Raw genomic sequence first — 108,984 nt, 5'->3', positions numbered from 1 at the left:
GCTATGTATCAGTCACATATGATGTAATGTCTCTGGAGGTTATATCAGTGCTGGAGCGTTATAAGAGGAGCGGCTGATATCAGTCACATATGATGTAATGTCTCTGGAGGTTATATCAGTACTGGAGTGTTATAAGAGGAGCGGCTGATATCAATCACATATGATGTAATGTCTCTGGAGGTTATATCAGTGCTGGAGCGTTATAAGAGGAGCGGCTGATATCGGTCACATATGATGTAATGTCTCTGGAGGTTATATCAGTACTGGAGTGTTATAAGAGGAGCGGCTGATATCAATCACATATGATGTAAACCACCTCCCAGTTATCAGAGGCAGGGGTAGCAGACTCTCCTCCCTGAGTAAATAATGCTCCATAGTTGCCCTTCTGACTGTCACATTTGCTTGTATGTTCATCTTGGGACAAATGATCGGGCTTGCAATGAGGTTTCAAAGGTGAAGGAAGCTTTTCACACACTTGGTAATGATTTATGGGAGGTTGCATCGACTTTCATTCTCTGCAGTTTTGCCTGTGCAGAACCTTCAACATGACAGGAAGATGTGCATTAAGAAATTATGCACATCTTCCTTTGGCTTTGTGTCTCATGTTAGCTCTCAGAATGGAAAAGAACTGTACAAGAAAGGTGGTTTGCATCTTTCTCTCAAGGAAACGAATGTCCTCAGTGAACAGTTCAAAGTATTTGCAATGGAGCATTTAAACTAGGAAAGGGGGGCAAAAGAGGGATAATCCAGCAGTCCGACTGCCCCCCGGAACAATGCCAGTAGCACATAGGTTAAGAAATGACGAGCTCAGAGTCTTGTCTACAAATGTTCAAAGTTTAGGGGATAAGATCAATGAACTTGAGTCTATAATGGCATCTGAGAATATAGATTTAGTGGCTGTTACTGAGACATTGTTCAATTTGAGTAATGACTGGGATATAACAATACCATGGTTCTCTCTTTTATAGGAAAGACAGAGAAGGCAAGAAAGGGGGAGGGGTGGCCCTGTATGTGAAAGATAGCATACAATCTAATTTAATACAAGTTAGCTAGACCAATTTAGAGTCAGTTTGGGTTACGTTGCAGCTTGATAATCATAAGGTAACTCGTGTAGGTGTGATATATAGACCACCTAGCCAAGTCAAAGAATTAGATGATCTACTAGTTGAGGAAATATCGAAATGACATTGAAGGGGGAAGTTATCATTATGGGAGACTTTACATCAGGAAGATTAAACTGGAAAACCAAAATAGCTAGTTCTGCCAGGAGTACAGATATTCTAAATTCCCTACTGAGAATATCTCTACGGCAAGTAGTTGAGGAGCCAACCCGGAAGGAGGCCATTTTAGATTTAGTATTCACAAATGGGATTTTGGTATATGATATTACTGTAGGCGAAATCTTGGGATCTAGTGATCACCAGCCAGTGTGGTTTACTATAAGTACAGTGACTGAGTCACACCACACAAAAACAAAAGTTTTAGATTTTAGAAAAACTGACTTTTCTAAAATAAGATTAGTGGTATACGAGTCCATATCAGATTGGAACAGTTTCATTGGAGTCCAGGAGAAATGGGACTACGTAAAAGTGGCAATATTGAAGGCAACAGAAAATTGCATTAGGCTTGTAAGTAAAAGAGAACACTGTGGTACTCAGCAGAAGTGGCCAAAATCATTAAAAACAAAAAGATAGCATTTAGTAATTATAAAAAAAACAAAAACGAGGATGACAGGCACATTTATAAGATTAGGCAGAGAGAGGCCAAACAAGTTATAAGAGCTTCTAAAGCACAGGCAGAAGAGAAATTAGCTCAGTCAGATACATAAATGAAAAAAGGAAACTAAAACAAGGAATTACCAAATTAAAAACAAAAGAAGGAAGGTATATGGAAGAAGATAAAGAACTAGCTGACTGCCTCAATGAATACTTCTGTTCAGTTTTTACAAAGGAAAATGAAGGATAAAGACCTCAGTTAGGAAGGAAGACTAATGAATCTTTTGATGCATGTGTCTTTACAGAGGAAGAGGTTCTAAGACAGCTGTCTAAAATTAATACAAATAAGTCACAGGGGCCTGATGGGATACACCCAAAGCTATTAAAAGAGCTCAGCGGTGAACTAGCAAAACCATTAACAGATTTATTTAACCAATTAAAGGAGTCGTCCCAAAAGATTGGAAATTAGCAAATGTTGTGCCCATTCACAAGAAAGGTAGTCGGGAGGAATCGGGCAACTATAGGCCAGTAAGCCTGACATCAATAGTGGGGACATTAATGGAAACCATACTTAAGGAGAGGATTGTGGAACATCTAAAATCCCATGGATTGAAAGATGAAAAACAGCATGGGTTTACTTCAGGGAGATCATGTCAAACTAATCTTATTGATTTTTTCGATTGGGTGACTAAAATAATAGATGGAGGAGGTGCAGTAGACATCGCTTATCTAGACTTTAGTAAGGCTTTTGATACTGTCCCACATAGAAGGCTTATCAATAAAGTGCAGTCTTTGGGCTTGGACTCCCATATTGTTGAATGGATTAGGCAGTGGCTGAGGGACAGACAACAGAGGGTTGTAGTCAATGGAGTATATTCAGACCAAGGACTTGTTACCAGTGCGGTACCTCAGGGATCTGTTCTGGGACCCATATTGTTTAATATCTTTATCAGCGAGATGGCAGAAGGCCTCGATGGTAGGGTGTGTCTTTTTGCTGATGACACAAAGATTTGTAACAGGGTTGATGTTCCTGGAGGGATACACCAAATGGAAAAGGACTTAGGAAAACTAGAGGAATGGTCAAAAATCTGGCAACTAAAATTTAATGTTGATAAGTGCAAGATAATGCACCTGGGGCGTAAAGACCCAAGAGCAGAATATAAAATCAGTGATACAGTCCTAACCTCAGTATCTGAGGAAAGGGATTTAGGGGTCATTATTTCAGAAGACTTAAAGGTAGGCGACAATGTCATAGAGCAGCAGGAGATGCTAGCAGAATGCTTGGGTGTATAGGGAGAGGCATTACCAGTAGAAAGAGGGAGGCGCTCATGCCGCTCTACAGAACACTGGTGAGACCTCATTTGGAGTATTGTGCTCAGTACTGGAGACCATATCTCCAGAAGGATATTGATACTTTGCAGAGAGTTCAGAGAAGAGCTACTAAACTGGTCCATGGATTGCAGGATAAAACTTACTAGGAAAGATTAAAGGACCTTAACATGTATCGCTTGGAAGAAAGACGAGACAGAGGGGATATGATAGAAACTGCTAAATACATAAAGGGAATCAACAAGGTAAAAGAGGAGAGAATATTTAAAAGAAGAAAAACTGCTACAAGAGGACATAGTTTTAAATTAGAGGGGCAAAGGTTTAAAAGTAATATCAGGAAGTATTACTTTACTGAGAGAGTAGTGGATGCATGGAATAGCCTTCCTGCAGAAGTGGTAGCTGCAAATACAGTGGAGGAGTTTAAGCATGCATGGGATAGGCATAAGGCCATCCTTCATATAAGATAGGGCCAGGGGCTATCCATAGTATTCAGTATATTGGGCAGACTAGATGGGCCAAATGGTTCTTGCGACACATTCTATGTTTCTATTAAGAAACATGCAGTGTGCTAATTCCACCACTAGATGTCACTATCCAATGACTGCATAATAGTCGGGTTGGCTCACTGCCTCTATAATTCATACACTTATTGGGGTGAACTATCTGTATAAGGCCTCTAGATCACCAAGTGGTACCTTGGAACCGAACCCGAGTTCGGGATATGTTTTTTACAGTACAAATTAATTTATGGAGTTATTACGTGAAGTCTCACGAGACTTCGCGAAGCGATAACTTCGGGTCATCGGAGCCAATACATTCTAATACTATACGGCGCTCCTGCTCCGTACAGTATTGGAACGAAGTTTTATGCGAATCAACTTCGGATGTTTCATCCAAAGTCGAATCGCTCATCCGTGATAAATATTATTTGTTGAAGTGAGGCAACCCCTTTTGTCCTGTCTATTAGAGTTCATGAATAGAATTTAAGAAGTGCAGTGAAGACTGACACATAGCAGTACAACAGAAGGAGCCATACTGTTTAATAATATGCATTTGAAAAGCAGGGGCCCATCTCTCTGTGTGCCATTTTCTTCACTTAGGATTTAAAAGGGGGGGGGGGGCAGGTGTTAAATGAGCAGCGGCTTTCGCTCTGCATCTGTAGCAGATATTTCCCCTCTGATGCTGTCAATTATCAGGAGATGGATGAGCGACGGCCTGTTTATGAAAACTGCAGCTGCTAACGATGCGGTGGCGGCGTGTGTAGAGCGGGGATTATTAGCGCCGGCGGTTCGGAGATGTTTGATATATCTGCTGAGAGAATCCAGTGTTTCAGCGGCGCTCGCTTCAAAGCCTTCTCTTTAATGTTCTCAGAAACTGCTTCTCTCCTGCAGAGGTGAAGATCCCACCTGCCGCAAGCACAGCTTCACAGCAGCCGACGCCGGGCTCGGATTCTCCCGTTACCCAGGAGCAGAATTCACTCCATCCAGAGCTGTAAGCCACTTGTGTAAATAGTCATAAATCATTGGAGAGCACCTTCTACAGCTCTCTGGAATTTATCAATGGCGTAGAAAAATCGCAAAAATTTGCAACTTTTCCCTATCTTAGGCCTCATGCACACAACCGTTTTTCGGGTCCGCATCCGAGTCGCAGTTTTGGCGGCTCTGGTGCGGACCCATTCACTTCAATGGGGCCGCAAAAGATGCGGACAAAACTCTGTGTGCTGTCCGCATCTGTTGCACCGTTCCGTGGCCCCCGAAAAAAAATATATAGCATGTCCTATTCTTGTCCGTTTTGCGGACAAAAAATAGGCATGTCTACAATGGGCCGCCCGTTCCGTTCCGCAAATTGCGGAAGGCACACGGGCGGCTTCCGTTTGCGGCCTTAGGCCTCATGCACACGAACGTTTTTTTTTTCACGGTCCGCAAAAACGGGGTCCGTAGGTCCGTGATCCGTGACCGTTTTTTCGTCCGTGGGTCTTCCTTGATTTTTGGAGGATCCACGGACATGAAAAAAAAGTCGTTTTGGTGTCCGCCTGGCCGTGCGGAGCCAAACGGATCCGTCCTGAATTACAATGCAAGTCAATGGGGACGGATCCGTTTGACGTTGACACAATATGGTGCCATTTCAAACGGATCCGTCCCCATTGACTTTCAATGTAAAGTCCGGAGTCCCTTTTATACCATCGGATCGGAGTTTTCTCCAATCCGATGGTATATTTTAACTTGAAGCGTCCCCATCACCATGGGAACGCCTCTATGTTAGAATATACTGTCGGATATGAGTTAGATCGTGAAACCTCATTTCCGACAGTATATTCTAACACAGAGGCGTTCCCATGGTGATGGGGACGCTTCTAGTTAGAATATACTACAAACTGTGTACATGACTGCCCCCTGCTGCCTAGCAGCATCCGATCTCTTACAGGGGGCCGTGATCAGCACAATTAACCCCTCAGGTGCCGCACCTGAAGGGGTTAATTGTACTATCATATCCCCCTGTAAGAGATCAGGGCTGCCAGGCAGCAGGGGGCAGACCCCCCCCCCCCCCTCCCCGGTTTGAATATCATTGGTGGCCAGTGCGGCCCCCCCCCCCCCCTTCCTCTATTGTAATAAATCGTTGGTGGCACAGTGTGCGCCCCCCCCCCCTTCCTCCCTCTATTGTAATAATTCGTTGGTGGCACAGTGTGCGCCCCCCATTGGCCCCCCTCCCTCTATAGCATTAACAACATTGGTGGCCAGTGTGCGGCCTCCCATCAACCCCCCCCCCCGATCATTGGTGGCAGCGGGTTACTAGCAATAGTACAATAGTACAATAGTAAAAGATTCATACTTACCTGGGAGCTGCGATGTTCGTGTCCGGCCGGGAGCTCCTCCTACTGGTAAGTGACGGTTCATTTAGCAATGCGCCGCACAGACCTGAGGCTGTCACTTACCAGTAGGTGGAGCTCCCGGCCGGACACGAACATCGCAGCAGCAGGTAAGTATGAATCTTCTACTATTGTACTATTGCTAAGTAACCATGGCAACGAGGACTGTAGTAGCGTCCTGGTTGCCATGGTTACCGATCGGAGCCCCAGCGATTAAACTGGGACTCCGATCGGAACTCCACTGCCACCAATGATGGGGGGGGAGATGGGAGGCCCCACACTGGCCACCAACGTTGTTAATGCTATAGAGGGAGGGGGGGTGCAATGGGGGGCGCACACTGTGCCACCAACGATTTATTACAATAGATGGAGGAAGGGGGGGGGCGCACACTGTGCCACCAACGAATTATTACAATAGAGGGAGGGAGGGGGGGGGGGCGCACACTGTGCCACCAACGAATTATTACAATAGAGGGAGGGGGGGGGGGCCGCACTTGCCAATCTTGTGTGCATCCGTGTTCTTTCACGGACCCATTGACTTGAATGGGTCCGTGAACCGTTGGCCGTGAAAAAAATAGGACAGGTCATATTTTTTTCACGGCCAGGAAACACGGATCACGGATGCGGCTGCAAAACGGTGCATTTTCCGATTTTTCCACGGACCCATTGAAAGTCAATGGGTCCGCGAAAAAAAACGGAAACCGGCACAACGGCCACGGGTGCACACAACGGTCGTGTGCATGAGGCCTTACGCTGTACTCTCCACGGTTCAAAAAAAGTGGGCGAGACCGATGCAGCCCATCAGATTAAGGGCTCATGCATACGGTCCGCAAAACCTGGAGGAAGTCCATGTTGCATCCGTTTTTTTATGCAGACCCAGGGTCCATTGTCCTTATTTTGTGGCCAAGAATGGGACATGTTCTATCGGAACGGGCATACAGATGCGGACGACAGCACACGGGGTTAAACTGAAATCTAAGTTTAATGGCTCATGCACACGACCCTTGCTGTTTTGCAGTCCGTTTTTCACAGATCCGTTCAGTATCTGACCGTTTTTTCCCTCTAATTTAAGTCCTATTCCGTTTTGTTATTGCACAAAACATATCCGTATGGTTTCCGTATTTGATCAGTTTTTTGCGGATCGTATACAGAAAGAGTAACTTATTAATCACCAAACACATGAGCAATATGGGCTGGGCATAGCATTTCTACAATACGGATGTGTTCCGTGTGCGTTCCATTTTTATTGCGGACCCATTGACTCGAATGGGGCCTCGGACCGTGATTTGCAGACAATAATAGGACATGCACTACTTTTTTGCGGAACGGCCAAGCGGACAAACGAAAACGGAATGCGCACGGAGTAAATTCTGTATTTTCTACAGCCCCATTGAAGTGAATAGTTCTGCAAATGGTCCGCAAAAAAATTGAACAAAAGCAGAAAGAAAATACGTTTGTGTGCATGAGCCCTAAGTTTTATATTATGCCAGAAAACTGGCATAAAGATCAAATAAATAGAAGATAAATATGCCTGATCCCTCAAAACTCCTTATTGAAAAAGTGGCGAGGGCGGTGGCGATAAAATAAGTAGCAAAAATTTGTTTGTAACTTTTGTTTTTTTAAGAGCTATGTACATCTTCAGGGACAATTTTTTTTTATGGTTGATGATTGCATTTTACTCATTTTGGGCTAAAAATATTTTTTTCAATGGATCTTTATTCAGACATTCACATTACAAAGGGTTAAAGGTTTGTTTTTCTGTGTGAATTGTACATTTTACTTTCACTTTGTGCCTTTCATCTAATAAACCTTATCTCTAAATTACTGAAAGGTCATAAACACTTATTATTCCTATCACTAAGATAAGGATTGAGCTGCCTGAGGGGGAAACAGTAAAAATACAGAGCCTGCTACTAGAGAATCTCAAGGCTGCACAGAGAAAGGGGCTCAAAAGTTTTAAGAAGGACTAATTGAAAAAAGATTTTTTAGCTCAAAATAAGTACAATGCAATAATAAAAAGGTGTCCATTGCCTTTAAGCCAGAAAACTGGCATATGGAAATTATAAATCTCACCCCCCCTGTGGTGTTTTGACGGTGGAAGTTTGACATGCCTTGCAAAATCTGCCTCCCACTGATTTCAATGGAACACTGCAGTTTACGTCGGCTTGTCCTTACTTGCCACAGTCGCGTGAACAATGAGAGGCGGAATCTGTGCCAAATTCTGACTTCAGTGTGAACAGTGTTTCAATCCCTTCTTGTTTTCAAGATCTCTTCGTGCTGTCAGTGACTAGGAACCTTCTGGTTTACATCTAGCAGCCCAGACCTAATACCTCTGAGGGTCTGTCACTATTGTATCCAGTCTTAGGCCTCCTGCACACGGCTGTTTTTTTTCCCGTTTACTGGCCGTTTTTTACGGTCTGTATACGGAACCATTCATTTCAATGGTTCCGCAAAAAAAATGGAATGTACTCCGTATGCATTCCGTATTTCCGTTTTTCCGTTCCGTTTTAACATAGAACATGTCCTATTATTGCCCGCAAATCACGTTCAGTGGCTCCATTCAAGTCAATGGGTCCGCAAAAAAGACGAAACACATACGGAAATGCATCCGTATGTCTTCCGTTTTTTGCTGAACCATCTATTGAAAATGTTATGCCCAGCCCAATTTTATCTATGTAATTACTGTATACTGTATATGCCATACGGAAAAACGGAACAGAAACGGAAACAAAAAACGGAACAACGGATCCGTGAAAAACGGACCGCAAAACATTGAGAAAGCCATACGGTCGTGTGCAGGAGGCCTTAGACAGTCCTCTGGTTTCCATACTGCAACCACTATACGGCTCCAAAAATCTATAACCACTGTGTGCTTATCAGAATAAACTCGCCACACTGTCCGTAATTTGTTCAAAAAATTCAATTACTTTATTAATACATCTTACATAATGTAAAAAATAAATACTCAAATAACAGCGGCATACATATACACCAAAGGGAGACACACTGGGCGTGTGAGCCTAATAACAATCCCAATATTGGACTCGGCGCACATAGATTTAGCGCCTCCCTCTACTAGCACATACCCCCAGTTGTCACATATAGGGTCCATTCACACGTCCGCAATTCTGTTTCGCACTTCCGGGTCCGCAATTCCGTTCCCGAAAAAAATAGAACATGTCCTATTCTTGTCCGCAATTGCGGACAAAAATAGAACATGTCCTATTCTTGTCCGCAATTGCGGACAAGATTAGGCATTTTCTATTAAGTGCCGGCGATGTGCGGTCCGCAAAATGCGGAACGCACATCGCTGATGTCCGTGTTTTGCGGATCCGTGGATCTGCAAAACACACACGGACGTGTGAATGGACCCATAAAGTGCTTAGTGCCATCACATAACGGGGGTTATGGTAAAAAAATAATCTAGTAAAATAAAGGGCAGTCATTCAAGCTGAATCCATATAGACATAAGCGGTGCCACATGTAGAGACAGTCCACATGGGAATCGATTTCGCATCAAGCTTCCTCAGGGGATACGTTAGGCTGGGTTCACACGAGCGTGTCCGGATGCGTCCCGGTGTGTTGCGGCAAACCCGCGCGAGTAGGAATGCAATTGCAGTCAGTTTTGACAGCGATTGCGTTCCGATGTTCAGTTTTTATCGCGCGGGTGCAATGTGTTTTGCACGTGCGTGATAAAAAACCGACTGTGGTACCCAGACCCGAACTTCTTCACAGAAGTTCGGGCTTGGGTTCGGTGTTGTGTAGATGTTATTATTTTCCCTTATAACATGGTTATAAGGGAAAATAATAGCATTCTGAAAACAGAATGCTTAGTAGGTGATCAGTTGAGGGTTAAAAAAAATACAAAAAATTAACTCACCTTCTCCTGTTGTTCGCGTAGTTCTCCCGGTCTTTAGTTCTTTAAAAGATAAACTATGGGCTAAAGGACCTTTGGTGACGTCAGATCACATGCTCCAATCACATTGTCCATCACCGCGGTGATGGACCATGTGATTGGAGCATGTGATCTTACGTCACTAAAGGTCCTTTAGCCCATAGTTCATCTTTTGAGAAGTAAAGAAGAGACCGGGACTTACGCGAACAAACGGAGAAGGTGAGTTAATTTTTTTAATTTTTTTTAACCCTCAACTGATCACTTACTATGCATTCTGTTTTCAGAATGCTATTATTTTCCCTTATAACCATGTTATAAGGGAAAATAATACAGTGAATAGACTGTCACCTAGCAACCATGCGTGAAAATCGCACAGCATCCGCACTTGCTTGCGGATGCTTGCGATTTTCACGCAACCCCATTCACTTCTATGGGGCCTGCGTTGCGTGAAAAACGCAGAATATAGAGCATGCTGCGATTTTCACGCAACGCACAAGTGACGCGTGAAAATCACTGCTCATCTGAACAGCCCCATAGAAATGAATGGGTCGGGATTCAGTGCGGGTGCAATACGTTCACCTACCGCATTGCACCCGCGCGGAATACTCGCCCGTGTGAACGCAGCCTTAGGCCCCTTTCACACAAGCGAGTTTTCTGCACGGACGCAATGCGTGACGTGAACCCATAGCACCCGCACTGAATCCTGACCCATTCATTTCAATGGGTCTGTGCACATGAACGTTTTTTTTCACGCATCAGTTCTGCGTTGCGTGAAAATCGCAGCATGTTCTATATTCTGCGTTTTTCACGCAGCCCTGGCCCCATCGAAGTGAATGGGGCTGCGTGAAAAACGCATTGCATCCGGAAGCAAGTGCAGATGCAATGTGTTCTTCACTGATGGTTGCTAAGAGATGTTGTTTGTAAACCTTCAGTTTTTTTATCAAGCGCGTGAAAAACGCATCACAATGCATTGCACCCGCGCAGAAAAAACTGAACAACTGAACGCAATTGCAGACAAAACTGACTGAACTTGCTTGCAAAATGGTGCGATTTTCACTGAACGCACCCTGAACGCATCCGGACCTAATCCGTCATGTCCGTGTGAAAGGGGCCTAAGGGCTCATGCACATAAAACGTGTCTGCTCCGGTTTTTTTTGCGGCCTGTATGCTGCAGAACCATTCATTTCAATGGGGCCGCACAAAACGGAAATTACTTTGTGTGCATTCCGCTTCCGTATGTCCGCAAGTCCGTCCTGCAAAAAAATAGAACATGTCCTATTCTTGTCCGTGTTGCAGACAAGGAAAGGCATTGGACCCGCAAAAAAAAAGGGTGCAGACTGCAAAATACACGCGGCCGTGTACATGAGCCCTAACTTAGATCACCATAGGGAGGTCTACTGGTGACTGTATTAATGATCACCCAGCTTTCCCAGGAACAGATAAACCGCTGAATAGAACTGGTAACGAGTTCTATTCATTGTGGATATCCGTAAAATGCATCCATTGTGCCCAGCAGGTTTCCTTCTTGAATTCTCGCCACAAGGTGCAGGCGCTAATCATGTTCTCGTACCCGTCTGAGTCACCTCCATCCGCGCTGGTCCCCGGTGGCCTGACAGACTGGTCGTCTGTATCGGATCCGCAGACCATACGCTGATATCACGCCGGCTTTATGAGGTGCAGACTGAGGCTCAGCACACTTCAACTTACCTTTTCAATTACCCAGAAACTGTCGATGTGACAAATCGTTTCTGCGGGGTCAGAGCGGCGAGGGGGGCGGCTGGAGGTCTCTTCTCTTTTAGGTGGGGGGGGGGGGGGAAACTTTTTAACACATCTCCTTTTTTCTATTTTATCAGAAGTTTCCATTTTTACTTCTTTGTGGCTCTTTCTATAGCGAACCTCCAGCGGCTTCTTAAAGGGACCCATCGCTTTTTATGTTTGACTTGATGGAAAAGACAATAGAGAGATTCTCTACCTGGAAAGATCCGCCTTTATTCCCTTCTCCTATGTGGGCGATGCATTACAGAGGCTAAAAATATTGTCATCCGGAAGGACATGTAAGGCCTCTCTCTCACAGGTCAGGGAATCTCCACGTATCCATTGACTTTAATGTGTCCGATTTTTCTCCGTCAGTCTCCACTGTTGTTCTAGAATTCTGTTTATGAACCAGGAGGATCAGGATGAGCAATGGCGTAAGTCCCTGCAACCTAAACATTTTAGCAGAACCAGGCCATCTTATCATTGAATGGTTCTTGACCACAGCATGTGCAATGCTCCCCCCATGGGGGGTGTAAAATAAGTGGGTGCCACATTTTGTCAAAGCTTTTCTTTTCCACTCACCTTCTGCAGTTCTTAGCAGAATAAGCAGATTGTCCCTGCCCTTCCCCCATACCATCCAGAAATTGGCAACAAAGGCTTTACAGATGGAGTGGAATTTACTGTCGGGTACTAATGAGTCCATCCAGCATGTTCTTTTCCTGGGAGGCAGGGTTCGCATTGGGTTTTGTTACCGTATATCCATTTTTAGGACCGGGCCCCTGGGTCTATGTGGTGCCGAATCCAAAACCATGTCCTTACTGGCAGCACCCTACAGACAAGACTTTGCTGAGTCGCCCACAGTGTACAGCGCCTCGGCATAGGGTGCCACTGACTGCCCAAGATCATCGGTAATTGCTTTGCAAGTTTTTGGGACAAAACATGTCAGGATGAATTTGCATCGGGCAAAAACGTCTACCTCCGAAAATCGGTACCATTTATCCGCATGGGGTGGTTTTGGCATGAAACACATCGGGGGGTCTTTGGGAGAAAGCACCTAATTTATGATAAATAAATTAGGCGCACCGCCGGCAGTCCTCGCGCCTGGAGTACACACTACGCCACCCCTGACTGGAGTAGTTTTCACTCCACTTTTACGCCCAGATGGCCCAATGTCCCCACCTGGCCGCCCATGCCCCTTTCACTCCCTAAAGGCCTCCTGCACACGACCGTATGGCTTTTTCAGTGTTTTGCGGTCCGTTTTTCACGGATCCGTTGTTCCATTTTTTGTTTCCGTTGTGTTTCCGTTACTGTTCCGTTTTTTCCGTTCCGTTTTTCCGTATGGCATATACAGTATACAGTAATTACATAGATAAAATTGGGCTGGGCATAACATTTGCAATAGATGGTTCCGCAAAAACGGAACGGATACGGAAGACATACGGATGCATTTCGTATGCATTCCGTGTTTTTTTTTTTGCGGATCCATTGAAATGAATGGTACCGTATACGGTCTGTATACGGAACGCAAAAAACGGAACGTAAACGGAAGAAAAAAAACCTTTGTGTGCAGGAGGCCTTAGGGCTCATGCAAACGACCGTGTGCTGGCCGTTCCGTGCATTGGGGACCGCAATTTGCGGTCCCCAATGCATGGCAACATCCGTGCGGCTGCCGCAGAGAGATCCAGACCCATTCAACTTGAATGGGTCCGCGATCTGTCCGCACCGCGAAAAAAGTAGTGCGTGCATTACTTTTTCGCGGTGCGGAGTCACGTACAGTAAACCCACGGAAGCACTCTGTAGTGCTTCCGATCCGTGCCTCCCTTCCTCATCTCCCGGATCGCGGACCCATTCAAGTGAATGGGTCCGTCATCCAGGTTGCACGCGGCTGGTGCCCGTGTATTGCGGACCCGCCGTAGGCAACGGCTGGCACACGTTCGTGGGCATGAGACCTAAGGGAGTGGATGGTGCAGAAATGCTAAATATTGTCGCATGGGTGTTTAAAAAGTCGCAAAACAGGATCTTGTAACTATTTTTACGCCAAAAACGCCTGTTGTAAATGACCCCCCTTGTTTTGCAAGTCTCATTCAGGTGAATTTCTGTGTTTTCACCCTGAAGTTTCAATTCTCTAGAGGCTGTGATGTGACAATTGCAGTGACATCGTTATTTTTAGGCCACCTGCACACTGTGCAGAAAATCCACATGAAATCAACACTAAAAGCGCATTAAAAATCGCATATAATTCTGCAATATTTATTGCGCTTTTTGTCGTGCACATTCTTAGAATTTCATCCTCTGGGCAGTTACGGATTTGCTGCGTGAAAAGCCTCAACGGCTTATCAATCATGTGTGAACCCGTCCCTTGGATAAGGCCTTGTGAAAGGTGGAATCTGATTGGTTGCTATGGGCAACTAGGCCAGTTATGTCCGCAAAATCCGGACGGAACACGGACAGCATCCAGATTATGCAGCTCCGCGATTTGTGGCGATTATCGGTAATTGCTTTGCAAATTTTTGGGACAAAACGCATCATGATGAATTTGCACGTGTCCGGAATTTCTGCCTCCGAAAAATCGTCTCCATTCATCTGCACGAGGTGGTATTGGCGTGAAACACATGGATTTCTGCAAGCGTCATTCAGAATTTCTGTAACAAATCGCCACGCGTGAATTCCCCCGTCCGTGTTCCATCCCTTTTTTTTTTTTTGTGGACCCATTGACTTCAATGGATCCGTGGTCTGCATTTTGCGTCCAAAGCGTAGGACGTATTCTATTACACTGCAGAACAGACATACGGATGCGGAAATGCAACGAATCATCCGTGGACTTCCCACATCCGTGTGTCTGAGTTAGGCCTCATGCACCCGGCTGTGCCCGTATTGCGGGCCGCAAACAATGAATCTGCAATACACAGGCACCGGCCGCGTGCACCCCCCGCATCACGGATCGCGGACCCATTCACTTGAATGGGTCTGCAATCCTTAAAGGTCCGCAAAAACGTAGTGCATGCTACTATCGGATGTGGATCGCGGACCCAATTCAAGTGAACGAGTCCGCGTCCGCCTGCGGTGGCCCTACGGTCAGTGCCCGGGCCGCCACACATTCGTGTCTGGAAAATACTGACCATGGACCCAATGAAGTCAGCGTGTCCACAAAAAAAAATAAAAAATTCACGTGGCACATGGGCCGCATTTATAATTTTGCGGATCTGTCATTTGTGGACCACAAAACGGATACGGTCGTGTGCCTGAGGCCTTAGGCTGCGAGGCACCGCCCGCCAATGACGACGCACTGACTCTGCTGCATCTGTAAGCAGAAGCCGGCGCTGCTCTTATTCTCCTGTGCACCGACCCCATTTCTGAGCCCGCCGCGTGTTTTTTTTTGTTTTGTTTTATAATTCATGGGCATCACCAAGGAAAAAACAAATAAAAGGCATCCGATTCTAAGCCGCAAAATCAATATATTTCATATTTTGATTAATAAAAGGAAAGCGGAGAGGCGATGGCGGCGAAGGTGGCGAGTAATTGGTTGCAGAGGGACCCGACCTAAGTGAGACATTGTTGCACAGCGCAGAGGTTAACGGATTTATCCGCAGCCTCATATCATGGAGGGGGCTACAAGCCTCCCACCTCCTCCAGCGTCAGCGCCGAGGTACAGACAGCCCCCCCCTCCTCCTCCTCCTCCTCGCCGCACCTCACTCAGCAACATGTGACCAAACTTCCGAAACGCAAGGCATTTAAAGCCCACGGGGGCCTGTTAATTCATCCGGCTTCATCGAGAGAAAATAAATTAGGCTGGGGAGCGACATGATCAGCGGCGAAACGTTAGGCCATTATTAACCGCTTATTATGCAACTAACTGCACCTAGGGGGCGCTAGAGCACAATGCAGTGATGCGTTATACCAGGGATGCCCAACCAGTTGCAAAACTACAACTTCCATCATGCCTGGACAGCCTTCAGCTATCGGGGAATGCTGGGAGTTGTAGTTTTGCAACAGCTGGAGGACCGCAGGTTGGGCATCCCTGCATTATATAGGGGGCGCCAAAATCGTGCCCCCTATTCAATAATAGACGAGCAGGGATTGCAGATCTTCGGATAATGGTGACGTTCGGGGACAACCCCCCATGGAGGCCATGATGCGGCCGTGCAGCGTGTGTCCTGTATTCCATACACGCATCGCTCATTCATGGCATATATATAGCGGTGAATTATTATAGAGGTTCAGCCCCCCCCACCTCAATATCTGCTCCTAATTCCGCCGCCCCCTGCGCTGGATTCGCCCACACGGCTTTTCTGCTCGTTAGGCTCGGAGGACAAGACCCTGTCTGCGAGCGGCGTTCCTGGCAGATACAGGTCCTGAGAGTCCCACCGGGCACCGACAACTTCCAAAGAGAAGCTCCGCGCAGAGATGCCAGGCGCTTCCATAGGCCGCCCGCCGCCCACGCACCTAACATATGGATCAGCATATTGCTTCGTCCACGTTCCAGCAGCCTCCACGTCTTGTGTCCTTTATACCAAATCCTTCCTGCGCCGTTCACACAGCAGCGGCTGCAACTGCGCAGTAATCCCGCCGCCAGGGGATATAGGGCCTCAGCAGACAGTATGGCACAGGATAGGCTTAGATACGGTATCTCAGCAGACAGTATCGCACAGGACAGGCTTAGATACAGTGTCTCGGGAGACAGTATGGCACAGGATAGGCTTAGATACGGTATCTCAGGAGACAGTATGGCACAGGGTAGGCTTAGATACAGTGTCTCAATAGACAGTATCGCACAGGATAGGCTTAGATACAGTGTCTCAATAGACAGTATCGCACAGGATAGGCTTAGATACAGTGTCTCAATAGACAGTATCGCACAGGATAGGCTTAGATACAGTGTCTCAATAGACAGTATCGCACAGGATAGGCTTAGATACAGTGTCTCAATAGACAGTATCGCACAGGATAGGCTTAGATACAGTGTCTCAATAGACAGTATCGCACAGGATAGGCTTAGATACAGTGTCTCAATAGACAGTATCGCACAGGATAGGCTTAGATACAGTGTCTCAATAGACAGTATCGCACAGGATAGGCTTAGGTACAGTGTCTCAATAGACAGTATCGCACAGGATAGGCTTAGATACAGTGTCTCAATAGACAGTATCGCACAGGATAGGCTTAGGTACAGTGTCTCAGCAGACAGTATGGCACAGGATTGGCTTAGATACAGTGTCTCAGGAGACAGTATGGCACAGGATAGGCTTAGATACAGTGTCTCAGGAGACTGATTGGCACAGGATAGGCTTAGATACGGTGTCTCAACAGACAGTATCGCACAGGATAGGCTTAAATACAATGTCTCAGGAGACTGATTGGCACAGGATATGCTTAGATACAGTGTCTCAGCAGACAGTATGGCACAGGATTGGCTTAGATACAATGTTTTAGGAGACTGATTGGCACAGGATATGCTTAGATACAGTGTCTCAGCAGACAGTATCGCACAGGACAGGCTTAAATACAGTGTCTCAGGAGACAGTATGGCACAGGACAGGCTTAGATACAGTGTCTCAGGAGACTGTTTGGCACAGGATAGGCTTAGATACGATGACTCAGGAGACAGTATGGCACAGGATAGGCTTAGATACGGTGACTCAGGAGACAGTATGGCACAGGATAGGCTTAGATACAGCATCTTATTGTCATTACTGACTATTCCGGTCTTGCCCCCCTCATGTTGTGGTCGGGGGACTCTTCACCCCTCATTCTCAGGAGGCTGGCAGCTCGCCGTCACCTCTTGGTCTCCGGGAAACGTTGCTTTAAACAGTTCCACAATTTCTCTTCCTCCACAGGAACTAATAAAAGATGGATCCAGATGTGTAAAGGCAGAGGAGGAGGGATAGAATGGACAGCGCTGGGGTAATACATACCCCCCTCAGCAGGAGTCAGCCACCTCCGGCACTACAACTCCCAGAATCCTCCTTTCACTTCTATGGGAGTCACAAGAACTGCGGAATAAGTGTGCATGCTGAGAGTTGTAGTTTAACAGCAGCAGGTTGCAGTCTATTGCTCCACAGACACTTACCTCCATATGATCCTCCTGCATAGATCTCCAGGTAGAGAATCCATGGGGCTCCCCAGTCAGATTCTGGGGTCCCTAAAGTTGCAGCAGTTACTCAGTTCTGCAGTGGCCTAAGGGGTTAACTCACACAGAGATTCAGAGACATAAACCTCTTACTATCCACAAGCAATGAGACGACCACTTAGAAGATTACTGGGGTCACTGGGGGTCTCCTCTCGCTGATCCAGATGCCGGTAAAATGCTGCGGCTTATGCTCCGAGCGGACGGGGGACGTAGAGGCGTGCAGCCCCAAGTAAGCAAAGCAATAGGGCCAGTCCCATGTAAATGAAGCTTGTGCAACTTTCTAATAGATTTCAGCTCCACATGATTTTCAAGATCTCTGCTTGCTTGCTGTCAGTGAATGGGAACATTCCCGTTCGCATTTTTAATTTTTTTTAACCCGTCTCGTCTTGTCGTCCATGTTTTCGAAGGCTCAGAATGTTTACCTTACACGTTCGGAGACGGCTGGAAACGCGTTCTCATGGAAACGACTGAGTGAAATCCACATAAACACAAACCTGTCGATAAACAGAAGACGTCGACACCGGGAGATTTTATTTTATTGTGTTTTTGTCGTCAAGTAAAAAACGGAAACACTTGTTATATCTGCATTAAAGCGCAACGCGAACCGCGGCCCCGGCGCTTCCGATGTGGTTTGAAGATGAAATGATACAATTGTTGCATTATGGGAATCCAGATTTAGTGTGTACTATATATAGTAAGCACTATTAAAGGGGTAGTAATATTAAAGGGGTTGACTGATGACCTATCATCAATATCTGATCGGTGGGGGTCCGACTCCCGGCACCCCGCCGCCGATCAGCTGTTTGAAGAGACCGCGGTGAGCGCGAGGTCATCGGACACATGGCCTAGACCCCCCTCAGACCCATCCAAGTGAAAGGACCTGAGCTGCAATACCAAGAGCAGCCATTATACAGTATATGGCGCTGTCCTTGATGTGCTCACCAGAGCACCGCGGTCTCTTCAAAAAGCTGATCAGAGGAGGTGTCGGGAGTCGGACCCCCACCGATCAGATACTGATGACCTATTCTAAGGATAGGCCATCAATATAAAAATTCCGGACAACCCCTTTTAAAGGATTCATCATCGTTTCGAAAGTACTTACCCGTCCGTCGCTCGGGAACGGGACCTGAGCCGAAGAGCCCACAGCCAGTTTATGCGCAGTGGAGATGGCGGCGCTACAGACAGGTAAGTACTGAGGAAACGATTTTTCGTCGCAGGTAAAAAAAAAGCCTAGAGAACCCCTCTAATAGATAACACTGACTCCACAAACCTGGTTCTTTGTATTCCTCCTAGTTCACAAATAGAATGCCAGAAATGCAGTGAAGACTGACACATAAAGCGTTAGGGGGAGAAGTAACTGCCTATAACTATGGAGATGTATTCACCGTTCAGGGTTTATAGAAAGCTGGGTGACAACTCCTATGATTACAGTTATGGCGGTCTTTAGCGGTTGTCGCCCAGTTATGCAGAACGCGACATTATTTACCGGGGATTTTTTTTTTCTTATTATTTTAGGTTTGAGTGAATGGAGCGAAACGTTCTGTGTTGCTAATAATGGCGCGCGCGATAATTGGGTGACGATATGGGGGATTTATAAATATCTGCAAATGATGAGGTGCACGGCGATGTTCTGCAGAACGCCACGGCAATCAATAATTATATTCACCATTTATTAATACGGCTGACGGGGGTGGGAGAAGGAAAGCGTCTACGGAAACATATCTGTCGGGCAGAAGAGAGAACAGAGCAATGATCTGCAGATCAGTGTGATGGTATATAGCGCTAAGACTGTCAGGAGGCTGAAGGAGCAGTGCAACGATCTGCAGAGCTCTAGATAAGTCAGCGGTGTAATGAGCTGCAGAATATATATCACTATGTATCTGCCTGGGTAAGTGGAGCAGAGCAATGGTCTGTAGGTCTCAGTCAGCTGCAGCATATACCACTACAGTATGTATCTGGGTAAGGGCTCGTGTGCCACCCGCGCAGATTGCGATCCCCAATGCACGTGCACCGTGCTGCGCTGACAGATGCAGACCCATTAAACTTGAATGGGTCAGTGATCCATCCGCAGCACCGCTAAAAAAATAGAGCATGTTCTATTTTTCTTTGTGGTGCGGAGGCACGGGGACCGCTCCATGCCTCCGCACCATATCTTCCAGATTGCGATGAATGGGTAAATGGGTCTGCCTCCGTGAAACGGTGCACACGTGGCACGGCCGGCACACGCTCGTGCGCATGAGCCCTAGGTGGAGCAGAGCAATGGTCTGTAGATCTCAGTGGTGTAATAGTCTGCACAAGTTACTTTTCTTGAGGCTAGAGAGGGCAGAGCGATGTTCTGCAGATCTTTACAAAGGTCATTGGTGTAATGATCTGCAAAAAATATATCACCATGTATCTGCTAGGGCAGGCATGCTCAACCTGCGGCCCTCCAGCTGTTGTAAAACTACAACTCCCACAATGCCCTGCTGATAGCTGTAGGCTGTTTGGGCATGCTGGAGTTGTAGTTTTGCAACAGCTGGAGGGCCACAGGTTGAGCATCCCTGTGCTAGGAGGTAGATGGGACATTTTCTAGACAGGTCAGGCTATGTGGCTATGTCTGTGTCAGGAGATGGGGGAAGTGGTGCAATGATCTGCAGATCTCTAGAGAGGCCACTGGTATAATTACCTGCAAAATGTATCGCTATGTATCTGTCAGGAGGTAGGGGGGGCAAAGCAATGTTCTGCATTTCTCTAGAGAGGTCAGTGGTGTAATGATCTGCAGGATGTCAGGAGGTAGAGGTCAGTATGTGACACTGGGAGCACATGACGCGGTGCTGGTTGGGTCAGAGTAGCAGAGATGAGTGACCACTGTGTGCGCAGCCTGAGCCCTGGGAGGGTGAACAATCACCTTCTTATGCAGCATGTGAAGAGTTCCCACTAATTCCATCGTCTTGTGGAAATCACAAGGAGAGCATTAAAGACCCTTCAATGAACCAAGGATCAAGAGAAAGGCAGGAAGATTGTGCAAGAATCAGGAGCCCTCCGTGTGCCCCCCCTTACTGCCCGCAGGCGGGGTTCTGCACTGTCATACCAGTGTGACCCACTGATCCAGAACATGAAGCGGAAGGGCTGAAGCCCCAACCACTGAAAACACTCACTAAAGGGGTTATCCGAAGTCTAAAAGATCCCCCCCCCCCCCAATGCCCGGGCCCTTTGTATGGATTATACTTACCTGCTCCCCGGCACCCGCGTCACTCGGATCCGTTGCTCCGTTCCGTGGCCCCGCAAAATAAATATAACCTGTCCTATTCTTGTCCGCGCTTTGCGGACAAGAATAGGCAGTTATATTAAAGGCTGTCCGTACCGTTCCGCAAATTGAGGAACGCGCACGGACGCCACTCGTGTTTGGCAGATCTGCGATTTGTGGACCGCAAAACACACAACGGTCGTGTGCATGTAGCCTTATTCTGTGGTCTATGGGTACACAAACACCTTGGACACAACACAGACGCCATCCGTGTTTGGTCCATGGTTTTCACGGATCCTTAATAGAAGATGAACTGGAAATTCGTTTTCAACCCAGAAGTGTCCGTGTAAGGTCTCGTTCACATGAACGTGTGAAGCCCTTGCCCGTGCGGTCCGCAATGCACAGGCCCCATCCGTTAGGGGAAGGCGCATGGGGATCGCAGACCCATTCACTTGAATGGGTCCGCGATCCTTCCGTTCCGATCCTAGTGCTTCCGTAGTGTTCCATTCCGTGTTTCCGTTCCGCACCGTTCCGCATCTCCGGATTTGCGGACCCATTAAAATTAATGGGTCCTCACCCGTGATGCGGAAATGGCCACGGAACGGTGCCCGTGCATTGCGGATTTGTGTGAACGAGTCCTAATATGGATGACACACAAAGGGCAGAAAACGGACGTGCGGACCAAACACAGATCCTTCACGGACCATCTTGTCACGGATGTCATCATGGGCACAGACAGTGTGAAGGCACCGACCGCTCCATGCCTCCGCACCATATCTTGGTCGACCTCCATAAAACGCTGCGCACGCGGCCAGTGCCCGTATATTGTAGACTTGCAGTTTGTGGGCCGCAATACGGCCACAACCGGCATGAGCCCTAAGTGGAGCAGAGCAATGGTCTGTAGATCTCTAGAAAAGTCAGTGGTGTAATAGTTTGCACAATTTACCTTTCGAGAGGACAGAGCGATGTTCTGCAGATCTCTACAAAGGTCATTGGTCTAATGATCTGCAAAATATATCACTGTGTATCTGCTAGGAGGTAGATGGGATAATAGAGCAATGTTCTGCGCATCTCTAGACAGGTCAGGATATGTGGCTAAAAAGGCCCCCTGCGCACGAACGTGTGCTGCCCCGTTGCCGTATTGCGGACCGCATTTGCGCCTTTCGGTGGGCATTCCGCATCATGAATGTGGACTTGTTCACTTCAATGGGTCCGCAAATCCGGAGATGCGGAATGGTGAGGGACGGAAGCACGGAACGGAACCCGACGGAAGCACTACTGAGTGCTTCCGTGGGGTTTCGTCCCGTATTTCCGTTCCGCAAAAAGATAGAACAAAAAGCTAATGGGTCCGCGATCCGCTGCAGCTGCCCCACGGAAGGTGTTAGTGGATTGCACCACGTGCAGCGCGGGCACGGGGCGCAAACGTTCGTGTGCAGGAGGCCTAAATCAAGAGATGGGGGAAGTGGTGCAATAATCTGCAGATCTCTAGACCAGCTCTTGTGCATATAGGAGGGGCGGATGGCGCCAGTGATCCTGAAATGTCACAGTCACTAATCTATGTACTACAGGGGGGTTTAGACTTGGAGTCAATAATGTGTCCCATGACCATAGGGGTCAACCCTAATGAGGTCCCAGGAGCTGTACCAGACCCCCTCCCCCATTCATTATGCCCCATTGATAGTACTGCTGCCCTCCTATGTGGTAGAGGGGCATCTCCAATACCAAGGCCCTGGGTCTATACCCCCCAATGTCACCCTCCTAATCACAAAACTGTTGGGAAAACTGATGTGAAATTTTAATTTTTAACTACTAGAAGGACCCTGCCAACCGCCCGCCATCATCACAGGGGGGGATTGTGTCTAGGGGGTGCTGGCAAAGCATTTGCCCCATGCTGGGTGCCAAAGGTTTTGCATACTGGTCTGTGGTAGCAAACTGAATCTTTGCCCTGGGTGATGGAAAGCCCAGCTACCACTCTACTCATGGGCCCCTAGGGGCCACCACACCTCTGGTCTCTGATACACCAATCATTTTCTTTAGCCTTTAACCCTTTCCCCACTGCAGGTCAGGGCACCTCCTGTGGCATTGCTGTAGGGGGGGCTCTGCTCCATGTGACTGCAGAGTGGCAGGAGAAGTTTCCTCCAGTGATTGGCAGGGAGGGTGAGGAGGAGGAGGAGGAGATCAGTGTGTGCAGGCAGGAGAGCAGTCTGCCCCCCTGTGCTGGGCTGCCATGCTGTGTGGGACCCTGCGCTGCACCTTGTGCCCAGCGTTACCCAGCGCCCAGCAGCCTTAGAGGGGTCTGGTCAGCGCTGTGCCCCCCGCACCGGGGACATGACGGGCTGGGGAGGGTGGACCTGCAGCCGGGCCGGGACCCAGCTCTTCAGAATGGGCAAGAGGAAGAGGAGGGAGAGGATGCTCCAGCAAGGAGCCTTCATCTGCTGCCTCCTGTTCGCGGTCTGGTGCCTGGCGGGCATTCTGCAAGGACCAGGTGAGTGTCTTATGTGGGGGCATAATGCAGACCATCGACATGCACGGGGTCTCCCCAGTCCATGCAGCATCTCCCCTGTGACCACTGCTGCTGGGAATCCCAGGAAACCGCTACATTGTATCAGTATAGTACAGGGTGCTACATGGTATCAGTATAGTGCAGGGTGCTACATTGTATCAGTATAGTACAGGGTGCTACATGGTATCAGTATAGTGCAGGGTGCTACATTGTATCAGTATAGTGCAGGGTGCTACATTGTATCAGTATAGTGCAGGGTGCTACATTGTATCAGGATAGTGCAGGGTGCTACATTGTGTCAGTATAGTGCAGGGTGCTACATTGTATCAGTATAGTGCAGGGTGCTACATGGTATCAGTATAGTGCAGGGTGCTACATTGTATCAGTATAGTGCAGGGTGCTACATTGTATCAGTATAGTGCAGGGTGCTACATTGTATCAGTATAGTGCAGGGTGCTACATTGTGTCAGTATAGTGCAGGGTGCTACATTGTATCAGTATAGTGCAGGGTGCTACATTGTATCAGTATAGTGCAGGGTGCTACATTGTATCAGTATAGTGCAGGGTGCTACATTGTATCAGTATAGTGCAGGGTGCTACATTGTATCAGTATAGTGCAGGGTGCTACATTGTATCAGTATAGTGCAGGGTGCTACATGGTATCAGTATAGTGCAGGGTGCTACATTGTATCAGTATAGTGCAGGGTGCTACATTGTATCAGTATAGTGCAGGGTGCTACATTGTATCAGTATAGTGCAGGGTGCTACATTGTATCAGTATAGTGCAGGGTGCTACATTGTATCAGTATAGTGCAGGGTGCTACATTGTATCAGTATAGTGCAGGGTGCTACATTGTATCAGTATAGTGCAGGGTGCTACATTGTATCAGTATAGTGCAGGGTGCTACATTGTATCAGTATAGTGCAGGGTGCTACATTGTATCAGTATAGTGCAGGGTGCTACATTGTGTCAGTATATTGCAGGGTGCTACATTGTATCAGTATAGTGCAGGGTGCTACATTGTATCAGTATAGTGCAGGGTGCTACATTGTATCAGTATAGTGCAGGGTGCTACATTGTATCAGTATAGTGCAGGGTGCTACATTGTATCAGTATAGTGCAGGGTGCTACATGGTATCAGTATAGTGCAGGGTGCTACATGGTATCAGTATAGTGCAGGGTGCTACATTGTATCAGTATAGTGCAGGGTGCTACATTGTATCAGTATAGTGCAGGGTGCTACATTGTATCAGTATAGTGCAGGGTGCTACATTGTATCAGTATAGTGCAGGGTGCTACATTGTATCAGTATAGTGCAGGGTGCTACATTGTATCAGTATAGTGCAGGGTGCTACATTGTATCAGTATAGTGCAGGGTGCTACATTGTATCAGTATAGTGCAGGGTGCTACATTGTATCAGTATAGTGCAGGGTGCTACATTGTATCAGTATAGTGCAGGGTGCTACATTGTATCAGTATAGTGCAGGGTGCTACATTGTATCAGTATAGTGCAGGGTGCTACATTGTATCAGTATATTGCAGGGTGCTACATTGTATCAGTATAGTGCAGGGTGCTACATTGTATCAGTATAGTGCAGGGTGCTACATTGTATCAGGATTGTGCAGGGTGCTACATTGTATCAGTATAGTGCAGGGTGCTACATTGTATCAGTATAGTGCAGGGTGCTACATTGTATCAGTATAGTGCAGGGTGCTACATTGTATCAGTATATTGCAGGGTGCTACATTGTATCAGTATAGTGCAGGGTGCTACATTGTATCAGTATATTGCAGGGTGCTACATTGTGTCAGTATAGTGCATGGTGCTACATTGTATCAGTATAGTGCAGGGTGCTACATTGTGTCAGTATAGTACAGGGTGCTACATTGTATCAGTATAGTGCAGGGTGCTACATTGTATCAGTATAGTGCAGGGTGCTACATTGTATCAGGATTGTGTAGGTTGTTTTCTGGATACATTGTAACAATATAGTGCAGAGTGTTATATTGTAACAGTATATTGCAGGTTGTTTTCTGGATACATTGTATAAGTATAGTACAGGGTGTTTTCTGGATACATTGTATCAGGATTGTGTAGGTTGTTTTCTGGATACATTGTATCAGGACTGGGCAGCATATTTTCTGGATACATTGTAACAATATAGTGCAGGATATTACATTGTATAAGTACAGTGCAGGGTGTTTTGTGGATACATTGTAACAATATAGTGCAGGATATTACATTGTATAAGTACAGTGCAGGGTGTTTTGAAGGATTGTGAAGGATGTTTTGTTTTTTGATGGATACAAAGTGTAAACACCCAGGATGAAGGTCGTACAGATCTGATCAGTATGAGATGTGGATCGCTGTGTTCTGCTCGGGGATTTGCTCAGTAATGGGGACACCGTGTCCTGCGCTGGAGTCTAGTGACAGATGGTGGGATAGGTGTAAGGTCTCAGTACAACCTGATGCTACAGTAATCACAGACTATCACCCCCATCAGACACATACAGACTACTACAGACTACCACCCATCAGATACATACTTGATACTACAGTACACACAGACTATCACCCCAATCAGACAAATACCTGATTCTACAGTACAGACTACCACCCTTATCAGATACATACCTGATATTGCAGTACACACAAACTACTACCCCATCAGACACATACCCAATACTACAGTACACAGACTACTACCCCTGTCATACGCCTAATCATTCATCATCTGGGTGTTCATTTTATTACAATCCATGTGGTTGAATCTTTGTGTTGGATATGAATTATTCCAACTGATTGGACAGATTTCCATTGATCAGTTATGATATCGGTGAATACGTGAGATCTTGACACCGCTGATCTCCAGAAGGAACGGCTCTAGCGGGTGATCAGACCCCTTTGGCACAGCTCAGAGATTTCTGATTTCTGCTATTGTGGACCCGACACGACATCCTCAGAACAGAACCAAAGGGTCCGATCCGGCTACAGAGCCTTTCCTCCTGGAGATCAGCGGTGTCAGGGTCACAGCCTCCCCCCATCGGATCTCACATTTTACACCATTTTGACTGGATTCCCCCTTTAAGAATTCGTTATACGTCCCGTTAGCAGAATGAGGTCTACTACGCTGGGGTACGTGAGGATGGAGAAGGAAGTTAGGAGTGGATTGAGTTAAATTTGGGAACTACCCTAAGTGGTCCAGAATCAGGCTCTCTTCATCTTCCTGGCAGAAGGGACCTAAAAGATACCAAGACGGAATGTGGGTGACACTAGTCACCGAGCTCCAGTCTTGTCACCCACCATCCACAGCCTCTGTTGCTAAGCAACACCCCCATTGTTAAAAATAAAATAAAAATTAGGGTGCATTTTATCATAAGATGACCTAAATCCTTGAGTCACCATCTCCTGATAAATTCTGTTTCTGGAAAAGCTGAGTGATAGGAGTCAGTATGGCGTTGGCTGGTTACCTAGCTTTCCTAACTTCCTAAATATATCTCCTTCTGGGAAAGCAGGTCGACAACCTCATTGGGAGCTGTAGAGCCCGCCATATTTTAGGTTGTCACCCAGCTTTCCAGGAAGCAGAAGAAACGAAGAAAAGTCTGATGTTGACTTTATTATGATATTAATACAGGACGCTCCCCATACGGAAGCTGGAGGTTTGTTACATTGTTCCATCGTCCGCCGCGGGGAGCACAGGGATCATCTCCACAGATGAGATAAGACATCAGGGGTCGCCGTTTAATGGCTGCCGTTTGACCTTTGTGTTACGTAAAGAGATTGCCATCTGAGTAATGCTACGTTAAAGTCGCGGCCCGGCCCTCCCGCCGCACACAAGGCAGGATTAACCTTAAAGGCTTTGTTTCAAAAATAAACTCAAAGAAGAATCAATTTGTAGCAACCAGTGCAGGCGGCCGCCATTTCTTCCAACTAGAGGGCGAGCGGCGTATTCGCTTACAGCGCAAAACGGAATTTAGCCGTTTTTCAAGATCTTCCCTTTCTTGGCTAAGGGCTCATGCACACGACCGTATGTATGTTGCGATCCGCAAAAACACGGGTCTGCAAAAAATACGGATGACATCTGTGTTGCATCCGTTTTTTGTTTTTTTTGGCGGATCCATTGTAACAATGCCTATCCTTGTCCGCAAAACGGACAAGAATAGAACATGTTCTATCTCTTTTATACATACGAAAGCTGAGTCATTTCCATTTTTTTTGCGGACCTATTGAAGTGAATGGTTCCTCATACAGGCCGGAAAAAAACGGAATGGACATGGAAAACAAATATGTTGGCGTGCATGAGCCCTAATGTGACATTTCGCTCGTGGCTGTCCATGAGGGATGAGTGATGCGTGAGGGATCCATCCGTGTTTGATACATGGCTCCGTGAGTTTCAGTCTGTGCGTCATCCGTGTTTCACGGACACTGGTAGGCTGAAAATTAGATTCCAGAGCATCTTTTAGCAACGATCAGTGAAAACTACGGACCAAATACGGATGGCGTACATGTTGTGTCAGCGGTTTTCACGCTTCAGACAAAATAGGGCATGCTTCCGTGGTGTGCGAAGACACATTAAGTAGTTTTGCATCCGATCTGCATTATATATATATATATATATAGTTAAAAAGGAAAGTAAAAAGAACCCAAAAATTGAAATATTACATATACATGGATAATGCCCGCAATACTCCGATTTTAAAGGGCTCATGCACACGGCCGTAGTCTCGGTCCACATCGCATCTGCTTTTTAATGTGGACCCATTTATCTCAATGAGGCCGTAAAAGATGCGGACAGCAGACCGTGTCCTATCCACATCCGTACTTCCGTTCCGTGGCCCTGCGGAAAATGGAGAACATGTCCTATTCTAGTTCGTTTTGCATTTGAAACCTACTGCGGGATCAGAAAGGGAAAAGGCGGGATGCACGCGGTCGGCATGCACGCTTTGTGGATCCGTAAAAATGGATACAGTTGTGCGCATGAGGCCTAAAGCCAATGGATACGTGAGCAATTCATGGAGATCACGGACAGCTCACGTCTGCATTTTACTGACGCGTGAAAGAGGCCGTAGTGATGCCACTGGCTGAAATATGGAGACGGACGCTCGGTGGTCACTCAGCTTTCCCAAAGCAAATTTACCAAATGAGCAAGATATTTATCAACACAAAATTAGGAAGTTTTACCATTCTGGATGCCCATGTTGGAACAGTGGTAGCAGACATATTGGTCATCACCCAGCTTTCCCAAATGCAGATACATAAGAAAGAGGCTAAATGGAATGCCATGGCTTTCTGTGTTCCTCAGCAGTGTCTTATTATACCTGGGAAAGCTGAGTGACAACTTACCTGCCATGGCAACCCCTTCAGGGGTTGTCACCCAGCTTTCCCGGACCTGCCATGACAACCCCTTTTTGGGAGTTGTCACCCAGCTTTCCCGGACCTGCCATGGCAACCCCTTCGGGAGTTGTCACCCAGCTTTCCCGGACCTGCCATGGCAACCCCTTCGGGAGTTGTCACCCAGCTTTCCCGGATCTGCCATGGCAACCCCTTCGGGAGTTGTCACCCAGCTTTCCCGGACCTGCCATGACAACCCCTTCGGGAGTTGTCACCCAGCTTTCCCGGACCTGCCATGACAACCCCTTCGGGAGCTGTCACCCAGCTTTCCCGGACCTGCCATGACAACCCCTTCGGGAGCTGTCACCCAGCTTTCCCGGACCTGCCTTGACAACCCCTTCGGGAGTTGTCACCCAGCTTTCCCGGACCTGCCATGACAACCCCTTCGGGAGTTGTCACCCAGCTTTCCCGGACCTGCCATGACAACCCCTTCGGGAGTTGTCACCCAGCTACCTAAGGAGTTAGCAATATGGGACGTATCACTGCACAGCAAGAGATATTCGCCGTTCTGGAGTCTGGGAAAGCTGGGTGACAAACATGTGGAGGTGGTTATGGCCATATTATTATCACCCAGCTTTCCCAGAATCTGATAGAAGTGAGACATGGCTGAATAACCCGATGATGAAGCGTCTCCGCTCCTGGAGCTGCTGCGGCTCTTCGCTTTCTTCACGTCCCTTAGAGATATTTCTTAATCAGGAACCATGTGTTCATTTCCCTTAATTAAAATCTGTAAATGTCATGTGACTCAGCGCTGAGTGTTAGGAGGAGGCTGAGGGACATGTTTCGGGGTCTTTTGACGCGCTGCGGTGGCGAAGGGCGGGGTCACATGACTCCTCGTCCTGTTTACCTAGCTGATGAGGTTGCTACAATGTATCAGCGTAGACAATCCTCTGTGAGCTGAGCCCATCAGGAAAGTTTGTTACAATGTATCAGTGCAGATAAAATGTATCGGCCTGTAAAGCTCGCAGTATTGAGGCTCCGTTCACATCTGCGTCACCTTTACGCCGCAATCTGTGCCAGAAATACGCCAAAAATAGTCAAATTTCTCTTAGTAAATGACACCCAGCATTTTTAATGGGATCTGCAACAAAGGCTCCAACATCAATATCAATGAATCCTTATCTCCCTCTCCCTGATAGTTTGGTGCAATGTATCAGTGCAGGTTGGTTGGGTTACCAAAGTTTTTCTTGACCAGGCCATGTAATGTCAACATTCGCTCTCCTAAGGGTTTGTCACAATGTATCGGTGCAGAAAATCCTTGTGAACTTAAATTCCAGACCAGTTAGGTCTTCAGAAAAATGTTCTTCCTGTCCCTGAGGGATTGTTACATTGTATCAGTGCAGATTTTAACCAGTGACATGACAAACATGATGATGATGATGACGATGGCCTGGCTCAACTACCATAGAGAGGGTGGAGGAGGCCGACAGCAGTGCAGGGGATCAGGATGAGCACAGTCAGCGCCGAGCTCGGTAACTCAACATAGCGGCGCTGAAAACCGGACGCAATACCAACCGACATAACCGCAGATTAACCGTACGACAAGCAGCTGCTCACAAAGCTGGAAACAGCTGACTCCGGGAATTAGCACAGTTTTCTATTCCTCAGAGTCAGTGACATTGTGAACAAGCTAATCCCCCCCCCTAATCCCTAAATCCGAATTTTTTCCTAAAAACAAAAAAAAAATCTCTGCAGTGATGTCATATTACATTACATAAGCTCTCATTATCTGGATCTGCTGCCATCAAGAACATTTTCATCCAGCTTTCCCAGACACCTGAATGGCAAATCTGTCTAATATACCATGCTGCTTCCCTAGTTTCCATACCACTTCATGATGCGGTATTCTGGAAGCCGGGAAAGTTGGGTTGTTCAGTGCTGGATTACTAGGAGCATTAAAGGGCATCTGTCAGCAGTTTTGTACCTATGACACTGGCTGACCTGTTACATTGTGCGCTTGGCAGCTGAAGGCGTCTGTGTTGGTCCCATGTTCATATGTGCCCGCATTGCTGAGAAAAATCATGTTTTAATATATGCAAATGAGTCTCTAGGAGCAACGGGGGCGTTACCATTACACCTAGAGCCTCTGCTCTCTCTGCAACTGCTGCGCCCTTGACAGGACCAAGTGTGATGATGTCAATCAAAGTGCAGAGGCTGCGGCAGTTGCAGAGAGAGCAGAGGCTCTAGGTGTAATGGTAACGCCCCCGTTGCTCCTAGAGGCTCATTTGCATATAATAAAACATGATTTTTCTCAGCAATGCGGGCACATATGAGCATGGGACCAACACAGATGCCTTCAGCTGCCAAGCGCACATGTAACAGGTCAGCCAGTGTCATAGGTACAAAACTACTGACAGATGCCCTTTAACAGCCTAAGGCCTCCTGCACACGAACGTGTGCACCCCGTGGCCGTGCTGCAGGCCGCAATGCACGAACACCCACCATGGGGCAGCCGCAGCGGATAGTGGACCCATTCACTTTAATGGGTCCGCGATTCGCCCGTTCCGCAAAAAGATAGGTCATGTTCTATCTTTTTGCAGAACGGAAGTACGGGACGAAACCCCACGGAAGCACTCCGTAGGGTTCCGTTCCGTGCTTCCGTTCCGCCTCTCCGAATTTGCTGGCCCATTCAAGTAAATGGGTCTGCATCCATGATGCGGAATGCCCACAGAACGGCACCCGTGTATTGAGGATCCGCAAATGCGGTGCGCAATATACGGCCACGGAGCGCACACGTTTGTGTGAAAGAGGCCTTATATCGCAGTGTTTTTGGGGGTGTTCCCTTCCCTCCTTATACATTGGATTTGGTAGATTTGACACTTTTGATGTTCTAGCATCAGCCAAGGGTTTCATGAGATTTCTCTTCTCGCTGCAGGACGAGGAAAACCTTCAAGAGACCGCACAACGGCGGCGAACGCCATCACGTGGAGGAACCGTAAACTGATGGCATCAGGCAATGGATCCATTGAGAAGAACTGCACCGAGCCAGGTAAATCACAAGATATCACTCATGGCAGATATAACACATGTGATAAGCCCTTGAACGCTTTACATCATGTGTACTCCAGTCACATTCAAAGCTGCACCCAGAGCTCTGTTGGAGTCCAGTTACCCGTACGCTGTGCATTGTGGGAGATCCTCCGATCACACAAGGCTGTGCATTAACCACAGATGCAAACCCAAGGCGCAGATTTTTTTTTACATTTGCTTTGGATGTGACTGGAGTATCTGAATATGCCTCGAAGTCAGTATTAGTGGAGATGCTTGTTAAATGATTGATATCCGCGGTGCTGATACACAATATCTTCTAATGCAGAGCGGAGTCATAAAATATACATCATAGAGGAATAAATCTATAAACCCTGCTGCCGGTCCTCCCCGATTGTCTGCATGTTCCCGCGCCACGGGAGCCAAGAGAGAACGATACCCGCCCAGGGCCAAAGGATTCACAGTTCTGACAGCAAATCTCAGGGTGCGCGGTGAAATATCTGCTATTAGTGCGGCCGGTGAGAACATAGAGATATCTCCACCAAGCTGGAGACGATGGGGTTAAATTTGAGTGCCCGATGGACTGGCAGAAGGTAGCACAGCAGAGTGGAGCAGTGGGTGATGGAGGGGGCACTGCAGTATAAGGGGGCTCTGCGGCTCTCTCTATCATGGGTGTCACTTGCAGACTGGTAATGGGGGCACTGTGCTCACTGCCAATGTTATGGAGTAATTTTCAACGTCAAGGAGACACTGACCATGATTGGCATTGTTATGGAGGCACTGACTGCGGCTGGTGATGTTACGGAGGCTGGAAATGCTGTGGAGACTCTGTCTCTCACTATGGAAGACAATGTTGTTGAGGCATTTACATTGTTAAGGGGGCACTGACTATGGCTGACAATGATATGGAGGCACTAACTATGGCTGGCAATGATATGGAGGCACTGACTATGGCTGACAATGTTAGGGAGGCACTGACTAAGGCTGGCAATGATATGGAGGCACTGAGTATGACTGACAATGTTAGGGAGGCACTGACTATGGCTGGCAAGGATATGGAGGCACTGAGTATGACTGGCAATGTTAGAGAGGCACTGACTACGGCTGGCAAGGATATGGAGGCACTAACTATGACTGACAATGTTAGGGAGGCACTGACTACGGCTGGCAAGGATATGGAGGCACTGAGTATGACTGGCAATGTTAGAGAGGCACTGACTATGGCTGGCAATGACATGGAGGCACTGATTAAAGCCTCTTGCACACGAACGTAAATGCTCCGTGCCCGTGCTGCGGACAGCAAATTGCGGTCCGCAATGCACGGGCGCTGACTGTGGGGAAGCCGCATGCGGATCGCAAACCCATTCACTTGATTGGGCTCTGTGATCCTTCCGTTCCGCAAAAAGATAGAACAAGTTCTATCTTTTTGCGGAACGGAAGCACGGAACGGAACACCACAGAAGCACTCCATAGTGCTTCCGTGGGGTTCCGTTCTGTGCTTCCGTTCCGTTCTGCACCGTATCTCCGGATTTGCGGACCCATTCAAGTGAATGGGTCCGCGCCCATGATGCGGAATGCACATGGGCCGGTGACCCATGTATTGTGGAACCGCCGTATGAGGCCCGCAGCACAGCCACGGAGCCCTTACGTTCGTGTGAAAGAGGCCTAAGGGCGGAAATTATATAGAGACAGTGACTATGGCAGGCAGTTATATGGAGGCACTGACTATGGCTGGTACTGATATGGGGGCACTGACCATGGCTGGTACTGATATGGGGGCACTAACCATGGATGGTACTGATATAGGGGCACTGACCATGGATGATACTGATATGGGGGCACTGACTATAGCCAGCTATGATTTAGAAGCACTGACTATAGCCAGCAATGATATGGGGGCACTGACCATGGCTGGTACTGATATGGGGGCACTGACAATGGATGGTACTGATATGGGGGCACTGACTATGGCTGGTACTGATATGGGGGTACTGACCATGGCTGGTACTGATATGGGGGCACTGACTATGGCTGGTACTGATATGGGGGCACTGACCATGGCTGGTACTGATATGGGGGCATTGACCATGGTTGGTACTGATATGGGGGCACTGACCATGGCTGGTACTGATATGGGGGCACTGACCATGGATGGTACTGATATGGGGGCACTGACCATGGCTGGTACTGATATGGGGGCACTGACCATGGCTGGTACTGATATGGGGGCACTGACCATGGCTGGTACTGATATGGGGGCACTGACCATGGCTGGTACTGATATGGGGGCACTGACCATGGCTGGTACTGATATGGGGGCACTGACCATGACTGGTACTGATATGGGGGCACTGACCATGGCTGGTACTGATATGGGGGCACTGACCATGGTTGGTACTGATATGGGGGCACTGACCATGGCTGGTACTGATATGGGGGCACTGACCATGGTTGGTACTGATATGGGGGCACTGACCATGGCTGGTACTGATATGGGGGCACTGACCATGGCTGGTACTGATATGGGGGCATTGACCATGGTTGGTACTGATATGGGGGCACTGACCATGGCTGGTACTGATATGGGGGCACTGACCATGGATGGTACTGATATGGGGGCACTGACCATGGCTGGTACTGATATGGGGGCACTGACCATAGTTGGTACTAATATGGGGGCACTGACCATGGTTGGTACTGATATGGGGGCACTGACCATGGCTGGTACTGATATGGGGGCACTGACCATGGCTGGTACTGATATGGGGGCACTGACCATGTCTGGTACTGATATGGGGGCACTGACCATGGCTGGTACTGATATGGGGGCACTGACCATGGTTGGTACTGATATGGGGGCACTGACCATGGTTGGTACTGATATGGGGGCACTGACCATGGCTTATACTGATATGGGGGCACTGACTATAGCTAGCAATGATTTAAAAGCACTGACTATAGCCAGCAATGATATGGGGGTATTGTCTATGACTGATGAATTAAGAATTAATGGGTTAGGCTGTGTCAGGGATTGTTATGGGGGCACTGACTGCCGATCGTAGATGTTTGTCTATTGATGCCTTTCCGATACTAGACACATGTTAGGTAATTGCTATTTAAGCGCAGTGCAGTCATCACATCTGGATGTTTCTGCGACTTCTCGTCTCTTCCAAATTACTTTTGTCTCATTAATGTCTTTACTATAGGACGCGTCGTGTATTCCAGCCCCTCGCTATCCGACCCTCGTCACCCCCGCCCACTCCATGCCCACGCAGTTTGTTGCTTAGAAATTGGTAAATGAGATTTTCTTGGTCCATTTTTCAGCTTATTTCTTTGCGTCATGAAATTACCAATTTTCTACAATGTCTCCAGTGAATGGAAACGTCCCCCCTCCCCTCCCCCGTCACGTCATAACGAGCCGCCATCACCGTCCCTTCTTCTCCTAATGACCCTGAAATTCCACACAGATTTCACACTCATCCTGCAAAAGTCGCAGTCGTTCCTCAGTAGATTCCTGCAGTGTTGGCTCAGTATTTCACGTATGGAATAGTATTGCTTATTGTCGGCGACCAGTCATACGCGGGGGACATCACCTGCCACTACTGAAGGGGGGCGCCACTGGCTCGGGCAAGCTGGTTTTGAATTTAGCTTTGGTTGTGAATGGAGAAGAAAAGATGATGGAACTATGAATCAAGGAAAGAGAAATAGGTTGTAATGGTGATTATGATGGTTGTCATTCAAGTTCAGACTTGACAAGGAGTAGAAAGAGTTGCTGTCAGGGAATAGAAGCAGTTAGTTTATATCCAAAGATTGACAACCTGTCCTCATAATGTCCCGCTTACAGGAGAGAGCACTGATACATGTACCGAGCCCTCTGTTATTTGGGTATGATCAAGACAGTGTTTCACCCTCCGGATGTAAACAAGAATGTTTTCATTCACTGACAGCAAGCAGAGTTTAATCTTTGGTTTATCTGTTTTCAGCGTAGTCTGTATTGTCTGTATGTCATAAGCGTGGCGGATGCTATTGGGCTATTGCCAACAAGAGGCATTTATTTTAAAGATAAATAATAAAAAGTATATTTTAAAAGGGTCCGAAAATTGACTTTAGAGAGAATGATCATAGATACCCTTTATTGATGTGTCTGTCATTATCACGAGAGTCACATCGCAGACACATTGTAACAAAGTCAGGACAGGAGAGACTTCTGCATTCTAACCACTCTGGGGACTTTACCTGCACTGATACATTGTAACAAAGTCAGGACAGGAGAGACTTCTGCATTCTAACCACTCTGGGGACTTTACCTGCACTGATACATTGTAACAAAGTCAGCACAGAACAGACTTCTGCATTCTAACCACTCTGGGGACATTACCTGCACTGATACATTGTAACAAAGTCAGGATAGGAGAGACTTCTGCATTCTAACCACTCTGGGGACATTACCTGCACTGATACATTGTAACAAAGTCAGGATAGGAGAGACTTCTGCATTCTAACCACTCTGGGGACATTACCTGCACTGATACACAGTAACAAAGTCAGGACAGAACAGACTTCTGTATCCTAACCAATCTCAACACTTTACCTGCACTGATACATTGTAACAAAGTCAGGACAGAAGAGACTTCTGCATTCTAACCACTCTGGGGACATTACCTGCACTGATACATTGTAACAAAGTCAGCACAGAACAGACTTCTGCATCCTAACCAGTCTGGACATTTTACCTGTTCTGATACATTGTAACAAACTCTGTAGTGATACTGGTGTGTCTAGCTCACACAGGGCTGTCTAGACTGGATACAATTGTAGCAAACCCTCAGCTGTGCATTAGGTTCCTACAATACAGGTAGCAGAACTGAAACATAAAGTATATTAGAAAGTTGTAGAACTTTTCATTGTACTCTGACTGGACCGCCCCCTTTAAAGGAATATACATTGTAACGCAGGCTGCAGTTGTGGAAAGTTGTCATAGACAGAGTGACTGGAGGTTTCTCCCGTGGCCACCTCTATTGATCTTACACGGTGGCTCAGTGGTCAGCACTGGTGCCGTGCAGGGGTCCTAGGTTTACATCTGACCAAGGACAACATCCGTATGGAGTTTGTATGTTCTCTCCGTGTTTGTTTGGGTTTCCCCCGCGTTCTCCGGTTTCCTCCCACATTCCAAAGACAGACTGATCTGGACCTTAGATTGTGAGCCCCGAGGGGACAGCTGGTTGCTAATGTCTGTAAAGCTCTGCGGAATATAGTAGAGCTATATAAGTGCATCAAATAAATAAATATTGAAAGTCTTGGAGGAACCTTCAGATGACCCCGCTCCCCACACTCAGGGGTGACCCCTCTCTGTATACCCAGGGGTGACCTCACTCTGTATACCCAGGGGTGACCCCGCTCCCCACACTCAGGGGTGACCCCACTCTGTATACCCAGGGGTGACCTCATTCTGTATACCGAGGGGTGACCCCGCTCCCCACACTCAGGGGTGACCCCACTCTGTATACCCAGGGGTGACCTCACTCTGTATACCCAGGGGTGACCCCGCTCCCCACACTCAGGGGTGACCCCACTCTGTATACCCAGGGGTGACCCCACTCTGTATACCCAGGGGTGACCCCGCTCCCCACACTCAGGGGTGACCCCACTCTGTATACCCAGGGATGACCTCATTCTGTATACCCAGGGGTGACCTCATTCTGTATACCCAGGGGTGACCCCGCTCTCCACACTCAGGGGTGACCCCACTCTGTATACCCAGGGGTGACCCCGCTCCCCACACTCAGGGGTGACCCCACTCTGTATACCCAGGGGTGACTCCTCTCCCCTCCCACGCCCAGGGGTGACCCCACTCCCCGCGCTCCTTCAGCAGTCTTTTTCTTCTTTTCGCCCATCTCTTGGCATCTCACTCTTAAAATAAAATGTCAAGCAGGAATCCCTCAGCTTAGCTGGGCTCGTGTGACATGGATAAAGCCATGTACAATTACGGGATTAGCCAGCGTTGCACCACGTCTTGTTTGCAGCTTAGATGCCGCCCTGTGCCCGTGCATGTGCTAGGTCCATCCCAGCGCTCACCAAGGTATTTAAAGAACCCGGCAATAGGGATTCTCAGGGCAATCACAAATCTGTATGTGAGGGCGGGAGGAGGAACACGGTGTGCTTGTGGGGACGGTATATATGTACGCACAACAGATATCCTGTCCAGCCATTCCATGGCTGATAACATAGAGTAATAGCTTGTCTTTAGTATATATACAATGTTACAATCTTCTTTCCTTCCAATAGTCCAGCATCCTACATACAGTCTCCATACTTACCTGCTACTCCGCAGCTCTGTGTTTCATCCCCTGATGGGTTAATAGTGTGCCCGTGGCTGGCATTCAGGTGGCATGCCCACCATTACACACCAACACTTTCTATAACTGGTGGAAAAATTCCTGCTAATCCCTCATGCTGGATTAACAGGATTTCTGGACCATCAGGCGCATCAGTGAGCTCAACAGCTCTGCAGACCGATACATTGTAACAAACCATCAGGGCAGGAGAGAGATTTGTGCTGCCGATGGGTTTCTTTCACTCACAGAGGATTGTCTAGACTGGATACAACTGCGACAAACCCTCAGCTGTGAGAAATAAAAGGTCTGTACAGGCTTTCAGACTCTGGATGTGAAGAAGTTTGTCCCCATTCACTGACTGCAAGCAGAGATCTTGGAAACAGTGAGAACTTGAAATACATAAAGATGCAGAACGTCTTCTCATTATATGCTCTTTAATAATTACTGATGGCGAACAGGAGACTGACTGCTGGAGACCGTTATCAGATATCATCTCATATCTATCTATCTATCTATCTATTATCTCCTATCTATCTATTATCTATCTATCTACAGTTGCAAGAAAAAGTATGTGAACCCTTTGGAATGATATGGATTTCTGCACAAATTGGTCCTAAAATGTGATCTGATCTTCATCTAAGTCACAACAATAGACAATCACAGTCGGCTTAAACTAATAACACACAAAGAATTAAATGTTACCATGTTTTTATTGCACACACCATGTAAACGTTCACAGCGCAGGTGGAAATGTATGTGAACCCTTGGATTTAATAACTGGTTGAACCTCCTTTGGCAGCAATAACTTCAACCAAACGTTTCCTGTAGTTGCAGATCAGACGTGCACAACGGTCAGGAGTAATTCTTGACCATTCCTCTTTACAGAACTGTTTCAGTTCAGCAATATTCTGGGGATGTCTGGTGTGAATCGCTTTCTTGAGGTCATGCCACAGCATCTCAATCGGGTTGAGGTCAGGACTCTGACTGGGCCACTCCAGAAGACGTATTTTCTTCTGTTTAAGCCATTCTGTTGTTGATTTACTTCTATGCTTTGGGTCGTTGTCCTGTTGCAACACCCATCTTCTGTTGAGCTTCAGCTGGTGGACAGGTGGCCTTAAGTTCTCCTGCAAAATGTCTTGATAAACTTGGGAATTCATTTTTCCTTCGATGAGAGCAATCCGTCCAGGCCCTGACGCAGCAAGACAGCCCCAAACCATGATGCCCCACCACCATACTTCACAGTTGGGATGAGGTTTGGATGTTGATGTGCTGTGCCTCTTGTTCCCCACACATAGTGTTGTGTGTTTCTTCCAAACAACTCCACTTTGGTTTCATCTGTCCACAGAATATTTTGCCAGTACTGCTGTGGAACATCCAGGTGCTCTTGTGCAAACTGTAAACGTGCAGCAATGTTTTTTTGGACAGCAGTGGCTTCCTCTGTGGTATCCTCCCATGAAATCCATTCTTGTTTAGTGTTTTACGTATCGTAGATTCGCTAACAGGGTGTTAGCATATGCCAGAGACTTTTGTAAGTCTTTAGCTGACACTCTAGGATTCTTCTTCACCTCATTGAGCAGTCTGCGCTGTGCTCTTGCAGTCATCTTTACAGGACGGCCACTTCTAGGGAGAGTAGCAGCAGTGCTGAACTTTCTCCATTTATAGACAATTTGTCTTACCGTGGACTGATGAACAGCAAGGCTTTTGGAGATACTTTTGTAACCCTTTCCAGCTTTATGCAAGTCAACAATTCTTAATCGTAGGTCTTCTGAGAGCTCTTTTGTGCGAGGCATCATTCACATCAGGCAATGCTTCTTGTGAAAAGCAAACCCAGAACTGGTGTGTGTTTTTTATAGGGCAGGGCAGCTGTAACCAACACCTCCAATCTCATCTCATTGATTGGACTCCAGTTGGCTGACACCTCACTCCAAGTAGCTCTTGGAGATGTCATTAGTCTAGGGGTTCACATACTTTTTCCACCTGCACTGTGAATGTTTACATGGTGTGTTCAATAAAAACATGGTAACATTTAATTCTTTGTGTGTTATTAGTTTAAGCAGACTGTGATTGTCTATTGTTGTGACTTAGATGAAGATCAGATCACATTTTATGATCAATTTGTGCAGAAATCCATATTATTCCAAAGGGTTAACATACTTTTTCTTGCAACTGTATCTATCTATCTCATATCTATCTATCTATCTATCTATATATATATATATATATCTATCTCTATCTATCTCTCTATCTATCTATCCCCCTTTAGTCGGTTCTTGATGCCTTCTTCTCTGCCGCTTGCCTCCTGCGCCATTCTTCAGATGGCTGCTCTTGGCCGGCGCCCGGTTGAGCTCTTTCCAGCGTTCCTGGTCTGGATCTGCTTCCATTTGACAAGCACATTAGCTCCGGCACAAGCTGTTCAGCGCTGAGCGCCGGTGTCACCCGCTGAGCAGAGGGATCCTGTCACACTGCGAGTTACATAAGATCTCAGTGAACGCGGCTCGCAGGCGGATTCTCCACAGTCACCGACTCCTGGGACACGTTACATTCATTAACAAAACATACTTTGTTTAAGCTGCTATTTAGGAATAAAACACACCCGGCTCTGCTACATCAGCTGCTGCAGGGATACAATGTAGTCCTCCATTTTGGAGGCTATGGAGAGCTGTCTTTTGTCACCCGGTCACCCATGCTCTCAGCTGCTCCCCTTTCCCACCAGGGCCGACCTCCCAAGGCTCATGGGCCCTGGTGCAAGAGTTCAGCTTGGGCCCCCTACTTTGTGGCAAAGTCAGGGAAACCCATAGCCTTCGTGCCACATGATGCAAAAATTGAAACAGCCCCCCTCAATCCAAATTCTTGACCTAACCCCTTTCCTTCAGCCAGAGGTGTAACTTGACCAGCATGTACTTTCTATAATACCAGTGTCCTCTTATGTGGCACAAGGGTCTTTGGGCCCCTCAGGCTCCTGGGCCCGGTTACGACTGCTCCCTCTGCACCCCCTATAGCTACGCCCCTGTCCCTTGTCTCATCCATGCTTTAGATCAGGGATCAGCACGCCGGCTGTTCTGGGCTTGTCTAGGACTAGACACAGGAGTCTCTACAATGTCTCCCCTGCATATAGATCACCGCTACCAGTTACCCCCGGATTGGTGAATATAGGGGCCCCTTATAGGTGATAATAGGGGCCCCTAATTGGTGAATTTAGGGGGGTCCTTTTTGGTGATTATAGAGGCCTCTGGTGAATATAAGGGGGTCCCCTATTTGGTCATAATAGAGGCCCCTGATTGGTGATTATAGGGACCTCTGGTGAATATAGGGGGTCCCTGATTGGTGAATATAGGGGGCCCCTAATTGGTGAATATAGGGGGCCCCGAATTGGTGAATATAAGGGGGCCCCTTATTGGTCATAATAGCGGCCCCTGATTGGTGATTATAATGGGGCCATTAATGTTGTTGTAGGCACAGGAATCTGGCAGCGCCTCATCTATTTCCACATCTTCTAATGGGTTTGATGTGGATGAAATATCAGTGGCTTATCTTTGTAGGACATCAAAGCGCTGGAATACTCTCATCCTCCTCTAATGGGGTGGAAAATAGAGATAAATACAATGAATTACCCCCGAGCCTCACAAGAGACCGAGACAAGATACATGTCAGGTAGAGAGTCTTGTCTTCTAGGAAGGACGGTGACTGCTGTTCAGGAGATCTGATCCACCGCAGTGTATCCTATACCTCACCTCATATACTGGTGTCTGTCTATTATCTATTATCTATTATTTATTATCTATTATCTATCTATTATCTATTATTTATTATCTATTATCTATCTATTATCTATTATTTATTATCTATCTATTATCTATCTATCTATCTATCTATCTATTATCTATCTATCTATCTATTATCTATCTATCTATCTATCTATTATCTATCTATCTATCCTCAAATCTAACTATTTTTTAATTTATCAAGTTTAAAATTTAAGGAAGTTTTATTCCCTGGATCAGCTGCATTGTCAAAGCACGTGGGACTAAATCTCTCTCTCTCTCTCATGTCTATCTCTTCTTTATCCATATATCTTTAGGCTTCTGTGAGGCAACTCCATTCACTGACAGCATGCAGAGCTCTTGGAAATGGTGAGGTATTGAAAGGCAGAATTCTGCAGTGATGGACCTTCAGTCACCTAGAGCTGCGCTCGTCCGTTCATTATATATCGAGCTGTTCTGTAATCAGATCAGGATACAATGTGCGGTTTTCTGGCCGCGCTCAGTTCTGTGGATGAGGTCGGGGGATGTGACTGCTGCTCGGCGGAGGGCTTCTCTTTAATTAGCTGCTGGGATGTGTAGCGCGTTTCACCTTCCTCAGCCGCTTTGGCGCTGTCTGCCGTGCTGCGTTTGCAACCTTGAAGCTTTAGTTAAGACTGGCCCCAGTGGAGACCTTCATGAATTTTACATGTGTTGGGACTTGGGGCCGATAAGCGAAAAACATGATGATTCTCCCCGGGTTCAGCAGGTCCCGCAGCCGGCAGCGGCTCTTACTGAGCACCTTCTCCTTGTGAGGTGATGGTCAGAGTCACCGGTCGTGGCTCCGCCACAATACACCTGCGACGCCTCGCTCGCATGCTGTGGGTAAAATATGCAATAAACATAAAAAGCAGACGTAATACCATACAATACAATGTAAAAAGGAATAGATGGCCTATAGACTGGAAAAACCCTTCTCATGTATACCATCCCACGCCCCTACCCCCCAGGCTTACTACTTACTATGATACAATGTAAAAGGAATAGATGGCATGTAGACTGCAAAAACATAAGCAACAGGCGTCCCCTTCCCATATATACCATCCCACGCCCCCACCCCCCATGCTTACTACTAGCATGTAGAAGGTTCTCATGACCCTCTGGCCTTCAGTTTCTAAGGAGTGGGATGATGGGAGTGATACAGTTGTGAGTGAGATAGGTTACACTGTGAGCTCCTAGAAGCAAGGATGATGGGAGTGATACATTGGGGGGATTGTATTATGGTGGCATGCCATAGCGGTGGTGCAGAAAAGGTGCAACTGGCAACATTTCCGTTTTGTGCCAAAATTTTTGACTTTCCCCCTTTTACAAAAAAAAATAAAAAATGGGTGGGTCTACCTCTGACACATTTTAAGAATAGGTGCTTCAAAAACTGGCACACGTTACACCTGAAATCTATGCCAGATTTGGTTTTCTGGCACATGGCCTTGGTCTCTTAGTAATTTTGGCATATCATATACCAATCCTAATAATTCCACCCCCCACCCCACCCCCCCCCCCCCCCCCCCACTGAGTGTCAGATAGGTAGGTTGTATTATGATCACCTGGTAACATGGATAATCGGAGTGATACATTGTATGGGATAGGGAGATAAGAACGTTAGCTGCTGGAAACGGGGATGTTGGGAGTGATACATTGTATTCGATATGGAGGTCACATCCTGGGGTCAAGAACCATTGGAGTGATGTACTGTATATTATTAGATATGGAGAGTACTTTATGAGCTACCGGGGTCAGGAATGATGGGGGTAATACACTGTGTGCAAGATAGGGAGATTACATTGTGAACTCTTGGCAACAAGGATAATGGGAGTGATACATTTGTGAGATACAGAGAACGTGGATGAGGGAAGAGTGGGGGCGGACAAGTCATAGTGTCTGATAATCCAGAATTACAGATTAAAGCAACAATGGATTTATTGGCAGGGACTGAGTTTTACAAATAATGAGACTTAGGGCTCATGCACACGACCGTTGGATGTTGTGCGGTCTGCAAATTGCTGATGCGCGAAACACGGATACTGGCCACATGCATTTTGCGGAACGGAACAGCCGGCCCCTATTAGAACAGTCCTATTCTTGTCAGTAATGCAGACGATAATAGGACATGTTCTATTTTTTGGCGGAACGGACATACGGACATGGAATGCACCTACGGGCCGCAAAAGAAGCGCAACGGGCACAGAAGCAAAATACATTTGTGTGCATGAGCCCTTATTGTACCCGTGAAGAGATAACACTGGAGGTTTCCTTTCTTCGCTACAATTTGGAACCCGTCGCACTCCCCTCGAGGACTATGATGGGACAGTTGTTCATGGTTCTCAAAATTCAAGACATGAAAGGAACTTACTATATCACATCCTAGTCGGCTCACTGCACAAGGTGGATGGGAATTGGGGCGGTGGGGGGTGCAGGTCCCTCCCCCTCCTCGTTGCAGCCGCCGCCGCCGGTCTGTGATGTCTCATATGTTCTGGAATAAGGAGCTTTGATCCTGAACCACATCCATCCCTCCATCCCTCTAATTGCTGCTCTCCCTCCCATCCCCAGAGACTCATTGCTGCAGGGTTGGCCCTTAAATAACTTTTTTTCTGTTTATATTTAATTAATACAATTTTTTATTTTTTTTATTTCTCTTGATACAATGTATCAAACTGCGGAACAAATGATAGATATAATTTAGGCAGGTGGAGAGAACAAAGGAAGGAAATAATCTGAGGAGGAGGGGGGCATCTGAAACATCAAACACGGTGGGCTAGCGTTAGCACGGATCCGGCAGGCTGTTTCCCCCGCCGAAACAGCCTGCCGGACCCTGCTGCCGCAAGTGTGAAAGTAACCTAAGGCTGAGTTGACATCACCGTTTAGCTTTCCATTCTTCTCGCCGAATGAATAAGATAAAAAAAAACAGGATCCTGTAAAAAAAAAAAAATCGGATCCTGTTGCATCAGTTGGCATCCGTTAATCCCCCTTTAACCGCTGCTTGGGGAGTGCACATAGGGTTAAGGAAGACATTTGTCACCTGTCCAAGCACGTGTTTGAACTGTTACCTCTGGGTAAGAGTTACAGATGTCTTGGGTGCTGAACAGATTGAGGAACAGTTTCTTCCCAGAGGCGGCAATGATGTTAAATAAGGAGATGACTTTGTTAACTATTTGATGGTTGGATTTAAAGGCTATGGAGACCTTTGGAGGCATTTTATGTTTATTATTGCATTTTACTCATTTTTGGCTAAAAATCATATTTTCAATTGCCCAATATTAAAAATATTGAGCCGTTCTGTCACAAAGGGTTAACTATTTTTCTAGCTGTGTGACTGGTACTTTCACTTTCAGTTTGTGCAGTGGTCTAATAAACCTCATCTCTAGACTACTAAGACTAAACACTTTTTAAGCTGCATTCTTATCAGTAAGATGAGAACTGAGCTATAATTGGTGTTCAGAATGTCAGACAGCAGAGATAAGGAGTACGTCTGCCCCCTAGTTGACGGAAAAGTAGAGCATCTCAGCTCTGTACAGAAAAAAATATTCCATATTGTTAAGGCCTATTGCACACGACCGTATGGCTTTTTCAGTGTTTTGCGGTCCGTTTTTCACGGATCCATTGTTCCGTTTTTTGTTTCCGTTGTGTTTCCGTTTTTGTTCCGTTTTTCCGTTCCATTTTTCCGTATGGCATATACAGTATACAGTAATTACATAAATAAAATTAGGCTGGGCATAACATTTTCAATAGATGGTTTAGCAAAAAACGGAACGGAAACGGAAGACATATGGATGCATTTCCGTATGTGTTCTGTTTTTTTTGCGGACCCATTGACTTGAATGGAGCCACGGAACATGATTTGCGGGCAATAATAGGACATGTTCTATGTTAAAACGGAACGGAAAAACGGAAATACGGAAACGGAATGCATACGGAGTAAATTCCATTTTTTTTGCGGAACCATTGAAATGAATGGTTCCGTATACGGACCGTATACGGAATGCAAAAAACGGCCAGTAAACGGGAAAAAAAACGGCCGTGTGCAGGAGGCCTAATAAAGACCAATTGGGAAAATGATTTTTAGCTCAAAATAAATACAATGCAATCATTTTCCGCTTCAATATGGCTATCACTGTTCCAAGCTCTCTTTAGGTCCTCACGGTGGTGCACCAATCTGTGAGCGTCACTCACCTCCACTTGCTAGCTAACAAGCACTCAGTCTGGTTGCTCCTCTGTAGACCACCATCTGCGGTGTTCTCATTGGGACCTCTGCATACTCTGAGCAGGAGGTCCCCTATTTAGGACCAACAAGGTCATGGTTCAAGGGGGGAAGGTGATTTCCAAGGTGCAACCCAGTGTTTGGAGTGCGTGGCAGTTAACCCTTTACATGCCAAGAGTTTACAGTGCGGTTTCTCAATCACATTCATGCCTGAGTGTATGTGGCAGGTAAGTTACATCACACCTATAGAACCCAATGTAGAACCCAATCCTTATGTCCCCCAAAATCTGCCATCGGGGGTGTCAGGAGTCCCCCATATACATTAGATAGACAGCTGGTCCCACGAAAAATTGACAATTACAGTACCTTTGTTATTTTAGCTTCAGGGCACCAGGTATACAATACACCAGGCAGACACCCTCCGTCTTTTTAGAGCTGACCCCATATCCATTATTTACTGTAATTGAGACCTGTTCATGGTGTCCCCGGGGAGCCATGAGTTTTAGGACATGCTGCGGATTTAGCGATGGATGAATATGGAAAAATTGCAAATGGACGACTACTATATATAACTGGAAAATTGCTGGCACTGCTGTACTTATAAAGTGCTCCTCCGTCCCGTAGAGAGTATATCAATAAAGTGAATAGTGTACTGCAAATGGAAAGCGGAATATGACCTCCAGAGAGGTTACCTACGGACACGTGAAAAACTGGGGGCTCCGCAGATAGACACCCCTGGACTTGCACCATTGACCTGTGATCATATTTGGGATATTTCGGATCCTCCAGGGGCTTTATAATATATGCTGGTCAGATATGGGTATAAGTATATGAATAAGGTAACATCAGATATACAGTATATTGTTTTATTTATACCTGAAACATATCATTACACTGATTATTAATGGAACACAGTGCGTGCAACTGGAAACACAATCTGTATATACTGTGGTGACCGAGATATCAAAATGATTGTTGGAGTAGTCCCTTGACATTGTAGTGCAGGGATCAGCAACCTCCGGCACTCCAGCTGCTCTGGAACTACAACTCCCAGAATCCTCCTTTCACTCCTACTGCCGAGTAAGCGTGCATGCTGGGAGTTGTAGTTTCACAGCAGCTGTAGTGCCGAAGGTTGCTGATCCCTGCTGTAGTGGGTTATAACATCGTCCATGTCCCCTTCCCAAAGCAATAAAATCAGAAAAATGGAGCCACTTCATAGAGACCAGAGAGCCCTATCCTAAAACCTAGAGATAGCGTTAGGATCCTGCACAAACCCTTCATAGATAGAGCCATTGGAGGGGTCGTGAAAGGGCTAGTGTCCTCTCCAGCCGAGGTCATACGTAAAACCCCTACAATCCGATATACATCAAAGAAATAAGTGGCGCCTAATCCATATTTGGGCAGCGCGCTTCCTCATGAGAACTCAGGCCATTGATCCGCTTCTATGTATCGAAGTGGAATTGATCACAGCTCGGTAACAAGGAGCAATTAAAGAAATCATTCAGTATTGCCATTACTTCCTCCATGTTTGGTGTGCATGTGTGTGGGACATTACGACGGATTGGGTGGAGTTAATACAAAGTTGTTAGGAGGCCCGAAAGACAAAATTCTTAATAGAAGAAGAGGCAGAACTGATGTGCAGCAGATATCGCAAAAAACACGTTAACATATTCACTGGTCTCTCTCTTGCATCAGAGGCAGAGAAATTGGATATATGATATATCACTATGTGTATCTGATTGTATGATAACAACAGTATGCTGTGCAGCTCTGGAGTATAATACAGGATGTAACTCAGGATCAGTACAGGATAAGTAATGTAATGTATGTACACAGTGACTGCACCAGTAGAATAGTGAGTGCAGCTCTGGAGTATAATACAGGATGTAACTCGGGATCAGTACAGGATAAGTAATGTAATGTATGTACACAGTGACTGCACCAGCAGAATAGTGAGTGCAGCTCTGGAGTATAATACAGGATGTAACTCAGGATCAGTACAGGATAAGTAATGTAATGTATGTACACAGTGACTGCACCAGTAGAATAGTGAGTGCAGCTCTGGAGTATAATACAGGATGTAACTCAGGATCAGTACAGGATAAGTAATGTAATGTATGTACACAGTGACTGCACCAGCAGAATAGTGAGTGCAGCTCTGGAGTATAATACAGGATGTAACTCAGGATGAGTACAGGATAAGTAATGTATGTACACAGTGACTGCACCAGTAGAATAGTGAGTGCAGCTCTGGAGTATAATACAGGATGTAACTCGGGATCAGTACAGGATAAGTAATGTATGTACACAGTGACTCCACCAGCTGAATAGTGAGTGCAGCTCTGGAGTATAATACAGGATGTAACTCAGGATCAGTACAGCATAAGGAATGTAATGTATGTACACAGTGACTCCACCAGCAGAATAGTGAGTGCAGCTCTGGAGTGTAATACAGGATGTAACTCAGGATCAGTACAGGATAAGTAATGTAATGTATGTACACAGTGACTGCACCAGCAGAATAGTGAGTGCAGCTCTGGAGTATAATACAGGATGTAACTCAGGATCAGTACAGGATAAGTAATGTATGTACACAGTGACTGCACCAGCAGAATAGTGAGTGCAGCTCTGGAGTATAATACAGGATGTAACTCAGGATCAGTACAGCATAAGGAATGTAATGTATGTACACAGTGACTCCACCAGCAGAATAGTGAGTGCAGCTCTGGAGTATAATACAGGATGTATCTCAGGATCAGTACAGAAGAAGTAATGTAATGTATGTACACAGTGACACAACTAGCAGAATAGTAACTGCAGCTCTGGAGTATTACCGTAGAGAAATCCCAGTCGTAAGACGAAGATCTCGCAATTCTATAAGATATTAGTTAATTCACTATTCAAGGAGATAGTTTCCCCTGGTCAAAAAGCGTGGGAGGTGGACGTTCTTAATAATGACTTGATAAACTGGGAAAAGATATGTACAAGTTTAAGGTTAGTATCGCACAACTTTAATCACGTTGTAGTTCAGTTTAATATTATGCACAGATTGTATAATACCCCGATGTGGATATAGGGAAACTTCTAATTGTCCAAGATGTGGTGCACTGGATGCAGATTTTTTACACATGTTTTGGTCCTGTTTGGAGATAGGTAATTACTGGAGCTCCGTTTCTGAATTTATAAAGCAGAATCTGAGGGTATCCATCCCGTCGAGCCCACAATGTTGGTTATTGAATGATATGTCTGCAACAAAGATATAAAGTCTCTCCTCACCAGAATCATTTTCCTGGCCCGACTGATGATCACAAAAATGTGGTTCTCTTGTAATTCCCCAAATTTAAAGATGTGGGTAAACTTAGTGAATAAAGTAAAAAGATACGAAAATATCTTATATAAGCAAAGAAATAGTGAACAAAAATGGAAGAAGATATGGTTGGTATGGAAAACTTATGGACTAGTTTGGGGCCTATATTACTCCTCTTTCTGTTCTCTTGTTTGAGATACATATGCTGGATTTCTCCCCCCTCACGTCCTATGGCCTCTTTTCTAGATTTCTAGAGACACATCGCAAAATAATGGGAGGGAAGGTTGGGTTGGGATGGGTGGATCAAGGGATTAAATTGACTAATATGGCTGTACTTTTTATATTGTTACAGAAAATAAAAATTTGGTTATAAAAAAAAAATAAGAATCGGTAGAAAATAAATGATGTATGTTATACTCTTTAAGTATTAGGCCCCTTTCACACGGGCAAGTTTTCCGCGCGGATGCGATGCGTGAGTTGAACGCATTGCACCCGCACTGAATACCGACCCATTCATTTCTATGGGGCTGTTCACATGAGCGGTGATTTTCACGCATCACTTGTGCGTTGCGTGAAAATCGCAGCAAGCTCTATATTGTGCGTTTTCCACGCAACGCAGGCCCCATAGAAGTGAATGGGGCTGCGTGAAAATCGCAAGCATCCGCAAGCAAGTGCGCATGCGGTGCGATTTTCACGCACGGTTGCTGGGAGACGATGGGGATGGGGACCCGATCATTATTATTTTCCCTTATAACATAGTTATAAGGGAAAATAATAGCATTCTGAATACAGAATGTATAGTACAATAGAGCTGGAGGGGTTAAATAAAAATAAAAAATAATTTAACTCACCTTAATCCACTTGATCGCGCAGCCCGGCTTCTCTTCTGTCTTCATCTTAGCTGTGTGCAGGAACAGGACCTGTGGTGACGTCACTCCGGTCATCACATGATCCATCACCATGGTAAAAGATCATGTGACGGACCATGTGATGACTGGAGTGACGTCACCACAGGTCCTGTTCCTGCACACAGCTAAGATGAAGACAGAAGAGAAGCCGGGCTGCGCGATCAAGTGGATTAAGGTGAGTTAAATTATATTTTTTTTTTAACCCCTCCAGCGCTATTGTACTATGCATTCTGTATTCAGAATGCTATTATTTTCTCTTATAACCATGTTAGGCTACTTTCACACTAGCGTTCGGGTGTCCGCTCGTGAGCTCCGTTTGAAGGGGCTCACGAGCGGCCCCGAATGCAGCCGTCCAGCCCTAATGCATTCTCAGTAGAGGCGGATCCACTGAGAATGCATCCGCCTGCCAGCGCTCAGCCTCCGCTCCGCTCAGTGAGCGGACACCTGAACGCTGCTGAACGTTCGGGTGTCCGCCTGGCCGTGCGGAGGCGAGCGGATCCGTCCAGAGTTATAATGGAAGTCAATGGGGACGGATCCGCTTGAAGATGACACCATATAGCTCAATCTTCAAGCGGATCCGTCCCCCATTGACTTTCAATGTAAAGTCTGGATGGATCCGCTCAGGCTACTTTCTGACTTAGAAATTTTTCTAAGTTATAATGCAGACGGATCCGTTCTGAACGGATGAAAACGTCTGCATTATAGGAGCGGATCCGTCTGATAAAACATCAGACGGATCCGCTCCGAACGCTAGTGTGAAAGTAGCCTTATAAGGGAAAATAATACAATCTATAGAACACCGATCCCAAACCCGAACTTCTGTGAAGAAGGTTTGGGTACCAAACATGCCGATTTTTCTCACGCGCTTGCAAAACGCATTACAATGTTTTGCACTCGCGCGGAAAAATCGTGCATGTTCCCGCAACGCCCGTGTGAAAGAGGCCTTACCTTAGTGAATAGCATAAATAGCAGTTCCTTAATGGCATTATGAGTACAGCACCCTGCAGGCACCATCCACAGTGTATGGCTGTTATTGCAGCAGTGTTGCACAGTCTTATATATTTTGGCCTGTTCGAGCTCTGTGAAATCTGCTGCTTATTAGGGAACTCTTAACACTGTCAGATAAAATCTAGGGCAGGTGCTGTAAACCAGGCAGCGAGAGCAATGGCCGCGTCCTGTGTGGCATCCGCACTGTGCTGACAAAGGGCTCAGATGTACAGGGCTGGAGATCATCGCCGCTGTCACATTTCTAATGAGAAGAAATATGACTTTTATTGCATGATGCCGGCTGACACAAAGAGGCCGTTAGACGAAGCAACCAACACCTGATAAGGGAGACATAAAGAAGGATATCACTGAAGCAGCACCCCCATGACCAAGAACAAATCAAGAGGTAGAAGGACAAACAAAGAAAGTTACAACAGATACTGAATATTTGTTACAATGTATCAGTTATTTTACAAAATGAATAACAGTTAATTCCTGACACTTGGGGTATAGGACAGTGATACACTGACACTTGGGGGATGGAGTAATGACACACTAACAGCTGGGGTAACCACTATGACACTATGACACGCTGGTTCTTGGGGTACAGAGCAATGACACAAAGGCACTTGGGTTACAGAACAGTGACATCTTGACATTTGGGGTACAGAGCCATGACACCCTGCTGATTGGGGTACAGAGCAATGACACTTGGGGTACTGGACAATGACACTGACACTTGGGTTACAGGATAGCAACACCCTGACATTTGAGGTATAGAACAAGGACACTTGGGGTACTGGAAAATGACACTGACACTTGGGGTACAGAACAATGACACCCTGACACTTGGGGTACAGAGCAATGACACTTAGGGCACAGGATAATGACACATTGATACTTGGGGCACAGGATAATGACACCCTGACACTTGGGGTACAGGACAATGATACTTGGGGTACAGGATAATGACACATTGATACTTGGGGCACAGGATAATGACACCCTGACACTTGGGGTACAGGACAATGATACTTGGGGTACAGGATAATGACACATTGATACTTGGGGCACAGGATAATGACACATTGATACTTGGGGTACAGAATAATGACACCCTGACACTTGGGGTACAGGATAATGACACCCTGACACTTGGGGTACAGGATAATGACACTTGGGGTACAGGATAATGACACTTGGGGTGCTTGACAATGTGGTAGAAATATTAATAGTTGTAATCAGCTCGCATCAAAGTTTGTGTAAGGAAAAAGGTAAATCCCTTCTCCCTCAGCCGCAGTCAGAGACAGACCCAGGTGCTACCATCTTGATTGAAATTCTGAGCACCTCCTCCTCCTCCTCCTCCTGCCCAGCCTGTACCTTTTATTTACTCACAAAAGGTGTAAAAGGGGCTGGCCCAAGACAAGGATACAGGAAGTGATGACATACAGGAAGTGATGACATACAGGAAGTGATGACATGTCAAAGGACAGGGAGGGGCAATCAATGTGGCTGGACAGACAATGCACACACCCCAGCCCTGTAAGGATGAGTCATGTCCATTGTCTGACCAGCCAGGTGGCCGCCCACCCCCCATCACTGTCAGCATGGACCTCATTCAATACTGCTCAAAGGTGATCAGTATCTAATGAAGATCATTCTACTGGTTCTTATAGGTTCGAGATTATCTGCGAGACATTGCTACGGCTGTTGTCAGTATATGGTACGAGTATACCGACAAGGCAGATATGCATGTCTTAAAAGCAGATATGTCTCCAGAAAGGGATAGCGAAGCCGCAGCAGAGGTATAATATGTATCTCTCGTTATGCCGACTTCACTTCTCTAATGTGTATAGACATTTGAAGGGAAGAAGCCCAGTGCATTGCGCTTAGCGCTCACAAACCGGCAAACGCCCCCCTACACACTGAGAGCACGTCTCCGAGCCCATGAGAAGGATTTCAGACTGACGGTTTTACCACAGGTCCCGATTCAGCCCAAGCACCCTCTGCTAGAGCGCTCCCCGGCTAAATCCGACACAGGGAGACAGATGACAATCTATAAAAACAGGATAATGACACATTGATACTTGGGGTACAGGACTATGACACATTGATACTTGGGGTACAGAATAATGACACATTGATACTTGGGGTACAGGACTATGACACATTGATACTTGGGGTACAGAATAATGACACATTGATACTTGGGGTACAGAATAATGACACATTGATACTTGGGGTACAGGATAATGACACATTGATACTTGGGGTACAGGACTATGACACATGGGGTGCAGTAGATCAGTAGAGCTGTAGTTCTCAGTTCTGCAGGTAACCCGCAATGTTTCCTCTGTCTCTGGGGAGCCGCGCCGTGATTCCTGCTCTCAGCCGAGCGCTGCTTCTGCAGTAATGAGGCTCAATCCTTCCAGCTTGTTACCCAGAACCAGCAGCACACATATCCCCAATCCTGTGCTGGTCTCTGCCTGCTGCAGTGTGTACACACCACCACCATTACAGCATGAGGAATGTATGGTTCTGAAACACTATCAGACATGATCGGCTCAGATACCGCAGCTCAGCAGATAGTATCCCACATAACAGGCTAAGGCTACTTTCACACTAGCTTTAATATTTTCTGGTATTGAGATCCGTCATAGGTACAGAAAACGCTTCCGTTTTGTCCCTATTCTTTGTCAATGGGGAAAAAACGTAACTGAACAGAACGGAGCGCTCCAAAATGCATTCCGTTCTCATACCGGAGACGCGGTTCCGTCCTGGGATGCGGAGCGAGATGGAGACGGCATGACCTCCAAAGCAAGTCAATTGGGACAGATCTGTTTTCTCTGACACAATCGAAAACCGATTCGTCCCCCATTGACTTTCAGTGGAGTTCATGACTGATCCATCTTGGCAATGTTAAAGATAATACAACCGGATCCATTCATAACGGATGCAGAAGGTTGTATTATCAGTAACGGAAGCGTATCACACATGACAGGCTTAGATACAAAAGCTCAGCAGACAGTATCACACATCATAGGTCATCATGTTACAGATTTCTTAGGGTATGGCCACACAGCACAGCCATGGAACCGCAGTGTTCATTGTTAATACTGATGGTCAATTGCCATTTGGTAAAGGCTCCCAGGCCTGCCATAGTCAAGTTCCTATTAAGCCTTGCCTGTGGCAAAGCTTAATAGAAACACAAGGATTTCCCCATAGACTGCAATGGTAATTTTGTGTCTTAAGATAAAAAAAGATCAAAATATCGGATAAAACGTGATTCACAAAGTTTATTTTCAAGGGGGTTTTGTAACGTCAGCAAATAGCATTTATTATGTAGAGAAGGCTAATACAAGGCACTTACTAATGTATTGTGATTCTCCATTTTGCCTCCTTTGCCGTCTGGATTCATTTTTCCATCACATTATTAATTGCTCGGTTCCACGACCACCCTGCAGTCCAGCAGCGGTGGTCTTGCTTGCACACTATAGGAAAAAGTACCAGCCTATGTGAGCTCCTGTGGGCCTGGCCACCAGGGAGGTTGGAACTTTTTCCTACAGTGTGTGTCACGTGCCAGGGGTCCCTTTGGGGACCTCCGGGATGCCATATGAGCTGGACAAGGCAAAACAGGCCAAGGACCACGGAACACATAACCATACAAAGGAACCAAGACACGTGACAATGACAATAATAGAAGACCTCAATGTACTGAACCACTGCGCCGTTGACTAGCAATACTCTGGAGGGGTGTAACTAATCAACACCAGGTCTTCACTAGCGCCTCTGGTGGGGAGGATAGACTTTAGCCACAGTAGTTGCCAGGGGCTACTCCAGAGCGTAAACTAAGTCAGTGGCAGCAGGAGCCGGGGGCAAAGGAGATACCACACAAGGTACCGACAGTACATGAACATGGCATGGTACAGAACAGGGACAAGACAGACAGACAAGGCATAGCAAGGCAGAGAAAGGGCATTCCCCCTCCGGGGAACACAGGAACCCTCTTCCGAAGGCGGACATGGACTGATAAGAACAGAAGCAGACATGAACGGAATACCAGAAGCAGTAATGACTGCCAGACAGACAAAAACAGGAACAGATGCAGATAAGCTTTGCTAGGCTATCCAGACGCAGATAAGTTCTGCTAGGCTATCCAGACGCATATACAGTAAGCTCTGCTAGGCTATCCAAACGCAGATAAGTTCTGCTAGGCTATCCAGACGCATATACAGTAAGCTCTGCTAGGCTGTCCAGACGCAGATAAGCTCTGCTAGGCTATCCAGACGCATATACAGTAAGCTCTGCTAGGCTGTCCAGACGCAGATAAGCTCTGCTAGGCTATCCAGACGCATATACAGTAAGCTCTGCTAGGCTATCCAGACGCAGATAAGTTCTGCTAGGCTATCCAGACGCATATACAGTAAGCTCTGCTAGGCTGTCCAGACGCAGATAAGCTCTGCTAGGCTATCCAGACGCATATACAGTAAGCTCTGCTAGGCTATCCAGACGCAGATAAGTTCTGCTAGGCTATCCAGACGCATATACAGTAAGCTCTGCTAGGCTGTCCAGACGCAGATAAGCTCTGCTAGGCTATCCAGATGCAGATAAGCTCTGCTAGGCTATACAGACGCAGTTACGCAATGCTAGGCGAACTTGGATAAGACGCAGTTACACACTGCTAGGCGCATAAATACAGGACAGAAACAAGGCATGATAGAAGGCATGGTACAAAGCATGGACAAGGCATAGCAAGGTACAGGGCAGGGACAAGGCATAGCATGGTACAGGAAGGAAGACAACAATGCAGAACCAGGCGGCACATACCAAGACATAGATAGCCGGACCCCTTGGGTCAGCAGCAAAGGGCAAAACCTGGCAAGGCAAACATAGACAGACCTGACAGAGTATAAGGGTGAAACACCCACAAGACATGACAAAGACAGACTGACTAAGGCCTCATTCACACGACCGTTGTGTGCATCCGTGTCCGTTGTTCCGTTTTCCGTGATTTTTTGCGGACCCATTGACTTTCAATGGGTCCGTTGAAAACTCGGAAAATGCACCGTTTGTCATCTGCGTCCGTGATCCGTGTTTCCTGTCCGTCAAAAAAATATGACCTGTCCTATTTTTTTGACGGACAACGGTTCGCGGACCCATTCAAGTCAATGGGTCCGTGAAAAAACACGGAGGCACACAAGATTGTCATCCGCGTCCGTGATCCGTGTCCGTAGGCTACTTTCGCATAGACGGATCCGCAGATCCGTCTGCATAACAGCTTTTTCAGATCTGAGTTTTCACATCGTGAAAACTCAGATCCGACAGTATATTCTAACACAGAGGCGTTCCCATGGTGATGGGGACGCTTCAAGTTAAAATATACCATCGGATTGGAGAAAACTCAGATCCGATGGTATATTAATAGGGACTCCTGACTTTACATTGAAAGTCAATGGGGGACGGATCCATTTGCAATTGCACTATATTGTGTCAACGTCAAACGGATCCGTCCCCATTGACTTGCATTGTAAGTCAGGACGGATCCGTTTGGCTCCGCACGGCCAGGCGGACACCAAAACTTTTTTTTTACTTTCCTTCATGTCTGGTGATCCTCCAAAAATCAAGGAAGACACACGGAAACAAAAACGGAAACGGATCACGGAACAACGGAACCCCGTTTTGCGGACCATGAAAAAATACTGTCGTGTGCATGAGGCCTAAGACTGACCAAACACTCCACGCAAAAAAGCAGAAATAGCAGCCTAACGAGCGCACCTGAAAGGACACACCCAGGAACTGAACCGGGGAGGTTAAACCCAGCAGAACCAAAATGGGGAGGTACCAAATCAGGTCAGGGGTAACCAGAAACCGCAGCCTACCTAGCTGCTATACAGTATGTTGTCCCTAGCAACCAGCATACAAGGAAAGCCGCAGCCAGTACGCAAGAGCACAACAGACCTGAATAACCACAGGGAGACAATACAGCCAATACAGGCAGGAACACACAACATACCGCAGCCAGCACGCAGCCAAAAGCAACCAGCCTACACAGAATCACCCGCAGCCAGTACTTAAAAGGCGTGCAGCCAGCTTGCACGGCAAACCGTGTCACGGTGAACCGCACCGTGACAGTGTGCAAGCACAACCACCGCTGCTGGATAGCAGGGTGGTCGTAACCATGGAAACTAGCAGCTTATCCTGTACTGATCCTGAGTTACATCCTGTATTATACTCCAGAGCTGCACTCACTATTCTGCTGGTGGAGTCACTGTGTACATACATTACTTATCCTGTACTGATCCTGAGTTACATCCTGTATTATACTCAAGAGCTGCACTCACTATTCTGCTGGTGCAGTCACTGTGTACATACATTACTTATCCTGTACTGATCCTGAGTTACATCCTGTATTATACTCCAGAGCTGCACTCACTATTCTGCTGGTGCAGTAACTGTGTACATACATTACATTACTTATCCTGTACTGATCCTGAGTTACATCCTGTATTATACTCCAGAGCTGCACTCACTATTCTGCTGGTGGAGTCACTGTGTACATACATTACTTATCCTGTACTGATCCTGAGTTACATCCTGTATTATACTCCAGAGCTGCACTCACTATTCTGCTGGTGCAGTAACTGTGTACATACATTACATTACTTATCCTGTACTGATCCTGAGTTACATCCTGTATTATACTCCAGAGCTGCACTCACTATTCTGCTGGTGCAGTAACTGTGTACATACATTACATTACTTATCCTGTACTGATCCTGAGTTACATCCTGTATTATACTCCAGAGCTGCACTCACTATTCTGCTGGTGGAGTCACTGTGTACATACATTACTTATCCTGTACTGATCCGGATTTACATCCTGTATTATACTCCAGAGCTGCACTCAGTATTCTGCCAGTGGAGTGACTGTGTACATACATTACTTACATTACAGACTCTTCCCTGAATGCAAATCACCATTGCACACTCTTCCTAGCCACTTATGCAGCAGGGACTGCTGGACGATTTCAGCTCTGAAGCCTCATCACAAATGAACTTTCCATTCTTGTTGTCCATCGTATTCTCTGTATTTAGCTGCTGTCTTTCTTTGTCCGCTGCGCTTGGTTTATGCTTCCTCTGATCTGTGATTATTGTTCTTTTGCTGCAGCTATTAACGAGTTTCCAGACGATTTATTCACCATCAAAGAACGGAAGAAAGGAGCCATCTTGCTGCACATCTTCTGCGTAAGTTCCTCTTCTTAAAACAAGAATGAAAGGATTAACTATGAACGGGGCATTAATGCTGATATCAAGGATGTGTAGCATGGAGGAAAAGCTCAATGTTCCGCATTACAGTCATCGTATACCTGCTTGCAGTCAGTGAACAGGAACTTTCTTAATTGAATCCAGGGGCTGAAAACCTGTTCTAATGCCTCTCAACGCCAGTGATTTCTCACAGTTGTATCCAGTACAGGCAATACTCTGTGAGCTAAGACATAAGGAGCACAAATGCACAATTCTTTCTCCTGTCCTGATTGTTTGTTACAGTGTATCAGTGCAGGGGAAACGTATCAGTCTGGCAACAAATAAGCCTATCAAATGTACCTGACCAATAGGGACTTTCACACTAGCGTTTTTCTTTTCCGGCACTGAGTTCCGTCCTAGGGGCCCAATACCGGAAAAGAACTGATCAGGCATATCCCCATGCATTCTGATTGGAGAGCAATCCGTTCAGGATGCATCAGGATGTCTTGGAAGCTGGAAAAAATTTAAAACATAGTGGGATTATAAAAAAACACACAATTTTGACAGCGTTATGGGGTTGGTTTTTACATTGTTTCCTATGTTGTAAAACTGATTACCTGTTACCTTTATTCTCCGGGTCAGTACGATTACAGTGATACCATATTAATATAGTTTTTCTTGTGTTTTAATACTGGAAAAAAAAAAAAAAAAGCTTTGGAAAAAAAAATAATAATAATTCTTTGCATCTCCATTTTAAGACCCCCATAACTTTTTTTCTACAGAGCTGTAGTTGTTTTTTATTGATACCATTTTGAAGTATGACTTTTTTAACACTTTTTATGAAATTTTTTGGGGGAGGTGAATTGGTAAAAAAATGGCGAATCAACAATTTTGATGTTTTTATATTTTATTAGTACTGGTGTTTTTGCATGCAGTGTCTATTTTTTTTAATAATTTTTATTTGGGGGAAAGGGAGGTGATTTTAATTTTTTTATTTAAAAAAATAAATACAATTTTTCTTTCTCAAATAAACTCCAATGTGCTATGAGCATTTCACTATGTTCCCATTGAGCCCTGCTACAGGCAGGGTCTTCATAGGAACCTATCTGCGGCAGCCTCGGATCATTCAGGAGGACCGAGGCTGCCGCGCACACTATTCGGGCTCCCCGATCCCTTGCTATGGGAAGCTGGTGCACCCCCCAGGAACGTGCGCACGCTCCCTGGTTTTTGAGCTCCCAGATGCCATGGTCACATTTGACCCCAGCATTTCAGGAGTTCCATGTGTGCGATCGACGTTATCGTCAATCGCGTACATTAGCCCAGATGTCTGCCATATTCAAATACCCGACTTCTGCCGTAAATTTGTGGTGGCTGGTCGGGAAGGGGTTAAGATGAAGTGTAAAAATTAGGCCTCATGCACACGACCGTATGTATTTTGCGGTCCGCAAAAAATGGATCCGCAAAAAATACGGATGAAGTCTGTGTGCATTCCGTATTTTGCGGAACGGGACAGCTGGCCCCTAATAGAACAGTCCTATCCTTGTCCGTAAGGCGGACAATAATAGGACATGTTCTATTTTTTGGCGTAATGAAAATACCAAAATACGGAAACAGAATGCATACGCAAAAATGACGGAACGGACATGGAAAGAAAATACGTTTATGTGCATGAGGCCTTAGAAGAACAAGGTTACAATTGAAGGGGTTTTCCGAGACTTTACTACTCTGATGACCTATCAGGATCTGATCGCCGATGTCTTCTCAATCAGCTGATCGGTGAGGGTCCTGGGTCTAGGACCCCCACTGATCAGATACTGATGACCTATCCAGAGCATAGTCTCAGAGGGTTGTCTCCCTTCATTAAATGCCATTTGTCATGTAGAGAAAGCTTCCATGGTTACGACCACACTGCAATCCAGCAGAGGTGGTCATGCTTGCACACTGTAGAAAAAAGGGCTGGACTATGGGTGCTCCCACGGTCCCCGCCACCAGAGAGGCCGACGCTATTTATCTATAGTGTGCAAGCACGACCACCACTGATGGATTGCACGGTGGTCATAACCATGGAAACGAGCAGTATATATTAGTAAGTGCCTTGTAGTAACTTTCATTAGTAAGTGTCTTGTAGTAACTTTCTCTACATGATAAAAGCCATTTACTGAAGTGAGACGACAACCCCTTTAATAAATCCCTTAAAATGCATTTTCCTCAAAATTAAGAGCACAAATCTCCATATAAGGGCTCATGCACACGACAGTATGGCTTTTTCAGTGTTTTGCGGTCCGTTTGTTACAGATCCGTTGTTCCATTTTTTGTTTCCGTTTCCTTTCCGTTTTTCCGTTCCGTTTTTCCGTATGGCATATACAGTATACAGTAATTACATAGAAAAAATTGGGCTGGGCATAACATTTTCAATAGATGGTTCAGCAAAAACGGAACGGATACGGAAGACATACGGATGCATTTCCGTATGTGTTCCGGTTTTTTTGCGGACCCATTGACTTGAATGGAGCCAAGCACCGTGATTTGCGGGCAATAATAGGACATGTTCTATCTTTTCACGGTACGGAAATACTGAAACAGAATGCATACGGAGACACTTCAGTATTTTTTGCTGAACCATTGAAATGAATGGTTCAGTATATGTTCCGCATACTGAACTCAAAAAATGGCCCGTATACTGAACGCAAAATACTGTCGTGTGCATGAGCCCTAAGCCCTTTCAGGACACTGGGAATGCTGGACGACTACTGCATGAAAGCTATAAAGGCGGCCATGTACTGTATCCTGTCACCCAGCTTTTCCAGGTCCGATCCAGGTCTACCAGTGAACACAAGACAATGGTTTGTGGAATTTGAGGGTGGGTCCCTTTAAGGGTTCGCAGTCAGACATTGAGCTACCTGTACCTGTCAGGCGGATGAGCTCCCCGGTGGTGGCTGCGCTCTGAGATGTTACAGTAAGAAGTTTATCATGAGTGATTGGTATCCTCGAGAGTCGTCCCAATGTTCTAGATGAACGCGGCCGCGTCTGCGCCGGAATAATGAGTGGACCAGGATGAATTGCTCTTATATTGTTACAGACAATTATAACTCATCCGGAATCTGCAGCCGGGAAATCCTTCCTCTTACATTTTTAGATGATTCATTTATAATTACAGTGTGTCGTCTGCAGATATGTGATGTCAATGTAGTCTGCAGATATGTGATATCATGAACATAGTCTGCAGATATGTGATGTCACCACCTTAGTCTGCAGATATGTGATATCACCAACATAGTCTGTAGATATGTGATGTCAATGTAGTTTGCAGATATGTGATGTCACCAACATAGTCTGCAGATATGTGATGTCACCATCTTAGTCTACAGATATGTGATATCACCAACATAGTCTGTAGATATCTGATGTCACCAATGTAGTCTGTAGATATGTGATGTCACCACTGTCATCTGCAGATATGTGATGTCACCAACATAGTCTGCAGATATGTGATGTCAGCAACGTAGTCTGCAGATATGTGTCATTAATATAGTCTGTAGATATGTGATGTCACCACCGTAGTCTGCAGACATGTGACATCACCAAGTAGTCTGCAGGTATGTTATGTCACCAACGTATTCTACAGATATATCACAAGCATTGCCTTCAGATGTGTGATGTCACTAGCACTGTACCATAATTACCATATTACTACTCACTGCAAGCAGACATAGAAATTCACACAACTAATACCCCTGCAGGGAGGTAATTAGTTTATCCTTATGTAATAATGATCTGCCCTGGCAACACTGAGGAAGATAGGCGAACATACATGCCATACTAATCTGATATGTAGGTCTATAGCGACCCTGTGCTGCAGTTATATTTTGATCTCTTTTTTATTTTATTTACAATTATGTTTATTTTTTTACTGTTTATTTTTAAATGGAAAATAGGGAAGGGGTGATTTGAATTTTTAATTATTTTTTAGCTTCATTTTATGTCTTACCATTGCATGCTGTGGGAAAATCCTTGTGTTTCTATTAAGCTTTGCCATAGGCAAGGCTTAATAGGAACTTGACTATGGCAGGCCTGGGAGCCTTTACCAAATGGCAATTGACCATCAGTATTAACAATGAACACTGCGGTTTCCATGGCTGTGCTGTGTGGCCATACCCTAAGAAATCAGTAACATGATGACCTATGATGTGTGATACTGACTGCTGAGCTTCTGTATCTAAGTCTGTCATGTGTAATAATGACTTCTGATTTGCTGCATCTAATCCTATCCTGTGTGATACTGTCTGCTGATCCGCTGTATCTAAGCCTATCATATGTGATACTGTATTGTGATGTGCTCTGTTTAGTCCTATCATGTGTGATACTGTCTGCTGATCCCCTACATATACAGTGGCATGTAAAATCTTGGGCACCCCTGGTCAAAATTACTGGTACAGTGAACAGTTAAGCAAATTGAAGATGAAATGATCTCCAAAAGGTATAACGTTATAGAAGACACATTCCCTTTGTATTTTAAGCAAACAAATTTATTTTCATTTTCATCTTATACATTTTCAAAATATCAAAAAAGGAAAAGGGCTCGAAGCAAAACTTTGGGCACTCTGCATGGTTAGTACCTAGTAGCTCCACCTTTGGGAGGTATCATAGCTTGCAAACGCTTCTTGTAGCAGCCAAGAGTCTTTCAGTTCTTGTTTGGGGGATTTTCATCCATTCTTCCTTGCAGATGTCTTCCAGTTCTGTGAGATTCCTGGGCCGTCTTGCACGCACTGCTCTTTTGAGGTCTATGGGAGATCAGGGGACTGTGAGGGCCATGGTAGAGCCTTCAGCTTGCCCCTTTTGAGGTTGTTTATTGTGGATTTTGAGGTGTGTTTTAGTGTTGGGCGCGAATATTTGAATCGCAGATTTTAAACGCGAATATCGCCACTTCGAGAATTTGCGAAGATTTAGAATATAGTGCTATTTATTCGTATTCACGAATATTCTAGATTTTTTTTCATCTGAACCTCTGATCCCTCCCTGATTCTTGCTTGTGGGCCAATGAGAAGGCTGCAATGTCTTTGTCTGAGCTTAGCCACATCCCTAGCAACCAATAGGAAAGTTGCCTACCCCTTACTATATAAGAACCTCCCCAGCAGCCATATTCTGCAGTATTTTGCAGTTCTGAGAGAGAGAGAGCAGTGTTATTGCTGTGCTCTGTGCTTTCCTGTGTCATTACATTAGATAGTTAGTTAGTTAGTTAGTTAGCTTATATATATATAATACAGACAGTTAGTGGGAGATAGTCAGTGTAGGTTATATCCTGATATAGTGGAGCTGATAGGTTCTGCTGTCCATACATACATGCTACAGACATAGAGCTGTGATGTCACACCAATACTTAGTGCACCAATCAGTAATATCTACTCAGACCTGATAAAATGTGAAGTTGCATGTATTGCGGCAGAAATATGCGCATCATTAATTGCCGATTTGTGCAATCGCAAATATATTGGAGCACTCTATCTGCATATAAAGCTGATGTAATGTTCGCCCAAATATTCGCAAAATATTGCGAATTCTAATATTGCCCCTGCCGCTCGTCACTAAGACAGGATTATTATCCATTTGTAGAAGTCATACTCTCTTCAACTTCAGCTTTTTTTTTTTTACAGTTGGTGTTATGCTTGCTTCCAGAATTTGCTGGAATTTCATTGAATCCATTCTTTTCTCTACCCTTGAAATGTTCCTCGTGCCATTGGCTGCAACACAACCCCAAAGTATGATTAATCCACCCCCATGCTTAAAGGTTGGAGAGGTGCTCTGTTCATGAAATTCTGGGCCCTTTTTTCTCCAAACATACCTTTGCTCATTGTGGCCAGAGAGTTCTGTTTTACCCTTATCGGTCCACAGGACTTGTTTAGATGTTTTTATGTAAACTTCTCATGCTGGATTTTGTAGTGAGGATGCAGGAGAGGGTTTTCTTCTGATGACTCTTCCATGATAGCCATATTTGGTGTCGCTGAAAGGTAGAACAATGTGCCACAACTCCAGAGTCTGATAAATCTTCCTAAAGGTCTTTTGCAGTCAAGCGAGGATTCTGATTTACCTTTGTAGCAATCCTACGAGCAGCTGTCTTAGTCTTTGAGACCTTCTCTTGATCTCCACTTTTCCTGTTAACTGCCATTTCTTAATTACATTTCAAACTGAGAAAACTGCAACCTGTAACTACCTCAAAAGGCACAAGCTGAAGGTTTTACCATGTCCCTTACAGTCCCCTGATCTGAACATCATTGAAAATCTGTGGATAGACAGCAAAAGAGCAGTTCATGCAAGACGGCCCAGGAATCTCACAGAACTGGAAGACTTTTGCAAGGAAAAATGGATGAAAAACCCCCAAACAACAAATCAAAGACTCTTGGCCGCGACAAAATGCATTTACAAGCAGTGATACTTACAAAAGGGGGTGCTACTAGGTACTAACCATGCATGGTGCCCAAAGTTTTGCTTTAGGCCCTTTTCCTTTTTTTTATTTTGAAAATGTAAAAGATTAAAATAATGAAGTGTTTTTGCTTAAAATACATAGGGAATGTGTCGTCTTTAACTTTATGCCTTATGGGGATCATTTCTTTTTCAACTTTCTTAACTGTTCATAGTAGCAGTAATTGTGGCCAGGGGTGCCCAAACGTATGCATTCCACTGTAATCCTATCATGTGTGATACTGTCTGCTGAGCTGCAGTATCTATGCACGTTCCATAATTTGGGAGTTCGCTGTTTATGCCGCCTCTCGTTCATCCCGCGATGGGACTATTGACCGTGGCGCAAGAGTCAGAGGTCTGAGGTCTCCGCCGGTAATGATAGAGAGAATTATTACAGCCTTGTAATGTAATCAGCACCATTATCTCGCCATCAGAGTCCCACCGGCCTCGCATTACTGATCCACTCAGGAGATCGATAGTAAATTCTCCCGGATCAGATGTCGTTCTCTCTGCAGGAGAACTCATTAATCCCTGACATTAAAACGCATTTGCTCTGATTTCCTGAACGACCCGCGTCCCCTCTGAGCCGAGCATGCCCCCATTTCTTGTATTGGGGGGCGACTCTAGGAATCTCTGCTGTGAGGGAGGAGTTGAATGTACCCCTGAATTATTCATCTGATGTGTGGACGCCGGCAGTGAAATGCCTTGTTCTCTTTGATCACAGGCTCTGTACATGTTCTATGCCCTGGCGATCGTGTGCGATGACTTCTTTGTTCCATCCATGGAGAAGATCTGTGAGGTGAGATGATTGATTTACTGTAAGATCCCCTTAGTTTGAGCCATGTTGTATCATTTAATCATCTTTTCCTCTCACAATCCCATGCACTGCACCAGATCTACAGCACTGTTCATCCTACACCTCTTGGTTCATGAAAGGAATGCTAGAGCTACAGTGAAGACTGACACAGGCAATGCTCTGGGATGGGAACAGGCCTTTCCTGGTCTGTAGACAGTAACAACACGTTGGGGTACGCGGAGGCGTAGTTATGGGTTCAACAGCTCAGAAAACTTAGATAATGCCACACCATGACCCTCTTAATGTATGTTATGATTGACTAATATTATCTCCATGCTGCTACTGAAAGACCAACATTAGCCCCAGACGGTGACAATACAGTGGTAGACATCAGTTTTAGACAGACAGTTATATCCAATGACTTACAGTTGATGTCTCTGATTGGAAGCATTCATTTTCCCCATCTTTTCCATCTGGCCCAGACCACCATGACAACTTCTTCTGTCCACGACATCTATCTGAAGAGTTTCAACATAGACATCTTGAACTCCTCACCTTTCCAGCACCCTTCCTACTTGTCCCTGACCTACAAAATCTGTGCCTGTTGCTGCTCCCACTGCCCCTATAATTGCTCCATGGCACAGTTCCCCCCAAATATTATACTTCAGATATAACTGTGTGATGACTATAATGACTCACCAAAACTAGGGCTATGCAGTCAGCACTCTTGAAAACAATGCACCCAAAAACAGTGCCCCCACATCGTAATAATGCTCACCTCTGTTACCTTTACATAGTATTCATGCCCCCCATGTGCCCTCTAATAACTACATTGTATCCCCTAAAATAACCCCTGTGAGTACCCTAAAATTAATAGTGCCCAAAAAATAATAGTGGCAGATACATTGGTGCCACATATGGGGCACCACACACTAACAGTGCCATCTTTTGTGCCCCCACAAAGTAATGATGCTCACCACTGTTCCCTCTACATAGTATTCATGCTCCCTATGTGCCCTCTAATAACTACATTGTATCCCCTAGAAAGACCCCTGTGAGTGCCCTAAAAAGTAATACAGCTCAAAAAGTGAGAGTGGCAGATACATTGGTGCCCCATATTGTGCACCACACACTAACAGTGCCCCCACAAAGTAACAATGCTCACCGCTGTTCCCTTTACATGCCCCCTATCTGCCCTCTAGACAGTAATGACTACATTGTATCTCCTAATAAATAATAATAACCCCTGTGAGTGCCCTAAAAAGTAATAGTGCCCCATTTTTCCCATATAGACAGTAATAATGCCCAATGTATGCCTGTCTGAAGGTAACAATGTCTATAAGTGCCCCTAAAATTTTATAATGCCCAGAAAGTGCCCCCTTAAAATATTAAGGCCCACTTGAATGTAATAATGCCCCCTGAGTGCCCCCCTAAAATAGTAATGCCCCCTGTGCCAGGTCATTGCCATGATGTATTGGTCTAGTTACTATGATGACTAATCTACGGCACTAGAGCTGCGGGAAAACTACAACTCCCAAGATGCACACTTCCTTGGCTGTTCTCAGAACTCCATAGAAATGAATGGAGCATGCTGGGAGTCGTAGTTTGACCGCGCCTGAGGTTAGTCATCACAGGTCTAGTGTCTGGTTGTTGCTGTTCATCTCTGGACCCCCAGAGGGCACCACCTGGTGTAAAATTCTGCAGATTTCCAGATAATGGAAGCTATCCTTGCCATCTCGTGGCTTCCCATCCATTATCCTGCGGTGAGACGAGCGTTGCGTTTGAAGTTGTTCAGATTTAGCCGCTGCTCACGATCTCTGCGGGACGTCGCTGGGTTGTCACATGATAATGAGAGGTGACAGGGAAACGTAGGAACAAAGATTTGCAGGCACAATGGACACAACGCTGCGAAGAGAGAATCAAGACGCCGAGCGGAGGAACAACCGGAGGCAGGAAAATACCGCCGCAGTAGCGGTATTAAAACTTAATGAACGTTAACCCTATTGTGGCAGGAAGACTCAGGAATGAAGCATAATGTTGTATAATGAGAGGATCTGCAACTTTCTAATAGACCTATTGGTTCAATTCCATATTATTGCCAAGATCTCTGCTTGCTGTCAGTGAATGGAAACATTGGGCCCTATTCTTACCATCTATGGGTTTACTTTGTTTGGATGCCCACCCCCTCGCAATATGCCATGACCATTTTCTGTGAGGCCACCCCCCTTAATTCATGTGGCGCAAGGTTTGTACTTGGTGCATTCTAGCCTGAAGACCTGAACAGACCTAATACGTATCACAGCTGAGGGTTTGTTACAATTTATCCAGTCTGGACAATCCTCTGTGAGATAAACCGTCTGAACTCCAGACTGACACATTTTACCTGCACTGCTACATTGTAACAAACTAAGGACAAGAGAGATTTCTTCTGCTGGATACAATTGCAACAGATCTTGAATGGAAGCATTATTTACATCCAGAGGATGAAATACTTTCCTGGCCTAAGTCTTCTCAAAGCTGAGGGTTTGTTACCACTGTATCCAGCCTAAACCTCTGTGAGCAGCAGGACAGTTTGTTACAATGTATCAGTCTGGAGTTCAACCTGTTTATCTCAGAGAGGATTGTCTAAACGGAATACTATGTACAGGTTTCTGCCTTTGGGTGTAGAGAAGAATTTTTTCATTCACTGCCGGCCAGCAGAGATCTTGAAAATGGTGAGCAATTGAAAAACAGGCTCTCAGAAAGCTACCGAAATTTTCATTGTACACTTACTATACATCTTTAAGAAGAATTAATGCCTTTAGGCAGCGTTCACACAGTGTCTTTTGACAGCTGACCCACACAGGGACCCTTTAATTCCCCCCACCATGGCTGCACAAAATCCCTTTAATTCCCCCCACCATGGCTGCACAAAATCCCTTTAATTCCCAACACCATGGCTGCACAAAATCCCTTTAATTCCCAACACCATGGCTGCACAGTGTTCCTATAATTCTAGGCAACATGTCACCACAGGGTCCCTTTAATTCTCAGCAGCACTATGGCTGCACAGGGTCCCTTTAATTCCCGACACCATGGCTGCACAGGGTCCCTTTAATTTCTGTCACCATGTCACCACAGGGTCCCTTTAATTCCCGGCACCATGGCTGCACAGAGTCCCTTTAACTTCAGCAACCATGTCACCACAGGGTCCCTTTAATTCCCGACGCCATGGCTGCACAGGGTCCCTTTAATTTCTGGCACCATGTCACCACAGGGTCCCTTTAATTCCCGACACCATGGCTGCACAGGGTCCCTTTAATTCCCAGCACTATGGCTGCACAGGGTCCCTTTGAATTCTGGCACTATGGCTGCACAGAGTCCCTTTAATTCCAGGCACCATGTCACCACAGGGTCCCTTTAATTCCTGACACCATGGCTGCACAGGGTCCCTTTAATTCCCAGCACTATGGCTGCACTAGGTCCCTTTAATTCCCGGCACCATGGCTGCACAGGGTCCCTTTAATTCCCGACACCATGGCTGCACAGGGTCCCTTTAATTTCTGGCACTATGGCTGCACAGGGTCCCTTTAATTCACGGCACCATGGCTGCACAGAGTCCCTTTAATTCCAGGCACCATGTCACCACAGGGTCCCTTTAATTCCCGGCACTATGGCTGCACAGGTTCCCTTTAAATCCCGCCACCATAGCACAGGAACCTTTAATCATCAGACCTGCTGTGCATTTGGATCTTATTCAGAATCTTGAGAATCACTGCAGCATAATATAGGAACATAAGCCGCCAGCTGCCTCTACGTCAATCAATCCCCATCTCCCAGAATCCTCCGGAACTGGCAGCATCTGCTTGGCGGCTGGGACCTGGCGCTGCCTGAACATCAGGGGATTGATCTGCTCTGATTTCCCATTTAATTTTTTTACAGAGGCTGCACCTGAGTGAAGATGTGGCCGGGGCGACCTTCATGGCGGCGGGCAGCTCCACTCCTGAGCTATTCGCCTCTGTCATTGGTAAGTTCAGCCTATGGACCAGTGATAGCAATGAGGCATTAGGTACCTCGTGCCTCATTGACTAATCGGTCATGATTCGTGTTTCAAATTGAAATTCCTTTAATCTGCCCTCCTATGGTTCATAAATTCTTAGCCTATCCTGAAGGCTAAACCCCCCATGTTCTGGTATTTTCAGAATCTGGCACCAATTTTACGCACTAAAATTCCTTTAATCCATCATCCAGTAATCCAGAAATTCTAATAGTCCAGGAGGCCCGGTATTGCTGTAAAAAAACAACAACTTCAGGCTACATTCACACGACACATTGTCGGTTTTTTTGTGGCCGTCTATCTGTTTTTAATGGCCGTTTACCATCCGTTTTTAATGAAGGTGAAAAATGGCCATTAAAATGGATGATTCTAATGGGGTTTTTAAGTTAACACCGCAACCCCTGCAGTGCCCTCAGTATACATATTATGCCCCCCCATAGTGCCCCCAGTATAAATAATGCAGCCCTTTGTGGCCCCTGTAGTCATAAAGGCCCCCAGTATACATAATGGCCTCCTTATTGCCTCCCAGTAGTTATAATAGCCCCCAACATTTAAAATGGCCCCAGTTGTGCCCCCATGTATAATGTCCCCGTAGTCCCCCAACCCCTATAACGCCGACATTAAAAAAAACAACAAAAAACCTCACCTCATCCACTTGAACATGCGAGAACCCTCGTTCCTCGAACCCTCGCTATTCACTTGATGCAGCAGGACCTGACATTCCCAGCATCATATGACGCATGGCTTGCAGGTCCTGCTGCATCCAGTGAACAGGGAGGGTTCGAGGAGCGAGTGTTCTCGCATGTTCAAGTGGATGAGGTGATTTTTTGTTTTTTAATCCCTGAAAGGCTCTTGTAGCTGTTTTTAACAGCCCTTATCCTGGTGCGCTCCTGTCTATACTGCCATTACAAACGACCCATTGATTTCAGTGAGGTCCATCTGGCCGTGAAAACACCTCAAAATAGGTAAAATGGACTGTTTTATGACAGCCGATGTTCACTGTGAATAGCCCGATATATCTTAAAGGGGTTGTCTCATCATGGACGATGGGGGAATATTGCTAGGATATGCCCTCATTGTCTTATAGGTGCGGGTCCCACCGCTGGGACCCGCACCTATATCGAGAACGGAGCCTGGCAACGTGGTGGCTGGAGGACTCCGGTCCGGCCACCACCAATCCGGCTCCTCATAGAAGTGAATGGGAACATACCGCGTATGAGCGGCCCCCGCTCCCATTAATTTCTATAGGGCCGACGGAAATAGGCTCTGCTATTTTTGACGGCCCCATAGAAAATGAATGGAGTGCGGCTGCGCATGCGCAGTGCATCCTCCTTCACTTTCAGGGCTCCGTTCTCGATATAGGTGCGGGTCCCAGCGGTGATGAGACAACCCCTTTAATTGGCTCTAAAAAAGGTTGTGTGAATGTGGCCTTAATCGGGCAGAAATACTTCAGTAATCTCCGATAATATGGCAATTATTTATCAATTTTACTATTTATTTATTTATTATTATTTATCTATTATCTATTTATTTATTTTGTTATAAGACTTCCTGGGGGTTCATTTTGTCTACAAAAAATTCTCTTAATCCAGGAATTCTAATTCTGTAACCTGCCTAAAATTCCTTTTATCCAGCATCCAATAATCCAGAAATTCTGATGATTCTGTGACCTGTTAGAGTAAAATTCCTTTAATCCATCATTAGATATCCAGTATTTTCTACCTTCATTAGTCAATTTGATTTGATCTGTTGTCCCATAATCCAGAACATTTGATAATCCAGCATCTGTCTGGCCCAGGTTATATCAGAGTAAGGCCCCTTTCACACGGGCGAGATTTCCGCGCGGATGCGATGCGTGAGGTGAACGCATTGCACCCGCACTGAATCCGGACCCATTCATTTCTATCCGGACACGCTCGTCTGCAAGGGACGACCATGCCGTTTTTTGCCGTCCGCAAAAAAACGGAAGCCGCCCGTGTGCCTTCCGCAATTTACAGGACTGGCGGCCCATTGTAGAAATGCCTATTCTTGTCCGCAAAACGGACAAGAATAGGACATGCTATATTTTTTTTCCGGGGCCACGGAACGGTGCAACGGATGCGGATAGCACACGGAGTGCTGTCCCCATCTTTTGCGGCCCCATTGAAGTGAATGGGTCCGCACCCGAGCCGCGAAAAATGCGTCTCGGATGCGGACCACAACAACGGTCGTGTGCATGAGGCCTAAGAGATTTCTGTTGTGATATAATATAGATATTCAGGATGCCTTCTGTCTAGACTTAGTCCTAAGGGATTGTTCCAAAAATGGTGTCACCTATTGTTATATTTTCGAGGACTGTCACATTCCAGGTTGACCGCAGGGGTGAGAAAATGGAACTTTAATATCGAAGGTGCGAAAGGGAGAAAATGGAGATTGGAAATTATCTCTGAGCCGACACTTGTATACTGATATCATAATCCACAGGGGCAGAACTTTCTGGGAGCGAGATCCAGGTCACTTACAGTGGTATGGGAGGGAGGAGATCGCCCTCTGCTGGCCAGCGCTGGTATAACATGGGGATAAGATTCCACCCTGAATATACACTCACCTAAAGAATTATTAGGAACACCTGTTCTATTTCTCATTAATGCAATTATCTAGTCAACCAATCATATGGCAGTTGCTTCAATGCATTTAGGGGGGTGCTCCTGGTCAAGACAATCTCCTGAACTCCAAACTGAATGTCAGAATGGGAAAGAAAGGCGATTCAAGCAATTTTGAGCGTGGCATGGTTGTTGGTGCCAGACGGGCCGGTCTGAGTATTTCACAATCTGCTCAGTTACTGGGATTTTCACGCACAACCATTTCTAGGGTTTACAAAGACTGGTGTGAAAAGGGAAAAACATCCAGTATGCGGCCGTCCTGTGGGCAAAAATGCCTTGTGGATGCTAGAGGTCAGAGGAGAATGGGCCGACTGATTCAAGCTGATTGAAGAGCAACGTTGGCTGAAATAACCACTCGTTACAACCGAGGTCTGCAGCAAAGCATTTGTGAAGCCACAACACGCACAACCTTGAGGCGGATGGGCTACAACAGCAGAAGACCCCACCGGGTACCACTCATCTCCACTACAAATAGGAAAAAGAGGCTACAATTTGCACGAGTTCACCAAAATTGGACTGTTGAAGACTGGAAAAATGTTGCCTGGTCTGATGAGTCTCGATTTCTGTTGAGACATTCAAATGGTAGAGTCCGAATTTGGTGTAAACAGAATGAGAACATGTATCCATCCTCTGATGCTACTTCCAGCAGATAATGCACCATGTCACAAAGCTCCAATCATTTCACATTGGTTTCTTGAACATGACAATGAGTTCACTGTACTAAAATGGCCCCACAGTTCCCCAGATCTCAACCCAATAGAGCATCTTTGGGATGTGGTGGAACGGGAGCTTCGTGCCCTGGATGTGCATCCCTCAAATCTCCATCAACTGCAAGATGCTATCCTATCAATATGGGCCAACATTTCTAAAGAATGCTATCAGCACCTTGTGGAATCAATGCCACGTAGAATTAAGGCAGTTCTGAAGGCAAAAGGGGGTCCAACACCGTATTAGTATGGTGTTCCTAATAATTCTTTAGGTGAGTGTATAACCAGATGCTGAGGTCCAGTAGAAACAGTCACAAATCTACACAGAACATTCCATATTGATAGAAGTTATAGATGAAGGTCATTAAAAATTCTGCATTGTTCAGGCGACTGCTCTCTGGTGTCAGATTTATACTCGTGATGAGATTATTCCGCACACAGGATTATAACGTCTCCCTCTGGTCTTTTAGGAGTTTTTATCACCCACGGTGATGTCGGAGTCGGGACCATTGTTGGTTCAGCTGTATTTAATATTTTATGTATAATTGGTGTATGTGGAGTATTCGCTGGGCAGGTAAGAAATATCTATCTACCTCATATCTATCTATCTATCTATCTATCTATCTATCTATCTATCTATCTATCTATCTATCTATCTATCTATTATATCTATCTATCTACAATCTATCTCATATCTATCTATCTATCTATCTATCTATCTCATATCTATCTATCTATCTATCTATCTATCTCATATCTATCTATCTATCTATCTATCTATCATCTATCTTTCTATCTCTTATATTTGTCTCCTCTCTCTCTATCTTTATCATTAACCCTTTCCTGTCCCTGCAGGTCGTGCGTCTGACGTGGTGGTCTTTGTTCCGGGACTCCATGTACTACATCTTAGCAATAATAGCATTAATAATCGTAAGTGACGTCCGCCCCGTTCGTCGTACATATTCATGGCGATATTTCCGGAACCTGACAGCTGCATTGTGCTGAATGTGAATATTATCCAGGACAGATTTTCATGAATAATTAATAACCAAACATCCAGGACGGTATATTAATCCGCCATTCAGTGCACACAACAGAATTATTTGCTCCGACGCAGTGACTGTGGATTCAGCTGCCCCCCCCCCCCCATGTTACTTCAACAGAGAAGGGGGCAGCGGTGGGTCCTGTGGGGTGTAACAGGCAGCAATGGATCGGCTGCAAGCCGGGCCCCTAGATGGTACCTTTAGCCCCTTGTCTGTCAGATTGTGTTATTTCATTCCATGTGACAGTGTAGTGATTGTTTGTGTTCTTGTTTCTTCTCTTCCAGTTTATATACGATGAATATATCGTTTGGTGAGTACCCGGCATCACCCTGACCTGTCATTACAAATCCAGTCCATCCTCTCAAATCTCCAGCAAAGTCCTAAACATTTCTTATTTGGTTGTTTTTACTCATTTTCCCGTTTTTATTTTGCCCAACATAAAATTGTTGCTGCCTGGAAACCATCAACAAGCAGGCTGTTTATTACTGAGCTTATTAATGACACCATTTTATTTTAAATATAGTATAGAATGTGTAATACAGGCTAAGGACAGGATAAGTAATGTATGTACTCAGTGACTGCACCAGCAGAATAGTGAGTGCAGCTCTGGAGTATAATACAGGATGTAACTCAGGATCAGTACAGGATAAGTAATGTAATGTATGTACACAGTGACTGCACCAGCAGAATAGTGAGTGCAGCTCTGGAGTATAATACAGGATGTAACTCAGGATCAGTACAGGATAAGTAATGTATGTACACAGTGACTGCACCAGCAGAATAGCGAGTGCAGCTCTGGAGTATAATACAGGATGTAACTCAGGATCAGTACAGGATAAGTAATGTATGTACACAGTGACTGCACCAGCAGAATAGTGAGTGCAGCTCTGGAGTATAATACAGGATGTAACTCAGGATCAGTACAGGATAAGTAATGTATGTACACAGTGACTGCACCAGCAGAATAGTGAGTGCAGCTCTGGAGTATAATACAGGATGTAACTCAGGATCAGTACAGAATAAGTAATGTATGTACACAGTGACTGCACCAGCAGAATAGCGAGTGCAGCTCTGGAGTATAATACAGGATGTAACTCAGGATCAGTACAGGATAAGTAATGTATGTACACAGTGACTCCACCAGCAGAATAGTGAGTGCAGCTCTGGAGTATAATACAGGATGTAACTCAGGATCAGTACAGGATAAGTAATGTATGTACACAGTGACTGCACCAGCAGAATAGTGAGTGCAGCTCTGGAGTATAATACAGGATGTAACTCAGGATCAGTACAGGATAAGTAATGTATGTACACAGTGACTGCACCAGCAGAATAGTGAGTGCAGCTCTGGAGTATAATACAGGATGTAACTCAGGATCAGTACAGGATAAGTAATGTATGTACACAGTGACTGCACTAGCAGAATAGTGAGCGCAGCTCTGGAGTATAATACAGGATGTAACTCAGGATCAGTACAGGATAAGTAATGTATGTACACAGTGACTGCACCAGCAGAATAGTGAGTGCAGCTCTGGAGTATAATACAGGATGTAACTAAGGATCAGTACAGGATAAGTAATGTATGTACACAGTGACTGCACCATCAGAATAGTGAGTGCAGCTCTGGAGTATAATACAGGATGTAACTCAGGATCAGTACAGGATAAGTAATGTAATGCATGTACACAGTGACTGCACCAGCAGAATAGTGAGTGCAGCTCTGGAGTATAATACAGGATGTAACTCAGGATCAGTACAGGATAAGTAATGTATGTACACAGTGACTGCACCAGCAGAATAGTGAGTGCAGCTCTGGAGTATAATACAGGATGTAACTCAGGATCAGTACAGGATAAGTAATGTATGTACACAGTGACTGCACCAGCAGAATAGCGAGTGCAGCTCTGGAGTATAATACAGGATGTAACTCAGGATCAGTACAGGATAAGTAATGTATGTACACAGTGACTGCACCAGCAGAATAGTGAGTGCAGCTCTGGAGTATAATACAGGATGTAACTCAGGATCAGTACAGAATAAGTAATGTATGTACACAGTGACTGCACCAGCAGAATAGCGAGTGCAGCTCTGGAGTATAATACAGGATGTAACTCAGGATCAGTACAGGATAAGTAATGTATGTACACAGTGACTCCACCAGCAGAATAGTGAGTGCAGCTCTGGAGTATAATACAGGATGTAACTCAGGATCAGTACAGGATAAGTAATGTATGTACACAGTGACTGCACCAGCAGAATAGTGAGTGCAGCTCTGGAGTATAATACAGGATGTAACTCAGGATCAGTACAGGATAAGTAATGTATGTACACAGTGACTGCACCAGCAGAATAGTGAGTGCAGCTCTGGAGTATAATACAGGATGTAACTCAGGATCAGTACAGGATAAGTAATGTATGTACACAGTGACTGCACTAGCAGAATAGTGAGCGCAGCTCTGGAGTATAATACAGGATGTAACTCAGGATCAGTACAGGATAAGTAATGTATGTACACAGTGACTGCACCAGCAGAATAGTGAGTGCAGCTCTGGAGTATAATACAGGATGTAACTAAGGATCAGTACAGGATAAGTAATGTATGTACACAGTGACTGCACCATCAGAATAGTGAGTGCAGCTCTGGAGTATAATACAGGATGTAACTCAGGATCAGTACAGGATAAGTAATGTAATGCATGTACACAGTGACTGCACCAGCAGAATAGTGAGTGCAGCTCTGGAGTATAATACAGGATGTAACTCAGGATCAGTACAGGATAAGTAATGTATGTACACAGTGACTCCACCAGCAGAATAGTGAGTGCAGCTCTGGAGTATAATACAGGATGTAACTCAGGATCAGTACAGGATAAGTAATGTATGTACACAGCGACTGCACCAGCAGAATAGTGAGTGCAGCTCTGGAGTATAATACAGGATGTACCTCAGGATCAGTACAGGATAAGTAATGTAATGCATGTACACAGTGACTGCACCAGCAGAATAGTGAGTGCAGCTCTGGAGTAAAATACAGGATGTAACTAAGGATCAGTACAGGATAAGTAATGTATGTACACAGTGACTACACCAGCAGAATAGTGAGTGCAGCTCTGGAGTATAATACAGGATGTAACTCAGGATCAGTACAGGATAAGTAATGTATGTACACAGTGACTGCACCAGCAGAATAGTGAGTGCAGCTCTGGAGTATAATACAGGATGTAACTTAGGATCAGTACATGATTAATAATATCATATATTTACAAAGTAGCTAAATTATTCATGGGGGTAAATGAATAAATTTTTAAGGCCCACGTGAGTAATAACTATAATAGCTAATAACTATCTTTGTACAAGCCTGCAGATTATGCTGATGCAATATAAACAGTGGGAATAAGTAATCTCAAGGTGTAAACGGTTTAGAGGTGAGAAAGAATCAGTCTGGTACTATTATGCATTCGGGGTACAAAATAAAGAATAACTGATCCAAAAGGCAGATTTTATATATTCTCTATTGTATATACTGTATGTTGTTATTTCTAAGGGGAGCTTCACTGTGAGTTCAGGGTTCTGCAGGTGAACTGCGCCACCTGGTGGTGAAATGTATGATAACAAAGTTAAAATATTAGCTATCCTGTACTATTAAACCGGTTAAATCTTTAACCTTTTAAATGCTAATCCCTAGATGCTTTCAGACTGTAGTCTCCTACCTGAGACTCTTCAACTGTTAAGTAACTACAACTCCTAGTATGCCCTCACACCCTAAAGCTGCCAAGGCATGTTGGGATTTGTAGTTTCTCATCAGCTGGACAACTTCTGTAGGATAACATCTCTTTTAGAATATGTAGCACTACAAGTCCCAGCCGAAGTGACCCCGTCTTATTGGTAACTAAGTGTCTTTTGTGATCTGCAGGTGGGAGAGTTTGATACTGATCATCATGTATCTGATTTACATACTCATTATGAAGTAAGTGCATCATTCTAGTTGCCTCACCATATTTTATGTAGGTAAACTTCAAACATGTTGGGAGTTGTAGTTTTGCAAGGGCTGGAACACCCCCAGTTGGAGACCATTGTTTTATGTCAGTGATGTTGTTTTCTCAGTCGTACAGTCATCAGCTTTTGAGGGTAATGCAATACCAACAGTGTACAGCAGGGGGAGATAGCAGTGCAAGAGACGCCAGTTTACGCACCATTTAAAGGGCCAGTACACCTAAACTGTGGACGTCCAGAAACCTCCTGCACCATGGTCACTACCTTTATGTCCCTTACAGTAGAACCTTTATATAGATGAGTGATCTCAGCAGTTTAGCATCATGTTTGTTGTCTTTCAGATTCCCTAATTGAAAGAGGACCCGTCCCCTCTCCTGAGACGTCTGTTTTAGTAGCTACTTACATTCCCCATGTAGTAACATCAATTCTTATGACTAATGTTGCGTCATTCCTCTAATATTCCGGCTAGAAGTTCTAAATGCATCTCTAGCATTTTGCAGTGAAGGTCCAGATGGGTGTTACCAGTTGGGGGGGGGGGGGGTGCCTGCACAGTCTGATATTGTTAAATCACTGCTGGCAGTGTCAGATTGTGCAGGGACGCCCTCCTCCAACTGTCAACACCCATCTGCTAGTAATTCATTCAGAACTTCTAGTAGGAATAATAGAGGGACGGCACAACATAGTCATAAGAATAGATGCTCCAGAGATGTTATTACATGGGTAATGCAAGTAGTTATTAAAACAGACATGTCAGGAGAGGGGACGGGTCCTTCTTAATGGGTGTAGTCCCTTTACGTTATCCAATTTGGCCACTTCGAGGCACAGTATCCTTTTTCCCAGGGTCTTCTTGATCCTCCAGCAGCAGATGGATTGTACACTGGTCTATTCTGGTTACACATGTGATATCCATTACATCACAGAACAGCATGATCCCAGTATAACCAGTAACTGTCCAGTATGACCTCAGCTGCGTGTCAATCTTTCTCCCTGAGTAAAATGTTAACCCCGCCTGCACCGGAGAGAAGACAGATGGAAGTTTCATCACCAAGGCTTCCATGTTACAATGTATCCAATCTGATCATGGGTGGACTGAGGGCGATGCGGGCCCCTAGGTAGTAATAGTCACGGGCCCTTTACAGCTCACCATAGTTATAATATGGACAAGCCGGGTTGTGGCCCTTTCTGGCTATGGGCCCTTAAACACAGTCCTAAATGGTCAATCCCCTGGCCCTGCATTTTTCAGGATATTGATTTCTTGTACCACAGTGGCATTGAAGGAGTTAACAGCAGCTGGTTAAGTAAGGAATCCGAAAGTGTGAGCGCTGCGCATCCTGAGGGGATAATCACTTATAATCTGTGCCGGCCAATTAGAAGCCTGCGCTCGGGATCACATGGTTATTACCAAAGATTAGACACTTTGTATTCACTGAGTAACAGATTAAGATCATTGTTGAAATATAGTCTAATGGCTCCAGAAGAATCTCCAAATATCTATCTATCTATGTATGTTATATCTATCTATCTATCTATCTATCTATCTATCTATCTATCTATCTATCTATCTATCTCATATCTATCTCATATCTATCTATCTATCTATCTATTGATCTATCAAATCAAATCAGCTTTATTCGCAGGACTAAATAAATTTTAGCATTGCCAAAGCAAGTGGGAAATAATTGGGTAGGGCTGGGGGATGGGGACACATCCAGGTTGGGGGTATAGGAGTCCATGGTATATCAGGCTCCTCTCAGTCTATGGCAGCCAGTTGTGCCGCTGTGTTCTCCTCTTCCCCCAGCAGTCTCTCTTTCTCCTCCATGGAGGTGAAGTCTGGGCAGAGATCAGACAGTCTCCTGAAGTCAGTCTCCCTCACTGCTGAGTATTTGGGGCACCGCAGAAGGAAATGAGCCTCATCCTCCACGGCCTCCTGGTCGCACTGCTGGCACAGTCTGCTCTCCCTGGGCATGTACCTCTGTCGGTGACGCCCGGATTCAATGATCAGGCTGTGGGCGCTCAGTCTGTACCGGCTCAGGATCTGTCGGTCTTTTGGATTGGGGAGTTTCTCCGGATATGGGGCCAGTTTGTACTCCCTCTGCAGGCTCTGGTATACTGTCAGCTTCTGTGATGTTCTTATGTCGTTCCTCCAGACGCTAATATACTCCTCTTTGTACTTGTGCATCGTCCTCTGGATTTTGCCCTTTGTCAGGCTATATTGGTTGTTGGCTTGGCAGGCTGGGTTTGGGTGACTTGTTGCAGGGTGCTTTGTTTTTCTGGGGCTTCTTGGTGTAGCAAGGCTTTGTGATGGTAGGAGCTGGGACTGCTGTTATGAAGATGGGCTCTGAATGATAGCGCCCTCTTCTGGACAGCAAAGTAGAGTGGGAATCTGCCCAGTTCTGCTCGACAGGCGCTGTTTGAGGTGCTCCTGTGGACCTGGAGAAAGTGTTTGCAGAGTTCTAGGTGGAACAGTTCTGTTGGCCCAGAGTCCCACTTTGCCCGGTCTGGGTATATGTCTGGGCCCCAGACTTCGCTGCCATACAGGAGGATTGGGGCGATGATGGTGTCAAGGATTTTAAGCCAGACGGTCACTGGTGCTTTAAGGTGATAGAGACGCCTTCTGATGGCATAGAAGGTTTTGCTCGCCTTGTCTTTCAGTGTTTCCATGGCTTTCTTGAAACTCCCTGATTGGCTGATTCCTAGGCCCAGGTCGGTGTAGCTGTCGGTGTCTGGAAGTGGACAGTTGTTTAGCAGGAAGGGAGGACGACCGGCTGGTTTATGGTTTCTTCTCTGGAACACCATGATGTTGGTTTTCTTTGGATTAATGGGCAGTGCCCACGTGTTACTGAACTTCTCCAGGATCTTCAGGTTATCTTGGAGACTTTTCTCAGTATCTATCTATCTATCTCATATATATCTATCTATCTATCTATCTATCTATCTATCTATCTATCTATCTCCTATCTATCTATCTCATATCTATCTATCTATCTATCTATCTATCTTTAGGCAAAAATCCATAGACATTATCCAAAAACAAATGATGAGGCAGCACTCCAATGATAGATATCTATCTATATCTCTGTCTATCTTGCAGTATTTAGTTTCTTTTATATCACTGCACCCAAAATCATTCACAATTAGGCCTCATTCACACGCCCATTTTTATCCGGTTCCCATATTGCGGTCTGCAAACAATAGGTCGGCAATCCAGAAGGTGCGGTGCGAAACGGAGGCACGGAACCCCATGGAAGCACTACGGAGTGCCTCCGCACCGCCAAAAAATTGAACTTGTTCTATTATTTTTTTTGCAGTGCGGACGGATCACAGACCCATTCAAGTTGAAAGGGTCTTGATCCGTCTGTGGCAGTCACACGGACGGTGCCTGTGCAGCAATTTGCGGTCCCCAATGCACAGAACGGGTGACATTCAGTCCTTATTCAGACACCTGAGCTCTCACAGAAGCGTCAGTTTGAAACCAGGTTCTCTGACGTGAGAAAAACTAACTGCACCCCCCCCCCACACGCCCATTAGGCCTCTTGCACAAGACCGTGTGGCTTTTTCAGTATTTTGCGGTCCGCAAAAAATACGGATGACGTCCATGTGCATTCCGTTTTTTGCAGAACGGAACAGCCGGCCCCTGATAGAACAGTCCTATCCTTGTCCGTTATGCGGACAATAATAGGACATGTTCTATCTTTGGACGGAACGGAAATACGGAAACGGAAGGCATATGGAATACCTTTTAGTTTTTTTTTTCCGGATCCATTGAAATGAATGGTTCCCGTTTATGGAACGCAAAAAACGGAATGCAAACGGAAAAAACAAACGTTCGTGTGCAAGAGGCCTCATAGGAGGTCAGCATTGTGTCTGTCTGCAAGCCTTGCTGACTGTTTCCAATGACAACTACTAAAATTGCAAGTGCAGTTTTGGAGTATAACATATTCTGTAACATGTAGATACATCTAGATATTTACTGTAAGGTGCCGGTCAGAGGCGGACAGCCGTTGGGGTTGTGCAGACACAGTATTTATTTATTTATTTATTTATTTTACAACAATGTAAAATGCTATAAAATAGCACAAGAGGTTTTCTGCGATGCTTCCCGGGTCCCTGCCTGATCTCTGTTCTCCCGGCTCCAGTGATGATGAGGATGATGAGTTCACACCATTGAGGTCACAGCGATCGGCTGCAGCGGTCACACATCAGGTCGACACATCATCGCTGGAGCCAGGTGACCAGTGACCAGCAAGGGAGGGGGGAGGGGGGGCACACAGGAGCAGCAGGAGATGGGTGAGGTGAGTAGATTTGGTTCCTGGACAACCCCTCTAATCTCCTTTTTTTTTTTGGTGGGGGGGATCGTAACTTTTTCCTCTTGCTTTGTAACAGGTATAATATGAAAATGCAGCAGTTTTTTACCATCAAACGCAAGAACTTAGGGAACGGCTGCACAATTGGGAGCGAGCTGCAAGACGGTAATGTGTGTTGTGACCCGCTGTGTGATGACCCCACGGTCCCCCTGTTGTGGAAAGGTAAGGGTAAGCAGACCGGAGAAACCCACGCGGATGTCATATTATCAAGGGTGTAAAGACAAAAAGGGGGCGATATCCGGCTTTCTGAAGGACCCCCACACTGTTAAAGGGAAAATACTAGAGTACGACATAGCGACCTGCCAAGTGCCCCTATTGCTTCCTCCATTGATCACAATGAGCTATGGATGTCCTGAGTCTGTGTCTCAATCCTAGGTCTTCCTTTTCCTTTACGTCCCAGGTAATTGTATTGATTTTTATTAGGAGGAGAAGCTAGCTACTTCCCCCTCTGTCACCTGCAGCCACCACCAGGGGGAGCTGATGACAAATGAATGACATAGTATACGGTAAGATCCTAGGCTCCCCCTAGTGGTGGCTGTAGACAGATACAATTTTATCATTTAACGCTGTGCAGGGGAAATGTAGTATTAAACTCGGCACAAAGCCTTGTAGGGCTAGCTCAGCCGAGGGTAATGATATCTTCCACTTCACGATCTGGTGCTCCATTCTGGAGAAAAGGTACTTTTAATCCATATGCAAATGAGCAGTTAAAGTTTTTTTTTCTTCCAGGAGTACATTATTGATGACCTAGCCTCAAAATAGGTCATCAGTATCTGATCGGTGGGGATCTGACACCTGGCACCCCCGACGATCAGCTGTTTGAAGAGGCTGTGGTGCTCTGGTGAGTGCTGCAGCCACCTCACAGCATACCAAGAACAGCGCCCTACATTGTATAGTGGCCATGCTTGGTATTGCAGCCCAGGCCCATTCACTTGAATGGGACTGGACTGCACCTAGACCAGTGATGGCTAAACCTCTGGCGCTCCAGCTGTGGTGAAACTACAACTCCCAGCATGCTCCATCCATTTCTATGGAGTTCTGAGAACAGCCAAGCAAGTGTGCATCTTGGGAGTTGTAGTTTTACCACAGCCGGAGCGCCGGAGGTTATCCATCACAGACCTAGGCCATGTAACCGATGAACATGACGTCACTGGCCTAGGAAGAAGTCATAGAGCTCCGCAGAGCCTTTCCAAACAGCTGATCGTCAGGGGTGCTGGGAGTCAGACCCCCTCTGATCTGATATTGAGGATTTATCCTAAGGTAAACCCCTTTAAGTGCACGGAGGGTAGGCCCAAGCCACTCTGTGCACCCTTGTTCCTCCTGCTTCCTCTCTACAAGAACCTGGCCCTTACAATCAAGAAGGGGAAGGAGGGGCTGGCAGAGGAAGCAGGAGGAGAAAGGGTGCACAGAGCAGCTTGGGTCCGCCCTCAGTGCACTTAACTGCTCATTTGCATAAGGCCTAACAGTACTTTTCCTCCAGAATGATGCAACGGATCTCTAAGGCCTCCTGCACGCGAACGTGTGCTTCCCGTTGCCGTATTGCGGACCGTTCCGTGTGCATTCCGCATCGCGGATGCGGAACCATTCACTTCAATGGGTCCGCAAATCCGGGGATAAGTGTAAGGCATCATTACATTCAGCTGAGCGAGCCCTACAAGGCACCGCGCCTGGGTTATCAGCAAATTTCCTAGTCCCTTTAGTATCTTTCTCACATTATCTTTCTCAGAAATACTTTCTGATTTCCCAACATGAAGAACGGGGCCGTAAAAATAGAAAATAGGAACTGAACTTACGTGAATTTATCACAAGTTAAATAAAGATGACTAAAGCGACTGATTCACTGAAGGTCGTGAGTAATGAGGGCAAAGTTAGAACTGCGCGAAAAAAAAACGTTCCCCCTTTGAGGAGCTCCTCGCATTGATGTGAACTTCAATCGTCCCTGTGGAGCGCAGGAGTCAGTGGCCCCTTCTGTACCGGTGGTCTGTACGAGCGGAGCGCCAATTATGGAAACAGTACAGCACCATGCAGCGCCTGTGGTGTCCACCAGGGGGAGCTAAAAGATGGCAATGTGCATAGATACTGGAGAGCCACAGTGTTTCTTCTTTGTACTATTTAAAGGGACAGTAAACCTGCAGACTATCTCATCCTTATCCCTGTTATCAACCGTGTCTATAGAACAGATGAGCTGCACTAAGGGGGTCTCTGAAAGGGCAGGTCGGGTCAAAGCATAAGAGAGGGTCTTCTATTTCAGTGTTTCCCAACCAGTGTGCCTCCAGCTGTTGCAAAACTACACCTCCCAGCATGCCCGCACTTTGTAGTTTTTCAACAGCTGGAGGCACACTGGTTGGGAAACACTGTAAATCTATTTAACCCTTAATGTTGCCTTCTATCTAACGAGCTGACTTTCTCAATTAATTAATAACACAACTAATGAAGCAGGAACCTCAGGCACTGTTGTTTCCCTTTAAATCTTCAATAGCACTAATCCTGTGTCTTTAACATTGTATCTCCTGTCTGCTTACCCCTTCAGCGGTGCTAGTTACTCTGTGTTACTCTGCATGCCCGGCACCCTTTAATGTGTCCAAATGCACATGATCAGGATTGCATGTGGATTATCTGCACCGTAGGTCATGCACATTGTATTCTATGAGAATTTGAAATTCTCATGTACTGGATGCAGATTTTAAAATCTAGAACCCCAAAAAGAATTTAAAGCCACACACAGTAAGAGTACAAGAATTACATCTTTATTAGTCAATATAAAAGACAATGACAAATATATAGATACGCCTCTTAATTGGTACCAATTAAGTTCTAATTACTCAATGGACGTCCCTGTATCGCATCACAGATTTTAAAATCTGCAGCATGTCAATTTATTTTATTTTTCCTGTCTGGATTTTCTACATTCACTTCAATGGGGAGAGTAAAATCCGCATGTAAATCTGCACCAATTGATGCGGATTGTCTGCACGGATTTCCCTGCGAATACCTGCAGATTTCAAGGCGGACTCTCTGCACATAAATCCTGAACGTGTGCATTAATCCTTAAAGGGGTCGTCTCACTTCAGCAAATGGCTTTTATCGCGTAGAGGAAGTTAATACAAGGCGCTTACTAATGAATTGTGATTGTCCATATTGCCTCCTTTGCTGGCTGGATACATTTTATCCATCACATTATACACTGCTCGTTTCCATGGTTACGACCACCCTGCAATATATCATTGGTGCTTGTGCTTGCACACTATAGGAAAAAAGCGTCAGCCTCTCTGGTGGCCGGGACCATGGGAGCGCGCGTAGGCTGGTGCTTTTTTCTATATTGTGCAAGCACGACCACCGCTGATGGATTGCAGGGTGGTCTGTAACCGTGGAAACGAGCAGTGTATAATGTGATGGATAAAATGTATCCAGCCAGCAAAGGAAGCAATATGGATAATACCAATACATTAGTAAGTGTCTTGTATTAACTTTTTCTACATGATAAATGCCACTTACTGAAGTGAGACAACCCCTTTGAAGGGCATCTGTCAGCAGTTTTGTCCCTATAACACTGGCTGACCTGTTACATGTGCACTTGGCAGCTAAAGGCATCTGTGTTGGTCCCGTGTTCATATGTGCCCGCATTGCTGAGAAAAATTATGTTTTAATATATGCAAATGAGCCTCTAGGAGCAACGGGGGCGTTACCATTACACCTAGAGGCTCTGCGCACTCTGCAACTGCCACGCCCCCTGCACTTTGATTGACAGGGCCAGACGTGATCATGTAGCTCCAGGCTTTTGGATATATTTGAACCCTCATGCAACTTTTACTAAGCGGATTCCAACATTTCTAGGTGTCATTTTGTACTCGTTACAGCAATGAGTTTGGTAAAAGTTGCAGCGGGCGCAGAATAAATCCAAGGTGCCTGACACATTTACAATGACTGGTGGGGGGGGGGGGCTTTCTAATTAATTTAACCCCACATGTACCTGCTTGCAGTGAGGGGAGAACAGCATCACCATGGCCAGAATTCGGTGGTGATGGTCGATGAGATCATCTGCTCCAGTCCCCCCAAGTACCGCTTTCCTGAGGCCGGATTACGCATCATGATCACCAATAAGTTCCCGCCGAGGACCAGGCTACGGATGGCGAGCAGGATCATAATTAATGAGGTATCTGCTTGTGAGATGGCTTTTTTTAATGTCTTGTTTTTGCTCGATGCCAAGCCAGCGTTGTATATGTTGACAGGACTGTAAAGTGTCTTATTAACCCTTTCATTATAAATTCGGGGTGCCATTGGTTCCCTTGAACTAATACTTTCATCTCCTACCATGCTGTGGGGATCTTTCTGAATTTTAATAATCTTTTTACCAGACATGGAGATGATTGCACTATAACGTCCTACCGACCATTTCTCTTCTTCATATACAGCACATATATGGTTCTAATATTAAAAATGTAAGCTTTTGGGACCACATGGCAAAGGGGCCCCTGTTCTAACATGCACCATTTATAATACTGCTGCCTCTTTATGTCCTGGTGCAACTACTACCTCTGCATCCCCTATAGCTGCGGTCCAGACTAAGAATAAAATACTAGTTACAGTGGCATACCTTCAATGGAGGCAGACCACATCACTGCTGACGGGCCCAGGGTTAGGGAGGTCCCAGTGCTGTGTACTTCATCGCTTTCCAACTTGTTGCAGCTACCACTAGGGGGAGCTCAGTGCAAAGAGATTATTACAGTAACTGTGTAAATGTCTGTGCACTGAGCTCCCTCTAGTGGTGGCTGCAGGCAGCCAGTTTGGTAATATATTATGTGAAGGGAAGCAGAGATTCAGAACTGTACGGGAAGGTTTATCAGTGTATTTAGGCCAGTTGTCTGGAGTAAATATATTGAGAATTTTGATGTTCAGATTGTATTTATTATATAGCGCTACTATATTCCACAGTGCTTCATAGACATTAGCATCAAGCTGTCCCTGATGGGGCTCACAATCTAAGTATGAGCTCCCTATTTATGAACTCTCATAAAGTGGGTGAGGCCAAGGCGGATTTCTTTTTATTACATTGTCTTATTACAATTTCTTCTGCTCAATAATAAAGCAAAATTAAATTTATCAGGAATCCAGGGCATTGAGCTTTGCGTTCTGCATTGCCTGAGAGTGTTTAATGCATGTCTGCTGGCAGACCGGGTCAGGCAAGGGGGTGTCACGGTGGGGAGTCGGGGGAAACTCCCCACCGTAAAGTGAGGAGAACGGGGAAGCAGCACCACCAGGAAAAGGGAGCAGGTCACCTCCTAGAGCCGCCCTAACCCTGGCCCTGACTCCTAACCGTGTGAGCAGACCCAGATGGTAGGTGGGCTCATACACAGGAACCTCGAACCCTGAGTAGCCCCGAGGATCCTCAAAATAAGGTTAGGAGCAGGAGACGACCTGTTCATCCCAGATGTGGATGAACAGGAGTCTCCACCGGCCTAGCTGCAAGGAAAAGGACAGCCAGTAAACAGTCACTGAAACGGCAGGTAAGAGCCCAGAAACAACACGCACTTACCTGCCGCGGCCACAACTAAAACCGGAACCTCATGCAGACAGAAAGCATGCCGGCCCCAGGCAGAGCTGCTCACCGACTTGTGATTCCCCCTCCGGGGAACACTGACACCCCCTTCCAGAGGTTATGCGACTCACAGGGGAAATGTCTAGCAAACATGCTGGAAGACAGACACCCACAAGCCAGAAATGTAACGACCACTAGACATACAACAGACCCCGCACATAACCTACACCAAACATAGATACAAGAGAAGGTAAATACATAGGGAACATAGGGGAGACATCAAGTCGACACTGATGTCTAGCTAGGAGGCCCTCCCACTGGACAGATGGTATATCCAGGATAAGAGCAGCACTCCAGCTCAAACAAAGGCTGAAGGGCAACTGACCTCAAGCTCACAACACCAGGATATTTTTTTGCGGAACGGAAATACGGAAACGGAATGCACACGGAGTAACTTCAGTTTTTTTTTGCAGACCCATTGAAATAAATAGTTTTGCATACGTTCCGCAAAAAAAACGGAACGGACACGGAAAGAAAATACGTTTGTGTGCAGGAGCCCTAAGGCCTCTTGCACAAGGCCGTTGTGTGCCCGTGGCCGTGTTGCGGCCCGCATACGGCGGGTCTGCAATACACGGGCACTAGCACGCGTGCACTCCGCATCACGGATGCAGACCTATTCACTTGAATGGGTCCGCAATCGCAGAGATGTGGAACGGAAGCACGGATCGGAACCCCCACGGAAGCACTACGGAGTGCTTCCCTGGTGTTTCTGTCCGTGCCTCCGCACCGCAAAAAAAATAGAACTTGCGGTCCCCAATGCACGGAACGGATGCACAGCATTCGTGTGCCAGAGGCCTAAGGGAAAGATCTGCACCTGTTCTCTGGTTCTGCCTCACAATCACTGATGGAAATCACTGACCAAACACTGACCAAACACTGACCAAATCACTGAAGTATGAACTACACCCAAGTGAGATATGAAATAGCGTTGAGCGAATCGACCTCCACGAAGTGGAATTCGATCCGAATTTCAGGGAAAATTTTATTTTCTGCGAAGCCGAATTTCCTCGTGCTTCATGGTAACAAATCGATTTTCCCTGAATGGCGGTAAAATCTGTAAAAAAAAAAAATCATACTTACCTCATCCGTTTGAGCGCTGCCATCTTGATTGAAGATCCAGTGCAAAATCCCGTGCGTGGTGACGTATGGCCGGCCTACATGAGGACGTCAACATGGTCTGCGCGAGATTTCGCACTGGATCTACAATCAATATGGCGGCAGCCGCCTCTTCGTAATCAAATGGATGAGTTAAGTATGATTTTATTTGTTTTTTTTAGGCTGTATTGCAGTCAGAGGCCACGATCAGCTATGAAATGAGCTTCGTGACAAAGTAATTCATCACAAAGCAAATTCATTTTTTTTGGAAAATTCGGCGAAGTAGCCGAATCCAATTTTTCAATACTTCGGTCATTCAATGTGAAACATAGAACCATCATGAACAGTAAAAGCTAGAACAGTTCTTTCCTCTTTCATTCCACAGAAAAATACTAGAAAATGTAGTTATCCTTTAAATACAATCAGCACCACCTCCAGCTCAGCAAACCACAGAAAACCCCTTCATGATGTTTCATTTCTGCTTTAATGGGAAACAATTTTGAAATTTTTATAAACAACATTGATTTCCCACGGAAACCGGTGGATACATTGGGGGAGATATAACAAGACTGGAAGATCCATCCGCCGCCGGTCTTGATCTCCCTGCGCTGGCGTGAGAGGCACTCGATTTGTTCAAAGGTAGAAGCCTCCTAAAAAAAATCAGGGACATCTCTGCCCTGCCGTGCGCCAGAAACTGAAGTGTCTACTCCAGCTACAGGCGGGCATAGACTTCAGCTATAACTTTTGCCACTTTCTGGCGAAAGTTATAGTAAAAGTGGCAGCGGCAGCAAAAAGCCAAGCCCCTTTCTCTCTGCACCTTTCAGAAGCTCAAAAAGTCTAAAATCCGTTCTAGCTAAGGAGAAGGGGGGGGGGGGGGGGGGGGGTTGGTTCCTAAAAGTGGACACCCCCTTTTAACCTGCTCAGGACCGCCGTACGCAGGATTGCGTCTTTGCGGCGGTCCTGTTACCGTTTCAAGGGCAGCAGAGTGGGGCTGTTGCTGCCGGATCACGTAGTGAGGCATACACCAGCAGCGCAGCCCTCCCTGGACCTAGTACCAGCACCACTGCCGTACAACATGGTGACGTGGCGAGCACCAGAAGGGCAGTTGAAGCTGGTACGGTGGCACGTGCACTAGTTACCCCGTCGCAGCCACCGCGCAGACAGGCCCGTAGAGCCCCTAGAGTCCCTGAGGTGCTGGCAAACCCTGATTGGCAGTCACCAACTTCAGCCGCACCTGTAGTTCCCCCTTTCTCCGCCCAGTCTGGAGTTCGGGTTGAGACGGCTCAGATCGGTTCGGCCCTGGGATTTTTTGAGCTGTTCTTGACTGCGGAGCTCTTGGACTTAGTCGTGGCAGAAACAAATCGGTATGCCACACAATTTATATCCGCCAACCCGGGAAGCTCTTATGCCCAGTCTTTCCGGTGGAAACCAGTCCAAGTTTCCGAATTAAAAAAAATTCTGGGCCTTCTCCTGAACATGAATCTAACTAAAAAGCATGAATTGCGGTCATATTGGTCCACGAACCCGATTCATCACATGCCCATGTTCTCTGCTGCTATGTCCAGGACACGTTTTGAGACCATCCTGCCTTTCCTGCACTTTAGCGACAACACCACCTCAGGTCCCAGATGCAGATTTGTATACCCCTGAGCAAAACATCTGTGTAGACGAGTCCCTAATACATTTTACCGGGCGCCTTGGCTTCAAACAATACATCACAAGCAAGCGTGCCTGGTATGGGGTCAAATTGTATAAGCTCTGTGAAAGGGCCACAGGCTATACCCACAAATTTCGGATCTATGAGGGAAAAGATCAGACCCTGGAGCCGGTCGGTTGCCCTGACTACCTGGGGAGCAGTGGGAAGACAGTCTGGGACTTGGTGTCACCCTTATTTGGCAAGGGGTACCATCTTTATGTGGACAATTTCTACACAAGTGTGGCCCTCTTTAGGCATTTGTTCCTAGAACAGATTGGCTGCTGTGGCACCGCGCGACCTAGTCGCGTGGGCTTCCCCCAACGGCTCGTTACCACCCGTCTTGCAAGGGGGGAGAGGGCTGCCTTGTGTAACGAAGAACTGCTCGCGGTGAAATGGAGAGACAAGCGTGACGTTTACATGCTCTCCTCCATTCACGCAGACACGCCAATCCAAATTGAAAGGGCAACCCGTGTCATTGAAAAGCCCCTCTCAGTCCTCGACTATAATGCGCTCATGGGAGGGGTGGACTTCAATGACCAGATGTTGGCTCCCTATTTAGTTTCCCGACGCACCAGACGCTGGTATAAGAAGGTGTCTGTATATTTAATTCAATTGGCTGCCTATAATAGTTTTGTTCTCTACAGTAAGGCTGGGAGAACGGGATCCTTCCTCAAATTTCAGGAAGAGATCATCGCGAACCTCCTGTATCCAGGAGGTTCCGTGGCCCCAACCACCAGTGTAGTGAGCCGTCTACACGAGCGACATTTCCCCAGTGTCGTTCCTGGTACCTCAAACCGACCGCCACCCCGAAAAAAATGTTGTGTCTGTAGCAGGAGTGGAATAAGGCGTGACACCCGCTATTTCTGTCCTGACTGTCCTGACCACCCTGCCCTATGCTTTGGAGAGTGTTTCCGGAAGTACCATACACAGGTACACTTAGCATAGGGATTGCATCTCACAGGACAGGCGCACAGGGCTATTAGGGCCCTTTCACTCACAGCTGCTGCAAACCTCTCCTTTCACCTGGGATAAAGTGCATAATGTACTTCGCCACATCTTTGGGCGAAGTACATTATTTGCACATTGTCCAATGGGGAAGGAGAGGTTTGTTCTATAAAAGGTAAAAAAAACAAACCAAAAAAAATAACCGGTAAGCAAAAAAGTTAACTTTCAGTTCAAAAAGTTAAAAAAAGTTTATATGTTTTGTTCAAAAGTTATTATAAAGTTAATAAAGTTATTGCTTTGCGGCCTGGTTTTTTCTTTTTTGTTTTGTTTTTTTTACCTTCCAGGTGGACCAACCGATCGACTAGCTGCAGCACTGATGTGCATTCGGACAGAAGCATTGCGCTGCTGTCAGATTACACGCAAGTCGGTGTATGCGGCGCTGCAAGACGAGATTTCTCCTCTGCAGTAAAAGATACGTTTGCCGAGGCATATGAGCTGAGGAGGTGGTAGTGTTCATAAACTTTGGCAAACACTTTGTATATATATTATAAAAAAAAATCCCGGCAATGATTTATTCATCCACATCGATTGATGTGAATGGAGAAATGGATGTTGGGCGGACCTCCTATGTCCTGGCAGACGCCTTTCCCCTCCTTTTTTTTTTTTGGCAGACATTTTTTCATCCACATTGATCGATGCGAATAAAGAAATCTGTGCCGTTCATTTTTTCTTTCAGCCCAGAGGCTGAACGGAAAAAAAAAATCTCATTACCCGTATGCTCAATATAAGGAGAATAGCAGAAACTCCTAATGCTGGCCATACATGTAATGATTGCGGAGACCCTCAAATGCCAGGGCAGTACAAACACCCCACAAATGACCCCATTTTGGAAAGAAGACACCCCAAGGTATTCGCTGAGGGGCATATTGAGTCCATGAAAGATTGAAATTTTTGTCCCAAGTTAGCGGAAAGGGAGACTTTGTGAGAAAAAAACAAAAAATAATCAATTTCCGCTAACTTGTGGCAAAAAAAAAAAAAATTCTATGAACTCGCCATGCCCCTCATTGAATACCTTGGGGTGTCTTCTTTCCAAAATGGGGTCACATGTGGGGTATTTATACTGCCCTGGCATTTTAGGGGCCCTAAAGAGTGAGAAGAAGTCTGGGATCCAAATGTCTAAAAATGCCCCCCTAAAAAGGAATGTGGGCCCCTTTGCGCATCTAGGCTGCAAAAAAGTGTCACACATGTGGTATCGCCGTACTCAGGAGAAGTTGGGGGATGTGTTTTGGGGTGTCATTTTACATATACCCATGCTGGGTGAGAGAAATATCTTGGTCAAATGCCAACTTTGTATAAAAAAATGGGAAAAGTTGTCTTTTGCCAAGATATTTCTCTCACCCAGCATGGGTATATGTAAAATGACACCCCAAAACACATTGCCCAACTTCTCCTGAGTACGGAGATACCACATGTGTGACACTTTTTTGCAGCCTAGGTGGGCAAAGGGGCCCACATTCCAAAGAGCAACTTTCGGATTTCACCGGCCATTTTTTACAGATTTTGATTCCAGACTACTTCGCACGCATTTGGGCCCCTAAAATGTCAGGGCAGTATAACTACCCCACAAGTGACCCCATTTTGGAAAGAAGACACCCCAAGGTATTCCGTGAGGGGCACGGCGAGTTCCTATAATTTTTTATTTTTTGTCACAAGTTAGCAGAAAATGATGATTATTTTATTTTTATTTTTTTTCTTACAAAGTCTCATATTCCACTAACTTGTGACAAAAAATAAAAACTTCCATGAACTCACTATGCCCATCAGGAAATACCTTGGGGTGTCTTCTTTCCAAAATGGGGTCACTTGTGGGGTAGTTATACTGCCCTGGCATTCTAGGGGCCCTAATGTGTGGTAAGTAGTTTGAAATCAAAATCTGTAAAAAATGGCCGGTGAAATCCGAAAGGTGCTCTTTGGAATGTGGGCCCCTTTGCCCACCTAGGCTGCAAAAAAGTGTCACACATCTGGTATCTCCGTACTCAAGAGAAGTTGGGCAATGTGTTTTGGGGTGTCATTTTACATATACCCATGCTGGGTGAGAGAAATATCTTGGTCAAATGCCAACTTTGTATAAAAAATGGGAAAAGTTGTCTTTTGCCAAGATATTTCTCTCACCCAGCATGGGTATATGTAAAATGACACCCCAAAACACATTGCCCAACTTCTCCTGAGTACGGAGATACCAGATGTGTGACACTTTTTTGCAGCCTAGGTGGGCAAAGGGGCCCACATTCCAAAGAGCACCTTTCGGATTTCACCGGCCATTTTTTACAGATTTTGATTTCAAACTACTTACAACACATTAGGGCCCCTAGAATGCCAGGGCAGTATAACTACCCCACAAGTGACCCCATTTTGGAAAGAAGACACCCCAAGGTATTCGCTGATGGGCATAGTGAGTTCATAGTAGTTTTTATTTTTTGTCACAAGTTAGTGGAATATGAGACTTTGTAAGAAAAAAAATAAAAAATCATCATTTTCCGCTAACTTGTGACAAAAAATAAAAAGTTCTATGAACTCACTATGCCCATCAGCGAATACCTTAGGGTGTCTACTTTCCGAAATGGGGTCATTTGTGGGGTATTTGTACTGTCTGGGCATTGTAGAACCTCAGGAAACATGACAGGTGCTCAGAAAGTCAGAGCTGCTTCAAAAAGCGGAAATTCACATTTTTGTACCATAGTTTGTAAACGCTATAACTTTTACCCAAACCATTTTTTTCTACCCAAACATTTTTTTTTTTATCAAAGACATGTAGAACAATAAATTTAGAGAAAAATTTATATATGGATGTCGTTTTTTTTTGCAAAATTTTACAACTGAAAGTGAAAAATTTCATTTTTTTTCAAAAAAATCGTTAAATTTCGATTAATAACAAAAAAAGTAAAAATGTCAGCAGCAATGAAATACCACCAAATGAAAGCTCTATTAGTCAGAAGAAAAGGAGGTAAAATTCATTTGGGGTGGTAAGTTGCATGACCGAGCAATAAACGGTGAAAGTAGGGTAGGTCAGAAGTGTAAAAAGTGGCCTGGTCATTAAGGGTGTTTAAGCTATGGGGGCTGAAGTGGTTAAGGGCATCTGTCAGCAGTTTTGTACCTATGACACGGACTGACCTGTTACATGTGCACTTGGCAGCTGAAGGCATCTGTGTTGGTCCCGTGTTCCTATGTGCCCGCATTGCTAAGAATTATGTTTTGATATATGCAAATGAGCCGCTAGGAGCAACGGGGGCGTTGCCATTACACCTAGAGGCTCTGCTCTTTTTTTAACTGCCGCACCCCCTGCACTTTTATTGACAGGACCAGGCAATGTAAACGTTATCACTCTTGATTGAAGGCTGTAATGCAACAAAATACGGAAAAAGTCAAGGGGGGTGAATACTTTTGCACCTTGTAGCAACTCCCAGGAACCCCATGTTAAGTTTGTGACCCCCTTATGTTCCCGCAGAGGCAGCGACTGCTCCAGTCTGCCAATGGGGTAAGTTCGATGACCCTGGATGGGAAGCAGGAGCTGCTGGAGAATGGGCTCCTACATGGAGACAAAGAGGAGTATCAAGAAGACAACGACGCCACCACTTATCTGGTGCCCTTTTCTGTACCCAGTAAGAAAAATCATGTTTTACTAAATTACGCCTTTTCTCGGCTGAACATATTATGGTAATTGCCTGACTGCTCCTTCCACTGAAATGAATGGAATCCATCCGAGGAGTTTGTATTCCAAGATCGCAGGGAGTTTGGGGTCATGCGGATGTTTCTGCTGCCCCTGTGTACGGATAATGGAGGGGAGGAGGTCTGTGAGCGGGTGGACCAAAAGGTAGCAGCTCTCCATGGCTTTCGAAATGGCAACGTCCTGTCCTAGCCTAGAGGAAGAGCAGCTCTGGAGCATAAAATGATTCACTAACACGTGAAATGCTGTGAGGGGGAGTAAGAGAAAATATTAGTAAGCATTCCTAGTCTGTGTACTGAAGAGCTTACAATCCGTTGTCTATCCTCCTTCAGGTGGCTGCGTGAACCGGTTTAAATGGGCCTTTTCCTGGCCTTTAATTTGCATGCTATACTTTACCATCCCAAACTGCAGCAAGCCGCGCTGGGAGAACTTCTTCATGCTGACCTTCATCCTCTCCACCGTCTGGATCGCCATTTTTTCCTACATCATGGTCTGGATGGTGGGTAGAACTTCATCATGTCCAGGGGGTGGGGGGCAAATTGTTTGGGGCTCATGGCTGTACTGTGAAATATTTCTATGTAAGGGCAAGTTCTGAGGAAGATGATGATGATGATGACATCCAACATGGCCACCAGTAAGGCTGTATCTGCACTTGCTGATCCACTCATGTCTCCTCCATTCTGCACAGGTGACAGTGATCGGATACACCCTGGGGATACCTGACGTCATCATGGGTATAACATTCCTGGCAGCCGGCACCAGCGTACCAGACTGTATGGCCAGCCTGATTGTAGCCAGACAAGGTAGGTAGCCCCCATCAGTTTCTCCTTACCTACCCCATGTTCCTTCAGCTGATCTTGTCGGAGCTGCTGATGTCTTGAAGTTCACTGGTTGATATACGCAACTCAAGACGGGTTGGGTTTCGATACCGTTGCCATCTTGAATACTAAGGGTCTACAACCCAACCAATCTTGAGTGTGGAGAATGTATTAGGAGATATGGGATCAAGAACATGGGAGATTATGAATGGGGTTGGGAATGTCTGGGGTACTGGTGTGGATCACATATGGCCTCTGCTTCTTTTCTTGCAGGTCTTGGAGATATGGCCGTGTCCAATACCATAGGAAGCAATGTCTTTGACATCCTGGTTGGACTGGGGGTCCCCTGGGGGTTACAAACAATGGTCATTCACTCTGGATCAACCGTAAGTTGGCAGCTGGTGGGTCGCTCTGCTCCATAAGCCCTGACACTGACCGGATACAGTTACGATTCATATGATTGTCTTTTTCTTTATGATAGGTCAAAATTAACAGCAGAGGCTTACTGTACTCCGTCGTACTGCTGCTGGGATCTGTGGCCCTCACTGTGAGTATAACATCACCCTGAAACGTTAAGTTAAGGTTTTGCGGCAGGCTGTAAAATGAGATCTTTTCTTTAATTGGAGCCTCTAGTGGCCAATGTTGAAACTGCAATATCTATTCTTGATTTCCAGAGACAATCTTTGATCGTGGACATCTCAATTTGGAGAACCCCCAACTGTGCTTGTAATGAACCCTAGGCATACAAGATCGACAGACGGTGTCCTTGCTGGAGGTCCCAGCTCACAGATTCCTTTTGATAACATCTTCTGACCTGCCTCTGTCCACCTTGCATGCCTTGGGAACCCCTACTGACATTACTAAAAGGAAAAGTCCACAAAAGTATTGTTAGGGATTCTTGGAAGGGACGAGACATTGTAAGGAATCAGAGGGGACACCAACTCTCTGATCCCCACCAATGACACCTCCTGACCTTCTCTGTTGCAGGTCATCGGAGTTCACGTCAATCAGTGGAAACTGGACAAGAAGCTGGGATACTACGCCCTGTTCCTGTACTGCATCTTCTTGTGTTTTTCCGTACTCATAGAATTCAACGTCTTCACCTTTGTCAACTTGCCAATGTGCCAGGATGACTTCTGATGGCCAAAGACCACAAGATCTCCAGTCTCACCTTATGACCGAGACGTTTCTATGGAAAAACCGAAATTCTCCAGGCTGCGGAGTCCGGGAAAAGGCGATTCCTAGAATGTACCCGGAAGATGAAGTCAACCAGCGTCGAGGTAGATGGACGTGAAATGTCCAGCTGAGGTTGCATCTTCCGATGAAGTGTAAATTGCTGCTGATTTCTATTTTATTAAAGTCAATAGGACATTTCCTTCAGGTCGTCTTGAAGACGATGGGACCAGATTCTCCTTCCATTGATTGGTGCACTGTATGCCCATGCTGTATTATTAGCGATAATTATCTGGCAGTGCTGCTGCGGATTGCATGCAAAATCATCTTTTTCTATGTGGTACTATTTATCTATTTGCTACAACTGCAAACCCGATGGACCTCCATGATTTCAGGGATCTGACGTGAAATTGGCGTAATTTGGTAATATGCGAAGCTATGGGAAGTGACCGATCGTCCACAAGGAGAAAGCACATTTAACTTTTTTTTTTTGTATGATTGGACAGGAAGTTATTGGAAACTTAAAAAATGCACAAATGAGACTTTCAGAATCGTTTCCTAGAACTTCTTTGTAATTGTGCTCGATATTTGATAACAAAATGTCTATAAAAATTGAATGTTATTTATATGCACAAATACCAAATATAATATGTGGTTAAACCAGAGTGTTCTGTGTCTCTGAAGTGGCAGTGATGTGATATAATTAAAGGGGTTGTCGTCTCACTTCAGTAAGTGGCATTTATCATGTAGAGAAAGTTAATACCAGGCACTTACTAATGTATTGGTATTATCCATATTGCTTCCTTTGCTGGCTGGATTCATTTTTCTATCACATTATACACTGCTCGTTTCCATGGTTACAGACCACCCTGCAATCCATCAGTGGTGGTCGTGCTTTCACAATATAGGTAAAAGCACTTGCCTATGTGCGCTCCCATGGTCCCGGCCACCAGAGAGGATGATGCTTTTTCCTATAGTGTGCAAACACGACCACCACTGATGGATTGCAGGGTGGTCTGTAACCATGGAAACGATCAGTGTATAATGTGATGGAAAAATGAGCTTGCAGATGAGCAGAGGAGAAGCTTGCAGATGAGCAGAGGAGGAGCTTGCAGATGAGCAGAGGAGGAGCTTGCAGATGAGCAGAGGAGGAGCTTGCAGATGAGCAGAGGAGGAGCTTGCAGATGAGCAGAGGAGAAGCTTGCAGATGAGCAGAGGAGGAGCTTGCAGAGAAGGAGCTTGCTGATGAGCAGAGGAGGAGCTTGCTCATGAGCAGAGGAGGAGCTTGCAGATGAGCAGAGGAGGAGCTTGCAAATGAGCAGAGGAGGAGCTTGCAAATGAGCAGAGGAGGGGCTTTCAGATGAGCAGAGGAGGAGCTTGCAGAGGAGGAGCTTGCAGAGGAGGAGCTTGCAGATGAGCAGAGGAGGAGCTTGCAGAGGAGGAGCTTGCTCATGAGCAGAGGAGGAGCTTGCAGATGAGCAGAGGAGGAGCTTGCAAATGAGCAGAGGAGGGGCTTTCAGATGAGCAGAGGAGGAGCTTGCAGAGGAGGAGCTTGCAGATGAGCAGAGGAGGAGCTTGCAGAGGAGGAGCTTGCAGATGAGCAGAGGAGGGGCTCGGTTGTAAGTAGAGGTGGAGCTTTGAAATAGGCATGAGCAGAGCATGGAGATGGTCAGGAGCAGAACTTGAAATAATCAGCGAGGGAGCTTGGAGTTGATCAGAGGTGGAGCTTGGAGATGGGAAGAAGCAGAATTTGGAGAGAAAGCGAGATGCAACATAGAGATGAGAAGAGTCTGAGCTCTGGGGCTTGAGGCGAGTAGAGGTGAAACTTAGAATGAGTAGAGGCAGGACATGAGATGAGCCAAGGCAGAGCTTGAGAGGTGAACCCTGGTGATGACCAGAGCATTTAGATGATATATGTCAGATCTTAAGAGGCAAAGCTTCCGAGCCCCATCCAAATCCATAGCATATATACATTGCTGGTGTCATGTGCAGTAGAAAGGCTTTTGTCCCCGGAGGTACCAGAGCCTGACTATATCGACTCTGCACCTCCTCTCTAGTTATAAGAAGTGGCAGACATGTTCTGCCCAGGTCCGAGGCGCTTCTTAAATTTTTACAATAAGTTTCTCCTCAATTCTGAGATGTTTATAAGTCGCCCTTGGCAGAGTAACCTCCATCTATATAGATACCACTACAGCCGACCTCACCCCAGGAAGCAATAGATTGTATTTGCCTGCGCTATAAAAGTGTCCCGGTGGACGCAGCTCCCCTGGCGGAGGACGTTTGATGTCAGCGCTGGAGTGTGAAGCAGTGTAAATACTGGAGATGCAGAATTCCTTCAAATTTCACCGGTTCTGCAAATGGCTTTTATTTTACCCATAAAACCTAAACGACTGGAAAACGTAAGGGGACCTCACCGCTTCCACAGGGGCGCTGACATGTCTGCCCCCTGCAGATTTGTCTTCTCCTCTGTGGTCAAGGCTGGATCAGCAGGTGAGAAGACAAAGGTGTAAATTGAAGCTCCTGGGACCTAATGCAAAATCTGTAATAGATCCTCACCTACCATACGACATTTATAATACCGGTGTATTATTATGTGGGCGACAGACCCCAGGACCTGGGCACGATGGCTACCTCAGTATCCCCCATAGCGAAACCCCAGTTTCAAGGCCCCGGGCTGGAGGCCATTATAATACCCAAATGATAGGGGTCAAGAGACTTTACTAAACCTTTATCACCACATAATGGCCAAATATTAGTGCCATACCGTGCTATAAGTACCATTCATTGCCCATATTATACTGCTGTATATTGTACATATGCCACCACTGTACTGCGACTAAATAAGGTCACCATATAGTGCCCAAATAATAGTGCTATAGTCTGCTCCAAACGTTGTATATGACAGTGGTATTATTTGGGCACTTTATGGTGATATTATTTAGTCGCAATATAGTAGTGGCATATGTACACTGTATGGCAGTATAATATGGGCAATGAATAGCACTGTTATTTCCTATGTTTAGAATGTGGTATAACACTATAACACCATTATTATATCACTATATAGTGATATTATTTAGTCTACGTATAGTAGTGGCATATGAACACTTTGGCAGTAAAATATGGGCAATATAGTAGTGGTATATGTACACTGTATGGCAGTATTATAAGAGGCGATAAATACCATTATACCATGTTCTAAACATAGAAAATAACAGTGCTATTCATTGCCCATATTTTACTGCCATATAGTGTTGATATGGCACTGCTATATTGCGACTATATAGTGCCAAAATAATAGTGTTATACCACGTTCTAAACATAGAAAATAACAGTGCCATTCATGTCCCATATTATACTGCCATATAGTGTTCATATGCTACTACTATACGGAGACTAAATATCACCATATAGTGCCCAAATAATAGTGTTATACCACGTTCTAAACATAGGAAATAACAGTGCCATCCATTGCCCATATTATACTGCCATATAGTGTTCGTAAATAAATAAGAGTGCTACACTGGGCTCCGTACATTGTAAATGACATTGATATTTATTGCCCATGTAATACTGCTATACAGTGTACAAACGCCACACTACACTAGTGTCTAAATAATAATAATACCATATAGTGCCTAAATAACAGATAGACAGTACTCAAGTAGTATTATCCCCAGTACTACTTTTGCCTATAGCAGCAACACTACCCACTGAAATAATACTACCGCGCAATGCCCAATAATAATACCTCTCAGTGCCCAAATATTAGTTCTGTACAGGGCAGAACCCGTAGAACAGCTTTACAATGAGCCTGGGAGGCGGAGGCCGCGTGATGTCATCATCCGCCTGTAATGTGGACGGTGACTTGGAGTCTATAATATTATAGAGGAGAATCACACCCGTCGATGAATACCCTGAACCAGGTTATTATAGTGACATCAGGTCAGGTAATTGCTCGCAATACAATTCCCTAAAATCACTTTTAAAGTGTCTCATCCATCATGTTCGCAGTCAGCGGGTGAACAATGTCATCCAAAGTCATAACCCTGCGCTCCACAGAGATCTCAGATACTGGGAACTGTGTGGCACCATATAGCAGTATTACTGGAGAACTGAATGGCACTAATATTGTACAGAACTGTTATTTGGCCCCAGGACAGCACTAGTATTTGGTCACCCTATAGTACTGTTGTATAGGTACTAGGTGGTGGCATTATTTAGACATTCGTCACCTGTCTGGTATTGTACTCTTGCTGGTATTCAGACATTGTATGGTATTGTTGTATGGGTACTAGATGTTGGTATCATTCGGCCACTGTATACCAGTAGTAATTACATACTGTATGGTACTATTATTTGGGTGCTAGAGGGTGTTATTATTTAGGCACTGTATAGCGGTTCCATTTGGTCACCCTAGGGCGTTATGATTTGGCCCACTATTGTTTAGTGTTGTATGGGTATTAGGTGGCGGTATTTAGACATTACAGAGTAGTGCCATTCAGCCCTCGTGTGCTGGTATTATTTAACCCATGTGTCACTCTGGTATTTAGAGTATATGGTACTGTTATATGGCTACTGGGTAGTGGTATTATTTAGAAACTGTATAGTAGCGTCATTCGACCCTTGTATGGTGGTATTACTTTGCCGCTCTATGGTACTAGTATTCCCCTACTGTAAAGTACTGATGTGGTGGTATTATTTGTGCACTATATAGTAATACAACATCATTTGAACACTGTATGACGGTATCATTTGACCTCTAGTATTGTGGCACTGTATAGCAGTGTAATTTATCCCCTGTAGCTGTACGGTAGAATTACTGCACCGCTGTATAGCACTAGTGTTTAGACACTGGATGGTACTGTTATGGGGATACTAGGTAGTGGTGTTATTTAGACAAAGTGTAGTAGCGCCATTCGACCCCTGCATGGCGGTTTTACTTGATCACTGTATAGCACTAGTGTTCAGCTAAGGGCTAATATGGTGGTATTATTTCTGCACAATATAGTAATATAATATGAGCACTGTATGGTACTATATAGTACAATTGGAGGTGACCGATGAGTAGCTCCAGTGTGTGCATAGCCTGTCCTCCGCTGTATCTGCTTTGTCTCCAGCACGGCCATAAACCTCACACTGGTCACTGGGACGACTGGTGGCCAAGAGCCTTGGAGCTCCTTCAAATGTCCAAAGACCAAAGACTGTGAGAACCTTTCCCCTAGAAAAAAAGTGGAATTGTCTTCATTGTCTTCTAATCTGTTTCATTATGTCACAATTTTCTTGTTCTGTTCTTTTCATATGAAAACCGATGATAAAAACTGTCACCGATTGTGCAATCAGAGCGATAGGAAAGTAGGTCGGCCGAGAGATTTCGCCCTCAGACGTTAGGTGGGTGACCTGTTATGGCTTATACCTCAGCTCTTCTATTCTTCTTCCCTCTAATACAAGGACAGGGGAACTACAAGTCTCAGCACACCAAGCTACCACTGCTATTAAAATTCATAGTGCATATAGTCAGTGCCTGTATACCGCCCCACAACACCCAGATAAATAGTGCATATAGTCAGTGCCTGTATACCGCCCCACAACACCCAGACAAATAGTGCATATAGTCAGTGCCTGTATACCGCCCCACAACACCCAGATAAATAGTGCATATAGTCAGTGCCTGTATACCGCCCCACAACACCCAGATAAATAGTGCACATAGTCAGTGCCTGTATACCGCCCCACAACACCCAGACAAATAGTGCATATAGTCAGTGCCTGTATACCGCCCCACAACACCCAGATAAATAGTGCATATAGTCAGTGCCTGTATACCGCCCCACAACACCCAGATAAATAGTGCATATAGTCAGTGCCCGTATACCGCCCCACAACACCCAGATAAATAGTGCATATAGTCAGTGCGTGTATACCGCCCCACAACACCCAGATAAATAGTGCATATAGTCAGTGCCTGTATACCGCCCCACAACACCCAGATAAATAGTGCATATAGTCAGTGCCCGTATACCGCCCCACCACACCCAGATAAATAGTGCATATAGTCAGTGCCTGTATACCGCCCCACAACACCCAGATAAATAGAGCATATAGTCAGTGCCTGTATACCGCCGCACAACACCCAGATAAATAGTGCATATAGTCAGTGCGTGTATACCGCCCCACAACACCCAGATAAATAGTGCATATAGTCAGTGCCTGTATACCGCCCCACAACACCCAGATAAATAGTGCATATAGTCAGTGCCCGTATACCGCCCCACCACACCCAGATAAATAGTGCATATAGTCAGTGCCTGTATACCGCCCCACAACACCCAGATAAATAGTGCATATAGTCAGTGCCCGTATACCGCCCCACAACACCCAGATAAATAGTGCATATAGTCAGTGCCCGTATACCGCCCCACAACACCCAGATAAATAGTGCATATAGTCAGTGCCTGTATACTGCCCCACAACACCCAGATAAATAGTGCATATAGTCAGTGCCCGTATACCGCCGCACAACACCCAGATAAATAGTGCATATAGTCAGTGCCTGTATACCGCCCCACAACACCCAGATAAATAGTGCATATAGTCAGTGCCTGTATACCGCCCCACAACACCCAGATAAATAGTGCATATAGTCAGTGCCTGGATACCGCCCCACAACACCCAGATAAATAGTGCATATAGTCAGTGCCTGTATACCGCCCCACAACACCCAGATAAATAGTGCATATAGTCAGTGCCTGTATTATTTTACTGCCCCAAAACACCCAGATAAATAGTGCATATAGTTAGTGCCTGTATACTGCCCCACAACACCCAGATAAATAGTGCATATAGTCAGTGCCTGTATACCGCCCCACAACACCCAGATAAATAGTGCATATAGTCAGTGCCCGTATACCGCCCCACAACACCCAGATAAATAGTGCATATAGTCAGTGCCTGTATACCGCCGCACAACACCCAGATAAATAGTGCATATAGTCAGTGCCTGTATACCGCCCCAAAACACCCAGATAAATAGTGCATATAGTCAGTGCGTGTATACCGCCCCACAACACCCAGATAAATAGTGCATATAGTCAGTGCCTGTATTATTTTACTGCCCCAAAACACCCAGATAAATAGTGCATATAGTCAGTGCCTGTATACCGCCGCACAACACCCAGATAAATAGTGCATATAGTCAGTGCCTGTATACCGCCGCACAACACCCAGATAAATAGTGCATATAGTCAGTGCCTGTATACCGCCGCACAAAACCCAGATAAATAGTGCATATAGTCAGTGCCTGTATACCGCCCCACAACACCCAGATAAATAGTGCATATAGTCAGTGCCTGTATACCGCCCCACAACACCCAGATAAATAGTGCATATAGTCAGTGCCTGTATACCGCCCCACAACACCCAGATAAATAGTGCATATAGTCAGTGCCTGTATACCGCCCCACAACACCCAGATAAATAGTGCATATAGTCAGTGCCTGTATACTGCCCCACAACACCCAGATAAATAGTGCATATAGTCAGTGCCTGTATACCGCCGCACAACACCCAGATAAATAGTGCATATAGTCAGTGCCTGTATACCGCCGCACAAAACCCAGATAAATAGTGCATATAGTCAGTGCCTGTATACCGCCCCACAACACCCAGATAAATAGTGCATATAGTCAGTGCCTGTATACCGCCCCACAACACCCAGATAAATAGTGCATATAGTCAGTGCCTGTATACCGCCCCACAACACCCAGATAAATAGTGCATATAGTCAGTGCCTGTATACCGCCCCACAACACCCAGATAAATAGTGCATATAGTCAGTGCCTGTATACTGCCCCACAACACCCAGATAAATAGTGCATATAGTGAGTGCCTGTATACCGCCCCACAACACCCAGATAAATAGTGCATCTAGTCAGTGCCTGTATTATTTTACTGCCCCACAACACCCAGATAAATAGTGCATATAGTCAGTGCCCGTATACCGCCGCACAACACCCAGATAAATAGTGCATATAGTCAGTGCCTGTATACCGCCGCACAACACCCAGATAAATAGTGCATATAGTCAGTGCCTGTATACCGCCCCACAACACCCAGATAAATAGTGCATATAGTCAGTGCCTGTATACCGCCGCACAACACCCAGATAAATAGTGCATATAGTCAGTGCCTGTATACCGCCCCACAACACCCAGATAAATAGTGCATATAGTCAGTGCCTGTATACCGCCGCACAACACCCAGATAAATAGTGCATATAGTCAGTGCCTGTATACCGCCCCACAACACCCGGATAAATAGTGCATATAGTCAGTGCCTGTATACTGCCGCACAACACCCAGATAAATAGTGCATATAGTCAGTGCCTGTATACTGCCCCACAACACCCAGATAAATAGTGCATACAGTCAGTGCCTGTATTATTTTACCGCCCCACAACACCCAGATAAATAGTGCATATAGTCAGTGCCTGTATACCGCCGCACAACACCCAGATAAATAGTGCATATAGTCAGTGCCCGTATACCGCCGCACAACACCCAGATAAATAGTGCATATAGTCAGTGCCTGTATACCGCCGCACAACACCCAGATAAATAGTGCATATAGTCAGTGCCTGTATACCGCCCCAAAACACCCAGATAAATAGTGCATATAGTCAGTGCCCGTATACCGCCCCACAACACCCAGATAAATAGTGCATATAGTCAGTGCCTGTATACCGCCCCACAACACCCAGATAAATAGTGCATATAGTCAGTGCCTGTATACCGCCCCACAACACCCAGATAAATAGTGCATATAGTCAGTGCCTGTATACCGCCGCACAACACCCAGATAAATAGTGCATATAGTCAGTGCCCGTATACCGCCGCACAACACCCAGATAAATAGTGCATATAGTCAGTGCCTGTATACTGCCGCACAACACCCAGATAAATAGTGCATATAGTCAGTGCCTGTATACCGCCGCACAACACCCAGATAAATAGTGCATATAGTCAGTGCCTGTATACCGCCCCACAACACCCAGATAAATAGTGCATATAGTCAGTGCCTGTATACCGCCCCAAAACACCCAGATAAATAGTGCATATAGTCAGTGCCTGTATTATTTTACCGCCCCACAACACCCAGATAAATAGTGCATATAGTCAGTGCCTGGATACCGCCCCACAACACCCAGATAAATAGTGCATATAGTCAGTGCCTGTATACCGCCCCACAACACCCAGATAAATAGTGCATATAGTCAGTGCCTGTATACCGCCCCACAACACCCAGATAAATAGTGCATATAGTCAGTGCCCGTATACCGCCCCAAAACACCCAGATAAATAGTGCATATAGTCAGTGCCCGTATACCGCCCCACAACACCCAGATAAATAGTGCATATAGTCAGTGCCTGTATACCGCCGCACAACACCCAGATAAATAGTGCATATAGTCAGTGCCTGTATACCGCCCCACAACACCCAGATAAATAGTGCATATAGTCAGTGCCTGTATACCGCCCCACAACACCCAGATAAATAGTGCATATAGTCAGTGCCTGTATACCGCCCCACAACACCCAGACAAATAGTGCATATAGTCAGTGCCTGTATACCGCCGCACAACACCCAGATAAATAGTGCATATAGTCAGTGCCTGTATACCGCCCCACAACACCCAGATAAATAGTGCATATAGTCAGTGCCTGTATACCGCCCCACAACACCCAGATAAATAGTGCATATAGTCAGTGCCTGTATACCGCCCCACAACACCCAGATAAATAGTGCATATAGTCAGTGCCTGTATACCGCCCCACAACACCCAGATAAATAGTGCATATAGTCAGTGCCTGTATACCGCCCCACAACACCCAGACAAATAGTGCATATAGTCAGTGCCTGTATACTGCCCCACAACACCCAGATAAATAGTGCATATAGTCAGTGCGTGTATACTGCCCCACAACACCCAGATAAATAGTGCATATAGTCAGTGCCCGTATACCGCCGCACAACACCCAGATAAATAGTGCATATAGTCAGTGCCTGTATACCGCCCCACGACACCCAGATAAATAGTGCAAATAGTCAGTGCCTGTATACCGCCCCACGACACCCAGATAAATAGTGCACATAGTCAGTGCCTGTATACCGCCCCACAACACCCAGATAAATAGTGCATATAGTCAGTGCCTGTATACCGCCGCACAACAGCCAGATAAATAGTGCATATAGTCAGTGCGTGTATACCGCCCCACAACACCCAGATAAATAGTGCATATAGTCAGTGCCTGTATACCGCCGCACAACACCCAGATAAATAGTGCATATAGTCAGTGCCTGTATACCGCCGCACAACACCCAGATAAATAGTGCATATAGTCAGTGCCTGTATACCGCCCCACAACACCCAGATAAATAGTGCATATAGTCAGTGCCTGTATACCGCCGCACAACACCCAGATAAATAGTGCATATAGTCAGTGCCTGTATACCGCCCCACAACACCCAGATAAATAGTGCATATAGTCAGTGCCTGTATACCGCCGCACAACACCCAGATAAATCCATTTTTTGGCAGATCCTTGTCCGCAAAACAAACAAAAATAGGACATGTTCTATCTTTTTTGCAGAACGGCCATGTGGACATACGGATACGGAATGCACACGGAGTAATTTCCGTTTTTTTGCAGACCCATTAAAGTGAATGGTTCCGCAAACGTGCCGCAAAAAAAATGTAACAGACACAGAAACAAAATACATTCGCGTGCATGAGCCCTCAGGGCTCATGCACACGGACGTTCCGTGCATTGGGTTCCGCAATTTGCGGTCCCCAATTCACGGGTAACCTCCGTGCAGATTCCGCAGACGGATCCAGACCCATTCAACTTAAATGGGTCCGTGATCCGTCCGCACCACCAAAAAATAGAACGTTCTATTTTTTTTTTTGCGGAGCGGAGTCACGGAGAGAAACCCCACGGAATCACTCCTTAATGCTTCTGCGGGGATCCGTGCCTCCATTCAGCACCGGACCCTCCGGATTGCGGACCCATTCAAGTGATCGGGTCGGCATCCATGATGCAGTGCAAAAACGTGCAGGCCACAATACGGGCACGGCCGGCACACGTTTCTGTGCATGAGCCCTAACAATGGATCTGCAAAAAAATTGGACATAACACGGACGTCATCCGTTTTTTTTTACGGATCCGTATTTTGCAGACCGCAAAATACATACGGTCGTGTGCATGAGCCCTAACGCAGAAAGCTATTTTGTTACTATTTCCCCCTATAATGATATCACTTTCTGTCGCA

At 45.7% G+C, this 108,984-nt stretch overlaps 1 protein-coding gene across 3 annotated transcripts; it reads left to right on the top strand.

Moving 5' to 3' along the window:
• Positions 1-23,154: 23,154 nt before the first annotated feature.
• On the top strand, positions 23,155-98,271 carry SLC24A4 (solute carrier family 24 member 4). Of its 3 annotated transcripts, none has more exons than XM_040411594.1 (17): positions 23,155-23,398; positions 31,686-31,799; positions 58,496-58,572; positions 65,753-65,827; positions 69,746-69,830; positions 73,680-73,783; positions 74,065-74,139; positions 74,537-74,562; positions 78,166-78,219; positions 82,629-82,714; positions 86,590-86,762; positions 95,447-95,600; positions 95,998-96,164; positions 96,354-96,468; positions 96,757-96,869; positions 96,965-97,030; positions 97,471-98,271. In XM_040411594.1, the coding sequence occupies exons 1-17, from the start codon at positions 23,242-23,244 to the stop codon at positions 97,621-97,623; spliced, it is 1,794 nt and encodes a 597-aa protein (XP_040267528.1). In that variant the 5' UTR covers positions 23,155-23,241; the 3' UTR covers positions 97,624-98,271. The 3 variants fall into 3 exon arrangements, with proteins under 3 accessions (XP_040267528.1, XP_040267527.1, XP_040267526.1); XM_040411593.1 differs by having other exon boundaries at positions 82,629-82,771; XM_040411592.1 differs by having other exon boundaries at positions 82,629-82,777.
• The last annotated feature ends 10,713 nt before the right edge of the window (positions 98,272-108,984 follow it).

This window comes from Bufo bufo, chromosome 11 (assembly GCF_905171765.1).
Source record: "Bufo bufo chromosome 11, aBufBuf1.1, whole genome shotgun sequence".
Lineage (NCBI taxonomy): Eukaryota > Metazoa > Chordata > Amphibia > Anura > Bufonidae > Bufo > Bufo bufo.
Note: the sequence above shows the minus strand (reverse complement) of the source record. Positions and strands in the feature narration are given on the sequence as shown.

Bases quoted from the DNA above. Each gene is read 5' to 3' on its own strand.
- SLC24A4 (XM_040411592.1), top strand. From the start codon at position 23,242: ATGACGGGCTGGGGAGGGTGGACCTGCAGCCGGGCCGGGACCCAGCTC. The intron at 31,800-58,495 runs GTAAATCACAAG...CTTTTGCTGCAG, and splicing joins GAAGAACTGCACCGAGCCAG to CTATTAACGAGTTTCCAGAC. The intron at 74,563-78,165 runs GTGAGTACCCGG...TGTGATCTGCAG, and splicing joins TACGATGAATATATCGTTTG to GTGGGAGAGTTTGATACTGA.